This window comes from Syngnathus typhle, linkage group LG17 (genome assembly GCF_033458585.1).
Source record: "Syngnathus typhle isolate RoL2023-S1 ecotype Sweden linkage group LG17, RoL_Styp_1.0, whole genome shotgun sequence".
NCBI classification, from domain to species: domain Eukaryota; kingdom Metazoa; phylum Chordata; class Actinopteri; order Syngnathiformes; family Syngnathidae; genus Syngnathus; species Syngnathus typhle.
The window spans coordinates 985,474-1,117,728 of record NC_083754.1 but is presented as its reverse complement, the minus strand read 5'-3'; the positions used below and the strand labels follow the sequence as shown (position 1 = coordinate 1,117,728).

The following is a 132,255-nucleotide window of genomic DNA, read 5'->3' as shown; positions in this document are numbered from 1 at the left end:
TTATCTTCCACGCCGGTTCTCATAAAACTGGACAGGGACCAAAGTGGAAAGGCAGATGATCCGAAAACAACTAAAGGATGGAGGAGTTGGAAAAGTGTCGAGTCATGAGTGCCCTCTAGGAATTGTGTACACATAATCGATACAACCGAGCGAGAAGGCTTCAGGCAGCAAATTGCAACCGGGTCTAGTCAGAGTCTGCTGAACCAGGATTCGAAATAACCACCGCGTACAGTTCATTCTGGTTGATGTCGAGGATCCAAACTATTTACAATCTCATTGTCATTATTCTTACAGCCAAGCTATCATTTGTTCAATGCCCAAAAGCCGATTCCAAAAACACAGGAAAGGTTGCATAAAGTGCAACCTAAGGTGAATAGAAATGGAATGACAATATTGTTTGCTCGGTGTGCTGGGAAATCAGCTTTGTCTATCTTCGAGACACTGGTTCTGTTTGTGAGATGTTGCTTTCCATGGTTCCAATTTGACACAAAGGTAGTGTGAAATCATGGCTCGCATGAAAATGGGTGTCGTCAATTGGACACATCTGAGGAGCATCTATACATAACGTAGGCTATTTTGTTTCTTTCTTTTTTGAAGTATCTATACTTTGAGGATTTCGTTTCCAACGACTGTACTTTTACAATATGGATTAGACTGACCAAAACTAGGACTCGGCTCGGCGGCCGTTTTGTTTCTGAAGTACATCTTTTTACCGAGAGTATATTTTCCAACAACTGTACTTTGACAATCCGGGTTAAAAGAATCCGATTCGGGACTTGGTAGGTGTTTGCTGACGGAAATCATTCGAGTTTGCGGCGTGCTCAAAGTGTTGCAAGTGTGATGTGTCACCACGTGTTGCACTTTTCACTCACTCACTTCCTCCAGTCATGTTGCAACTTTTCTCGTCTCTGACCTCTAATGTCCGAGTGGATGCGGCCTGGCTCGAGGGCAACGTGAAGTGCCGGCTTGAGTGTTTACCAAGCAAATAAGCAGCCCGTGTGCACGCTGCTCCTCAGGGCTTCAAAGGCGTACTCGGAGAGCACCAGAGTCCCAAAGCTAATAGGCTAAAGAGTAGCAAGCGAGACCGATTAAGTAGGGACAATGAGTCATCTGTTGAATTAGTACAGGCAAAAATAAGGACACGTCTGTGTCGGTCGGGGTTGAGCCGCCCTGCGCCTCGCATCCTGTCGAATCAAATATTCCACGTGTGTCAAAAGGTTGTGTTTGGATTAGGTGTCAATCAAACCGGCCTCTGCAGCTACGCTGCTATTGGAGTTGCATTTGATAGCTTGCTCAAATTTCGATAAGGAGCCCAGTGTTGGCAACGCGAGGGTGGGTCCCTCTGAGGAGGTAAAGCAAATGTTTGGCAAGGAATCACTTTGGAGACCCTTTGGACTTTAGAATGAATTCTGAAGTCTGCCGAAAACGTAAAGCCCTGAGGGGTTCATTTGCATTTGCCTGTCTTGGTTTTCCCGCCGCGCTGTCTTTGCGGAATTAAAATGGCTCCAACAGCTTTTTCTTGGCATGTTTGACGAACTGATTAAAGATCGGCGTTGCCATTCGGAGGCATCCATTTGCGGTGGATTCATGTCCAACTTCCATCTATCCGTTTAGTATCATGGGTGAGCTCGAGGCTATTCCAGCAGGATTTGGGTTAGTTGTCGTAACGAAATAAAATGATGAAGTGTCAGTATTTTGCAGCGTGGCCATTATTTCCTTCCTGTTGATGCACAAGTCCTACTACCGTGATTATTTGAAGTTTTTATAGCTGACGCAAACCAACAGAAGCACCCAAATAAACCATGTGCGGATTGAAATGTTCCCTCCCTGCGTGTGCGTGTGTGTGCGTGCGTGCGTGCTCAGCAGTTGCTGTTACTGCCTGAACTATTAACGTCCACGCTTACTTAATGAATGATTTACAGTGTGAGCAAAGCACCCAAAGCAGATGTTCTGGGAAATGACGGCCGGTGATCAACATCCCAGCAATATTTTCAAGGACAAAATGGTCACTCTGCATGACAAGGCCTTTTAATGAGAGAATCTATTCAGAGGGCAACTATGGTATGAGAAAGCCTCCAGCGGAGTCTGCCAAAAAGGCCAGCGTGCCGTTGTAACTCTGGAAAAGAGGACGTGAGCCGCCGGTGTGAGGGTGGACAGAGTGACGCTTGTTTCTTGCTTTCACATCTTCATTTGTGTGCCTTTGCCTGCAGTTAAATACACACAGTGACAGAAAGAACGCCCCTGAGTAAGAAAGCTTGCGTGGTATTCATGTTTTGCTCGCCGTGCTGGTCGCTCTGCCGAATTCCGACAAAAGGAATACGTTCTCTGGCCTCAATGCATACACAAATACATTCTTCTTTTTTTTTTTTGACCCTTTTTTTGTGTGACAAGGATTGCTCAATCCATGCACAGGACATTGGGTGATCATTGAAGATTCAAGAGTTTTTGATTCGCCATGTTTGAGGAATTTGACTTGGGTAAATCACAGCCTCTGTTCAACCTTTAGGTGACTAACAACACTCAGGACGTGATGTGAAAAATGGCAAATATTCTCAAACATGCCCTTTATTATAATACACTAGCAGATTCCAACAGAGCAGACGGTTTTGTATCCTGTTCTGTTTGTACCTGCAATAAGTGACTAAAGTCTTTGGACCAGGATGTACCCAGTTAGTCTGCCTGTGTACACTTTGCAGTAACTGTTTGGGGAGGAAGCAGCGGAAATCTGTCGCCGGGTAGACGTACGTACGTCTCCACCCCACGCCGCGATTGGCCGATGCCTCTCGGCGGCTCCGCCGTCTGTTCCAAACAGGCTTGGAAAGCAGGCCAGCAAAAAGGCCAAGTGACCAGGTGGATGTGATTTGTCGGTGGCTCTGCTCGAACAACAGAACGGGAGCCGTGGTGCAAGTTCCGTGCAAGTTTTCAAAGTCATCTCAGTTTTTCCTCTCTACGCTCACACCAGCTCTATAAAAGTTGGCGGTCGCGTTCAAGATTTTCCCCAGAGGACAGACACCTTCTCAACGGTGAGGATGGCTAGACGGATTACGTGAGCCAATAAAAAGCACCTGGAAATTGCAATTCCCTCAGAAATCGAATATGCTGAGACTTGCTGGAGCCAACAGGACAACTAATGCAGGGGAGGAGGCGGCGTTACCGAGGGGTGCTAGAGCTACCCCAGGAATACCCCAAACAAATTTGTCATCGGATATTTTTATTTGGAAATCCAATCATTAGCCAAACTTGTACATCAATCTGTGGTTGAGAGTAGTCGGCCATATCAAATGATAGCATCGGTTCCCAAGGGGTCTCTTGGTAAAAACAAACTAAAGACTTGGACCAATCTGGAATAGCAAACATGCTGGATCAGGGACTCCATTACTCCTCAACTCAGATGTCTGTTGACTCACCTCACCAGAGGAGCGGATGTCCCTGCCAAAGTAAGTCATTCAATGTCTGGAATCTTTTGGACCTTTGCTAACTCGCCATCAAATCCGAACGTTCTCAGCAGATGTCGTGAGCCGCTTTAGCACGTTGAGCATATTCAAGCGTTTGCTTGTGCTGCGCCAGCTGGAATGGAAACATGAAAGCAGGTGTGGCTTACACGGCGCGCCGCTTGACACGTCCAAATGTTCTGCGACAGGTGTGGGCAGCCATTCAGGGGCGTGGAGCAAGCCGACCCACTCGGCAAAAACCGGAGCGCACCCGGTCGTGGGATTGCATAAGGGAACTTTCCCTCAAAGCGCGAGGGGTCCTTTTGGGACGGGTCGGCTGCATTGGACACCATCTGCCACAAAGGAACTCGCTTTCATCCTAATCCCTCGCCATCTCAGTCTGTAATGAGTTGGCAGGGATGCGTGTGTTGTATCACAGGCAAACTGGAGGGAGGCTGTTTGTTGATGCCATCCCAAATTCGGATCCCTCAGAATCAGGACATTTTGATTCCAAGAGCTGATAATCCTCTTACATCATGCCATAAACAGCCCGCCTTTCTTTTTCAAAGATGCGCTTTGACTACGTTTCTTTCCCAAAGCAACAAGCAAAGCAATTTCCTCTCTTGTATCATAGCAGAGGTAAGAATTGGCACCAGAATCAAAGCCAATCCGGACTAGGCCTTTGGTACTCAGCCATACAGCCAGAGTGAGCAAAATGTACATTTTAATTATCTGTGTCAGAACGCAGTGCCAAAAAGGGTTTTTGTAGAGTTTCTTTGTCAAGGGAAAAAGAGCAAATGTTGAGACGGAACAGGAAGAGTCCACAGTTTCCGAGAACAAGCTGCCCGACTCAAAATCCCATTTTTTTGTGTCCGCTCTGTTCAATGAAGCCATCGACATCGAGTGACTTTCTGGATTCAAATCAAGGCAAAGTATCCAAATCAAGAGTCGTCGAATGGACACAGGTACGAAAAAAACGAGAGGTACCTTTCCGAAAGCACAAAAGTACTTCATGAATCAAACCATTTTTTCCCCCCCAAAACTAATGAATAAAATGTAATCCTCGGCAAACAGTCAATACTTGTTCGCAATACACCTTTTAAATGATAAACTGACTCATATTATCAGATTGCAAAAATGACTTGTTGATTTTGCGAGAAACGCCCATACGTTCACTTTGCGCCCTTGCCATCTTTGTCACGATCGGAGCGCAAACGTCATTTTGCCACATTTACGTTGTTAGCTCGCTCTCACATGGATAAACATGCTAATCCTCATTTTGCTGTCAGGGAAATCTCAGCAAGCGGCCAAACAAGACTGTGTAAATGCAAGTTGTTCCCTGCTGATGCTTCTTCTGCCTCTCTCGCTCTCCAAATGGATGACGGCCAAAGTGCTCAGCATCCCCAACACACACACACACACACACACACCCAGGATGCAATATAAATAACGTCACCTGGAGGGCGACCTTCTGCTCGGCATCCAGGCAACAGAGCCAGAATGTAAAAGTGTCTGAAGCATCACGGTGGAGATGCAATCACTCTGGGTGAAGACAGAGGCAGGAAGCTTGCACAGCTCAAACTAAACACATCACCTTTATCAGCCTAATACCGAGTGAAGCACGCCACGAGGACGCGCCGATAACACATAAAAGAAATTGCCCCGAGATGCGGCATGAAGGTTTGGATTTCGATATGAAACAAAGAGAAACAAATCTGGCTTTCTCTGTGTACCGTGTGGAAAACAGTGGAGAAAAACATCAGTTCTCTGCCGTCCACCACGAGCAGGGTCAAAGCTTTACAAGGGTGTCCGCTGTGTTATCAGAGGTCAGACAGAGCAGGCCGTCCGGGTTCCGTGACCACAGCGGTAGGTACACTTTGGCCCCGCCCTGGCAGCGAGCAGCACAATCGCCGCCCTTTGCCCTCCATCTGCCGCCATTCTCACACAGAGAAGGCACGGAGATGGAAAAATATGTCGAGCGGGGAAAAACAAACAGAGCCGCTGCTTTAGAGGAACAGAAAGAAACAGGACGAATGATAAAAAGATTCCCAAGAAAAAGGTTGGCTGTTGGGGCAACATGAGCCGCCCTCTTCATGTCCAAACACAAGTGACCTGAATCAACATGACTGCATCCTCATGTCAGAAAAATACACATGAAGGCCACAGGTCACGGGCTCCATCGCTTTTGCCATTTTTTTTTCTCTTGATTGACAGTCAGCTTTGCCATCTGATGGCAATCTGTCCTCAATCTGAGGAAGTAGCTCTTTCCCTTTTGTTTGGTTATTGCTCTGCATCAAACTTCTTCATTCACACAGTAAGAAAAGGTCTTTCGTATCATGCTTAAGAGGATTACAAAGGAACCGAGAGGGACACCGCTCTTCCGATTGCAATCATTCTAATTTAACACAGAAGTGACGTTAGCCACCCAATGAAAATCCCACTGCTGGAGAGTCCACTAATTTAATCCCGCTGTGAATTGGTTCGGGTGGGCATGGGAGTGATGGAGTTGCTGGATGCGAAGCACCAGAGTGGACATAGATCACATCCCCATGCAGTCTGCACTCCAACTCTGATTCATATTCCAGTCATAAAGCAGCCAGGGGCATTTTCAGACAGCAGCGCCTGGTATAAATCCCACTGCCACTACTGCCACCGCTCATGGAAATAAAAAGTGCTGCATACTCAAACACAATTCATCAAAGGCGTCTGTACAATCTCTTTCCATTTGGGGCCGAAGCGCTCACCTAACGTTTCGGGGGTCATGTTTTCGCGTCGCCATCCGGTCAGGCCGACATGCTGACCTTGGCGTTATTAGGGCGTGTCCGTGCAATCTTTTAGCCTCGCGTCGGAAAGCATACGCTGCTCTGACACGGCTGGGTGCAAGAGTTATGAGGCGCTGTAAAAAGACATTTAAAAAAAAAAAAAGATGATGAAAACGCGGGCTAGGGTGCACTGACTAACCGCACGCTGGCATCACCTTCCAACTATCGCATACACAAAGCCATTATTCACCGACAGTCGGAACTTCAAGAACTCCAACACGCTGATCTCCAATTTATAAACGTTTGGATGAGCGAGAATCTACAGACCAAGGTGCAACAAAAAAGTCGAGCGGAAAGCAAAACACACATGCAGGGTGGGATGAACGTGAAATCAATCAGACAATACTACTCTTACATCATCCCTGCAAGCGTTTGCAGCCGTTTGTGTTCTAACCTACTTGCGGCGAGTCTTACACAACAGTGCATCAATTCCCAAAGAGCTAAAACTCCAGAATCATCAATCAGCCAGGCTATTCCTATTTTTATTCCTGGATGGGAAAATGCTCATGACGGAGAGTTTCAGCTTATTTGAGCTTTCTTAATGAAGCACAAGCAGGAAGGTCTAATCACAGGTAATGAAGAGGGCAACCTGGCCGTGACCCCGCGTGGCCAATCGGAGAACCGCCGCCGCCGCCGCCGCTCTTTTCGGGGGTTGAATGGGCATAAAGCTGGACTGAAAAGAATACGGCTTTACGTTCAAACGACAGCTGGGCTTTGCTGTGCGCTTTACAGCCTTACGGAGGGAGGCAAGGAAATAGAGAGAGAGGGGAGAGGATACTGTTCACAAAGAGTGCAAGTGAAGGAAGAAAGGAAGAGCCAAATCCACTTCTTACTCGGCGGTTGATCACGGCTAATCTGAGGATGGAGCTTAGTTAGCCGCTAATAGCACTTCATTTTGACACCTCCCCAAACGCTCGCAGGCCCGCCCATCTCTTAGCCGACAAGTCCGGGTTTTAATGGCGCCGGATGAACCAAAGAGCTCTGGCGATGACGTCACTGACAGAAGAAGCGTTTTTCAGCAAACGTGTACAAAAAACAAATCCTGATTACGTATTTTCAATCGACAAATTTTCCATCCTACTGACGCTGGCACTCGAACGCTTGAGCAAATATGAAAAGCAAAATTTGAAGAAATACTGACAGCAGAGTCAACATGAGAAGCTGAGGGTGCGATAGAATGCCCGTGTTTCACATGAGGACTGACAGGATTCAATGAGGGCAATTTCAGGGGTGAACATTGAAGGTCACCAAGGTGCCGTTGGGATTCATTGAGGGAACCGCGCACCAGATTTGAGTTTTCTACCAATCTCCACTGGCCTATCAAGGAATGGGCCAATGAATACTGCCACCTTTTTGCGTCCACAGCCATGGAATCAAAATACACTCAACTCAATGTGAACTACCTCCATCTGTCCAAATATGGTCAAGGACATTTTTTTTTCCCTCCCATAAATCTGCACTATTCATCTGTCCTCACATCATGTTTTTTACTTTTGCGCTATGCTTGCTGGCTCCGTTATTTATTGTGTTATCTGTTTATTTATTATTTATTCATCACTCTTACTATTGATTGGTAGAATTTTTGCCTTCTTGTTTTTGTACTGTGTCGCGTACATGTATGTCTATCGTGTTATGTGTCTCGTCACCGTGGGGTAGAGAAAAACGTAATTTCGGTCTCTTTGTGTGTTGTGACATGTGGAGAGATTGACAATAAAGCTGACTTTGACTTTGACTTTGAAAAAAAAAAAAAAAAAATCATCTGACATTTTTACGCGTGAACCTGTTCAAAGCATTCTTTTAATTGTGGAAAGATTTCCATTAGCCAGTGTTTCTGTCAAAGCCTCCTGCAAGCCTCAATCTCTTCTCTCTTGCTCCCTTTCCCTCCTTTCTTTGTCCAACAACAAAAATAACTCCTTATTCCTCTTGTATAAGATGGAAGTAACTTTGGTAGCACCTAACTGACCTCAATCCTCTCCCCCTCTGGGTCACTGTCCCACCCGACCGAGGAGTTCTTCTGAATCTTTGCGCCAATCCGACATATTCTTAGCCCCGGTGGCGAGTTGGGCTCGACGTAGTGATAATCCTCACTATTCATACCCGAGCCAACTCTTACAAGATCCACTAAAGCTGCTGGCAAGGATGTGACGGGACAAATTAGCTGGACAAGGAACGCACCTTAGTGAAGGAGCTGCCTTAGCCACACATAGTTCACATACTCATCATGATTGCTAGTCGAAAGTTATTTTTGACATTGTGATTTGTGTAGATGAGTGCCAGAATTTAAGATTTCTGGATTAAAGGTGAAGCCTCTTCAAAAATCAAGAAGCCCAATTAGCGTCTAATCATCTTTAGTGGATAACCACACTAGAATGCTGTTTTTGTTTATTTTTATTTGACCGAAGATGCCTTACATATCTGGCCGCTGACGTCCACAGACTTTATTGGGCTCTTGCTTTTGTACAGTACTGCAAAGTACCCTCCCCGAAAATTAAGATTTGAAGTTTGACCTCAGCTATTCCGAGACGTTTACAAGAATAACGTCTGAATCGATTCAGATTCCAGATGATTAGCTTCCTTGATCAATCGTCTGTCAACGCTTCAAGGCGAATCATTGATAAGTGTGTCGGGAATCGACGTCACACTCGTCTGTCCATCAACCTTCCCATGGATGAGGACGGACCGACGAAAGCGATTTGCTCGTGGATTCCGGCAAATTTAAAGAGAGCGCAGATGTTTGCTTGTCACTTCCATCCAAGGTCAAGCATCCTTCGGGATGACGCTGCGCTAACTCGGGATGAAACGCAATCCAATTATTCTTCCATATTCGGCGCAGCTCGTGATCTGTCATTGTGCTCTATTGATTTCCAGTCCATCATCCATCTTATCTTTGCCATCCCATTACGATGCCCTCGTAAAGACCAAGGCGATACGTCACATAAAACAGGGAGGCCCGAGCGAGCGAGCGTACCCTTCTGAAATCTGCTAGTTCCTCCTAGAGAATCATGTTCTCGCCAAAAACTTCCAGAGGTCAGAGAGCTCCGCCACTGAAAGTCAACCTTGGCAAAAGTTGAGTAAATGTAATTCCTTTGTGTCCTCCCTTCCCTGTGCGCCTTTGTTAGCGAGAGAGAACAAAGACAGAAAAGGCGGAGTTCATTTTGCTTTATCATTCATCAGATAGTAAAGCAGGCGCCTAGAAATCCAGTCTAAGTCGACTTTCCCTTGTAGGCAGCACGTTGCGGGATTAGGACTGCTCTCTTAAAAAAAAAAAGAAAAAGCTTGCCATCTTTTGATACGTTGACAAACAAACAATTGATAAGTAAGGGTCCCCAACTAAAGATAAAAAGACTCACATTTGCCATTTTGATGGTCTCGTTTTTGTGAGGAGAAGCGCTTGCATAATCGCAAGAAGGAGCCAGCCGCTTATCTGACTATAGGCCCTGCAAGGACGCACATCACGCCAGGAAGGCTGAACACAAGATGATGGACTGCGCTCTCCTTCACGCTGACATCACCGTGAACCTCTTTGATTGAGCAAACACACCGCTCCACCGCGCCGTCAACACGGACATCGGGTCACAATTCTGATCGTTGCCCAAAGTACTCGGCTATTGAATTGTATCTCCAAAAACGGCAGCGCGTGTGTACCTAATATTGTGGCCGGCGATGGCCACAAAAGGCCAGCGTGGTGAACAGAATTGAAGCTGGAGGCCGCGTTCAAGGACAGACGCTAAATGAGTTGCTCTTAGAAAGGAACACATTTGCATTTTAATGAGCCATCTCGTGGCGGTGACTGAGGGAGGAGCTCTTTTCACAGTCCATTTCTCATGTGGCCATGCAGCAGAAACATAGACGAAATTGCACTTGAAGTATTTATGTGACAACTTTACGGCTGTTGCTATATTGAAAAGCAAATCGGATGACAGCGCTAGCAGCTACTGTAATGGCATCCTGCCCATCAAAAGTCACAACATTCTTGACGCTTCCAAACTGGACACACTCAAATGAGAAATTCAGAATCTTGCTTTCAAAGGATGTCAAAGCTCGCATGGCACTGACAAATACAAACCTATCAAGTCATTGCTGCTATTTACCAAAGGAGATGATATAAAAGTGAGCCGAAAGCCAAAAGTGGCCCTTCGGAGAGGAAAACGGCTGCCGGCGCCACCAATCGGAAAAGTGAAAGGCTGGCCATCCGAAGACAGGAAGCGACGGATGGAGGGAGGGAGGGAGGGAGGGAGGGCCGACGTCATCAGCCAAGGGGACGGGGAGGATAAATAAAGGAGTGCAGCAGGCGAGGTGCGTGGCTAACGTTACAGCGCGTCTCTGGGCTGCTCCTGGCCTGGCCTGGCCTGGCCTGGCCTGGCCGCCTGTCATGCGATGGATGCCGGTGATGTCACCCAGACTGCAGAGAAGCTCCCTCGCGCATCCCATAATAGCTCACACAAACAAGAGCCGCAAAGGGCACACACGCGCATGCCTCGTACGCCCAATCGATTCAATGTATTCATAGGCTTTGGCCATTAGTATTTCAAAGGCCACTTTGGTGGGAATGACGACAATATGAGAGCTGAAGCGCAAATGAGTAACTCATTGGAAGCGTGAGCTCACAAAAGTACATTTGTGTTTGTTTGTGTACAAGGTGTGCATTGCGTTTTCATTATACGGTCAAAAAAAAAAATCTTGAATAGTCACCGAGATGGATGACAGATACCACAAGTACTTTTGATACACACAAGAAACAATGACAGATCATTTGCATGAAATAAATGACAATTTTCTATTCTTCTCATTTCTAAACAAGTCCAAAGATCATTTTTGACACTTACCTTAGGGACTGTTTTTTTACCCAGAAAAATAGGCCTAATGCTAACAAACAGGTGTTGGTGCATTGTATCCAAATGAATTCATTTCTCTTTTGCAAGTAGTAGTGTCCTTATGCTTCCCTTTGGTAGAAATGGAGTAGACACTGAAATTGGTCTTACCTTGCCTCCTGGACTTCTGTTCTTTGGCTACTTTTGTAGCTACACATGGAGGAGAAAACATGACAAACAGGATCTTGCCGGTGGTCTTCAACAGCGCAGTCATCTACACCGTCACAAACAAGAATAATATTGTTGTTTAATTAGAATGAAACGGAACGATCTTAATTAGAATCAGCAAATAAAATGGAACCAATTTCTTTGGAAATGAACGTTACAATGATGACTTGTTATGCATGTCATTAGCAAACGTTTGGACAGAAGAAGAGAAAAAGACTTTAAAAATAGGAAAGGAACAAAGACGATCATTCATATTGACGTGATAGCTTGCGCACGGTGTCACATTTATTTGTCCCTGCTTTCAACCCCGCCCGGTTCAGCCTCCTCAGCACTTTAGTCAGGGCCTAAAAATAGACACATGGACGGACGCACACAGGCCTCCGCCTCCGCCGCCATATTGTCTCTCTCCCAACCTCTGTTTACTGAGAAGTAACAAACATTTTATTTAGTTTGTTGCTTGGCCTGCAGAGTTTTTTTTTCTTTTTCAATTTGCTCACGGCGTGCTGCAAATACCCCAACATGATTTGTTGTACTGTCTCGGAAAGTGCTTAGGCCAGCCCGTTTGTCACTGTGAAATAGTGCACACCTCTGTGGGTGAGCAAGGCCACTCTCACTGGCGGCTTTTAAATCCCATGTGATCATGCATTGTGTACATCCATTCCACCTACAGCCACAGCCACAGCCACAGCCACAGCCACAGCCACAGCCACAGCCACAGCCACAGCCAGACGAAGGAAGCACAACGCAAAGACACGCATGCATGCACTCAATTTCGATCCCATGCTCTTCTTCCAAGAGTTATGTCATTAATTCAAAGCCTTGAAAACACATTCTCTCCTCTATCTCCCTTTTGCCAGATGTCTCTGGAGGATGAAAACATTCCTGTGTGTTGGTGACACAATAGCAGCTGTCTGCTTGCCTCCAAACACTCAACGGGCGAGATGGTGGAATAAAGTATGCGTAGCGAAGCAGATAAACACACAGCTACTTCAAGTTTGGGTTATAGCCATCAGGACTCACCTGCTTTCTAACTTTAGTCCCGTGACATTTGCAAAATGAGCCCTTCGGCACTGCGATGTCATTTTGGGTCGGCAACGAGAGGCAGGAGGAGACAAAATGGCCGCCCCTGAAATAGACACAGACAAAAATCTAAGTCAACCTCCGACATGGAAGCAGGGCCATTTAGTCAAGAGCTAAACATTGATTGATTTGACTCTTTCTTGCCTTGGTCATTTGCTGAGGCTGAAAGACCTTTACCAAGCTACTTTGAGAGATTGTCATTTTTCAAGAGATTCAGCATCTGTTTCCAAATGTAGAGAGTAACGTTGCCAGAAACAACTTGCGAGGAGAGCACAAAGCAGACGTCTCCTTATCTTTGCCATATTTTTCTCTTTTTCGTCTTTTTTACACTTGATGGGCTTCTCAGCATTCACCGCCAGCCAAGCAAATAATCCCATTGAATGGGCAGCTTTGAGTGAGGTGTTTTGAAATGGAAGCCATCTTGAAAAGGCAATGTTGTTCTTCTTGTTCGGTTTATGATGAAACAGCCCTGCCGCTGGCTGGCTGGCTGGCTGGCTGGCTGGCTGGCTGGCTGGCTTCTCTCCTATGAAGGGCACCTTTTTGCTGATAACAGAGACAGGTGACACCTTCCTCATAGCACAGGACAAACAAATCATCCTGAATAAAGTGACATATCGTTATGAATGCAGAACTACAATGGGTTATGAAGGACAGCCGCAGAGGAGGCCATCTCGGTCGGAACCTGCACATACTGTCTGGCTCGTCATATGAACAAAAGCCATCAGTTTCATTGTCAAGTATCTCTTTTTTTTTTTTGCTACCAATCACAGCTTTGGCACAGGAAGTGGTTTTTTTTGCAGCATTACAATCCTGGCATGTTGTGTTCTCAGAATCCCCTGTATGGGCGACATCACACTGTGTGACGTCAAAAGCCTCAGCGTGTGTGCGTGCTTGCGTGGGTTGTTAGCATCAGCCCCCGCATGCTTTAAGCAGAGGAGGGCGGGTGACGAGAGCTGGAGGAAAAGTGAGGAGGCGGAAGATGGGCTTTATGCTGTGATGTAATTTCATGGATTTTTTTTTTTTTCCATTTGGTGATCTTGCATCTAACCTAAGGCTGAGCCACACCGCCCTCTAACGTTTAAAGAAAGTATAACAGCAGCAACAATAATGAATACCCAGGAAGTTGCTACCAGCTTCCCCACCAAGCAAGCCTGATAGTAGCATAAGACCAAGGTTGTCAAATGTGATTTATAAAGAAAATTGTATTGTATAAAATACCTTAGGGGAAGTAGAAAAAAAAATAGATCATATGTGGATTTTAAGCAGTTTGACATATGTATTGGACACTTTTTCAAATGTATGCATTAAATGACAGCAGACAACATGCAAGCAGTAAAAATTGTGAGCTTGCTGACAGGATTGGATGTTTGCCTTTTAGGAGCATTTTATGAGCTTATTTTAGGACCATCGCTTAGCAACATGATTCGGTTAGCAAGCTGACTGTATACTGCTGTTATATTTCAAATTCCTGAAAGGTGCAAAATGATGCTGGAAATGGATCAGACACTTTCAACCATTCGGTCTATCGAAAAAAGGGATGAATAAAAGAGGGGACAACGGCAAGATCTTGGTGAAATTCAATTTAATAGATTGTTAAAAATAAGGCTATGATGTTCACTTAGCAAACACTGACCAAGAGGAGAACTGTCATGGCATTTTGAGATCCCCCCCCCCCCCCCCGATGTAAAATACACATTAACACTACAGGACGCAACACACACACACACACACACTCACTCACACACACACACACACACACACACGGACGGCCAAATGCAGTTTGCATCCAAACTCACAAGCACACTTCCTCACACACTCACATCCACCCTACACAAAATGGTGGCACTAAAGAGCCAATAACATTGCAGTGTTGTCTTAAAAAACATGCATAGCTTAGTAAATTGATGTCAAAACATTTTGTTACTGTTGGCAAAATGTGATCTTGTGACTCGCTAAATATTCAACTAAAGAAAAAAATGTTTTTTACTGCTTTAAAATGAACAATCACGTAAACTCATTGCACTGCATTATTCACAATAGTCCGGTTGGATAAAAAGTTACATTCGGAACCAAGGTAGGCTCTGTTAAAAAGGTAAATAAATATTGGAATGGTAAAAGCGCAAGATAATGTCATTATTTTGAATGGCGGCAGGCAAAGGACGGAAGAGCAGACTCGCGGCCTGACCTTTTCAGACATTAAAACTACTCCTGCAAGCATCGAGACAAAATTCAAATTTTCAGAGATGCCTCAAGCAAACACCAAAAGAATGCCCTGACGGAGGGAACCGTGTTGCACACTAGTCTCTTTCGTGATGTGCCACATTCAAATATTACACTTAGTCAAAATGTCCTATTCAAGTTGATTTGACACAATTAAGCACACAGACCTTTTTAAATATTCAAGACTATTAAATTCCTTTCCACCTTTGTCCTTCAGTCATCATTTGGTTATTGGGATGACACCTTATTGGCACGCAGAGCAGTTGTGTTTGTTTGTTTGTTTGTTTGTCCAAGCAAATATGGAATCTAGTCCATCGCCATAAAGTGCCCGTGAATGAAAGAGGAATGGAAAGCACCAAGATTGTGGCACTTTTACCCTGGCCCAAACCAAAAGATACAGTCAATTGACTGTGACGGAGAATTGTGAACAAAGCTAAACTGACAGACACACACACACACCCCTGAGCTCTCACACAGAGATGTGGTAAAATGCCAAGAGGCTTAACATGTATAATATAAAATAATAGGTCAGATAAAATCCACAAGTTCTCTTCTCCCTTTCTTCCCGAAACGCGAAGCGTGTCGTCCATGGTGAAATGATGCCCGCAGGTGATCCGATGAAAACGTCCACAGCTGTGTGCAACAGCGTTTCCAAGCTCGGGAGCACGTGGACGCATTGTTTAACTTAGCAAACATCCCTACTGACCTTAGGAATAAACTGTACAAAAAAATACTGATACAAAATAATTGTTTTTTTTTTTTTTTGTTTTTTTTTTACAAAGTAGTGAATGACTCAAGAATCCTATCCAACTAAAAAAGGAAGTTGCGCATGCGGGCGGGCTGAGGACGCTGTGATGGGCGCTTAATCGAGAGAGGTGGCCACCTGCCATACGATGAGGTGACTTCGCTCGGCTTTGGCGGGCGCCGACTGTTGGCCCGACGTAGGCTCGGACGTGCCGTCCAGCTCTCCGTTCTCGTCACCTGAAGTGTCAAAATTGGGGATCGGCGCGCATGGAACAGCAGGATGGAGGGGAGGGGATGACGCGTTAAAGCAGAGCTTTGCCATTTTCCAAGGTCGCGACGCACGTTAAGAAATAGCATGACTCCTTCTTGTGACTGACGCTCGCTCAGAAGCTCCAGAATCACAAGGCTAGAAGACACGACGATATGTGGCGAGCATTTTTGTTTCCGCAGGAGCGGAAAAGAGCCGTTGGCCTCGTCGACTCTCATTTCGCAAGCGTCTCCTTGCCGCATTAACGCTCGCGGTCATGCACAGTTAGCAGCTCCCCTTTCGGACGCACCGTTTAAAGACGCAAAAGCAGCCGCCGCATATTGTTGAACTCATCAATGAGCAAATAGTCCGCCTTTTCGCAGACGCAACCATCAGATTTCGTGTCGCTCTGCGTGAGCAATCGAGTCTGTGCTTGCTTCAGCACGTGCAAGCAAACCTTTAGTAAATCAAGCCCTAAGTGTCTTATCTTGGTCGGTGCCAAGGTGTCTGATTAAGTTTGGTTTCTGGTGGAGGAATGCTTTGCTAAGCATTTGCTGCACTGAGAGTAACATAATGCCCAGAGTGCTCTTTACCGTTCCTTGAGCTTAAGGTCAACTTTTTTTTTTTTTTAATCAATCAAACCCTACTGAGCTAAACATATGTCATTTGAATGTTTTTTGAAGTACCTTTGAACCTCACAATGGATTGTGCTATGCACTTTCCGTTGCAAAACCACCTGCGCACGTGCGGTCATCACTGCACTCACCCATTCTGAAGTCAATGTAGCCTTCTCCTCCACTCATCACAAGGTACGTTTTGGGCTCCGATGCGGCCGTGTCCGAAGATTCAGACGGAGGGTCGTCAGAGCCCGAATCCGCACTTCCGGGAGGTGGCATTGCCTGACCTGCCGAGAAGAAAAGGTTAGAAGAAATGCTCTCGGCAGATTTTAGTAGGAGTCCATTTCAAATACTGTCAAATACTGCAAATGAGTTTGGCCGGCCGTCTCAGCGCTTGACGCTCACCTGGCACGGTGACAAAGAATTTGACAGCGTCTCGATGTCCATGGAAACAGAGCTGGGCGTGCGCCATGGAGCAGTACGGCACGAAGCTCGCTGGCAACGCGCCCTCTGCGCCATCGTCGCTGTAGACCCGTACGGCGCTGCCGGGCCAATTTGGCACCGTCGCTAATGTCTTGTTGGCTGAAAGGGAAGAGAGAACTACTTAGTATTGCACGTCGCATAGGAAGACTAAGTAAGGAGGGCCAAAGCAAACCAGTGCTTGACGCACGTGTTGCCGTTTCCATCCCTCTCTCGCTATGAGACAAACGCCCAGCGGATTCCAAATTGGACGCACAGTGCGGCTGCAAAGCCGGTAGCCATGGTAACCCAGTCATCTCGTATTCAAGAAGCCCCGGGAGCAACGATTGTTGCATTTAGAGCAGCCCGACCGACACAGGATGTATGCTCACTTTGATTCAGCAATAAATGAGACGGCGCAAATGAGAGTCAGCGTGTGCGGGCGGGGGCGCGGACGGGCACAACGTTACGCAATATGCATTCAAGTGTATTGTGCAAGAGTAGAATGAAGATGTGAAGCCGTCGTCCCTGTTAGGGAGTCCAACGCAATTTGTTACCTTCAGACAGCGGGATGGAAATGATGACGCCGTTTCCGGTCCCCACCCAGAGTCGGCTGCAGGACACCACTAAAGCTGTGATTCTCACAAAGGAGAAACCCAGTTTACCCGTACCTGCAAAGCACAAGTAGTTTCCATTTGCTCCGTAACCAGGGAAGGTGACGGACGGACGGACGGACAGGAAGGTCTACCGAGCATTTTGCTGACATAGGGCTCAATGTCCACGTCCTGGAGGTGCTGGAAGGTGTGGGCGTGAAACAATCGCAGTGTGGAATCCAGTCGGATGGACACCCAGATGCCATCGCCGACCCAAGCCAGCTGTCGAACCTGACTCTCCTTGCGTGGGTGCGCGTCAAACGACTTCTACTCGGTCGAGACAAATGCAAATGTGACATTTGGCGATGACTTTTAGGTGTCGCGCGGGAGGCTTTGATTTTGCCGCTAAATATGCTCGACCTCTATCCTCATGGCTTTGGGCTGGATGACGTAGATCTTGTTCCTGTAGCCGCACCACACCTTATCGTGGACTACGCTCATGCAGCGGATTGAGTGGTGGGGTCGTCCCAGATCCAACAGGTGGTAGTTGGTAAGGTCCCACTGAGCGCCTGAATAGGACGTACGAAAGGAAGACTAAAAATCCACTCTTCGGGAATCACTGCGTTAATAGGCATAAAAACAGACTCACCCATGCCTCTGTGGAAAATTGCTAAGGTTCCATCCGCCAGCGCGACCAAGACTCTCCCTTTCACGTGCCTGTATCAAGAAGGCACCTTTGGTTCTTCATGTTTGCGTGTGCCCTCACACAAGCAGCTGTCTACTCACACTATGCCGAGGATGGAATCTTTGAGCTTGATGGCGTGAAGACACTTCCTCCAACGTGCCACAGATGAGTGAACGTAGAGACTTGAGGAAGACAAAGATCAAACTCTACAACTCAGGATTCTGTCAACAGTTAGTACATAGCGCCCTCTACTGGATATGATGTTACCAACTCACCATCCATTCTGAGCTCCTAACCACATGGTGGGGAGGGCGCTGCTCATCCTCTTGACTTCCAGGGATGAGGGGTCAGAGTCATCGGGCATGCTGGTCGCAGAGCCGCTGGATCACAAAGAGCAGATAAGTCAAACGTGGAAGGATTGTTCTGTTTCCATTCTGGCACCACAGTTGCATAATGTTGCGTATGGGTCACCTTTGCACGGCAGAAATGGACTCGTCGGGCCCCACCCCGAGCGGGTCGGTGAAAACGTGCTCCGTGTAGATTCCGGCCTGGTTTTGCTCCGGTCCCTGGTCCTCCTCTCCTTCTTCGTTGCCGCCGCCGCCGCCGGCGTTTGCCTCCGTTGCTTCTGTGGCCTCTTCGGCGGTGGGAACCTCGGCCGGGCTCGTCTGCCTGGACAGTTGGGCTGAGGCGGACATTGCGCAAATGTTTTTCCATCTCGTCGCACCAATGCATTTAGGAGACTGTTGCCAAGTACCCGAGGCAGGGATGGCACTGCGCTCCGCCGGCTGCTCCAGACCACCCGTGCTGGCTGTCTGGGGGATGGCGGTGGTGCCCTCAGCTGCCAGGGCACCGTCGCTGCCCGTCGAACCCACACTGGCCACGCTGCCGGCCAAGGATACCACATCGCTCTGATTTGCATCCACGACTTCCTCACCTGCTGGATAATCGGACTCTGACACCCCTGGAAAAGAATAGCGGAGAAAACCTGTCATCTCCCATACTCAACCACTTTGTCTCCAAATCAGTGTGTGGGTAGCATTCTGGCCGCAATAAAAAGATGAGTAGTCAAAACCAAGACTTACCTGGCACACTGGCGATGCAAACAATGTGGGTGTTGCAGGCGTAGAAGGTATCGACGAGGTCAGACGGCTGCGCGGCATCCACCACTAAGACTTTGGTGGAGGAGTGGGTGCTGGTGCACACCCACACCCGACTAGACAATTCATCCTGAAGGATCAGCTCCTCAACTTTCTCTTGATCCTGACAAGGTAGGCAAAAACTTGTTATAGGGATTTACTGGACCTAGCAGGAGGGGAAACACAAACACGGTTGGGAGCAGCTAATCTTTAAATCCCGACCGACTCTGACCTTGTTTTCTTGCTCCAAATGGTCCAGGCTACTCTGAGATCCCTTCATCTGCTTCGCAGGGTCCATCGGCTGTGACGCTTTCCCTCCGGAGAGGTTGACGCCGGCCGCGCACCACAACTGGGAAACCCGAGGAGATCAATCGGCCCGATGTTGTGCGTTCGGGGCGACTTGTTTGGATACATTACCTTCGTAGAAGCGTCTTTCTGTTCCAATGGTCTCAAATAGACGGGCACGGGGAGATTAATTTTGTTCTCCGTTTGTCCGCCGTTTGCTCCCTGTCACGGCGTCACAAAAGAGTTGAAGGACAGCCACGCTCATGCTTTCATCTCCTTCGACATCTTACCTTGAACTTGCTCGGCAGGCTCCAGCCGTGCGCTGTAACCCGACCGTCCTCCTTCTGCATGTGAGCTTTGACCTGCCTGTACTGGGCTCGCTTTTGCTCTTTGCGCGACGGGGAACTGCACTGGTCTTTTCTATATTATTTGCAAAGGGAGAAAATGCCTCTCACTATACAAGGAAGTTGAAGATCTTTAAGCTGTACAGATCAGTCAGTCTTAGTCAAAATGAAGTGAAAGAACGGTCTCAAGTGCTTTACTCACTCTTCATTGAGGAAGTCAAACGTTTTGGACTTCTCTGTGGGGAACTGGGAGAACGTGCTGCTCCGTTTCACCATGCTGCACGGAGCGTTGTACCTCACGTTGGACTGGGGCTCCATTTTCTTGATGGCCGGGGTGCTGGAGGAGGAACTGAAAAGCCTGCTGAAGCTGACGACGGGGAAGCCACACAGCCGAGAGGGAAACGGAGCCACCCAGCGTGAAGAATGCAGGGGGGGGACAAAGCAACAGGTTGTCACCCAACAACCAGCAAAGCTCACTTTCCTGTCACTGTACTACGGACGGCCAAGCATGCTGGGAGGATGAGACAACCTTACACCAACAATACCAACTTGGACTACAGAGAATAATTGAATGAGCCTATTTGATTATAAATAGTCCAGAACATGCATTTTTAACGCCCATAATTTCCCCAACAGACGCATTTTTTAGCACTTTAGCGTATCTAATTTGTCACGTATCATTTATTTCAAACTAATTTATGGAAAAAAAAAAAAAAAGAAAGTGTGGACCCAACAAAATTTTCTTGGGCATCTTAAATAAAATTTAAAAAAACATATATAATATATATATATGAACGCATTTTCTCCTGTGTAATTCATGAAAAATAATGCCAGGTTAACTCAATTTGTGGCAGTTAATATGTGATATTGTCTCAAAGTATAGCTCAAATGACCCATGCGTTGCCTGTTTCAAGTTCTCTCCTGTGAGCAAACAGCAGGAAAACACCAAAAACGGAAAATAGCAAGCAGGAGACGGGAGAAAACAAAGTAGGTGTACGAAAGGTAACGTGAGCAGTTTGTCATGGAAAAACGGCTGCAATTGTGGAGGAGGATGCTGATGATGATATATATACGTTCAAGTTTGTAACAGGGTTAGGCAGGGGGTTTGACTTCAGGTTTGACTGGGAGATTATTTACAGAACCACTTTTACCTAATGCTGTCAATTCAAAAGCAAATCCCGAAGAAGATAAGAGAAAAATGTAGTCCAGTAATTGCAAAGAAAACGGACCAAGAAATGGAACATTGGAAAAGGACTCACAACTGCCAGATGCTGGATTTCTTCTTCTCTGCGAGAGACGGATTTTCCCTGGAGGCCCTGAACACAACATCGCCTTTGAGCATCGGAAAGAACCACCTCCAATTGCACTCCTTTGTTGTGTCATCTCCTTACCGGATCATCTCCGTCCACCGCACGGCTTCCTGGAGCTCCATCAATCTCTCCTTGTACTGATTCCTTTCCATCAACACTCGGGCCATTTCCACCCTGGTGAAGCGTTTCCTCTGGGCTGTCGGGACGTCGCTCTGTGGCAGCCATTGCAAAGCACAAACAAGCATTTAGAGATGTAGTCCAAGTTTAGCTCTGCAAATGTCTCCGTGCAGACTCACGTCTTCTTCTTCTTTTGTTTTCTGCAGCACCTCCTCGATCTCAAGTCGCACTCTGCAAAGCAGCATGACAGTGAGAAGGATCGGCGATCTCAAAAACAAATTGAACTGCTTCGATTGTTACTTTACAATCGTGCGCTCCGCTCGGCTTACTTTTTGAGTTCCTCCTCCAACTCTCGGTTTTTCTCCTCCATTTTTGCCTTGGCCTGCCGCACGGCCTCCAGCTCGCCCCGGAGCATCTCCTTCTCGCACGTCAACTCGTCCACTTTCAAGATCAAGTCTTTATTCACCACGTTCAGGGCATTCCTGCGGCGGAGCGTTTCAGTCAACAAACATCCTTTCCAATTGGACACAACAAGACAAGTGAGCTCAGCAGACAACATTTTCAACAACAATGCTTTTTGAACTTACTTTCTCTCAAGCAGCTGCGAGTTCTCCTGAATGAGATTTTCCACTTCCCGGCCCATACCTTGAGAGGAAAAAACCCCAAACATATTGGAATTGTATTTCTTATACACAATTTGCCACCAAGCCAAAGTACTACTTTAGCACTACGTATTTAAAGGCAACGCATTCAAACAAAACTAATTGCCATTTGTCATGCTAAGCTTTTTCAAAACTAGAAGCAGCAAACGCACAAGCTGGTGCACATGACACATCACATGACTGGCAGGCTAAGGATGGATTGAGCGGGTGCGGTCTTACCAATCAAACTAAGGTCTGAGAAAACCATGCAATCCCAGCCAGGTGGAAAGAATAAGCAGGAGAGAAGGGGAGGGAAAAAAGAAATGCAGATATAGTTTGAGACACTGGAATGATTGAAATGATGATGTTTCGTTGCTGATTCCACAAGCAAATATCAATAAAGGTTGTCTTTATGTGGCTAGTTTACATTTGGACGAGAATAGCAATCAAGGGAAAGATCACAAATTTGATTTTCAAGCTGTAAAAAGAAAAGTTAGAGCATCTTTATACGATTCCTCACCAAACGCCTCCATGCATCCAACTAAACGTCAGATTGGCTTAAAGAAGTCAATCGATCTTGGCTGGCTAAGAAAAGCTAAAGCTAAGTATGAAATAAGGATGAGTATGACACTGTGAGCTGCCGCTGCGGCGTTTGCAGGAGGGACATGACATAAAAGAACGGGAGGTCATACACACCAGAGTACTCCACTAGGAATATGGACAAAGGGGGGGATGAGACATGGAGGAGAAAGAGAGGTGACGTTAACACAGGCAGATGCTTCAATGAGCTGGACCCAAGCCAGCTGTGAAACATTGCGGCAAGTGTTGCTGCCAATTTCAAAATCCAAAGTTGGACACCTACAACATTAGCGGTGCTTGTTATACGTCGATTCAGTACCAGCCATTTTACACCCTTTCTCTTGTAAAAAAAAAAAAAAAGAAAAGTACTAAGTACCTGGGATTGAATGTGTGGAGTCTGAAAAGACAAAAATATGTCTTTGGGAGGGCATAACTTGTATAGTTAAGAAATATATAAGTGTGTTTGGAAAGGTACAGTACAACTAAGAATATATTATAGCTATTTTTTCGTAGGCTAGAACGGCAAGATTTAAGATGGCTACTAAAACTACAATAACATTTCATTCATGAATACTTGCCTTCATTTTTTGGTACGTTTGGTGCGAGCACACAGCAGCAATAGAGTATTGACACATTCAGTTCAAAAGTCTCGTCCCATAAAAGAAAATGTGCAACTTCAGCACGGCGCCGTCACTCACCCAGCAGGTCGGCGCCTTCATCCACATCCCCGATTAGCCCTGTGCCTGCAGACGACAGCTCTTCAAACAGCGAGTCCGTGTTGCGGTCAAACGCCATATTTTCAATGCCTTTGGTCGGAGTGCTGAGGGGAAATGAAGCAAAGCAGGAGGGGGAGATATAGATATAGATTTTTCTTTTCCTCTGTCTGTTGAATAAATCTCAATTAGATGTTGGCTGTGCTACCTGCAGCCCTTATGGCCCGTCAGATCCATGTCCAGCTCGGGTGTGGACTCAATTATGTCCTGCACGTCTGAGCTGTCTTCATTATCGGGTAAACCTAAATGAGACGCGATTCACCGACGTCAATAATGAACAAACGGTGCATAAAAAAAAAAAAATTCGGTGACAAATAAAAGGGTCTTTTACCAACTGATACGGATCTGGTCCCGGGTGCCGCTTGTACCTCTGCGCTCTTACTGTTCCCATCGTCCCTCCCAATATCCGAGGCCGTGGTGGACATGGGAGTGGCAGATTTAGAGCCAGTGAAGTCTGACATCTCATCCTGTAAAGAATGGAATTTTATTTCAGCCAAATTCATTCTCAAAAAGGTTTTTTAAGGTAAAAGGCTCAGCCGGATGAGAGACGTAATAGATGGTTGACAGGATCACAAGTACTTAGATTACAACGAACGCTTATGTCGTAAACTTTGTTGGCATTAGATCAAGAAAACACCTTTGGCGTTTGGAGAACTGGAACTCAGGGAGAAATGTCAAAGAAGATATGGACCATGAAGGGGTGAGGGTTGTTCGCAAACAGCTTCAAAAATGACATTCAGCTTTATGTCACCGTACAAAGATGACGTCACATGACTACAACGAAAGCGACACTCGCATGAACGCACATCACAAATGAGGCACACGAGATCCAAGGCAACAACGAGTAATAGTCAAATGCTACGAGCACACAACATTCAATGAATAAAGGCTGGCATATTTTCAAATGAGTGATGTTATAGCCGAGTCAGGTGCAACAACACAGAAAGGTCAAAATAAAGACAATGAATGAACATGCGCTTTGAATCCAAACGATGACAACCCAGATGCAATCGCGTTGTTCGTGACTTGAACCGATGAATCAATCCATTTGGCCAACTCTAAATTCCTCACAACGCGTTTGCATGGAGCGCCATCGACGGCAGGCGCTCTGTGAAGCCACGCTGCCTGAACGCACACCAAACCACTACAACAACCGACACACCAACAAACAAACAAAGCGCTGCCTGGGGCAGACGCGTGGCGGGCGGGCAGGCGGGCGGGCGGGCGGCTGTGTCCACGCTAGCCACCGCCCGCCATTCATTCAACTACCTTGCAGTCGTCAGCCAGTGAACTCCCCCAAGTAGAGTCTTGCACACTCTTACCCCCCCTTTCCCTTGGGGAGGTGGCAAAGTCCTGCTGCTTGGGGCGGGGGGAGAGTAAGATTGAAGCTCATGTGTGACTTCAGCAGAAACGCAAACGCCCCAAAGCAAGTGGGCATGAAGTCTTTCATCTTTGTGCAAGTACAAGGCAGAATAGGAATAACGTGTCTTGACCGAACTGTTTGATTTGTGCCATGACTACACTCAAACCCAAATGACTCACATGTCAAATCAGTGAATGATTGGAAATGCCTTTTATCTGTTCCAAAGAGAAAAGAAATGGTGCTACAAGTGCTGACCAATCTTTCTACTTGATCGTTTTCCTCAATATTGTGATGATTTATTATTCAATTTAGAATTTCAATGAATCGAGGGGTTGGTGTTCATTCGATCTCACCCCTTTCATAAAGCTCAATACATGCTTTCAAAGGTCAGCGAGGTCGAAAAGGCCAAGATGCAACATGGAGCGGACGGCAGCGCCGATTACATAAGGGAGAATTATACTCTGGCCCAGCGCGCCTCTCCATCAGCGGTTGGCTGCCGCTCGCACGGCAAGCGGAACTCCCATCGTGCACGGCACTGTCCCACTTGTCGTGAAATGACAGAAGACCTCGCCGCTATCCCCGAACAGTTTGCTTAGGTCAGCTGGCAAACTGAAAAACGGCATTAGCACATCACTGTGATTTGTTGGCTCATGAGACTGCCTTGCATATTCATGGCGGCTTTAAAAGCGGATGTCTGAAAATAGAGAAGTCTTTGACGGCAGCTCACGTGATGGTGACGTGGATGGCACGCCTAATCAAAGGCTCTCCATTTTTTAGGTGAGCGAAAAAGCCATACGCAAATGTGTGCGTGTCCCCCACCTGGAGGCTGGCGGTGGAGCGAGTGTGTGTCGTGTCGCTGAACCTCCAGCCCTCTGCGCTCGGCGTCACCGCGCGGGCGCGTTGGTCCGCAATGAGCGGAGAGCTCCCAGCCGATGTTGGGAAGATGCCCAAAGAAAGGGGGCGCTCTCTCCTGCCAAGTGGGGGAAATGTTTTGTAGAAACACAACTCAACTGTAAAAAAAAATAAAGTAAAAATAAACTTACCGCAGTCGCCCCGCACTGCTGGGTTCAGACGCCTCGCTACTTTGCTGCATTTTGATTCGCTCGACGTGCTCCATGTAATTATGGATCATCTGCAAAAGTCAGCAGGAGCCGAGTTAGGACTGACCTCATCCAGTCTTGCCTTTACTCCTTCCCCATGCACGTACTTCTGTGTGCCTCTGATGGAGGGAGTTGTATTCCTTCTTGAGGTCCACCTCTCGCTCTTCTAACCTGCCGACTAAACAAAAAGGCACAAAACATTGTTAGAGCGCAAAGAATGTACTAAAAGGAGATTTGGTTGACAGCTATGACTCAACCGATGAAAATGGATAAATAGCTGGTGCGGAAGCAAAGGAGCCAATTTCATGTTATGTTTTTCCAAGAGCGAGTTTAACGGCCAGTTACTGTTTATTGGTTTGGCAGAACTCACTTCGCCCAAATTTGTCAGTAAAGGAGGCTTTCGCTTTACGAGTTGACTGAATCAACACTTTTCCACACTATAAAATATTCCTTAATCCGCCAACAAGACGAGGTGGTGATGCAGTGCCGCATTAGGATGGGAATAACATAAATCCCGTAATCCAATTACAGTGCTTCCCTGAAATCTGCGCAAAAGTGTGTGTGTGTGTGTGTGCACGTGGAGAAATGAGGCAGAGATTTTTCTAACAATATACATTATTGGCCCCTTTTAATGACGTACGTCGGGAGTTTTTAAAGGGTCATTCTTAGTGCTTACTCTGGTCAGCGTGGTTCTTAATCTTGAGTTCGAGTTGCCTCGAGTGGGACTCCATTCTGTCCACATGGTTCTGCAGATCCTTCTTCTCCTGTTCATGTGTGTCCTCAAACTCGATGAACTTCTACTCTCATACCCACACACACACACGTAGGCGGGATTAGACTCCATCAGATGACTCATTTCGGACACAGAAAAAAATCAGCAACCAATAAAATTGCAGGAATTCAGTGAGATTTACTAATATATCTGCATGACTATTTTTTTCCCCCGCTTCGATAAATAGTAAGAAAACAAGACAAATGTTGACGCTCTCTTCCATCAAATGATGGACCCAAATTGCCGAATGAAATCTCGACTGAGTTGGACAGCAGGAAGTGGAAGATTTAAAGAAAGCAAGCACACTTTTTCTCAGTCCATCACGGCACATCACTTAAAATGACATAAAAAAGGAAACAAGTTGTGCTGCTCCCTTTCTGTTGAATACTGTCAAAGGATCACATGACCTGGAAGTAATGCACACACACACACACACACACACACACACTCACAGTGCATATTATGACAATAACTTACAAAAAGAAACATGTTTGGCTGTGGCTAATTTTGGATTAACACTTGGGCCGACTACTTTATTTGAATCTCGGTTCGGTATATTTGAGGTGGTTCTTGGTGAAAAGGTTGAGCTTCTTGAAGGGGAGGAGATGGATCGTAATTAGAAATGCCGCTGAAAATTCAAAGATGCTTTGTCAGCAGCGTCTTTTCCTTGAGTCCAGCTCTTCAGTGATGGCCTAACTGCTGAGTCACACCAGTCCAGGAGCTTCTCACAGAGTTCTGACGTGGTGCCTTCACTGACTTGCCGTGAGACTAACAGGTGCATCGGGATGCCAATCAGACGTGCAACGAAAGGCGCGCACTTTATAGCTAGCGTGTTAGCATCGCTACATTAGCATGATATCCGCAAGAAAGCGGGAGTGGTGCCGGTGTCAAGTGCCTTTGAATTCCCAGCTAAGCTAACAAAGGTTAGCGTCATCAAAGAAGCACAACATGTCTTCACCTCCTCCGCGTGTTTCCTGAGCGCTTTCTCGCGCTCGTACTGGGTGATGAGCTGCTCGTTGTCCTCCTTGAGCAGCTCCAGCTCCACTTCGTGCTCCTGGTTCTCGGCGAACACCGAGTCGAGGTTTTCCAGGACGGCCACCACCAGCGGCATGAGCTCCTTGACCACGTCCTCGTCATATTTTCCTATGAGCCTCTCGAACTCGCGGTAAATCGAGTTAGCCAGGCCCGATACCCGCTCAGACATCACCGCTGATGTTCCCGGGTCGTCCTGGTACACAACTCCGTCTTCCAGCTCCATTCTGATTTTGTAGTCCTCTCCGTATGATCCAGACTGGAGTGTTTTTAGAGACGTATTCCGGTTTCCCAGCCACTATGACGACATTTACGTTCTAATGGGAGGAAGTGGACGCACCGAGAACATTACTCGACCGGCCCGGACCGGACCCGTTACGATGCAGGCAGGAGACGACGTGGATGTCTTCCTCTCCCCCCCTCCTCTTGTCCCATGATGCCTTCAGGAGCTCCCCCACAAGCTTCGCTCTTCCAGAAACCAAAAGAGCCCAAAGGTTGAACGCCCTCTCCCTCCCTACTCGGGATGAATCACATTTGCCCACAAAATTCCACATGAATGCACAATTCGTTAGAGTGTTGTGTATTAGAAATATGTATGGTTCCTATTTTTCGAACATTTGACGTGTCCGACGATTTTTCCGCTCCATCTGTGAACAAAGAGGGATTCTTGTACTTAAAATCAACGAATTGCTATTTTCCCCAATCATCAGTTGAAGTTCCCGTCGTTCATACCGATTCCAGATGTAAGTGAACGCACCATTACAACAGCTGACTTGTTGACCAGATCACGCCATGACGTCACGATAACGTCAGTAATCTTTTCCACTTTCGCGTCTTACGTTATTTTTACTCTATTTTATTGAAGCACCCCTTTTATTGTGTACTTTTTTCAGTTGAATAAAAATGGACGCATTTGCTGTTTATTTCTGCACACGTTTATTCTTGGACAGAATCGTAGCACTTCCAATTGTATTCTAAATACACGTTTCATAGCCCGAATACCGACCTTATTATTTGCAACGTCTACTTTACCAAATACACCCAGTGCTGGGAATGAATGGTGATCGGCATCAAGTTCCCAGTTTGGAGCACTTTACCATCGCTTATGAACGCGGATTTGCGTGTGGCAGCTTGGACAATGATGCACCACATCTTTGCAGGAGTCCACGACGAATGGTATCCAGCAGCAGAGAAAACACCTGATGCAGGAAACCAAAAAGTCATGTTCAGTGGGGAAAGTCACATCAGAAGTGGATCAATGTTGTTGGGCGTAATTTGCTTTTGTGCGATTCCTCTCTTTACCCAAAGAAGGCGAGGATTCCGAAGATGGCCCACGTCTTCAGGCCTGGCTTATACTCTACGTGGGTGACCACTGTCTGCCGACAGTGGGGGCATATGGTTCGTCCAGGGTTTTCTTGCAAGGGAGCTAATACCACCACGTGAGGCACTGTCAAAGAATACAGCACAATTATATACTATAGAATAAATCATCATCGTGGCTTTTTATCTTTGATCCGAAATTTTCTCTTGAAATATGCATATGCAATTTCATTTCAAACACAAATTCTTGGGGGAAAAAACGTACAAGCGCAAGTGGTGGTTCTTGAATTCATCTTTCACCGCAAGGGCACAAATTGGCCAGCAGAGGGCACTAAATGTAGAAACGATCACGTGTATCATGTCACGCACGTCATTGGCATTAACATATCAGTTAATCATATTTACGAGCCATTTTGAACATGATTATCTCACTATTCTGTAGGTCAGTTTAGAAGCACACTGACTTCCTCATGCAGGCAACATGCATTCATTTGCATTGTGCACACGTGTACTGACAAATTCTGAATTGGACTGATTTGTTTAGAGTTTGGATTGGGTATGATATTGAAATGTGAAAAATGGGGCTTGGGGGTGCACCATGTATGTACACCTCTGTATTAAGTGTATTAGCTCACCTGAGGCTATGGTAGATGGACCTGGAGCCGCAGTGAGAGCAGCACATGACGTATGGAAACAGCAGAAAACGAGACAGAGTTAGGCTATACATGTCATAAGTCCGGAGTTCGGAACCTTCAGATCAAGATTCTCAGACTGAGCATCATATTAAGCTGTCCACAGACCTCCAGGTGGAGGTCCTGCATACATGGGCGGGTAAAATCCAGGAGGGGGCGCTGCACCCCCATACGCCATGGGCGGGCCAGGGTCCATGTTAGGCTTGGCTACTTGTCCTAGGTTTCCTGCTTCCATCTTGACAAGTCTTTCATAGATAAGAAAGAAACATTTTCCAAGTGCAGAGAAAGCAGTCAGACAAATGACAGAGCATTTTGAACTGCTTTGGAAATGTCGATAAAGAAAGTACCGTATTTTCCGCCCTATAAGGCGCACCTAAAAACCTAAAATTTTCTCAAAAACCAACAGTGCGCCTTATAGTCCGGTGCGCCTTATATATGGACCAAATTCCTAAATTCAAGCTGTCCCGAAGTATTGTGTCATGAAATCAATCATAAGTGGCCCGCTGAAGACTATGAATCATTATTTTATGATTATAAAGTAATTTGTTTAGTCTGAAGTTGAAATAAAAAAGATAAAATGGAGAATGATTTGATTTGGATTAAAAATCTGACATGATGCATTAATGGTGCGCCTTATAGTCCGGTGCGCCTTATATAAGGATAAAGTTTTAAAATGGGCCATTCATTGAAGGTGCGCCTTATAGTCCGGTGCGCCTTATAGGCCGGAAAATACGGTACTCATGTTTTATTCGTCACCTCCCGGCAAACTAAAGCATTGGCGGCAGGAATTCTATATAAATATTAGCGGGACTGATTTAGCTAACAGATGTATCGTCAATATTTGCAGTTCTTTCATGCACTTATATCATATTAATAATAGAGAGAAAACAATTGTGGGTGTGATGGTTGCGTTGATTTCAAAATCTGTCTGGGATGCATAATAAGAATGATAATACAGGATAATATATATGATATCAAAATCATACACGAATTAAGATGGATTCCAAGTTGGCCTTTTGATACAGTATGTCCAAGCAGCTCGTAAAGTAAGTCCAATAGTCATTTTTCTTTTCTTCTAGGATAGGACTCACAACGGTATTCCTTCCCAACACGGCAAACCATTTCCTTGTAAATGATACACCAAGGCTTATGTCGAAACGGAGAGGCATGGCTTGTTGCCTGCCAATAACCCCAAATTGGATCGTGGTCCAACCAGTGCTCTTTCCCGCTCAGTCAGTTTCGAGAAGCACAAGCCACTCAAGCATTCAAGCTCACCACAGACTAACTTGCACCAGTGCCTCATCCTGTTTTACTTGTCTGTTACTCGTGTACTGTGTCTCGTCACCGTGGGATGGAGGAAAGGTAATTTCGATTTATTTGTGTGTCTTGGCATGAAGGAATTGACAATAAAGCTGACTCGGACTCGGACTCTGTTTTCGACAACATGCCATTGAGATGACTCCATCCATATAGTATGTTTGGACCGACTTTACAAAGAAGGATGCAATTTAAGTTAAAGATGAAAGTCCCAATGATCATTGTCACACACACATCTGGGTGCGGTGAAATTTATCCTCTGCATTGAAGCCATCCCCGTGTGATTTGGAGCCATCCCCTGGGGGAAAGGGGAGCAGTGAGCAGCAGCGGTGCCGCCGCGCTCGGGAATCATTTGGTGATCCAACCCCCCAGTTCCAAGCCTTAATGCTGAGTGCCGAGCAGGGAGGCAATGGCTCCCATTTTTATAGTCTTTGGTATGACCCGGCCGGCCGGCCGCCCGCCCAGGGTTTGAAGCCACAACCTTCCAGTCTCAGGGCGGACACTCTACCACTAGGCCACTGAGCTGGTTTTGGACTGCAAAGTCATCAAAACACACTCTTTTCTAGTTCCCGTGAAAGTGAAAGAAGCAGCAAAAATGGAATGGTTTCACACAGATGGGACATATTGGCGCTTTACATTTTTGGGAATATGCCATAAAACAGGATTGATTGACTTACCTGTGACCTTTGACACCAGTAAAGAGAGAGAGAGAAGGAATCTTCCTCAACGTCTGCTTGACTTGAAGAGGAGAAAGCACAAACTCGAGATCACACTCAAAATGCAATCAGCGCTTCACTCTATAGAAAAGACCAGGAGAGGATGTTTTGTTTCATGTGTTTCAAATTAAACTCCGCCCCTCCCGCCAATTTATTAATACGTCAGTGACCGAACAAGCAAGTCAAACAAGTTACACTGTTTCTTTTCGTTTCGTTTCTTTCAAGCGTGGGGAAAAAAAATAAGATTACTGTACACAATGAAAAGACGTGACAAAATACATACAGACATACATACCGTAATTTTCGGACTATAAATCGCTCCGGAGTATAAGACTTAGACAAACTTTATTGTCATTTTGTCTGCACAGGGTGCATACAAAAGTCGCATCAGCCATAAAATGCCCAAAAATGTGAAAAAAAAAACCTGGTTCCTATTTTTCGTCATGTCGAATTTTGAGAACGGAACATTTGACGTGTCCGACGATTTTTCCGCTCCATCTGAGAACAAAGAGGGATTCTTGTACTTAAAATCAACGAATTGCTATTTTCCCCAATCATCAGCTGAAGTTCCCGTCGTTCATACCGATTCCAGATGCAAGTGAATGCACCATTACAACAGCTGACTTGTTGACCAGATCACGCCATGACGTCACGATAACGTCAGTAATCTTTTCCACTTTAGCGTCTTACGTTATTTTTATTCTATTTTATTGAAGCACCCCTTTTATTGTGTACTTTTTTCAGTTGAATAAAAATGGACGCATTTGCTGTTTATATCTCCACACGTTTATTCTTGGACAGAATCGTAGCACTTCCAATTGTATTCTAAATACACGTTTCATAGCCTGAATATTCATCACTTACATGCTTTCCCACTAACGGATTAATCATTGATTCGTCATCTGCAATGCCGCATCCAAACATCACAAATACACAGACCTTATTATTTGCAACGTCTACTTTACCAAATACACCCAGTGCTGGGAATGAATGGTGATCGGCATCAAGTTCCCAGTTTGCAGCACTTTATAATCGCTTATGAATGTAGATTTGCTTGTGGCAGTTTGGACAATGATGCACCACATCTTTGCAGTCGTCCACGCAGAATGGTATACAGCAGCAGAGAAAACACCTGATGCAGGAAACCAAAAAGTCATGTTCAGTGGGGAAAGTCACATCAGAAGCGGATCAATATCGTTGGGCGTATTTCGCTTTTGTGCGATTCCTCTCTTTACCCAAAGAAGGCGAGGCATCCGCAGATGGCCCACGCCATCAGGCCTGCCTGACGCTCTACGTGGGTGACCACTGTCTGCTGGCACTGGGGGCATATGGTTTCTCCAGGGCTATCTTGCAAGGCAGGTGTTACCACCAAGTGAGTCACTGTCATTGAAAAAGAATACGACACGATTATATCATATAGGATAAAACGCCGTGACTTTATCATCATCGTGGCTTTTCATCTTTGAGAAATAATACCCATCCGAAAATTTCTCTTGAAATATGCATATGCAATTTCATTTCAAACACAAATTCTTGGGGGGAAAAACGTACAAGCAAGCACAAGTGGTGGTTCTCGAGTTCATCTTTCACCGCAACGGCACAAATTGGCCACCAGAGGGCACTAAATGTAGACACGATCACGTGTATCATGTCACGCACGTCATTGGCATTGTCATATCAGGTAATCATATTTACGAGCCATTTTGAACATGATTATCTCACTTCACACATGGGAGTGAAGGACACTTTGGCGTGTGGTGTAGCCAACAATATGCTGTGAATTCCTCAATTCCTCAAGGTGCATGCCAAATTGCGATTGCGCACTATGAAGACGACAAAGGTTCATCGGGATGCACACGGACGGACGGGCGGACGGACGGGCACTATTCTGTAGGTCAGTTTAGAAGCACACTGACTTCCTCATGCAGGCAACATGCATTCATTTGCATTGTGCACACATGTGCTGACAAATTCTGAATTGGACTGATTTGTTTAGAGTTTGGATTGCGTATGATATTGAAATGTGAAAAATGGGGTTTGGTTGCACCATGTATGTACACTTCTGGATTACATGTACTAGCTCACCTGAGGCTGTGGTAGATGGACCTGGAGCCGCAGTGAGAGCAGCACATGACGTATGGAAACAGGAGAAAACGAGACAGTGTTAGGCTATACACGTCATAGGTCCGGAGTTCGGAACCTTCAGATCAAGATTCTCAGACTGAGCATCATATTAAGCTGTCCACAGACCTCCAGGGTATCCAACAGGTGGCGGTCCTGCATTCATGGGCGGGTAAAATCCAGGAGGGGGCGCTGCACCCCCATAGGCCATGGGCGGGCCAGGGTAGGGTGGGGCTGATTCTTGTCCTAGGTGTCCTTTTTCCATCTTGACAAGTCTTTCATAGATAAAAAAGAAACATTTTCCAAGTGCAGAGAAAGCAGTCAGATAAATGACAGAGCATTTTGAACTGCTTTGGAAATGTCGATACAGAAAGTACTCATGTTTCATTCGTCACCTCCCGGCAAACAAAAGCATTGGAGGCATGAGTTCTATATAAATATTAGCGGGAGTGGTTTAGCTAACAGATGTATCGTCAATATTTGCAGTTCTTTCATGCACTTATATCATATTAATAATAGAGAGAAAACAATTGTGGGTGTGATGGCTGCGTTGATTTCAAAATCTGTCTGGGATGCATAATAAGAATGATAATATAGGACAGTAAATATGATATCAAAATCATACATGAATTAAGATGGATTCCAAGTTGCCCTCTTGATACAGTATGTCCAAGGAGTTCGTAAAGTAAGTCCAATAGTCATTTTTCTTTTCTTCTAGGATAGGACTCACAACGGTATTCCTTCCCAACACGGCAAACCATTTCCTTGTAAATGATACATCAAGGCTTATGTCGAAACGGACGTTGCGGTAGGTAGCGCTGAGAAATGAAGCCTTCTTTCAATTGTGTGCACAGAAGTGAAACTCACAGGGCAAGCGCTGACATTTGTCACTTCTGCATTGTGTTTTTCTGAGCCTTTGATTCGAATGCACCATTACCGTTTCTTGTTTTACGACAAGCCGTGTCAAGATGATTATTTCATGGTGACTTGATAAACGCAATAGTCCCAGTCCATGCTCAAAGGATCACGGAGCCAGAGCACTTGAGCAATCATTGGATTGGATTGGAGGGAGAGGCATGGCTCATGCTTGAAAGCTGCAATCATGTTGCCTGGCAAAACTCCAAATTGGATGGCGGTCCAACCGGTCGGTGCTCTTTCCCGCTCAGTCCCTGCTGACCATTACCATCAATCCATCCAAAAGCATTTAGAGAAGCACGAGCCACTCAAGCATTCAAGCTCACCACACACTAAGTTGCACCAGTGCCTCACCCTGTTTTCTACAACACGCCATTGAGATGACTCCCTCCGACTTTACATAGTGCACAAAGAAAGAAGGATGCGATTTGGACTGCAAAGGCAAAAATGGAGTCATGAAAACACAACTCTTTTCTAGTTCCCGTTAAGTGAGAGAAGCAGCAAAAATGGAATGGTTTCACACAGATGGGACATATTGGCGCTTTACATTTTTGGGAATATGCCATAAAACAGGATTGAGTGACTTACCTGTGACCTTTGACACCAGTAAAGAGAGAAGGAAGCTTCCTCAACGTCTGCTTGACTTGAAGAGGAGAGAGCACAAACTCGAGATCACACTCAAAATGGAATCAGCGCTTCACTCTATAGAAAAGACCAGGAGAGGATGTATTATTTCATGTGTTTCAAATTAAACTCCGCCCCCCCCTCCCATGTGACTGGATACGTCAGTGACCATTCAAACAAGTTATACTGTGAATACACTTTCTTTATGAGCTGGGGATGTTTTCTCCGTGGTACAAGTTGAGTTTGCTCATATTCTTTTGTTTTTAGTCCAAACTCTCCCCCCCCCCCCCTCGGCAGCGTAGCGCTCTATTCTGCTGTATGCACCCATGCTCCATTTTTGCTCCTCTTATTTATTATGTTATTTGTTTATTTATTCATCACTCTTACTTATTCCTTGTTTTTGCCTTCTCGTGTTTTTGGTTTTGTGTTGTTTACTTGTATGTATATTGTGTACTATGTCTTGTCACCGTGGGACGGATAGTGGGATGGTCATTTCGATTTCTTTGTGAAGAAATTGACAATAAAGCAGACTTTGACTTTGAAAATGATCAACTCCTGGATATCTCCGACAGCTCGGTAATTTCTGAGAGTAGCCCCGCTGTGCCACAATGATAGATTTGTGCAATATTGTAAACTATAAGGAAAATCACATTCATTGTGAAAGTGTTTGTATCGCAGTTGCAAAATGGCTTGCACTTCTCCTGACACGTATTGGAGAACACGTGACAGAAAATCTCATGACAGTCAGTTCGGGACCAGCAAGAGGTCACGCAAGTGAATACCGTGAGAATGACATTAACTGATTAGCACACATTAGGGACAAAAAAAAAAAAATCCAAACTTCCAAAATGCACAAATTGCCCTCACGGGTATGCGGGACCTTGATATCAAAGTTAACATTTTTTTTTCACTCGCTTTGGTATATTTCTAATAGAATCGATTTATTATCGTCAGAAGTCATTCTTTTAGGGCGTTCACGCGTATGACCGCTAGAGGTCAGTATAATACAATGGAAAATGCGTTCAACCAAATCATTTTGTTTACGTGGCTAATCAGTATCAACGACAATAGTAACTGCATTTCCACATTGACCGATACAATCATGTCTACTGTTGATTGTTGACACGTCAAAAACGCTTACATTTGTAAGCAATGTGATGAGGGTGGTAGGATTGACACCAAAGTATTTCAAACACTAGTGATCATGATTATTGGTTACTGTCGAGGAATAGAAAGTGTCCAATCGCAGGGCACTAATAGACAAGTTGGATGTGGGGGGGGGGGGGGTGCTTTCATTACATGGAAGAAGAAGGGGAAGAAAAGTGTACATCAAAACATCAAGTGGGATCGAAGGATAACTATCGTCCTGCTTTTCTCTACAGAGGACATGCATCTCACTGCACGCATTCTCTTCAGTTCCCTGAAGAGCCAGCACCAGGGACAGCGAGGCCATCATCAAGCCTTGTTAGATGAAAACAGGACGCCTGCTGCATTTCTATTGCATTGTACTGAGCCAGCGGTTGCAGCTGCAGCAAGATAACATTGAAAAAGAAAGACGGAAGGATGCGGTTGGGCTGTAGACGTGGGCTAGACCGAGGATGGCATAAGTGAAACTAAAGAGGGGAGAGGCAGCAGCAGCAGCAGCAACTAAAAAGAGGAACCGCCACAAAGCGAAAACAAATCACTTCCCTACAGTGCGATTTTAAAGTGATTTATCAAATGGACTGTATCTTTCTCGATGTGACGCAGGTCAATGCGGTTAAGCTGTAGATACAAAGTACATGGACATCTTATCTCCACACCCTCCCTTCTTCGACAATGCAAAAGTTCACATTCCATTGTACCTGTTAAACATTTGCATCAATGATAATGCTACTGATAATGCCAACACAGCACCCAAAACCATCTGGCGGGCTCGAGAGAAGCTGCGTCACACTGGGTGGGAAAGACTTTTTCCTTCCACAAGCGCCACTATATTGATAAGCAAACGGAAGCCATCGCCTCCTAGGCAAATATCGGATGCCATTTGTAGCACGCACGCATGCGCGCACGTTGATGCTTGGACCTCCAATGGGTGCAAGCAACGGAGAGGGAGTGGCAGGAAGCTTTGTGCTTGCTGCAGACGTCAGTCGCGCGCGGGACCACACCTTGCCTCTGAGCCTGTTAGTGAGTGGACGGACGCAAGATCTATTGGAGAAGTGGCTATGGTGACACTCGACCTCAGGGCGCTGACGGCGCCCGTGGGCATCGTGAGGATACTGGAGGTGATCTGCACCTGCATCTCCTTCGGCCTGGTGCTGTCGCTCGGACACACTACCAACTCCTTCTGGACGTGGCGCTTGTTCACTTGGGGCTTCTGCCTCGCCGTCACCCTCCAAGTCCTCTTGCTGGAGTTCCTCAGCATCAACGCAAAGCTACCTATTTCCTGGGATGACTTCACCACTGCCTTCGCCATGTTGGCCACGCTCATGGTGTTTGTCCCTTTTTCTTTCTTTCTTTTTTTAAATCTCTCATTGCCATCTTTTAGTCCCATGTATGGAAGTTCAACAACAGGGGTGGGCAAAGTACGGTCCAGGGGCCACGTGTGGGGCCCGTGGCAAAATGAATTGCCCACCTTGTTCACTGTGAAGAAATCGCTGATTCCCAACTGGGTGCTTCTGATCCCAAATGATCCCATTTGACTTGTTTGGCCCCAAATGATCTATTATTGACAGAAGGTACTGATCCATTTTCTTCTTTCCCAGGTGCTGAGCGCATCCATCATCTTCGCCAACTTCTTCACCTGCTCTTCGTGTTCCCAACCGATCGCCGCTTGCGTCTTCTCCTTCCTGGCCTTCATCCTCTACGCCACCGAGGTGGGCTTGACCCGGGCCAAACCCGGGGAGATCAGCGGCTTTCTTTCAACAGTGCCGGGTCTCCTGAAGGTGCTGGAAGTCTACGTGGCCTGCATCATCTTTGTGTGCTTGCCCTACATCCCGTACGATCAATCCCCGGGGCTCCAGTGGTGCGTGGCCGTCTACTCCATCTGCTTCATTTTCGCGCTCCTCGTCATCATCTTCACCATATGCCGACTCCTCGCCGTCTTTCCCGTGCCGTTCGATAAACTCCTTATCGTTTGTAACGTGCTGGCCGTTCTCATGTACATCACCGCCGTGGCCCTACTACAGCTTGAAGGACAACCCCCGACCGAGCATCTGCGACAACTTCCCAAATTCATGCGGGTGGAATTTTTTGGTGGTTGTCACTTTCATGACCTGCGTCAACCTCATTGCTTACGTCGTGGATACGTTTTACTCCTTCCGGCTGGTCTTCTTTACGAGTCCAAACTAAAGTCTGGTTTTCGTATCGAGCTGACTTCTATTGAATGATATCGAGTCGGAATTTCTTGGCATCTTTTGATGTATTTGTTGTTGGCGCATTGTTCGCGCTTTCACTCTTAATTCAGCCGCTCATGTTGACGTGTGCAGCAAATGAATAAAAATGCTCTTTTTTTCGGTGCCACTGGACAGTGAGTGATGGAAGCCGTGAGTGAGTTATTCATTAACGTGCCGCGCCCTTCGCATTTCAAAGTCCGCTTGCTTGCTTGCTTGCTTGGGTGTGTCGGGGTGGGTGTGCATACTTTCAAGCGCACGTAGCGGGAGTTTTGGACAACGCTTCCTTCCACACAATCTGTCTATTCAGGCTTGCAATCTGGAGAAAGTAGGTGGCTCATTATCAATAGACAGACTTCATGATATTAAACTATGGCCAAAATCATATCGGTTTTATTTGAGATTGATTCCAAGGCTATAATTGTGATGATTGGCTGATTCATTAAAAAGTCATACCAAATCAAGACCAATTACAACAATAAATCAAATCAATCCATTGAGTCAAATCTTCCAGCTAAGCCATGGAATCACTCCTCCATTAGCAATGATCTCACTTCAAAAAGTTGGAGCTTTATTATTTGGTTTTGCCCACTTACCGTTTGCTCTTTAAATGCGTGTCAATATTGACAAATCAATTAGACTCCATTGCCAGTGTTGGTTTCATTTTGCCTTAATGATGAGACATCAATACATCTTCATTCATAATTCATATTTGTATTTTGTATAGTTCATCGTAAGAACTGCACCGACAGCATTGCAAAGTTGGCAGAAGTTGCAGGCAGAAGCTGAAAATATTGCAGATTTTTCTTTTTCCACCTGGGTTGTAATAGTTTGGGATTTTTTATTCTACTTGAATTTTTGCATGTAGTCCTTAGTTTTAATTCGTTTTTAATCGCAGGTTGTTATTATTATTATTTTTAAATTACTTTGCTGTAGCATTCCTTTTTGGTTTTTATATATCTATACATGGAGTATTTGTGATGATGACTATTTGAATTGTGAAAATGCTTTTTCCCATCTTTGGCAAACTACAATAGGCTAACTCAGCCCAGGTGTCATGATCCCTCTTGGGCTTGAGAAGTCCTTTTTTCCACTCTGTAGAAGATAAGCCTCCCAATGAGGCAAAGTCCAGCTGGCAGGAGTGTGTCTCGATGAGGCCTTGATAAGAAGCAGGGCACGTCCAATCAGCAATGACAGCTCGGGGCCATAAAGCGCACAGTCAAATCAAGGATGCTCCGCACGTCAACTTCCGCTTTTTCCAGAAGAGACGTCGAGAGAGAGCTTCTCGCCAACACGGATCTCAAAAAGATGGAGTGAGTGGAGAAGAGGGGGGGGCTCTTTTGTGAGGTGACCGCCGTTTGCCGGAGCAGCCATGATCCACGTGGACCTTCGCGCTGTGACCCAGCCGCTGGGCATCCTGCGCTTGATGGCCAGCGTCCTCACGTGTATGGCTTTCAGTCTGGTGGCATCGGTGGGCCACGTCGCCTCTCCTTACTGGGCCTGGTGCATGTTCACCTGGTGCTTCTGCTTCTTCTTCACCTTCCTCATCGTTATCCTGGAGTTGACCAGCTTCAGCGGCAAGTTGCCTTTCGCCTGGGATGACTTCACCACCGCCTTCGCCGTGCTGGCCGGCATCATGTGCTTGGCCGCCTCCGTCATCTACCCGACCTTTTTCACCTGCCACGTATGCTACAGACAGATGGGCGCTTCCGTGGTGTCCTGGGTGTGTTTCGGGGTCTACGTGGCCGAGGTGACTCTCAACCGCCTTCGGCCCGGCGGCCAGATCCGTGGCTTCCTCTCCACGGCGCCGGGCATGATGAAGATGCTGGAGACTTTCCTGGCCTGTCTCATCTTCACGTCTCTGGAGGAACGTCAGTACAGCGGCAGTCCTGCGCTGCAGTGGTGCGTGGCGGCGTACTCCTTGAGCTTCATCTTGGCCGTGCTCATCATCCTTCTGAGTGCGGCGCAGCTGACCTCCTTATTTGCCTTTTTCGACAAGCTAGTGATCGCCTACGACATTTTAGCGTGCGCCATGTACGCGACGGCCGCGGTGCTCTGGCCGCTTTTTAGTTTCCGCGACAACGGGAGACCGCCCGACTGCGGCTACCTGTGCTCGTGGGATAAACTGGTGATGGTCAGCGTCATGACAATTCTCAACTTGTGTGTTTACATCCTGGATTCCGTCTACTCGGTACGGCTCGTGCTGTGCGGCAGCACGGAGTGAAGCGAACATTTGTGTCCCGTGCTTGATGGAACTTGGAGATCACTTTGTATACAAAATGTTGGTTCACTTTTTTTCATTCTCGTTTCATGATGAAATAAGTAATCAAAGAACATTTGGAGCTCGTCGGTTTTTGTGTAGTTAATGATTCAAATGTGATCACTCCCATAAAAAGAGGAATAAATAGCACGTGGAACTTTGGATCCAGGGACAACGAAAAGGCTCAACGGAGCAATGACGTCACTTTATTACCATCATAAATGCTCCATAACTCTGATTATGGGTGTGACATGATGTGGCCAAGGAATCTTTTAACACTAACGTGCAACTTAATAAAAAAAAAGCAAAAATTGTGGAGCGATCGGAATACTTTTTTTCTTATAACGGCACACTTATGCTAACGTTTTGAATAAAAACAATTGGTCTTACTTTCCAAAGGGAGTACACGCAATTAGAAAGCCATCACAGTTAAAGAGGGTTCAATATGAAATATGATAATTGAGACAACAAAGGATACAACAGCCCAGTGGTGATGAAATACCCTTATCAGCATCTCTCTGTTCATAGCGAAACGTTAGCTTCCGCAATAAAACTAACGTGTGGGAGGAAGAGGATCTACGTAGTTTGTTCTTTATTTTTAGTTTTATATGCTTTCATAAGCTCCGGTCGTTCGAAATTGCCAAAGGATCGCAAAGTGTGAAGAGGGACAATCATTAAATGTACTCACATGACTTCCAGTTGACGCACATAGAAAAGAGCTGTAAAACAAGTGTGGGAAAAAAAGAAAAAGTTAGGATGGAAATGCAAAGATGGCCTTTTACAAAAAGACACTCACGTGAGAAAATTCCCCCAAAAGGTGTTAAGCAAGATTTGAACTATATCTTAGTTGACAATTTCTGGAGATCTGCTGTGATTTGCACAGGGGACACAGAAATGTCACTCGCCGCAAGCTCCGCCGCCGCCGCCGGCCGGCCTTGGCAGAAAGCAATGAAATGAAAACAACATCAAAGATGGACACTATTCCATTTTGGTCCAAAGCCTGAAATCACTGCACCTTTCTTTCAGCTACTAGCTGCTAATGACCATGCACCTCCAGGGCTCTTTGTGCCAACTTGTATCAGTCTCATTGAAATGCGGATTATGTCCTGTGCTAATGATGCTCTTTTAAAAGCTCAGCGCATCGTCATGCATGTGCCCAAAAGGTTCCGTTCGCTTTCTGGGAGCGAGTGAGTGAGTGACGCCACCGTACTTTGCCAATGGGGTGTGCCGTTGAGATGCCCTTATTTGTACTTTTCAAGTCATTGGACTTGTCCTCTTTAGAAGCCTGAGATTCGACAGAGTGTCAAATTTCCGCGGAGGCTTCGGATCATGTGGCGAAAGTGCAAAGTGGGGCGGAGGGGATCAATAAAAGCTCGCAAGCGACATTGCGGTTAGCCTTTCTTTCTTCTTTGAGTGTCGACGTGCAAAACAAGTCGATTTGATGAGCCACTTCACTCGTGGAATCGATGAAGAGATGACGCTCAGACGCTGGCGTCCTCTGCAAAGCCACATACGTTCCTTTCCATTCAATCCATTGAATTCAGGGGACCTTATTCTCCTGCTTTTGAAATCCTGTGACTTGACTTCTTGAATTCTTGATGATGGAACAAGAATGGTCCTTCAACGAACATGGCTTTTTCAGACGTGGCCATTGTGCGCCATCCGTTGCAAATGAGCCGTCTCGTCAGCCACTATGTGCTGCTGTTTGCCTTGCCCTGCGGGACACATTTCTATACACAGCTGTGTGTTGACTTGCAACCACACAGCTAGCCACGTGTGTGTTGACTTACAACCTGGTCCGAGTGCCGAGCAGCCAAACAGGTCTTTTCGAAAGACGTCAGCAAGTGACCATTGTCAACAAAACATACGCTCAGCATGGAAAACACAGAAAGCGGGTCCTCATTTGACGCTAATGTCCCTCGTCTTCACACTCTCCATCCCGAGGGCTCTCATCGTGACTCTCCACCACGACACGCACATGCACACTTCTTCATATTTGTTTCTAGACATCGTACAAGCTTGGCCTGAATAAGCCATTTAGAAATTGGGAGCAAATGTGTGCTTTGCCGCTGTTGAGCTGCGACCGGAGATACACCCACCTATGGGTGGGTGGGACTTTGGCAACCAAAGGAGGGGCGGCATCACATAAATACTCACCGTGCATCCATCCTTGACGGGCTTCCAACACGGTGTCGTCTCCGGAGCCAAGCTTCCTTCCAAAGCCAAAGTCCATCACCCTCATGTTTAGGCCACTGAAGATGGCGGAAGGAGCGTGCTGACGGTCGGTCTTAAAGATGACTCTTCAAAGGGACGAGGAAAGCGAGCTGGGAGGTTCTCGTCTTTGACCTTGAAAGAAATTCCAAGACTGTTCTGATGCCGAGAGAGCGCGGCGCCATTACTCCAGAGAGCGGCGTGGAGATGATGAGGAGCGCGGTCACAGGTAGGATACGGCCCGTCCTCACCGTCTACATTAGGACACAAAAAGGAAATAGGGATGCATCAAGAGGCAAGTTCTGCAACTTCAAAACACAAACCATGGGGCTCATGTGAGATGAAGATGAAATATGAACAGTCCTCAATTCAAAAGTAAGATGAGCATTGTAATCCAACAAGTTCATTTCTCAAAACACGGGTGCTATGTTTGGACTTTGGACATTGAACTTACATTTTGAATGGCTTTTTGCATTCTTGTACAGACTGTTGCTGTACTTTTCATAACCAAACGGAAAAGATTGTGTCAAGTGTTGAAAACCACAATGGTTTTGTGTTGCCTGCACTTCTTTTGAATTTGTCAAGACAAAAAAGGGCCTCGGGCTAAATGGAGATGTAGCTGGAGAGACAATAATGCTGTAAGAATGAGAAAGAACTGCTGGCCCAAGATGTGAGTCGGGCGGCAAGGATGTAGCCTGAAGCAAACATTCTGTTTGTTTTCTCAACAAGGCACTGCGGGCTGCACGTCAGCCCTGGTTTTGGAGCGCGCTTCACTGAATCTTGACATCAAACCAGTTCTTGTATTTGTCAAACAGCTCTCGACAGCCCCAGCTTGCAAAAACCGACACCTACCATTTATCAAATGAGTCGAGGTCACTCATGGCGGGGGACTACATAGCAATTTAAGACAGAGGTCGCTAACTAGCAGCCGGCGCCACGGGACCGACTGGACATCGGAACGGCATATTGTTTTCTCTTTTTTTTCTGCGGTGGCGGCAAAGCTTTGACGCCACGATCCAGAATAGACATCAGCCCCCTAGCCGGCGGCTAACACTTGTCGTCATTTCGTCCTGTTCCTTGTTCTCCACCATTGTTGCTTTTTGTTCGACTTATGTGTTGACTTGACTGTAGCAGGATTGTAGCAAAACGCGGTGTCGTGTTTACACATCACACAGATAAGCACTTGAAATGTGTATTCACCTTGTTCTCCTACAAGCTCCATTTGGATAAGCCTGCCCAAAGATGGCCGACTACAATATGACAGCGTCTGAGGAGGCGGCGGACATGGCTTTCTCTCAGCACAACGGCAGCACGTCCAACGAGACGGAGCCGCTGGCGTTCCGTGTCGTCACGGGGCTGGTCTACAGCGTGGTCTTCATGGTGGGCCTCTTGGGCAACTCCTTGGCCATCTTCGTGGTGATCCGCTACACCAAGATGAAGACGGTGACCAACCTGTACATCCTGAATTTAGCCGTGGCGGACGAACTCTACATCTTGGGAATCCCCTTTTTGGCCACCAACAGCGTGCTTTACTACTGGCCCTACGGGGACTTTTTCTGCAAGGTGTGCATGACCGCCGACGCCATGAGCCAGTTCATGTCCACCTTTTGCCTGACGGTGATGAGCATCGATCGCTATCTGGCGGTGGTTCATCCCGTCCGCAGCCTCGGGTGGAGGAGGCCGCGGGTGGCCAGGATCTTCAGCGCCATGCTGTGGCTGGTGTCCTTCCTGGTGGTGCTGCCGGTCACCATCTACTCGCATGTACAGGAGGGCTTCGACACCTGCAACATCACGTGGCCCGAGATGCAGAACTGGTGGTCCGTGGTCTTCATTCTCTACACATCCATCCTGGGCTTCTTTGCACCGCTCTTGATCATCAGCATCTGCTACTTGCTCATCGTTATCAAGGTACGTACGTCGAGGTCTCCCGGACTTTTCCCAGGGGGTCTCCGCTCAGCCGAATCGTCGTTTTCTCCAGGTGAGGTCAGCCGGCGCTCGCGCGGGCGTGACCAAGCGCCGTAAGTCCGAGCGCAAGGCCACCCGCATGGTGGTGATCATCGTCCTGGTCTTTGTCCTTTGTTGGATGCCCTTCTTCACCACCAACATCGTCAACCTGGTGCACATCATCCCCGAGAACAACGCCACAGCAGCCGTCTACTTCTTCTTAGTCATCCTGACTTACGTGAACTCCTGCGCCAACCCCATCCTGTACGGCTTCCTCTCGGTCAAATTCCGGGAGAGCTTCCAGAAGGTGCTCTGTTTCCACAAAGGCCAGAACGTCGCATCTGCCGCCCGCACCGACAACCACCTGCCTCTTTTCCCGGCCAGGAATCCTAACCGCAATGGAAACGTTCACAACAGCCAGGTAAGATGACAAGCCTCAAGGCTTTTGCCACGTAATGTGGATCCAAGCTTCCCTGTGTGTGTGTGTGTGTGTGTGTGTGTGTGTGTGTGTGTGTGTGTTGACAGCCTGTCCAGATGGAGGCCGCTGCTGCTGCCGCTGCTGCAAAACCAGACAATGACTCCTCAAATGGCTTGAATGGTCAATCAAAGCTGTGAGATGACGCAACACAAACCAAAGTGCCGCCCGCCCTTTAGCATTCGACTGCTCTTTAACTTTCATTCATTGGATTCATCTTCAGAGTTTGGTTTTTATTCGTTCAATTTAAGAGGAGTCAATAAATGGAAATCTTCCATGACCGAGAGCAGTATTTTGGACGATGTTCATTGTTCATAGTTTGTCATTTTTTTTTCCTAGGAAATAAATAATACTGCAGTCGGTGCGTGATGCCCTCCTCCCGAAAAATAAGAGTCATAGTAATTGGCTAGCAGTCCAAAACCATGTCAAAATGAAACTCCTCAACTTTCAAAACCTTGGCACCGAGATGCTACACCAAAGCACTCCGTTTGTCTCAATGAAGAGAACGGCCTGAATGAACAAACAAAGGGTTTTGGCGACTGCATAATGAGCACATCATCAGAAGTCAGTCACAATGTTTCCTTGAAGAAATTTCTCCCTGGAAGGAACCATTGGCAGTTTTTAGTTTTCCTCTTTTACTCGGAGACATGACTAAATGTCCTGAAGCAAAATGAGAACCTTGTCCACTGCTAATTGTCATTAAAGAGGCATTGTTTGGCCTGAAAGCATGGCGCTCTTTTGTTTTCTATCACCAATGAACAAGTGTGCTCAAGGCCAAGCAACAGCTTGTTGCTCTTGCGCTTCGATGAGAAAAGCACTTTACTCATAGCGTGCATGATGGTGTGCTTTGATGTTTACTGTACGATGAAACCAAATGAACTGACAATAAGCTGTCAATTTCGCTCCTCTGGTGGTCATGATGAGAAAATCATATTTGCTCTGCAAGGTTATCAGGGTAACAAATGAGACTGAACTTTCCACCTTCCCTGGAGGCAGCTGGGGAAATGTTGCATTTCAATTAAAACGGTGGCCGTAGATCAAATTCAGGATTACACTTAGTTCAATGATCACATCTCATTTTATATTGAAAGACTCAATTTTGCGTTCCCTGGCTTTAGATTCCCCCCCCCCCCCCTAAATCTGTTGTGGTCCTTGTACTTGTTGAATAGTGTTGTGTTATATTTGTTGGTCCAATCGATGCATTTTTTGGTCTTGACACTAATTGTGAGTAAATTGAGACCAAGGCATTACTGTTTCAGTATAATCTTTGTCCTTGGCTCAAATAAAGGTTGTAGAACACTGGTCTGTTGTTTGTTTGTTTGTTTGTTTTTGCTTGTCCCCTGGCACACACAGGTCTGTTTAGTTGTGAGCTACAACATTTCAAGCACGAGTGGTACGCTGGTTCTCTCTAGTGGCAACCGAGAGGAATCTCTGGCGACGTTCCATCAGTTTCAAATCATGATTTGATTTTTATCTTCAAACTATGCGTAATGCTGCACTGACTTACAATCATATCAACTGCACTTTAGACTGAAAACATTTTGTTTTGAAAGATCGGTTTGCTCAGACAAACTCTCTTTTCATGTCATGAATGTGGTACAGGGAAAAGTGACGTTTTTTTTAGGCAATATTTGGCACAGAACCGCTGTAGGTCAAAAAACCAACTAGGTTTTACTTGAGCGTGGTATGTTTTGTGCCACACGGGGGCAGTGTTGCACTGTTTTGTGCTTTGCGCTGGATGGAGGGAGATAGGGAGGGAGGGGGTGGCGCTGAGGGCCCCACATGGGCTGTTGTCACGGTTAGACGCCGAGGGAAAAAGTTGGAGCTCACTTGTGCGTGAACATCCATCATGTTGCGTTGGAAGCTCCGAGGATCCCATTTTGGAATTGAACACTCCGCCTTCTCCGCTGCCTTATGAATGCATGTTATCCTCTCTGTGGATTGGATCACTTGGGGAAGTGTTGCAAGCGTGCCTAAGTTGGCAGGTATGCGTTCGGACTACTCTTGAAGTGGCCATCTTTCCAATACTCTGCCAAAGGATTACCAGCGGACATGGCGAGCGAGAGGAAACCGAGGCTTTGCGTCATGACAAAGGGGGAGCAAGGCTACGGCTTTCACTTGCACGGTGAGAAAGGCAAGACCGGCCAGTTCATCCGCAAAGTGGAGCCCGACTCGTCCGCAGAGGCGGCGGGCTTGCGCGCGGGGGACCGTGTGGTGGCGGTCAACGGGGTCAACGTGGAGAGAGAGGCGCACCATCAGGTACAAATATTTTTGGAACCTCACCTTTTGGTTCAGATTCTCTGCTAAAATGTCAAGAACTAATCCAAGCAAGAAACAAAGCACACGTGCTTCATTTAGCCAACATGCATAAAATGATAGGACGGGTGGGCCAGCGTGTGGCCCCCGTCCGAGCCCTGAGTTTGCCATCGGTGATTGCTTCCGTCCGTCTCTAAGAATGCATTTTGGGCTCTCACACGGCGCATGTGACATAAGAGCCCATGAAAGTTAGCGTTCACAAACCTGTTGATCAGGACTGTTGTGTAAAAATGCCTCGACAGTCATTCCGGAAAGAGGCGTCACTCGCTTATGACGATGGACGCCTCAGGACATCCGTATAGAATTCCTGCACAAAAGGTGGCCATCATTGCACTTTGTCCGTCTCCCATTCCTCAAGGTGGTACAGCGAATTAAGGCTGTGGAAAATGAGACCAGATTACTGGTGGTGGACCAGGAGACGCACGATTATCTGCGGAACCTGCGCCTCACCGCCACCGAGGAAATGGCCATCCCGGGAGAGGAGCCGCCTCCCCCGTTCTCCCCCCCGGACCCGACCTCCCCCAGCAAGGACAAGCTTGAGGACGGGAGGAACGGCTCTGCCATGTTGGAGTCCATGTTGCAGAGGAGTACGAGTTGCCAGGTGCCCAAACGCACCAGGAGGCTGCCATCGTCGGCTTCCAAGAAGGTAAACGCAAATTACAGTCGCGCAGACCTGCAATTGTGCACCACAGGGTGGGTGACTCCAAAGGTTCTTGTTTGCCCACAAAGTGAACATCAGGACACCCATTGATTGAATATTTATTGATCCCCAGGGGTGGGTGGGTGGTTGGGGAAATTCAGGCCCCAGCAGTATCCATACCACCGAGTGGATATACAAAAGACACACAGATGGCAGGAGCGCAACTCAATAACTCTCATAAGGCTGCCTGCCAGCCACACAACGGCGCCACAAAGAAAGTCACAAAGTGCACAAGATAAAAGCCATCAAAGCAAATCAACACTATAAGACAAAGGGAAAAAAAGGAACAGCGGCCAATTAGCACCCCCAATACTGAAATAATAATAATATGAAAATAACAATGAAAGAAAAAAAAAAAGTTTTTCCTAATACCGTTTTACTACTCTTATTCCCCATAAAAACACTTTTAAAGTCATTCAAAGAAAATTTGGACTCCATATTTGACAGAAAATGACAGAAGGTCGTCACTGTCCAATACTTTTGGAATGGATTATTCCATCAATTCATCGGATACGATTTGATTTGCGTTTTATTTAATTATTGTTTCGTAACCAATTCCGTTTCTTAACCAAATGTTTATTTGGTTTCAAAAAGTCAACAACTTCTTGAGGAAATGATTGAACAAGTTTACTGAGTTGATGCGAGCACTTCAAATTGTTTCAAATGTTTCAAATGGTGCTGCGTGTATCTTACTTTTGTTTATCCGCATCCAGCTGACGCGCCGCGCCGCTTTACGACCCACGAGCTTGTCACGCACGCACAAATCCTCGGAGTGGCCAGAAGGCTTTTTTGAATGTCTTCCAGATGTTTTGTTGGAAGAGGTCAGCAAACTAGGAAGTTCAGACAATGTGACCTTAAAAAAAAAAAAAGGGGGGGAGCATTTGATGTTAATTCTGCAAATTTGTCACACAAAACTAAAAATGGCGCTAGATAGCTTTTCCACAACACGTGTTCTCACTTAGATGTTCATACGTGACAAAGAGACATCCCCTAAATTCCTCTCAGATGATCAGTTCTATCCGGAATGCGCTTTCCTTTTGCGACCTGTGGAGAGGAATCCCGACCAGCCACCGAAGGGGAATTGTCAACAAAATATAGCTCAGCATGTATTCGGCTAGAAATGTTCCTGGCGCTTGGATCGAAGGTGCTCCTGCAAACATCTTGTGAAATTTGATCTCCTTTGCCAGATTGGTTGAAAGTTAAACAGGAGGTCATATTGCTGCGAATGGCAATTCAACACGCTGGGAAGAAGGTGGACATTTGTTAAAAGCCACCCGTTAAGTCGAAAAGCGTGCTCCGAGATTTTGCATCATTCATCTGGACAATCTGTCAGTGGTCATCATCACTTCATCAATAACCAGCAGGAAGTCCATTTCTTTCCAAGACATACGCTCCCATGTCATAACACCACTTAAGGAGGTTCCTTTAGCTAAAAGTAGTCCTTTGCCGTGGGATCAAATGTCAAGTTGAGTAGTTTCATTTGGACAACAATAGCGCTTTGGCGCCATCCCAATGTGCAATTCCAAAAGGTTGTTGTGTTGCACGTGCCTCATGATGATTTTAAAATAGTACGTCCGTTTGTGTAGTGTGCACAACAAAAAGAGAAATGCTGGGATCTAGCCTGGCTGCTCGAACATTATGATAGACCGCTAAAGTAGGAAATGTCAGGTTGCTATGGCAACATCAGAGATGCTGATGTCCTAATTCCAAGCCAGTGTGCCATCCATACTATTTGAAGCCGATTTTATAAATAAATACAAATGGTTAGTTAAAATATGGATTATTATACGAGCTGCCCACACCATGTGACATTGTTGAAGGATTCAGCGGTCTATACTGAAAATCATCTCACCTCATCTGGTGTGGAAATACACGTTGCACAGCGAGAAAACAAACTTGCTGACCGGCAAAGCGACGCTGTGGAACGTCTGCCAACTACTGATAACAAGGGTGTGGACATGTGCATGACATCAAAAAGATAGAATCGACGAGGGGTGGGGTGGGCGGGGTTTTACTGCATACAAAAAAAAAAACATTTTGCAAGAGGGATGGCCACTGAAAATATTTGTAGTTACATTGGCTTGATCCCCTTCAAATAACAACAGATTTGAAAAGCGCCGACCATGTAAACAACATGGAGGGTCAGTCAGGTCAGGTCAGTGTGCTCTATAAAGAGATTTATTTCATCAAGAGCTCAGGAGGCGGCCGGCGTAAGGCCGAGCTGTTCCACAAACAAGGCTTCTCATGTTCTCTGGCTCTCCCAAGCACCTTCTTTCCAATCCCCCTTTTTGTTCATGCTTTTCTGCTCTTCTCCATCCATCCATCCATCCATCCATCCATCCATCCATCCGTCATTTCCTCACGGACCCCTGTGCAATTGACCCTGCGCGAGCCAGTTCCATTTTCTTTTCGAGTTAAGCAACACTTGATTAAAAAAAAAAGCTTTTCCATTTAAGAGCCGGCCGGCCGCGTCATAGCGGTACGATCTGACCCGTCGGCGCTCAGTTCCCCGACTGTTGCTACGGCAACCCACGGTGACATTTTGCCCAGTGCGCCGGCACCGCTACTGTTGCTTTCTCTCGCGCGTTAAGATGAGCAATGCAATCCTTGCGGTACTTTTAATGCCAGTGAACTTTCCAGTAAGTCGCAGCCAGCACCTTCGCTAATAATGATTCATGGAAAGGTCGACATGAGGAAATGTGCTTTTTTTTTTGGGCCTTTTTTTTCATTTGCGTAACAACTTATTTAGAATAATTTAACAATAAGTCTATAATTGTATTCATATTACTGTCGTTCAAGTGTTGATTCGATACAGGGGCAACTGGACTCATGAGCGGATTGACTTTTTCGAGATACAAGCCGTCGCTGGGACTTTGTTACAGCTGCAGGCATAGAAATAAAGTTATATTGCTGTTGGAAGGGGGGGGGAGGGAGCGGGCACACATCCGATGGATGGATGGATGGATGCATGGATAGATGGATGCATGGATGGATGGATGGATGGAAGCATGGATGCATGGATGCATGGATGCTTTCATCTACTTGTGCATCGGAGACAATTGACAACATGTCTGCTGGGATACATTGTGGTTTTTAATCTAAACGGCATGTACAGCAGACACGGAGAGAGACGGACAAAGAAAAAAACCTCATGTCTGACATGTTTAGCCAGAAAGAAACAAGAAGGCTCATTGTGACATGATATCAAAGACACATCCCGTGTACGCTTGAATTGCACGTGTGCGTGCGCTTGTTTTGAGTCATGCTGCATTGGAAATCATTGGAACTGTTTTCCAATCAGCTCAAAGTCTTCCTAAGCCTAACCAGATAACCAGCTGTGTTTTCCCAAACTTTTGCTGACAACATGGGAACGCAACATGTGAAAAAACACTGGAAGGCCACCAACTTTTGCTCTTTGCAACCAATCACAGCACGGCAACAGCCGGCGCGACTGACTCCCAATTCACACGACATTATCTGTGACTTTAAATGTGTGTGGCATTCTATTTTCTTTTTGTCAGAGACCTTTTTTATTTTCGCTCGACCAATCGTTCCAGCTGAAGCTCGGGATGTGTTTAGTCTGTCTGGCCCCTGACCTATCTCATAAATCCTGACGTCAACCAAACACGGTTACGGCATCGCATTTCAATCTCCCCGTTGGGGGTCTGTTGCCCGGGCGCAAATGGCACGCCGTTCTCTTTTCAGTCCCGGATCTGACCTGTGACTGATGAAAGATGGCGAGCGAGACCTCAGGGGGCGAGCGGTGGGGTGCGGCGAGTCGTGCATGCGGGGCAGACTGAGGTTACATCGGCTCAACCCCACCCCCCCCCCCCCCCCCGGCCGGGCCCCCCCAACCTAATAACTCCCAGCTGTGCAGTGTTTATCCAAGTGGAGTTCCATTGCTTTTCCCCCTCTGGAAAGTTCTGTCAGGTTGCCCAATCTCTCAATTGTGCCGTCTTCAATTGCTCTTCTCAATCCTCCTGCGATGATGTTCACCTCCCACGCGCTCACTCCCTCCCTCCTGGCCGTTTTCCTTCCTGCGCTCCACGTTTCTGCAATTTGTTCTCCGATTCCCACTTTTCCAAACACAAAAGACTTGATATTGCTTTTCTCCTGTGGAAGCTCTGGCAAGGAAGCTCCACTTCTGGCAAGGCAGCGCGCTTGCTTCCAGTCAGGAGGGACAATCTGAGGGGCTCAAATGGAACCATATGTCACCCGATTTGCTGCTGCTGCATTTGTGATAAGCCCGCCCGCAGGAAGTTTTCGCTTTTGGGGATAAGACGGCAACTTTCCAAGCGAATCACTTGAGGAACATTTCCACCGAGCAGAAAATCCAGTCATATCGCTCAGATCGTTGGTGATGGGGAGGGGAGGGGGGGAGTGATATCATCCTGCACTTATTTGTGTAGGCGGTAGATCAGTGTGATGATGTGGTCACAATTATACAACTACTGTCCTCCATGCTTGCCAGTGATATGCTGCAAACGGACACTCGCTCTGAAAAAGCATGTGGTTCTACTGTTTCAGGAGGTTTCCGTCCGCGCCGCGGCCCCCGCCCAGGCTCAGTCCCGATCGCGGCTCCACGGCGACCCCACCGAGCTGGCGCCGCGTCTGTGCCACTTGGTGCGCGCCGACACGGGCTACGGCTTCAACCTCCACAGTCACCGGTCCAGGCCGGGCCAGTACATCCGCTCGTTGGACACGGGCTCGCCCGCCGACCAGGCTGGCCTTCGACCTCAGGATAGAATCGTTGAGGTATGAAGAGCAAATATTGAAAGATTGTGCGGTCAATCATTTTGAGTTTGGGCCTGGGTCCCGTTCCCGGGAGCTAACTTTAGCCCCGCCCCCAAATAGAGAGCTCATTAAACAAAGGAAACGGGACACGTGACCGACCGACCACTTGATCATCGAAGAGAGTCTCCACAAGGGTTAGCGCAAATCCCCCCAAGAACCTCATTCCTTGTTACAAATACGACCGAGAGGAAGGAAGAAGAAAAAAAAATGCTACCATTTCTAAAAGCGCCCGCTTGGTTATGAAAGTCATTATGAGATGTCTATCATCGCCATTATCATCGTCAAACCAAAGTGCAGGGAACCAACAATAAAAGGAAAAGAGCTCCCTCCCTTCCTCCCTCCCTCCGATTGCTGTGCAGTTTACAAGAGCCCGACCCGAGCGAGCACACGGCTTATTGAAAGCAGATGTTAGCCCGGCCGGGCGGGCGCACAGTTTTTAAAGCAATTACAAGTTCTGGGCTCACGCCTGCGTCTGCCAACAAGACCTGAGATCTGGATTTGCTCTGCACTGTATCAATGTGGAGATCGAGGGGGGGTCAGGTGGTATGTGACATTTTTCGGGGGTCATAAATCAGCCTCTTGAAGGAAGTTGACAGGAGAAGTAATGCAAAGGAGCGACTTGAAGTGGCCTTAAAGATAAATATCGCTCATTATTTTTGCAGGGATGCAACATCACTCTAGCGACGACTTTCATGTTGTGTGTATTAAGCAGTCACATCAACGTTGATCGATTGTCAGAAACTGCTTGGACTCTCCCAGCATTCTCATGACCTCTCGGGGTTCAAAAACTACACGACATTATACTGGGATGGCTCGGAATTTTGTCGTAGGATTTAAGGGCTTCGTTGAAATTGCAATCATCTCATTTGCAGGCAGAGTATAAATAGTTTGATTAAAAACAAATTGATTTACAAATACAAAGCGGCAGGCAAAATGCAGAGGAGTGAGTGGGGGGGGGGGGACATTGAGCAGATGGATGGTGACTCTCTCCCTTTCTCACAAACACACACACACACACACACGAAAGGGCCGCTCAGGTGTTTCCCTGGAGAAGTTGCAACGGCACATATTAATTCTCCCCGAGAACAGAGTGCATTGTCGTCACGTGTGGGATGCAGCGTTAATGAAGGCCTGCAAAACACGACACCTGTTATTCAACTCGTGACCAAGATGCTCCTTTATTCTATTCACGCTGCAAATTAATAAATGAACAACTTGCCCCCCCCCCCTTTATTTCCCTTATTTATCCTGAAAGACCAGTCAATCTATTTTATGCAGGTCGTGATGATAAGCACAAATGTAGGTGCTCCTCAGGACAAAGACATCTGAAACCAGGCCCGAAACTAAGGCGGCCCATTCATCATTTATGTACATGGCTAACTGCCCATGTTGTCAAACTACCTGACGCAGAGAGGTTCAGGTCTAGACGCAGCCACAGGCGGAGCGAACCCGCATTCGGAGGTCGATGGCACCCATGCGCCGCATACTGCAATCAATCAATACAATATTGATACAGCACCTATTCTATTAGAAAGTGTGAAAGGCAGCAGGTAAGAAGAGAAAACAAGCGCCTCCCTCCCTCCCTCCCACACGCCACACCATACACTCCATCTCGTCCTGTGTCGTTTGACAGCAAGTTGAACTACTACGCCCTCTACTGGGCTAGTAAGAAAGTGCGGGGGAAAACACATTGATTGATCATTTTGCTTGTCAGGTCAACGGCGTGAACATCGAGGGCATGCGCCACTCCGAGGTGGTGGCCTTCATTAAAAAAGGAGGCGACGAGACCTGGCTGCTGGTGGTGGATCCCGACGCCGACGAATACTTTAAGATGAAGGGCATGGTCCCCGCCGTCAGCCACGTGAAAGGTAAAAGGTCACCGTTTGATTCCGAGCCACGTGCTCTGAAAGTACGACACGAATCTGCTCTCGCAGATTACGACGGTCCCTCCGTCTCCAACGGATCTCACAGCCCTCTCGTGAACGGCGGCTCCACCTCACATTCCATCAGGTCAACCACCTCGGACCGGAGTCACTACGGCAAGGGCCCACAGGTGGGCGCGGCCGTCGGCTCTCCCCCAATATCTGCTTTGTAACTGTGCACGGTTCTTTAGCAGGCCGGCGACGAGCGAGGTCGATTTGCGGACCCGTTCGCCGAGATCGGCCTGAGCGCCACGGCGGCTGAGGAAAAGCGGAAGCTCCACGCCAAAGAGAAGAGGCGGGCGCCGCAGATGGACTGGATGAAGAAATACGAGCTCTTCAGTAATTTCTGAGGAGATGCTTCCAAGCCGAGAGGAGGACAGACAAATGGAGCCACTCCAGACATCATTGTAGGATCATTCCTCTATTTCAGCGGACATCTTTTGATATTGAAATAAGCATCGCCATGGCAACATGGAGTTCACAGTGACAAAGTGCGGCGCCGCCCTCCACCAGCAGAGGGCAGACTTGCACCGCAAATACAACATCCTCTGCCATGGCAACATGGGAGTTCACTGTGACAGAGTGCGGCGCCGCCCTCCACCAGCAGAGGGCAGACTTGCACCGCAAATACAACATCCTCTGCCAGAGCAATTGTTTGTTTGTTTCCATTCATAATTTGCCCTATTTTAAGGCGGGCGGGGATTAAAAAGCAAGTAAGGCTGTTGCTAAAGGTGCCCTGCTATTGAAGACAGTATTACTTTCAAGCATATCTTTTTGAAGGAATTGTCCCATTTAAAGGAAACAAAGGCCTTTAAACGTTATCACTGATGACATCAAAACGACTTGGATATTATTTCGTATGAAGCCCGGGATGATTTAGAGTTTCTTAATGAATCCTAAGAATGAGAAAATCTGAACATATGAAAGAAAATGGCACCTACGAAAGGCTGAAAGAAGAGTTTGGCTTTGTGACCTCACCACCGTATTGTTTATTAGTTACTGTCCATAAACGTTGTCCATTCAAGTTCACAGTCGCAGAAGACACGTACGCAATAAAGGCCACTTTCACAATCCAGTTAGTTCCCTTGTGATAAATATGTTTTGAAGTACGTGTGTGGCTTAGCCTGATTTTTGTCGAACCGAATCTGCCGATGAAGCCAACAAAGGGAAGCCTGTCAATGAATGTCGTCTGAAGTCAGATGACGTCAGCTCGCTCGTCTCAGCTCAGCCAAACTTCTAGGAGGGATTATTTCACGCAGCTGTCATGCACATGCCAATGTGTGACATTTCATGTGTTGACAGACACCGCTGCGTCTGAAGCGGAGCCGGCCGGCCGGCCGCTCGCACGCCGGAAAAATATTCCCACTGCTTTCTTATATTACATTGAATTTTTTTTTCCTCTCCGATTGAATGTTTTGCTCGTCTGTCTGTCTGTCCTTGCGCGTTTTGTCACTTGGGATGAGGATTAGGCCCCATCTTGTTCCCAGCATTCTCCAGCCAGCAGACAGCTGCTAAAGGTCAAAGATGTGTGCCATTGTCTGCTTTGCACAACACCACTTTTGTCGCACAGCCCGACTTGGAGCTTTGTGGACAGACAACAAGGCAAATGCGCAGTAAATAGCACCTGGGAAGGGAATGGATTCGGGGTCTGGATGAAACATCAGCACAACCAATTCAAATCTGATTTGATGCAATGTGACAGATGAGTGAAAATTCCCAAATGGGACTTTCCAGCCAAAGGCACAATCTGGATGTGATCTAGATGAAACTTGCTTTGGCTTCACACTTTCAGAGCCGGCGTACACAATCATTTCTTATTTGAATTTGATTTTTTTTTTTTTTTCTTGGGTCACACAGAAATAGCTCTTTTTTGTTTTTGTTTACGTGCCCTGCAGTTACCTGGAGACCGAGCGCTTTGGGGGATATCCCAGCAAAAATCAAAAGTTTGACTGGGGGGGAACAATACTCCGATGAAACACGATCACTCCACTAGGTGGTGCATCTTCCTCATTTAGTTTCCAGGAAGTAGGCCAAACTGCCTTTCGGGTTGTATGAGGCTTTGATGAGTGACCTTTCTTACAAGATTGAATCGGGCTGCAATTTTTGCCCAGCGCCAAGACAGAGAGAGAGAGGGCACAAAAAGAAGGCCGGCCGGCTTCTTGTGCTGAAAAGCTCTTTTCATGCGTCTTTCTACCTTCTTCCTCAGTAGAGGTGGCAAACGTACTCGGTCGTCTTGTATTGGCTGAAAAAAAAACATCTTGCCTCTTTAAATAACACACAAATGTGCAGCGTTTTCACTTTTGCACACCTGCCCCTTCAAAGATCTCCTCTCGGCCCTCGGTTGCTTCCCACCGCAGCTTCTCGCTCGGTATGTTCGAACCGCATAGTCCCACCCAAGATAGGGGCGCCACCCATTGAGCAATGCCAGGGCTGCCCAGGATGCAGCGCTGCCCGCAAAAAAGGAGGCCGAGGGGGGGGGGGGGGGGGGGGGAGCGAGCGTCCCCATGACAACTGTATGTTTTTGTTAGCACGCGTGAGTCAGACAAGCAGTGAGTCAGAGTCAGGAGGAAACACACACACACACATTCATACTCCGACTTAGCCAAAGGGAAGCCAAATAAGGACAGTTGCAACAATGTGCACGCAAAGAGCAAATGTGAGGGCACAAGGAACCGGTTGAGGTCATTTGTCCAAAGACAACACAGCAAACAAATGCGTGCATTTTGGAAATTAAGGACAAAGACCAAGGGCACGTGAGTGGGGCCCGTGTGCCTGTCCCACCCACACACACACACACCCACACACACAGTTACGCCCGCTGTGAGCACACCTTGGCTCAAGTAGCCATTTATTGTGCGACGCCCACACATTCTACAAGCACCTGGTTTTGCTCAGCAAACAATGTGCCTACTTGATTTTGGAAAAGAACAACAAAGGCAAAGGGATAGAAAGAAAAAAAACGTTAAGCTGAGTGAAGAGCAGGTCATGCTTTAAGATTGCAAAAGCAATGAGTAGCTTGGCAATTCTTTTATTTTTTTCTAGGGGCGCCGAGTGGCCTTTGGGCTTCTGCAAGTAACGCAACAAGATAAAGACTTCATTGGTGACATTAGCACGTCTGCACTTTCAAGACTCTCTCCAAGCTGATTTGAGGAAAGAAGACTCCAGCTTTGCCATACACGTACATAGTTGATGTCAAAATTAAAGTAGGGATTTTTTTTTTTTTTTTTTTCAAATCATGTTACAGTAGTTAACTTTTTTTACACTGTGTCATGGGAATCTGTTAAAAACTCAGCAGTTAGGTTTGCCAGTACACTTTGTTAATGTCGGATATTTTTTTAAACAATTGCCCTTATTATCCTAAGTGGAAAATTGTTTAAAAAATGTGAACAAATTAGAGGACGGCCGATATCCCAGAATATCTTGTGTTCCCTTTTTTTTGCAGTTTTGCGGTTGTAATTGCAGTGGTATAAAGTAAGCATCAGAAATGTGCAGTTTGTATTCCGTTTTTAATAGCCTTCTCTGAACTAAGGGCTAGTTAAGATTTTTCTTTTTTTTGAACATCTGCTTGACTTTTACTGAAGTGGGTCAAGGCCCGCAGAGCACAGGAAAATGCGGTTGCCGTCTTACAAATTGTTTCCTTTTTAATCAACTCAATTGAGCCAAGTATTGATGATCCATTGTGTGTTATCTAAGCAGCTCAAATAGCACCTGCCTGCCTGCCTGCCTGCCTGCCTGCCTGCCTGCCCTCCAACGGCTGTTTTTACTGTGACTCTTCCAAGTCAAAGCCACACCTTGTTTCAGAACAAACTCTGCCTTTGTCCTCCCTTGCGCAGCAGGTGAGGAGCAGGCACGGCTGGCCGCTGGCTGAATTTCACGGCTATAACTTTAAGGAGGTGCGAATGACGAGGGTCAGGGGTCGCCATTAAAGCGGCTGGGAAACGGCGTCGACGGCTCACGCCGGAGCCGGCCGGGAAGCTGACGCCATGCCGCGGTGCGGTGCGGAGCCGTAAAGTGCGTCGGGGAGCGTGATTAACGCCGCCGAGGCCGGCTGGGCGGCCGCGTGTCACGCCGAGTGATGTCACCGGCCTGAGCGGAGGAACAGAAACGCCACGTGGCCGCAGATAAGACTTCCTCTCTTTCTGACCAACAAAACCGCATTGCACGTGACAATGGAGCCCAAGCTGAGCAGCCACAATCAATTATCAGTCGATATTATTCAACTGGATGTGCTTCGTCACATGGAAAACAAATGTCGTTTTCATAATCCAAGCCCGCTGCGTGCGGCAAGTACCAGCGTTGTCGTCCTTGAAAACATGCGCCCACTGCCGCCGCCGCCAGACCAAAGTCTCTGTGAACTTTGTCTGTTGCTAATTCTTTGCCCTCGCTCGGCTTGATTCATCTCTCGCCCTGATTTGTTCAGCAGAGCAAAAGCGCTGCTTGACTTGCCTTTTGAGTGTCACTTTACAGCTCATGGAGAGTAGCACACGTTTGGGAAGAAGTGGCCGACGACAAAAGGGCAGCGGCACACAAAAGCGTGTGGACCAGCGCCAAAAGTCAACAAGCCAGAAAAGGCCCCGAGGCCAGCCAACGACGAGCGAGAAGTTGCCGCGGGTGGACTTCAGGGTGGACTTTGCCAAGGTGCTTCTACTATTTTTAGCACGCCCGGTGGGAGAGAGAGGGCGATATCAATTCGAGGGGTTTTTCCAGACGACTATATTTCGAGTTGGGATGTGTACAAAAGAGAGGGCCGGCCGGGCGCCAAAGCCGTTCTGATGCTTGAAGACTCGGCACGCGTCGGGTGGCTCGCTCACCTGTTGACTCCCTTTATGCAAGCAACATCAGTGGTTCTCTTGAACAGCCTCGCCGCTGTATTCCCAATCTCATTATGACTCGGTCGCTTGCGCAAAGCACTTAAAAACGGCACCGACCGCTTTCCGGCAAATCAGCCAAAGGAGGAGACACGGCCGCAAATCAGACACGCGATTTTTCCAAAGCGCGGCAAACATGGCGGCCGACCAGAGGAGAGTGAGGCGGGCAGCTGAAAAAGCAAGGAGCGACAGAGCCGTGCGGTCTCCCTCGCTGCATGCGCGCTGGCTCGGCCAGACAAACGGGAGAGAGCCAGGCCGGGCCGGGACAGGACGGGCGAGCGAGTGCAGAGCCGCAGTGACGCCATTGTGGTTCCACAGTACTTCCTGTCTACCGCCACAGTGTTTATATGTCTTGTCTCCACGGTAACTGCTAACACATAAATACCAGAGAGAGCAGAGCAGAGCGCGGGCGCGCACCCACGAGAGAGAGAGAACGAATAAGGACAGCAATCAAAGTCAAGTGAGTCAAGTCAGTCAGCGCCTTGGAGACGGCTGGCTGGCGTGGCTGGCGTGGCTGGCGCGGCGGCAACGTCCAATGCGTGCAAGATCTTTTTTGTGCACTTTATGACCCTGCCTGCCGCTCGCTTTGTGGTGAACTGGCCGTATAAAAAGCAGTGAATGGGGATGTTCAGGGTGGAGTAGCCCAGTTGGAGGAGGGAAGGCCACCTACTAGCTGACAGCCAGTAATGAGAGGCTAAAGAGATGCTAACGAGCTCAACCCTGATTAAAAAAAAAAAAAATGGACACAAGACAAAAAATTGGAAAGTGTTGAGGTTTGTGGGACGGGTTCCGAATAAACACGTCATTTCAAAAAACGAGCCGAGTGAATTTTTCCTCCTATATGAGCAGATCATTCCGCTCAAACGAAGCAACGCATTCCTCCGTTACGATATTTCAAAGCGTTTCATCAGCCTGAAATAAGTGCCAAGATGGCTGCCGTATCGATGACTGGGAGGGGCGCGCACCTCGCCTCATCAGCTCCCACCGTAAGCTTCACTTTAGCATCTGCTGGATGACATAGTGCTGGACTTACACAGTATGATTCAAATGACAAAAAAAAAGGTTTGCTCTCAAGTGGCGTATTTGGGATAGGAGTCATTCCAAAGTAAAGAGGGGGGGGATGGAATTAAACATCAGAATATGGCCTCTTCCAAATGTGGAGACTACGTATTGGACATTTCATTTCAGCGTATACACAGACTGACTCAAGTCTCAGCTTCTAACCTTCAAGTTTCCAGCTACGGGCTGGAACATTCAAAACTCGCAAGCTTGAATTTATTTTGGTGCAAATTGCACCGCGTGCGGGTTGTTGAATGTACACAGATCCATATGGGCTATGTGTGTCACTTGAAATGTAGACGGAAATAGGCGCTCAAGGCCAAACGTGCGCGAGTCCAGCACTAAAAGGTCCACAAATAGTTGACCTAGTAACAACCGCTGTCCAAAAAAAGGCTACATCTCCCATCACCAGCTTGGCACCAGTCAGTCAGACACGCTTTTTTTTCTCATGTCCCATCAAGAACGACCAGAAGTATTTCGTGATGCCAACGGATTCATTCAATGTTCATTAGGTGAAAAGTTCAAATGTAATATAGCTCGTAGCTTTTATTAGCTGCATCCCTCTCGGGGATTGCCCTTCAAATAAAACATTGGATGCATAATTTGAGCTGACAGCACATAGCAACTGAGAGGAAGTGTTATTATTTTGATTTTTTTTTTTTGTGCCCCAGACATTGCGGCCAAGAATAGTGCGGTACAATGACTCACTCACTCACTCACTCCCCACCGATATGGTCAGCTAGCTTATTAGCTCACCTGATTGGCCCAAGCATACCAAGTGAAAAATGAAGCCATTTGAACACTTTCTTTTGGTCGTCAAATTTAGACAAGAATAAAACAACGACAATCTTTTGAAGGTTAATATCCATAAATGTGTCTTCTTGGAAGACAATCCCGATTCCACTCGAGCGGGCGGGAGTGTCTACGTTTGGAGGGCATTGCTCAGTCCGAACTGTCGTCTGGCTAATCAAAGCGCCCGCCGACTGTCCGCGAGGCCAAATTAGAAGGGAGCGAGCCGCCGTCCGTCGACAAACTCATCAAAACCGCTTACTGTGCAAGTCTAGCGACTGCTCGCTACGTCTCGTCAATCCAATCAATCAAAATAAAGTTGGATTTGTGTCAAAATAAAGGGCTGTGCGGTGGTCCCGTGTCAGATCTGACTTGGCCTCAATGCGTGTGTTGCTAAGAGACAAGTTAGCGCGTGTGCATGTGTGTGGAAGTGGAATGCGTGACGTCTACAGGGGCGTAGTAGTCTGTGTGTGTAGCACTTTGTTCTTCTCACACGCACATTTGAGCACAAAGGCTCCAAGGGGAAGTTGTAAAGTGGCTTATGGCGCCCCTCACAAGATTGTGATGCCGCTGGCCCTCGCCCTGAGTGTTTCAACGCATGTGCATGTGTGTGTTTAGCGTCGCAATCATAGCAGGTGTAGATTAACCAATACGTCACAAAGTGCTGATTGCAAATATTTCATCATTTGTCCGGGGCAAGGATCAGCAACGAGGTGCCCGCAGGTAGAAGGTAAGACCACGTGAGTCGCCCGTGGCTCTGCCCTAAAACTAGCTCACAAGTCAAATCGGTACATAAAGCACTGTCCAAAAATGAGACCTTTAGAGTGAAACGGAAGTTTTCACAAGTCTTATATTTCAAGTCGATATGGATCTCCGAGCATCTCCTCGTGTTTGTCTGTTGAACTTGTGCACATTTCCTGCCGGCGAGCGACTGCCTTTGCTCATTTATTAGCGGCTGTGTAGCCAATTAGCTCCCTGCCCCCTTTCCTGTGGGGGAGGAAAGCAGGGGGGGGGGGGGTACTGCGAGACACACGGAAGGGGAGGTCCCTTCTCGTCTGACATCGTCATAAAGGAATCCCCTGGACTGGGCCCAGGCCCGCCCACTCGCTTACTCTCACCCCGTCTGGCTCCCAGACGCACTCGCGTTCACACACACTGCTGTCTGCACTGCTCAAGGAAAAAGAGAGAGGGACTGGACGCTGGGGGGGAGCAAGAGAGAGAGAGAAGCTGACATCGCCACACCACCGGAGAGCAAAGACAGGAGTAACAATGTTCTCTCAGGTAGGTGCAGCATTGCTCCGAGGAGCCGGCAAGTCGGCCGCAGCCTTTTTACAAGCCTGCAAGTCTGTACACTTGACTTCCTGTTGCGCGCTGAACTGTGTGTGCGCACTTCTCGCTGAGCGAGGGAGGGAGGGAGGTAGGGAGGCTGGCGTCGTTTTTGCAAAGGCTGCAACCTGTTGATAGGGCCATTTCAGTCCTCATTCAAGTGCGCCGCTTTGCTCTCCGACGCTGCGAGTTTGAAGCGTCTACATGACAAAGGTCAGACATCAATCGTTTCTTTGAACGGGAGGCTTCCGCGTCTGTCTGCCAGTTTGAGCTCCACCCTCGCCAATGACTTCATTGGCTCTCCTCAACCTGTTTGTCCGCCTTCCTGCGCAACCGTCCGATGCGTGTCATCGTCTCGGCTAAAAGGCGCTGTCGGGATGCGGCCGGCCGGAGTGGCTCAAACATTCCTCTCGTTGTTCCGAGGCCTCGTAGGATCTCAAAAGTCCAAGAAAGGAAAGGAAAGGACTTTTTGGGACGCTTTCTGGAGGTACCGGTCCACACCAAATTGGAGCTCATGAGAGCAACAATGTATCCCGTCAGGGAAACATTTCGATGAATGCTAGGAAGGAGGGAATGCAGCAGGAGAGGGAAAGGGATGGCGTAGTGGAATAAAAACGTGCGTGCAAGCGCGTGCGCGCACGTGTGGTTGCTTGATGGCTGTGGACTAAGTACAAGCCCGGTGGCGGTAACTGGCAAAGGATCGGGCCCAGGATAAAGTTACACCACGCAGCAGAACCACGAGTTTGGGGCAGGGCAGGGCAGGGCTCGCTGGTGGTGCCCGGGAGATTTGGCAAAATCTTCATGTGGAATCGCCATAGCTGAATGTCACCCCGAGCGGCCCATCCCGCTGATTGGCTGCCAAGTGCGGCGTGGAATACAGAGTCAGCCTTTGAATGTCACCGTCTCGGTAATAATTACACCCTCGCACGCAACATGAAATGAATACGCGCGCATACCCAGACACACAGTGTGTGCTGCTAAGCCGGCTCCAGGGTGTGGCGCGGCACCAAGGTGTGGGTGTGGGTGTGTGTGTGTGGTGTGTGTGTGTGGCCTGAAAAATCCACTGGTGCTGCGCTGCATTTTCCCCTTAGTGAAGAAAAGATCCAATGAGCCTTTCTACTGCAAAGTTCAACTTTGCAATCTTGTTCCATTCGCATTGTCAATATTAGCATGTGAGCGTTAGCTGCGTGAAGGTGTTGCCAGCCTGGAGGCGCGAATGATGTCACATCAGCGTGTGCGTATTGCTGCTATTCTCGGCTTTACGAGGCCAAGTCGGGAGCCAGCGGGCTAACGCACATGCCATGTTTGCCCAGGAGCGCCGCTGACATAAACGTGTTTGTTTATCCATAGTATGGCGCGCATACGCCGCGGGGGGGCGGGGGCAGCTCGCTCTTGGATGCGCGTGCGAGCGAGCGAACGAGCGCCAGGGCATCGGGAAAAGATATGTGTTGAAACAACAAGGGCTTGGGAGCCAGCTGTCTCAACAGAGGCTTTTCCACTTAACCGTGTGCCCTTGCGTAAACGGCAAAGTCAACCCCGAAGAGGGGAGCGAGTCGCTGACAACGGCCGTGTGTGCCAATATCGTACCAAAGACGCTACGACGCTCTGATTGACTCTTTTTATGCCGCCACGAGGTATGAACTAGGGAATGTTCCAATATTCCACTTTCAGCAGTATTACCGGTTAGTTTTGTTCAAAACAAAAGAGGGCCTAATGGTGAATCCTGAGGCACTCCGCTCATTTGACTACAATAGGCAGAGAAAGGAAAGCCGGTAGTCGAATTGAAAAAAAAGTTTTTTCGCACTGCCCTAGTTGCCCTTTGTGTCGATTTTCCACTGAGGTACAGTTCCTGGCTAACTTCCCTCGGTGAGACTCATTTATACGCCTCGGGATGCACAACGTTGAACCTTATGATTACATCGGAACATAATAAACGTCCCGGTAGAGAGAAAGAAAGAAAGAAAGAAGCGGGACGGGCTCGAGTGAGACGAGCGTTTTGAGGTGAGGTCTTGGACAATGTGCGTCATCACACGGGAAGGGAAGGAAAGGAAGGAAAGGGAAGGAATGAGCCCATAGGCAAGAACAGCTGCGGGTTCGAAGCTGGGAAAAGCCACGGAAAAAATGACAAGGCAAAGAAAATAGCACCAGATGAGAGGATGGAGTGAGTGTTTGGGAGGGGTCGGCCGGATGATGCCTTTGATGGGTGTCGGACCTCAAATGACCCCGAGTTTATTTTCATGAGGACGCTTTATGTAATCAAAGATTCCACTGCAAACGTTTTCCATAAAGTGTTGCATGTGAGTTCCTAACTGGATCCGTCCAGCATGTTGTTACTGCGCTTTTTGTAGGCATTGTCAACGCAGCGTAATTAGCGGCTGCTTCTTACATAACCTTTTTCTGAATCCACACTAAAGTTGATGACATGGTTGATCTTTTTTCAAATGAAATTATTCTGGGGCCATGTTCCGCCTCCGCTTTTCCGCAGATTGGCGATAAGAGCGTCCCGAGTGGCGCGCTCGGCGTCCCGGCGGAGAGCCTTTCATTTATTTGGACTTTCCCCAAAGTGTCCTGCTGACTCATCGCTTGCACACGCACGCCGCTCTTATCCAAGGCAGGGCGGCGGGGGGCAGCACAATGTAGACTTCAGGGATGACCTTGTTTTTTTTGGTTTGCTGAGAATAACCGAAAAAATAAATAGCACGACCGGCGCCTTTCAGATGATTTCTAAAAGCGCAAGCTCCGCCCTTGGTTGAAATAGCAAAGGCCACGTCTATTAGAGGGAGTGCCACTTGACTGGCCACTTCCTTCCAAGCCAATTCTCCATTCTGTCATTGAAAAGCTATTTTTATAAGAGGAAGTCTGGGAGTGGACGACAAACACGCACGCACAGGCGAGCCATGAAAGGTAACGGTGACTCTTGTGTTGTGTTGTAGATGCCACCGCCACGACAATGACCACGCTACTTCCCGTCTACGCAAGCCGTCTCTGTTGACCAGGGGAATTCCCGGCAGAGTGATTTTGGAGACTAAAGACTGAATCACATTGCCAGGGATTTCCAATGGCTGGCATGAGGAACGCCACGGGCGCACACACACACACTTTTGTCCTGGCCGTGCGGCGACAGGACTTAGCGCACATGTGAACAGAATCTACCATGTTCACAGTGGTTAAGTTCTGTCGCCGCAGGGCTGCGGACTACAAGGGGTCGGAGGTCACGGGTTACTATTGCATATGACTATTATTGACAAAAATGAACTCCAATGCTACGATTTGGTTTTTGTATCAATAATTCTCCCCCCCCCCAGCAGTTAAAGGCACATATCTGACATGGACAGTACATTTTTCTGAGCTTTCACGACACTATTAGAAGAATATTTTCTTTATATGGTTTCTCTACAATGTGTAACTATTTTCAATCATCGCAAAACACAGTATTGATGTTGAAAAATATATATCCCTCAGATTTATCAAGTAATTGTTTCGACATGATTTGCACAACTGGTTGCATGCTGCTGTAAGAGGCCGCCCTAGCTTTTGAAACAATTTCCTTTTGCTCGCTCGAAAAATCTCGTGGCCATTCACTGCATTTGTTTGACAGTTGCGTGCGTGTGTACGGCGGCTGACTCACCGTTGTGTTATGACAACGTGGGGATGATGCGCTGCACCTAGCTTTATGGGAGCTGGTATAATGCCGTCTGCTAATAAGCGCTAATCTGTTGAAAAAGCAAAAGGTCACCACTCTTGAAAGCACATTTTTTCATTTTGCATGAATCAATTAGTTCCATGTGAAAATAAATATTGTTGGTCTACTGGACCAGTCTCCTGTGCCTGCTGTGCTGATAATCAGTGTGTGACGTCGGCTGGCTCAGTTCAGCAGGAACAGGGGCCTGCACTCTCATTTCTCCCTTCCAACTCGGATATACCAATATGTTCTTTTGAAGTGACAGTTGAAACTATGACTTTTGTATTATTCATGTCTCCTTGATTACAGTGAATGAGGTCATTTGCACACTGGAATAAATCTTTTAGGGACAATACGTGATTTGCAATGACTTCAGTTTCTCGCTGCACCAACCCCATTGGACTGGAATGAGACGTCAACCACTAATAAAATTTCTTGTGTATTCGGCTTGAACACGCACGCACACATAGTCACGGCACTGTAGTCTATGGCATAGCATATTTTAAAAATAGCTTAAATGTTTGGCTCACTCTCAATAGAGCAATATTTACAACAAAAATCATACATTTCAATTTGCAGTATTTACATGATTGGTCTTACACTCCCTCTACAGGTGTGACGTGTAATATCGTTTCACAAATACAGTGACAAAGCATCTGCTAAGGTGGGGGTTGCCACGACAACGCCGGAAACACAGCTCTAGGATTGCGCAATAAATCATGGCATGACAACAGGGCACATCCAAACATTGTCTCCATTCAAATCAGGAAATGATTAGTGCAGTGTTACATTGAAAAATGCATAGCCAGAGTTGTACATTTTACAGTACTTTATTTGACTATTTGGTGGCTGTGTGAAATAAAATGAAAATGTATTATATCATGTTTTAATAAACTATTATTCCGATGTCAGTGATTGAGCTGTTTGTCCTTGCTGCCTTGCGAAAGCAACAGTGTCACATGGGCCATTATGAGAGTAAAAAAAGAAACTTCCTGTTTCTCAGCATGTGCCAGACGTTTTGTCTTGGATTCCCTTTTCATATTTGAAAGTTTGTGCCAGCCCCTCCCTTGATACACACCCTTGCTCTTACTCACCTGGCCAATGAGTTGACAAAGTACTCGTTGCCGCGGTAATAACTAATAAACACAGCGAAGATAAGAAGTCAAGATACATTCATTCATCCTAATCTACAAATGACAGAGTTGCTCCTCTTTCTCCCCCGACGGCCATTTTAGATGGGAAAAGACCAAATTCTGACCGCAGCGTCACATGCACAGCGCTGATTGTTCCCAACTGTCTGCTCCGAGCAGACGCCACACAACATTATCATAGCGTGACTCCAGCTCAGCGCTCGCACTGAAATCCAGTCTTAGCGCCACTGAGGGCCCCCTTAACCTGAACGGTATCCGATCCCAACGTCAAAACCACTAAATACTACCGAGGGGGCTGGGGGGAATGTTCTGACCATGCACACAAGGGCCCGTAGCTGACCTCCCTCCCTCCCTCTCAGCCTTCTCTGTAGTCCTTCCATGACACATTAGAGTGGAACCCAAGTCGAGTCACAACAAGCTGTTCTGTCGCGCTGCTTGACTTCCAATTTCTAAAGTAGGAAATCATGTTATATGATTCAATTTGTTCCAGGCTCATAAAACCTTTAATATTGGTACGCTAAAGGTAACCACAGAGTAATAGGCTCTTTCGTTTTGGGTTTGATGGTTACCATCGCTATGTGATGGCATCATTAAAAGGAAAAAAAATCAAAGCCACTTAGTGAAGCGACGACTTGGCCGACTTGAACGTTTGAGGATTGCCCTGCCCTGCGCTGCGTTTGGCGGAAAAAAGGCTCACTTGATACATAAATGACCTGAATGGAAAAGATGTTGGAGTGGGAAAGGAACACCCAATTTTTGGTGCATGCGCATGTGGAGCGCTTTGGGCTTTTTGGGGAAACTTGACTGTGCCCCACTTCCTATTCCGTTGCTCATTTCCAAAAGCAAAAGATGGCCAGCAACAATTAGGTTTTAGTTAACCTACTATAAAAGCCTTTTTTTTTTAGGTATAACATAGAGAAACTATAGGTGGGTTAGAAAAACTATTTGAGGATATGGGAAGCGTAATTAGGCACAGGAAATATTATTGCCACAACATCAGACTGATTTATCACATTGGGAAATGGCTGGACTTGACTATGGGGCCGTTTTTTGGGAGCGATGCTACGTATTGTGTCTGAACAAGTACAAATTCCAACATCAACAACGGCGTGGCGCTTCTGTCAGTTGGGAAATCTCGCCAAACAAGTCAGTAGACGGCCCTCACTTCCTTTTATTTCAAAGAGAAAGCTCCAAATGATGTCATGCGCGCTTACAGATTCTTTTAAGCGGCAAAAGAAATACAAATAAAACAGCTTTTCAACAAATGTGCATATCCATCTATCTATCTATCTATATGCACACACACACACGTGTGTATATATATGCATATATACACATGCACACAATATTATTGTATACCTTCCTCCCAATGTTAAAATAAAGTAATACTTTTCCTTACAATGATATAAAAGCAATTCCTTAATCATTTGTGTGCTTTGCAATTTCGCATTATCTGTGATAGTTTACGTCATCTGGAAAAGCATCCACGCAGTTCATTCCTCAGTTGAATAATGAAATTGTAACGTGAAATAAATAAAAGTCCGATGGGCGCATTGGTATTCATTCCCTAGCGTCTGCTGACACCCAACTGACGGTTTCTTTGGTTCATGCCGCAACGTGCGACTGTTATTCCAGCCGTCGAAATAAGAGTAATAGAACTTGTCCTAACAAGTAAATATTGTTCGTGAAACCTAAGAAAGACCGTGCGGTCTCGTTTCCACATGGCAGCACTGATTGTACAGGAATGCTGCGGTGCTTGAAAAAGTTACCCAGCATGAACGCAAAGTCCCCCACCGCCGCCACCCCCCCTCGGAAAAAGTGTTTAACCGTAATGAGACAAAGCGCTTCTCAGCCTTCATTCAGTTTTCTTGCCTGCAGTCAGCTTGTCGGCATGGAGAGCGAAGGTCTCGGCCACAATCAGAGGGAAGACTAAAGTGGCGTCGGCATACACCTAGAAACAAATGAAGCAAAAATTTAAAAAAAGAAAACTCTTACTGGAACTGACAATGAGCCAACACTGCCACCTTGAGGACCAAATAATACTCATCCCAACTGAGTGGCATTTATGAGTTAGCTTGATTGGCAGTGAAGGGAATCGCCTTGACAGCTGTGCTGCACGGGTCGATGGTTATTTCAAACAAACACTAACTAGCATGCTATTGTAGGAATAAACACCTTGACAGGTTTGGCATCAGTTCTGATCTTGCCCCAGGACACGGCCTCATCTGGTCTGGCACCAGAGTCGGAACCGTCAAACTCCTGACCCGTGTTGACGTACACACAGTAATCTGCACCGTTTCTCTGTTGATGTGAAAGAATTAGAACGCTTATAATCATGTGTGGCAACGGTTTGCTGAGTTACCAACCATGAGGTTGGCATTGGCTATGTGATGCTTGACCAGCCCGCCTCCCAGAATGATCATCCCCGTCTTTTTGGCATACACGGCCTGGCTGTTCAACTTGCGTATATCTAGAAAGGGCAAATTGTCAAATAACGGCATAAGCAAGGCTCATGCTTTGCTTTGCTTTGCTCTTTTACCCTCCACGATATCCAGTATAAGGCCAGGGTTCTTATACGAGTGGAAGTAAAGCATGTCGCCAAGAGAGCCGTCTGTCAATGCTGGACTGAACACTGGAATGTTGTTCTATAAAAGAAAAAAAATGCAATATATCATAACATAATGGAATTCTCTTTGACTTTTTTTAATCATCGTATAAAATCCTACAAGTCAAGTATCTGGTGGCTCCATCGTTATTATTCTCGCTATCCTGTAAGTGTATTTGTTTTGAAGTCAGCGGACTCACCTTATACGCCCAGTAGTAGACAGAGTCAGTATTATTGATCTCCTTGCCAAGCCGGTGGATCATTTTGGAAGGAGTCCAGCGGGTACCCTAAGTTTGAAATTGAAACGAGTAAGTCGTACAGCGCTAGTTAGTTAGGTGGCCCAATTCGACTTGCCTCCGTATTCTGCTCCAGCAACATCTGGTCCAGGATGGGTATGAGCCAGTCTTCAAACTTGCAGTAGTTATCATTGGGCACGAGAAGGTTCCCGATCCTTGAAGCACAGACGGTAGAGTGGTTGTCTATACCGGCAATGGTAGAGTGTCTGTCTATACTGGCAGACGCAATTCACACATTCCCCGAACCAACCTGTTGATTCCCCTCAGACGGAGCTCCTTGCCAGGTAAGCTGAAGTCTCCGAGGTATGTGTTAGCCAGACACTTGATGAAGTCCTCTTCTATGCCTCCTGCTGTGGTCACAACCACATCAACCTACACAAAAGTCAACAAAACACGAGTCACTTTTAATGCAAGTCAACAGAAGCAGTGTGTGACAGCAAACGCACCATTTTGTGTTCTACCAAGTATCGGATGCTCTCCCTGACTCCGGAGCTGATGAGGTTTGAAGTGTATCCCAGGAAAATGGTGCAGCCCGGGCGGGATGCCGTATCACCTGACTCATTATCGGCTTCAACGCTCTCCACGCGTTTTTCAATCTAGGGGCAAATACAGAAATAGCTCAGAGAGCTTCTCCAACTATTACAAACATCTCTTCGAGGTAAATGAGTAAATATCCTCGTACATCTGCAAGCTCTCACCATCTGGTTGATTTCTTGGATGGCCAAGCCCAGGCTACTGGCCTGAAAGCCTGTGGTGAGGTAGGACCTGAGCACTGCCTGGAGATCCACCCCCTGGTTAAAATCGTAGCCTTTGATCTTCGGTAAATCCTCGGGGAGGTCGCTGCTGGCTTTAAGCACAGCCTCGAGAGCAACAGAAGGGGCCTTTTCTGCCATGTCTAATCGTGAAAAGTGGGAGGGAGGGAAACAGTTAGCAGCATGACAACTACAACTGGATGTTAAGCTAACACAAGCTAACCATCACGCTATGCCCCAAACTAGGGCCATAAGAAGGATATGAATTTAAAAAGGCGCAAACAATTTACAAACCTTGTAAGGGCGCTTGAAAATACCCTTCCTGTAAAGCAAAGGGCTTTCACAAATGTGTAACTAGTCCGCTTTTGTTGAAAATTTAACATTCAAATAACACCGCACGTACGTATAATGGGCAATGACGCCACTACGGTATGCGGAGAAGGACAATATAGTCGGCTTCTTCGTTGAAAATTGTGTTTGTCAAACAGTCATCTAGCTCTTTAGCGCCCTCAAGCGTGTTGGTACTCAACTCCCAGAACCGATTCTTATTGAATGCCTCTGCACACAAAATAAAATTCTATTAGTAATTGTAAGATGGACAGCGATTGACATTCACATTGATGGAGTATACCTTGAAAACTGTATTTTATGAAAGGCACATCAATGTTTAATCTTAAAAAAAAAAGATGATCTTTGTGACCTTTGCAGGCTGCCCTTTCAAGTAACCTTCAAAGCCCCCACCCAACAGGGAATCACATTGTAGTGCAGGTCAAAAAGATCCGCTTTTCAGGGTCCAGTCCTCTCAAGCAGTACACTTGGCTGTGTTTGCATCTCTTCTTCTTCTGCAGGACATCACTGAGGAAAATGAGTTGCAGTAACAGTCTCGCTCAGGTGCAAAAAGTGGTGGAGCAGCTTCGGCTGGAGGCAAGCATGGAGAGGATTAAGGTACGTCTGCTGGAAGATTTGGAAGTTGCCATTTAAGCACCAGTGTCTGTCTACCTCCGTCCTAGATCTCCCTCACAGCAGGAGAGCTGGTCCAGTATTGCCAGGAGCACAAGCGCAGCGATCCTCTCCTCTCCGGCATCGCTGCCTCTTCCAACCCGTTCAAAGATAAGAAGTCCTGCGTGCTGCTTTGAGATGATGAGATTTGGCCGTCATTTGACCGAGGGAACTTCAAAATGTGTACCGTGCTTGTGTAGCCTGATCCGCATCATTTCATTTGAATGCTCTGTAAGTGAAACCCTTTTCTGAAAATAGTATTGTCTTGTAATAGTGTCACACTGAGGGGAAAAAAAAAAAAAAAACATACATTTTGAATATTGTCTCAAATGATTTATTGTTCATTTCATAAGTTGAAACTCATCATGTACGTAGCTTCACTACACACACGGTGACATACTTTATGATTCATATATATTATCATTTTGTATTTTAGCTTGTAGCTATCAAAGACGTTTTTTTGAAATGCTGAGCACATCTTATGTCCCCAATGTATTGGTCAAAAGTCATTCTTTTTGGGCCTCCAGATGTCCACACACATATCCCTTGAGGCGACAGCCAGGACACCAGCCTCCACGCTCAGCTGGCGGAAGGGGGAAAAAAGGGCAAAATACGATACGGTCGCGTTCACCAAACGGCAGCAGTGTTGAACGTCGGCGCCATCCAAATAGCCAAGTCGTGCATTTCACTCACCCCACAGACTCCTTCTTGGTGGCGCAAGGTGCATATTGTCTTTGGGGGCCCGCAGGGGATGTGCACCTGCGGGCAGGTGGCAAAAGTTCCATGAATCATCCATCCAGCCATCCATCCGAGGTTTGCGACACATTACCTTGACAGTAAAATCAGAGGAGCAAGTGTAGAGGCTTCCAGGGGACTTGTGAATGCCAGTGACCTTAGCCGTGTGGCCCACATCAAAGTCTGCCAGGTGCTTCCAGACCCCCTGCTGCATGGAGAAACAGTGGAGCATGCCCCCGATGTCGCCTCCCCAAATCTCCCCGTCACTGTAGCTCATGGAATACAGGTAAGAGCGCAGCTGAAAATACAAAAAGGCAGACAACTGGAGTCGCTCTCTGTCACAGGAGCACCATGTCCACGGCGCGCTTACGCTTACCCGAACTTTATACACGCTTTTGTCCGCCCTGCGATCGTGTACGACCAAAGAGCGATCCCGACTGGCCGAAATGATGTACTTGTCGTCGGCCGCCAGACAAAAGACGGCGTAGCTGTGGTGTCGCAGGGTCCTCACCAAGGGAACGCCGGCTAGGAGTCAAAGAAAAGAGACGGCCGTCTTGTTGAATTTGGACCGACGGAATGGAGCCAAGGCGACTGTCTCACCTCTAGGGTCATACATCTGTATCTTCTCATTCAATGTTCCGGCCAGCAAGACATCTGGCAGATAGGACAGGCAGGTGACGGCAGCTTCGGTCCTGATCACTCCCCTCTCCGCCCCGCCGGCCCGGAGGTCCCACAACTTGACGGTGCTGTCGAAGCCCCCCGAAGCCAGAAGGGGTCCCTGAGATGCCAAAGTCCACACCCAGCCCTGATGGGTGTTGAAGTGGTCCTGGCCTCTCAACGTGTGCATCAACATATGACTGGAGTCCGCCTGCAGATTCCAAAGTTTAACATCCCGATCTCGGGAGCCCGTGGCGCAAACGGCCCCCTGGCCCCCCATTAAGAGGACCGTGTCCACTTGGGCGATGTGGCCCGAAAGGAGGGTGACGCATTCCAAGGCTGGCGCCGGCGGCGGCGGGGGACTCACACTTCTGGGAGGTTGTCCCGCATTGCCCTGAAAGCCAGGGTGAAGCAAATCTTGTCTGTGATCAGGATGGTCAAATAAAAAGCCATCCCCATCTTCCTCCATCATCGCTTGTGGATTATCGTCCAATCTTCCCTCCGGCACTTCCCTCAATCGGGCCTCACGAACAAGAGGCGGCAGTTGAGCACCCATCGGTTCAAGAAACACCCCTTCGTCGTCGTCATCATAAGCCACCATCTGCTCGGGCTCCCTAAGAGCCGCTCCGTCCGGTTGGCCGTTTTGCAGGTCCCTTCGGTCTCGCGAGTCGGCTTCAGCTCGAGGCTCCTTGGTCACGACCCGCGCTACTTTGGTCCAGCAGGTAATCAGTGTCTCCATTTCCAAGCAAGCTAAAGGCCACTCGAACTCTTCCCTTGGCCTCACTGGAAAGCGGGCATCTGTCCCAATGAGTCTACGTGCCCGCAGCTGCCAGCTGGTTTTGTCCTTCCCGACATTGCTCAAAGCGTTACATACCTGCAAAGATGAGATGTCTGCTCAGATGCGCCATCAAATCTTTCGCTTGCTTGTGTCAAAAAGGAGATGAAGATGACTCACTCACCTTTGGCAGCACAGAGATGACACAGTGAGCAGGAAGGTGTGAGGCAATGTGGGTGACCATTTCCCATGGCAAAGACAGCAACCCGTTGACCTCAGGGCATGCAGCAGCATTAGCAGCAGCATTCGGAGGACTGGAGGGAATGGATTCCAAAAATCATTTGTTATTGACTACAAATCTTCTATCTTGATTCATAGATCTGTGGCCGTGTGAGAACAATCACATAGGCCTGGCTGAACTAAATGGAAGAATGCAACTTGACTTACATCTTTGTTGCCAGCTAACCTAAAAAAGTCCACAGTAGCTATATTCCCAAGTAAGATGAGGTCAACTCGTTTCACTTTACGCAAACATGATTTTATTGTGCCATCTTGCTTTTAGTGCTTGTGAGTGTGTCATGGGTTCAATAGAGTTGTTTTTGATGGATTTGTTTATTTCGGCATGTACATAATCAACATTTCACATGACTTGAAAAGGGAAGCGGTTGAAGCGATTTGCTCGGGAAACACTCTGCATTGGCTCATTTTGACATCATTCCAATCCTTACCTTTGCAGCTGTGCACTTGAGGCTTCGCTATGAACAAAGTCGTGACATTGTCCACTTTGTTCTCCATCGTTACCGGTTGCAGCCCCTTTGTTTATCCGAGCGTCATCCATAGCCGGAGCCGAGGCAGCATTATACATGCCCAACAAAGCTACACTCATCACTTCTTTTGCTGATTGCATAGTTCCCCGAGTAGCAACACCAATCACCGAAGCATCAGGCCAAAAAAGGCAATTGTTAGTTCAAATATTGAAAACACCTCTCGTTAGATCTCATTTTATGGCAACGTCAACTAGATGGAATGGACATTCTAAACGATGTCATCGCCCCTTTAACACACGACACAAAAGCGAAAATCATCCATGTACAAAGAAAAGAACGCACAAAAGCGAAAATCATCTGATTGACATGTACAAAGAATAAAAAAACGTAGTAGTGTAGCAATCAGCTGTTTAGTAGATGCGGGCGAACTACAACTTCCGGGTGCAGCACTACGTCATCAGCGTGCGCCATAAAAACAAGGCTTACGCGCACTTGGATTTTGGCCATTGTACTACAACATACGGTTCCTACCTTCTTTTTCCATCAAGCTCCACTGGCCAGGTTTTAGTGTCTCTTTAGTGTTACAAAGGATTTAACTATAGACAGTAGAGGAGTCACTTTCTCCATTTCATTTCAATTCGATGCACAAAATAATTGAGACGGCGTAATAGAAAACTTTTATTTTCCCCCTTTGACAAAATTAAAAAGGAGTACATCAGCAGACATCCCACCTGCACCACAGTTAAACAAAAAGGGAGGTGAAAGTCGCCAGCCTTGATAAACAAAGTTAGGAATCAGATGTTTTCCCTAAGGTATGCGCCCAGCCAGCCCAGACTCTGTCGACCACAACATCAAATTTGATGCAATTAAATGCTCCACTATAAAATATTTCTTTAAATGAAAAGAATAAAAAGGAAAAAAAACTTTTGAAGTCCAAAAAAACATTTGTGCACAGACCGCACAAAAAACATAAAATAAATTAAAATTCCACAAGCACAAAAATAAAAAAAAAATCTTCACAATATGCAAGAAACTCCTGCCTTAATTCTTGCCTAGAAAATGAACAAGCATATTGTATTTCAGCAGCTTTAAATGAGCCAATGCGATTGTGCTGCAAAAGGTCATGCCGAAAACATTGAAGTCATAAACTAAATTAATGAAGCTAGCTAATACTCAGGAACACAAGGTGAACGTTACATATTCCTTAACTGGCAGGCAAATGTTTAATGGCAGTGGCCACACCATTCCCCCCCCCCACATAACCTTAGGGTAGGGCTGGTGCAAAATAACATGTCAGCAAAACACCCATACGCATTCTGCCAAAACAATGGTCCACTATGGACGACGGCTAGAAGACAAAGCTGGAGAAAGATGGCCCGAGACGGCTATCCAGTGTCGGGCTGAACGATTGAGATCAGTGTATTCCCAGCCACAACGTACGTACACAGTGTCAACAGGCGGAATAACAGGTCAGCTCAAGCAAAAGCTGGAACATTAGCCCACGAGTTCAGCATCATATTGCCATCAGCAAAGCTCTTACGCAAGAATCCCCCCTAAAAGGGCTCCATTAGAAATAATAATAATAATAATTGGAACGCATGCAAGGTTCATGGCATCTTTGTAATGACCGCCATTTGCATTCAAAAAATGGATTGAAGGGGGATTTTTTATTTAAACACAAAGCTGCACTGGGATGAAAAATACTGAAGTAGTCCCGCCTCTTCAATATTAGAAGCTAAATTATTATGACTATGTTGAGAGGCCTCAAGTCTAACTTTTTAGTTCTTTAATCATTGCTTAAAACGGACTAACAATCCCAACAGGTTTATAATCCCCCTCAAGGAATTCTAGAATCCTTACAAAAGGACAAAAAAAAAAAGTGCATTTATATCAGTAAGAACCTACATCTTGTCGACGGCTTATCTCTTTTCATTGCGTCCGTTTTGAAAGTTGACGTTTTGACAGAAGCAGCAGCAGCAGAATCCTTAACCTGCCTACAGTATTTCAGCTCTTTGAATAAGTCACAGAACCCCATTTGAACATTAAGATGACAAATGTGGGAGCAAAACAAGCATCTTCATTGCTATACATCAGGGGCCTCCTTAAGTCATTCATTCAACATGCAATGGGATCGATCATACATGTACGGATGACGAGAGGAAACGGCCCTGCACACCAAAGGGTTTCTTACTGCATTGCTTCCTGTAAAAAGCATTTCCTGCATTATTACATGAGGAAAGCGCCTTTTCTTGAGCCTCTGGCTAAGCCCCTCACTTTGAACGCACCGAGCATTCATTGGGAGATGTGGGACTACGGCACCCGATGCCGATTCGAATGTACCGAGAAGACGAGCCCCGCCCCTCAACACTATTGAGACTGAATCAAATGGAGGCCAGGGGGTCCTCCCCTTTTACCACCAACAAACTTGAATCCCTCCCTGTGGTGCTATTGGTGAATGTCACTTTTGAGCGTGTTGGATTTATTAGCGAGGCGTGAAATCCAAGAGGTATACGTACATCCCTAAATTTACCCTCCCTCCCTCCCTTTACCGCCCACCCTCCCTCCCTCCCTCCCTTACAGAGACACAGGGCACAGGGAAAGGTGGGGAGGGGACCCTCTGCCACGTGAAGGCCCGTCACGTCCCTCCACATCGTCCCTCCCTGCTACGCTGGGCAGTGCAATGAGTCCCCTGGTAACCCCTCCCCATGTTCACCTAAAGGAGACAGCAAAAAAGAAAAAAGTCAACCATGGAGACTGGATGCTTTTTCAATGAGCAAACGTACCGAACTGGTCAGCATCCAGCGTGGACTTGTTAGACGCCGTAGCATGCCGACAGACGCTCCTTCAACAGTGGAGGGAACTGCTCCGAAAACTGCTGCCAGTTATCTTGACCCACCTGGTCTTTGAAGCCGTGCAGGATCTAGCAAAGGGAGGAGGTCTACGCTCAATAAAGTTTGACCCACACAAATCGGAACTTCCTGTCCATGAATAGCTCAAATGTTGAGAATTCCTAGGGGAAAAAGAAACATTTCTGGGGCGGCTCTTCCGCACTTCTCAGATTAAAAAGGTCATCCGCAGAGTGTGTCAGATTTCGAATGTCTTAGAAGTGATCATCACAGTGTGACGAGACCGCCCACCCACCCGAGCTAGACGCGTCCAACCGTTTCAATTCAAACAATTGATGTCACTAACCTTACAAAACATGTCCCTCAGGTCATCCTTTGGGTTGACCCAGGAGGCCACAGCATCACAAAAGAAAATGAAGTCCTGAAAACAAAGAGCTGGCTTTTATGATCAAGGGGTCACAAGATGAATCTGCTCGGTCAGCACGTCAGCTCACCTGCACAACACCGGCCGGGTTGACTCCAATCATCACGCAGATCCCACGGAAGGCTGAATCTTTCTCTTCGTTATCCCTGATATTCCTCAGCGATGTGCACCTGGCAAGACAAAAATCAAAATTCACCGGCCGGGTCTTCAAAGTTATGCTCAACCAACATTGCGGTGCAGAATGATAAGTTATCGTACGGGGGAGTTTAAATGATTTTGAAGAAGAAAAACAATAAATAAAAACAAAGACCATGACTCACCATGGCCTAATGAAATGTTGAAGCTGTGGCGCCACTTCCTGAGGACAGACATAACCCAGTCTGCCTATTGTAATGGCTGCACATGAAGGACAGACAAAAGTATTCAGAATATCATTGCTTCAAGAGAAATACTTCACAATTCACATGCATACCCGTGTTTTCCAGCAGGGTCTTTGGCGTGTTGGGTCGATTGATGATCTCCACCAGGTGGGGCAAAACCACTCCAACGTAAAGCTGCATTTCTGCACCTAGAGAGAAGAAAAGGACAAAAACACATGAGCAACCTCATCTCTCATATGGCGGCTGCCATCGACCGCTCCACTCACCCATTTGCATGGCAATTTCCCCAATGGCCCAGGTGGCGTTGTTACACACCGAAATAAACTCTGGGTTCAGATTGAGGCCGAGGATGGGCATAAACTCAGCTGGAAACAAGACGCACCCAAAAAATTGTTTACAAAAAATAAGTGTGGCGGAGGTGTCATGAGTTTTGAAAAACACTCACCGATGCAAGGTTTCACATGCAGGAAGCAGACCTTTGTCAAATCTCCCAAGAGAGCAAAGGAGCTTTGCCTCACTTCTGGCATCGTATCCTGCAACACAAATATCTCGTTAGCGCCCGTCTAACAGCAGCAGGCTTAGTGTTTGTCCAATCTGAGCATCAACATCCAAGATAACAAAAAAAAAAAAAAAACTCGCTCGCCCATCTGTACCTGCATGCACTGGAAAAGCAGGGTCATGATATTCGACCGGGCTACCAGTTGCTCCACATGACTTCCCAGACCTTCAGCCAGGCCACTGAGCAGATCCAGGGCCACGATCATGAAATCCTTATCAGGGGCCTCGTACTGGTCAGGGTGCTGGTTGTACATCTGCAAAGGTTGCGCCCCGGTATAAATGTCAGAGAGAGACAGAGAGAGCGAGGAAGAAAATGGCCTCCTCACCATAGCCTGAGCTAAAGTCTTCTGGACAAGTGTGACGCAACGCTGGTAAACAGGTTCGCAGTAGGGCAGGAAGCCACTCTGGAGCGCCGTGGCGACTGAAGACAAACACTGGCAGAAAAAGGACATTTTCAAATCAAAACCTTGCACTGGATTTGGGAATATTTACCTCCAAAAGAGGGAAAAGATCCTTGTCCTCATCCTTGAGCTCATTCCACTTTGCGATGAGAGGGGGCATGAGCTTTTGAATATACTCCTGAAAGAAAAAGAAAAGATGACGACGCGCCTGAACGAATGAACGTGCGGAAAATATATGTCAGTACTTACGGGCTGATTAAGGTGGTGGCCCACCGAGTCGGCAAGTGTTCCAATGGCATCGTAGAGGATGAGGAGATTCTTGTGCTGGTACTTTCCAAATGCAAAGACCAGCGTGTCCAAGATGAAGCTTAAATATGGGACAAGCTCTGTGCATGCCTCCTCTTCTAAGGTGGCAAAGGCGCTATGGTGAAAACAAAGATGGAGGACAACAACAACAACATGACTAATCTAATCTATGGCACAGAAATGACTCTACCAGTCAACGAATGATTTGATAAAAAATGATGTGGATCAGAACAAAATATGGGAACAAAATGTATCACTGTTATTCAATGAGCTGGGTGGGTCATCATTTCCACGTGAGGAAGCCACGCAGGAGATGCTCACCTGCAGGCGGCTTCTTGGACCCTCTTGTTGGAGTCCAGGATGCACTTGAGAAGCTCCGTCATGAGGGGCTTGAGGTAGGAGTCGGGGGGCTGGGAGACCACCCAATGCGCGTAACGACTGAGGGTCCAGCAGGCGATGGAGCGCACCAGGGCCTTCTTGTCACTCAGACACAGGATAAGGTGCGGGATGAGCTCGGGCAGGTAAGGTACCATGCCTTGCATGCAGCCTGGGGAAGCACAAAGACAATTATTCCCCCGCCATTTTGCTTTCACCGACGGACGGATCTTACCTTCGGCGATGGCGCCCAATACGAGGATGCCGGATTCCTTGACGACCCAGTCGGGATGGAAGAGCAAACCCTTCAGGAGCGGCAGCAGGTGGGGCAGTAGCTCATCTCGAAACACGTTGGCCAGCACGTCCAACGCTGCCGCCGAACACTTTCCTGCGCATCCAAATCAATTCCTGTCATCATTCTACGCAGAAGATTTGGAAGCAGCCTTCAAAGAACATTTCATTTGACAGGACGCGTCTCGATTGGCCGAGAGGGTGGGTACAAAATGTGCCATAGCCATTGTAACATCCCAATGGATGCGGGTCTGGAAAATCTGGATCAGAAAATTTAGGAACAAAATGTATCATCTTTTTATCAATGAGCTGGGTTTTTCATCACTTCCAGATATGGAGACCTCATTTTCAAAGTCTCAAACTCCTGGTCGATCCGCTTTGTTTTTTTTGGTCGCATTTCTACTCACGCAGATTCCAGTCAGACAGCGTGTCGTCGTCATCATCGTCGTCGTCGTCGTCAATGTCCTCGCTGTCGCCTCCCTCTAAACCTTCGTGCTGCAAGGTGACCGTCCGCGACCTGTGGAAACGCGGCTTGATGTCCTGATCGCTGTCTGGTACGGCCTCGTCTTCCTCCACGTCTCCCTGGTGAAAAGATAGAGCCGCTTGAGACCAATTCAATTCTATCAGCTGCTTCAACGAGATTAGATTTAGTTTACAAAACACTGCCCGGTACTTTGAACGGAGCAGGAAAACAACTCACCTTCAACAGTATGATATCGATCTCGGAGTACTTCATCCCGTTCACCAAGATCGGCGTTAGTCTACATGAAGATGCGGGGGAGGAAAAAGTCAAAGTAAAAATCTCACAAACTGATCAATCTAGTGAGCGTTTTATTTTTTTGACAACTGCAATCAATGTTTGTTACTCACTGCACCAGGTGTCCTGACAGCATCTCCTTGCAGATGGGCTGCTCCGCAAGAGTCAACCAAAACTCGCAGGCTTCCAGAGCGACGTTCTCATCCGGGTCTTGTGTGCGCTGCAGCATGTACTGCACGAGAAGAGAGAAAAGATGTTGGCAACGAGCGCAGCACAGCTCAAACAAGGTTCTGGCATTGAGCTGCAGCAAATCTGGATCAGAAGTTTAGGAACTTAAGGTATCATTGTGAATCAATGAGCTGGGTGTGTCATCATGTCCAGATGAGCTACAAATGAGGTTGAAAAGAGCTCAGAGTTGAAGGAGCTGCGGTCGGTTCCCTTACCTGGATGATGCTGTGCATTTGGGGGATGAGCCGATCGATGCGGACCTCCAGAAGCATGACCAGAGCTCGGCAAACGTTCTTTCTGACTTCCGAGTCCTCGTCTGCCGCCAGCGCAAAGAGGCTCTAAAGAGGTGACGTGCAGGTGGGAAAACAAACGTCTGTCAGTCAAAAAAAGAAGAGGAAGAATCTAGCTCTGATTGATTTGGGCATCTGAACACCAACCTCGATGAAGGTGTCAATGTTGTTCATGAGGGCCTGTGCTCTGCCAATGATGAACTGATTGACACAAGCTATGGCGTGGGACCTGTGCAGGCACACCACAACATTCATTCACATTCATTTATACCGGAAGATAAATAAAGCAGGCAGGCTTCCGCCTTGTACCGAATTTTGGAGTTGGAGTGCTTGAAGAACTGAAGGAATTTGGGTATCATGACGTTGAGCGGTCGGTTCAAAGCGTCGCTGTCCAGCAGCTCCGACGAGTCCTCGCAGATCTTCTGCAGTGCTCCGAACGAGCCCTGAGACACGGACGCAAGGAAATTGAGCCCGCTGGTCGAATCTTTTCTTCTGAGAATGTGATGTACCTCGCATGTATTGTAGTCCTCAGAGTTGAGCAGATTGCAGAGCTGGGGCAGGAGCTCAGGCCACGACTGCAGCTCTCCCTTGGAGGAAATTGTTGTAATCAAGATGCCTAAAAGACAAAGCGCGGGCAGGATTTTAGTCCCGGGTGGAAGCACCAGAGTGTTTGCGAAGGGCTGCCGGCATCTCTGGATCAGACAGTATGAGTAGAAAACCTTCACGGGTAGTCAGGTTGACGATATGCATCACCTCCAAAGGCGGCAAAGGGCGTGACGAGATGAGAGCGACACTCACCGATGGTGGCGCGGATGAGGGGCGAGGGGTCGCCAATGTTGTTGACGCATTCCCGCTTGATGAAGTCGGCAACAGTTGGCGGGAAGTTCTGGTAATGGGCCTTAACATTATTCTTCAGAATCAGACCGCTGAGAGAGCGAGTCGGCTCGTCTGTTAAGAAGCAAGGGTTCCACATACGGGACACACTTTGAAGGTATATGTATAAAAGAAATGGTGCAAGATGAATTGGAGATTTTATTACAAAAATAAAAAATGATCGCTTTTCAGTGGCTTACCTTCACTTTTGAGTCTTGTAAGGACAAAGATTAGATAGTTGTTAAAATCAGGGAATTGGTTCAGTTGTTCAAGTTTCTAGATTAGCGGTTAAGGATCAAATATTTGATTATTTTAACTTCCATATTGGTCTAAGAATTATTTGAGAATGATCGTTTAAAGATCCATATTGCGCAACAGCAATTCTTCACGGAACTCCCATTTTCCATCCATTTTCCAACAACCCGAGACAAATTGGAACCAATGTTTTTTTTCACGTGACAAAGTCAGGATACTTCTTGGACGGCTCTTTGCGTTGCTGTGTCGGGTGATTGCGAGTCCTTAAGCAGCTGGAGGACCTGCTGGAGTCCCTGCTCGTCTGGCTGCCACTCCATCCTGTGCACATACATTGGCTCTTACCAACTTCTTGTGATAACACACAGCCAAGAGGGTGGGGGTCGTCAACAAGTAGTCTTGAGATCAGACAGTAGGAGTACAAAGACCATCAGTGAGAGTCAGTTGTATGTCACGCATCATTTCCCAAATAAACGGATATAATGTGTGTTGAAAACAGTGATGGGAAATCTGGACTTTATTTTTATTCACATAGACGAGTTGAATCGGGACTTCTATCTTAATATCTTAATTTTTAACACAATTTCTGTACTTGTACTCAAGTGCCATTCCTGGCTAAATCACCGGCTCTAAATCAACTTTAGGAAGAGGCTAGCGGCCCAAAACGAGTATATTAAACAAATCGAGCGGTTCAAATCTACAACCAGGCTTAATCCTTCAAGTTAATCCAATCCCAACCCCCACGGCACCCGCTCAATCATTAAAATGCATTGAATCTACGAATGCGTGTACGTATAAACACATTCCGATCCAAACACTTGGAGTGTAATACGAGATGATGTGGGACCTGAAAGCCTTGCTTGATGGTCCCGCGTTCTACGCTTTGGCTAAGAAAACGTGAGGCTAAAAGTCAGCTAATTTAGCTACGTAGCAGGGCCGTCGTGTCTAATTTGGATTTTGAGTGAAAATAAACCGTCACACATGTGGAACGGCTACAGCAAATCAACTCACAGGAAAACAACAATAAACTATTTTGTCGATGGTGTGTTCTGCTTCACATTAGATCAACAGAATAGAGTCCGCTAACGAAATTGCCCTTCCAGCTCGGGCCTGGTCGAACGGAAAGTTTCAAGGCATCGTGCTCACATGTGACGGCCACGATTAAAATATGATCGCAACCCTAATCCGAACAAAGACGCCCAACACAATTACTGTTACCATGTAACCAACTCGAATCGGTTTATTAACCGCAGTTAAGGCGTTGATGTCAGCTAATATTAGCTGCAAACTTGTTGAACACGTTGCGCAAGGTGGTGCTAATGCTAAAGCTAGCACACGAGCTAATGCGTTACAAAAATCATTGAAAAAAACTTCAGCCAACATAAATGCGCTCCTTACTACCGAGATAAGAAACCTATCGCAACACTTTATGTGTTTCAATCCAAATCTTACGGTACCATACGTACAATATCGACTTTTCGTTGATTTATTAATGCAGGGCCGCTCCTCGACCGTCCCTCGTAGCGGTTCTTGTTCAAATGAGCACGTTGACTGAAACTGACTCCTGACGGCTTCCGTTAGGGCATTTTCAAGCGCAGTAATAATTCGAACAGCAACAAATAACGGATACAATAGGGACCCTGTTATTAATTAAATTATTTGTACCCATAATTTGTTCAAAAATATCCACTTATTGTAAAAAAAAAGCCTCACAGAGTTGACTTAATTAATTAATTAATCTCAAAATTCTGTTCAGTTAACAAAACGCCTAAACGTGTCAACTAACTCTAATTGTTTCAATGATTCCTCCCAAGGTTTCCCAAATTAAAGTGACGCTATCTTATTTCAACATTTCCCCTCGGCGTTAAGATGATACAATTTGTCACAGTCGGACTTATTTCAAGACGTACATGGTTAGCGCATGCGCATTTCAAGAAAGAACATGTTTACAATTTGCATTCGGGCGACATCATCTCGCTTGTTTTGGTTCCTTTCAAAGAACTAAAGGAAAACCAGGGCATCGCAAAACAAACGATTGGCTCCCGCCTGCTCGCTTTGTCAGCGCAACGTCAGGATCATGTTTACATCCCAGACGTCGTCCTTCCAAGATTCCATTGACGTGGAGGAGAAAGATGACTTTGAAAGCGAAGAAATCGCATCTTACGGCCAGAAGACACACTTGAACTGCTATTATGCCATTTATCTCTATGAAGGCACGAGGTAACGAGCATGGTTGCATTTCTGAGCATCATTAATTGTTTGTTCTTTGGGTTTAATAGTTATCCATCTATCTAGCGACCTACCCATCTATCTCTGGTCTCATGGTTGTTTCCAGTTGCATTACAGTTGAACATTGTATTCCTTCCTCACCTGCAAGCAGCATATGTGCAAATGTGATGATAAAAGTGCATCGTGTCATATAGATCGGAGGCTCCCGAGGAAAATGTGGCTTGGAACCAGAGACGCACAGACTCCACAACCAGTCAGGAGGACTTTAGGTAACCCAGGAGCAATGTGCCTCGCCTGTGCCGGCCGCCGCCATTCGGCTCTCTTCTCTCACTTTTTGTGCACATCCGCATTCTGCCTCGGGGAGCAACATGACATTTATTATCATCTCATTGTCACTTCCTCAGCAATCATTGGCTTCGTCATCATAATAAGGTTCCCCACTCTTGATGCAGGTCATCGATTCAATTCCACTGTGCTTTCTCCATCTGCTTCCTGTTCAGTGGCTTCCCGGTTTTTCACGGCCCATTCCTTCCACGCATGTACGGTACTGACCACTGCGCCTTCCGCCTTGCAGCTTGACTCTGATTGACAGCAGCCTTCCCGCCGAGGCGGAACCCGAGCTTCGCACGTACATCGCGAGGAGGCTGAACAAAGGAGCCCTGCTGGGAGGGATGGGCAATATCGCCACGGTGGAACTCAGTCTCCCGGAGCAGGCGGTGGGCTGCTACTGCTGTCTTCTGGAGCAGGAGCGATCCCCGGAGCAACCCGACGCCGACGGCAACGGACACGTCATCTGCTTCTTGGGAGGTTCCGAAAAAGGCCTCAACTTATATCCTTTTTTGGTCTTTATCGGCATGTCACTCCCATCTTCACTCATCCTTGACTGGCTGCACGTATAGGCTGGAGCTGGATAAGTACGTTCAAGGCTTGCGCAGCAGTCTGCAAACGCCCGAGGTACAGAAAAAGGATCCATTTGAATGATTCTTTTGTCGTCATACAAGTGTACAGTATAATAAGAATGAATCATTCATTCGCTCGTATGCGACAGCTCCAAAATCTGGAGACGGAGCTACGTCCCTATTTGAGTCGCTGGTACGAAGAGTCTGTCATGCACATTTACCGTGTGGTGCAGTTGGTCCAGAGCAACATCAGCTTCCTGCTGCACGCCGTAAGTGTCACGGGCATGAGATGGAGTAGGTTGGATTGAAAGCAATACTAAAGCAGATTCCATCACCTTCATCCAGGCTCTGAGTCACAATCACGCCGAGGTCACCAACGCGGACGACAGGACGAAGACGGACGTGTCCCGGTGAGAGGCGGCGTTTTCCTCGGCGCTCTGCGCACGTTGTAACGTCACGTTCGCTCAGGTTCATCAAAGCAGCCAGCTTGCAAGGCCTGTCGCAGCAAGACACCACGGCCGCCTCCCTCTGCAAGGCCATGTCAGAGGACGCGCGTTCCCACCTGACCCTGGACTGCGCCGTCACGCCGCCCACCTTCACCAACACGGGTAAGTCCACCTGGCGCCGAGGCGTCAAAATATCCTGAGCATTTTCTATTCCAGTCAAGAACCGCTTCTGCGAGGACTGGAGTCAGGCCTTTGTGAACGCCGCCGAAAGGGCCAACCCCTTCCTCCTCAGACAGATCCTGGAGAACTTCAAACTGAAGGTGGGAGAACACACCGCTCGGTTAGCGGAGGAAGCAACTCATGCGCGTGGTCTCGGCAGGCCATCCAGGACATGAACAGCCTGAAGCGCTTTGTGCGTCAGGCCGAGATGAGCCACTACGCTCTGTTTCGCTGCTGCCAGTTCCTGCAGGGCTGCGGCAACGGCGACGTGCTCCTGCAGAACGCCCGGGCCGAGCACAGCGACCTGCCCGAAGCCTGCCGCATCATCGCCGTCCTCGAGGAGTTCATCAGAGAGCAGTCGCTGAGCTGAAGGCTGCTCTCATACTTCCCTTCTTGTTGTTCTTTCCTGACATTTGAAGTACAATGTATTGACCTTCTACATCTATAGATAGTAATCCACTTGTGAAGCTCCAATCATGGTTGTAAAAGTAGGATGCGTAGAAGTGACTTATAGTGCATATGCTTTATGACAAAACACTTGTAACTGACACACATAAGGAAATCATGGATTGATTCCTTGTTTCAATAGGATTGTCATAGATGATTTAACACACTACTAATATTGTATACACGCGGTGTCCCAGAAATGTGATTTTATTTCAAGTTTTGCGCAAATGATTGCTAACGTGATGTCTGAGCAGATTTAAAGCTATTACGAAGAATTTAAAACAGTTGCCACTTTCCAGGAGTCTTACCGTTTGTGAAATGATTCTGTAAACAACTTGTGTTCAAGTTGGGAACGCTTTTAAGGGTAACACGAGTCCAATTGTGAAAAGTGATTACGTGTACTGCAGTGCTTCTCAAATAGGGGGGCGCGGTGCTATTCCTGGGGGGGCGCGTGTGACCCTAGGGAACAGGCTTTTTTTTTGGCAGTACTAGAATAAAGTGTAATTGCGCGTTTACTACAGCAGGGGGCAGTGGCGCTCTCATTGTTACTTCTGTCACGTTTGCGACAGTGCAACATTTTACGACTTACAAGACAAGTTAGGATAGTCACGGTGGGGAGGGGGGGGGGCGCGAATAGTTTTCTTCTTGCTAGGGGGGGGCGTAACAGAAAATAATTGAGAAGCACTGGGTTAAATAAAGGTTAACCTAAAAAAAAAAAAAAAAGTCAACCCTGAACTTTGAACCCGTGGTGACCCCGCGGTGACCCCGTGGTGACGCGGTGACCCCGTGGTGACCCCGCGGTGACCCCGTGGTGACCCCTGGGTGACCTTTGAACCCTGAACTTTCCACTCTAGTTAAAAATCGAAAATGTGCACATGACCCCGTGAACTTTGAACCGACCTTTGACCCCTGGGTGAACTTTGAACCGACCTTTGACCCCTGGGTGAACTTTGAACCGTAAACTTTGACCTTTGACCCCTAGCTAATTACGTTTTTTTTTCTTTTTTTAAACCGGCATAGCAGAACGATCCATGGTCTTCAGATGCCGCGCTGTCGCCATCTCCTGGTCAGTTAGTGAAATGCTTTTGCTGATGTTTTTTTTTCTCTCAATTAAAACAAATCAATTAGCCAGTTGGTTTTCTTTATTTAATATCTATTATCAGACAAAACCAAATTGTGAATCAGTCACCTAGGCTATAGCAGAACAAACAATCCATGGTCTTCAGATGCCACGCTGTCGCCATCTCCTGGTCAGCTAGTGAAATGCTTTTGCTGTTTTTTTTCCCTCTCAATTAAAACAAATCAATCAGCCAGTTGGCTTTCTTTATTTAATATCTGATATCAGACAAAACCAAATTGTGAATCAGTCACCTAGGCTATAGCAGAACAAACAATCCATGGTCTTCAGATGCCACGCTGTCGCCACCTCCTGGTCAGCTAGTGAAATGCTTTTGCTGTTTTTTTTCCCTCTCAATTAAAACAAATCAATCAGCCAGTTGGCTTTCTTTATTTAATATCTGATATCAGACAAAACCAAATTGTGAATCAGTCACCTAGGCTATAGCAGAACAAACAATCCATGGTCTTCAGATGCCACGCTGTCGCCATCTCCTGGTCAGCTAGTGAAATGCTTTTGCTGTTTTTTTTTCCTCTCAATTAAAACAAATCAATCAGCCAGTTGGTTTTCTTTATTTAATCTCTGATATCAGACAAAACCAAATTGTGAATCAGTCACCTAGGCCAGTGCTTCTCAAATAGTGAGGCGCGCCCCCTGGGGAACAGGCTTTTTTTTTGCAGTACTAGAATAAAGTGTAATTGCGCGTTTACTACAGCAGGGGGCAGTGGCGCTCTCATTGTTACTTCTGTCACGTTTGCGACAGTGCAACATTTTACGACTTACAAGACAAGTTAGGATAGTCACGGTGGGGAGGGGGGGCGCGAATAGTTTTCTTCTTGCTAGGGGGGGGCGTAACAGAAAATAATTGAGAAGCACTGGTGTACTGTGACTGGAAAATGTGCATTGTACTGTACGTGCGTGTACGTATTGTGCATGTCTTGTATTGTTCTTTCCAAGACGACACACACGTCAATGGGTGTGAATGCAATTTATTCGTATATTTAAAATCATTTCTTTGACTTGTGAAATTAGCCGCCATCCGACCCAATTATACACAAAGTTGTGAAAGATTGCCATGTGTGTGGCTATTTGTTATTCTAACAAACGAGAAGTACATACAGAGCTAGTTGCAAACCAAGACAAGTTAAAAACAGCGAGGAAATAGCCGCGAGAGCGCTAAATACAAAAATACAAGAAAAATATATTTGGAGCATGTGAACACGTTTATAAATTAAATGCAAATAAACGGCTGCGTAACATCCATGAGTGTTAAAATAAAGTTCGTTTGGACGCCACTAGATGGTGCAAGAGGCCACCAGGTCGTTGCTAAAACCTTTTTTCAGGACTACATCCAGAATATACTGCATATGCACATCGATTAACACACTCAAGTCCCTTTGTGGTTGCCTCAACTTGACCTGAGAAAAAGAAACAAAACTAAAAACAAATATGGACACAATGTCTGAGAATTGACTGGTAGGCATTCGCAAGTTGCGTTTGACTTCAACCCCCACAAACCAAAACAGGATTGACACTTGATGATTAAATGCATATAAAATGGTTTCTTACGATGAAAGGATGAATGCGGCGGGATCAAGCAGGCGGTAAGACGTCCGGTCGCACGGGTGACGACCGGACGGGACGGGACGAGAACGGCGGCGGGAAAGAGGACGCAGACGTCTGCCGCTGCCGTCCCATCACCGTTGTTTGAGAAGCGCTCTGTACATGGCGAAGCCCAGCACGGCAAACACGGTGGCGCCTACGCTGGCCCGCAACCAGAAAGTGGAGTTCTTCAGGTCCGCTTGCGCCATGTGCCTGGTGAGACGGCAACACGCACCAAGTGAGATGGGAAAGTGGATGACAACTTTGTTTTCTTTTTAGAAATAATACACATTCACTTCTGCATCTCCAAAATACACATCTGGAACAAACAGTGGGGAAAGAACAACAAACACGAGATTTTGCATGGTATGATTTCTCATGCAGCTAATGCACCCTAGCATTTAGCATTTCAAGTACATCGTTCAACTATGACAGACACAAGGGGGCACGCAGACTATGGGGCGGGGCGGGGGGCGGGCGTCTAGGAAGCTGCCATCACGTCACCTCTGCGGCCGCTCCGCAACTAGACGGAAGGAGTGCGAGCGACTATGGCCAAACACAAGATATGGCTCAACATGATCAACCTGTTGTGAACGGCCCTGCGCAGTTGGGCCTTAATGGTGCGCAGCAACTCCATCTTGAGGAGCTTCTGACACAGGCAATAGGTGCACTTGTTGCAGGCGCACATGCAGCGGAGACGGGCGTGGCTGCACACACACACGAGAATGCGTGCACGCACGCGCATGCAAAACAGACAACAGGCGTAAAACACATGCAAGCGGGATGGAGGAGAACTTAGAGCAGAGGAGGGCTGTTTTTTTTTTTTTTTTTCTCCTTTAAAAAGAACATCTGTGTTGGCTGCCTTCTTAAATAACACAGAGTCAATCAGAAGCCAAATTGATCGTAGGTAAGTAAGCCATTTTGTTCACTCCACCGCGTTCAGACGACACAATTTCCGGGAAGCTCAAATGCGATTCCGAGGGCTTGAACGGCTTAGTCCCGGTTAATCTGCTCGGAAAGCCGATCTCATGGGAGCCTTTTGAAGGACTTAAGACACCCTCAAAAATCTACAATGTCCATTGAAGGCTCCGGCCGGTCGGGTACTCACGGGTACATGGCCATGGTGGTGATCCTGGTGTAGAGGTCTTTGCCGGGGGCCTCGGTGGTGTTGCACGTAAACGGCTGGGGCGGGTGGAGCTTGTGTTTGCGGCAAAACTCCTGCGGCGAAAGGCTATACTGCTGGCGCGCTTCGTGCAGGTCCGATTTGGCGCCTATCACCACGCACGGGGTCTTGCTGTCGATCAAGTATTGCTGTCACACGCACACAACACAACAGTTGCACTTTATCACTCTTGGTCGAAAAGCGCAAAAGAAAGTGCGTCAGTCACACCTTGTAGATTTTGGCGCAGTATTCAAAAGAACGCGGATTGCCCACGTCGTAGACCAGGCAGACCACATCGCAAGCGAGGTCCGCTTCTGACATGAAATCGAAATCGGGCATCATCTCATGGAGCTGGAAGGAGATTTGGCGACAAGCAAACATGATCAACTTCTCTCTAGAGCTCTTTAAAGTTTGAACATTTGCACCGACCGAGCAGATGGTTTGTAAGCAATTGCAAAGTCACCTACCAGCAGGTACTTCTCTTGACCATACACATAGGTTGTGCTGATGGCGTACAAGGACTTGTGATCTTCTCTAATCCGCCTCTGTCGCTATGGTGACAAAAACAAAACCCATGAGAATCAAATGACTGCTAACACGTTAGCTCGCCGGTGGCCTTTCCGAGGGCTCGATTCATTTGTCGATCGCAACGGGATCGTCCTGCGTTCGTGGACCGACCTGAAGGTTCTTTCCCAGGAAGGCCTGCAAGAAGCCGCTCTTCCCGCTGGCTCGGGCGCCGAGGACGTTGCAGCGGAACACACTGCGCTGGGTCTGTTTCTTCTGGAGATCGATGCGTTTGTTTCGCGTGACTGAAAATCAAAAGCCGACCTATATTAATGCTTCTCCTTCCGATTTGTCTTGCGTCGTCGTCTACCTGTGATCGCAGCGGCTTGGGACTCCTGCTCGTAGATGATGGAATAGCCCAGGTAACCCAAATACTCCAAACTCCGCTGGACATCCAAATATGTCGTTAACCTGCGAGGCGGTTGGACGTGAGTTTTTGTAAACACATAAAGTGAAAAAAATAAATAAAAGACTCACGTCCACTGGGAGAGGTATCCTTGGTATGTGATCCATCCCTCCTCATTAGTGCACACTGTGTGGTTGACGTCCGGACCCCACGGCATGTAGGGAAATACTTTGAACAGGTCCTTCACCTCCTCTGGCGATAGCGCGCAATCCCGATCCTGAAGACACACACCTCGCCAGTCTTAATCTGAGAACAACGTGTCGAGACATTGTCGCACTCACTTTGTCGTGCTTGTCAAAGACGCTCTGAAGGAAGAGGTAAGCGTTGTGGTTTAGCTCCGTGGTGCAGTCAGGAGGAATCTTGACTCTGAAAGAGGGAGGAAATTGTCACCAAAAGTCACTGCCTCAAAGGAACTTGAACTTTTTCAGGGACTTACACAGGGAAGAGATATTCCTGCGTGAGCTCCAGGTCGTCGTCGTAACCAAACCTCCTGAGCACAGTCCAGGTGGTCTCGTGTCGGCCGCGCTGTATGAAAAGAGTGTGCAGGAACAAGAAGCCTGAAATGAAAGAGAAGAGGAGCTGAGCAAACCATTGCTCTCATATTAGCGTTGAGCAACGACGTCCGACCTTTAAGCGTGAGCCCGTTATCCTTCACTCCATCGGCCATGTTTCTCCTGACTACATTTTTAACATCCTCTAAGGCCTGGGACGCCAGTGGCGTGTTGAAGCACGTTCTCTACATAAAAAAAGATCATAATCACAACTATGTCGCCATACGATGTCAGCATGAAGCCGGAAAGTGGCGCAGATGCGATACGATGACTGATTACCTGAAAGAAATTGAGCTCGTTGTCGTTCAGGATGCCGTCGTTGTCCAGGTCGGACACTTTAAAGATTCTAGTTAAAGCCTTGATGCAGGAAGACTTCAGCTGTAAGACAGATAAACACGCACATGTCTACATCGGAAATCCCGAGAGCAAAAATATCGCCATCGGCAAAATTGCAACGCTCACCTCCTTTTCTTCTGGACAGTACAGAGGTCCTGTCGGGTGGAGAACTGCCTTCTGGGCATAGTAGAACAACTCGGAGATGTTCTTCAGATTTTTGGCCGAGCACTACGAGGGGGGGGGGGGAAAAGGAGCATCCGCTTAACTATTATTGGCGGTGAGAAATGGCAGGCACGGCATACCTGGTTAGATCAATTGCCACATGATGGAGTGTCCAAACAATTTCCACTTCTAAGTGGCCACACTTTTGTCCTGTCCTGTCCTGTCCTCCCTTCTTTCTACTTTGCAGCTCATCTAACACCCTGGCCTGTCGCTCGTCTCGTAAATAAGGCTCACGTCGCCGAACAAAAACCAGACTCCTTCACATTCCCGGGCCTGATTGGTCGCTCAATGATATCAATCCATTTAATGTCGGGTTCGCAAAGGAGGTCAGAAGCCTGTGAGCAACTGATTGGGCTTGACTGGCATATTTGTAGCTGTCTCAAGTACAGGTTCTTCTTGTCATACACGACCTGGCATGCTTGTCACGCATGCTCAATTATATATTTGGAGCCGAGTAGTGTTTTACCATTCAAATACGCATCGTAATTATGACGATTGCACAGTCGGCGCGTTCCGACCTCCAAATGAGCGAGTGGGTCTTCATCCGGTCATGTTATCTTACCTCGACACACGTCTCAATGTCCTGGTATTGATTCATAATAGGCAGGATGGTCTCCATGCTGCTGTGCTCCACCAGGTCAGACTTGTTGCCCACAAGGATCAATGGTACCCTGGGGAGAAAAAAAATATATATACATCTATATATACACACGTCACAAGCACCAAAGTCCTACCATGTTAAACCTATGTGATTTAGCTATAACTGACATTCATATACAATCATGTATACAATGTATGCAACAATACAATCCTATTTTTTAGAATTTGGATAAGAAGCACCTTAAACGGAGCGCAACTAAAAATAAAACACCCACCTGCTGTCTTTGTCTATTCTGTCATTGATAAGGGGAATCCAGTGGCTTGTCACCTGGGAGAAAAATAACATGTATAATGGAAAAAAAAAATTAAAAAAAATCGCCATTTACATCGTTAACAATGCTCGATTTTGGAATGTCAGACTGTAGTGGCTCTAATTAGGTTCGCTTCAGGGTTACTAATACTACGATGCATTTCCATTGTTGGAAACACACCCAGACCAAATCAACAACAGCCACAGCGGCAGGATCTTGGCTCACCTTTTCAATTGACTTCTTGTTGTTGACCGAGTACACGATGCAGATAACATTTGCCTGTGGAAAATAGTCCAAATCAGCCTGGCATTTATGGAGGGAAAACACTGCAAACGGGTGAAATAAGTTCTTGAACAAAAATGAAACCCACTTTGGATATTTCTTGATTGAGCTGCTCATCTGATTGCTCTGCTTCTGCAAGATGTCAACAAAGAAGAAAGGTGGTTTTCCATGTCGGAGCAGACCAGACAGCGAACAAACACGGTACCTGAGTAATCCACAATGTGTGTGGGGACCCTCTCTGGGGTGACGTCTGCGGGGATGGTGATTTCCTCAGCTCGCAGAGGAACCTGACATGTTGGGCAAAATAAATAAATAGCATCAACAACGAATCCATTTATTCAACCAAGATTTGCATGTATAAATGATCACCTCATCAGGAAACTCCTCACTGACCAGAGACATGATCAGTGACGTCTTCCCCACCTTGGCTGTACAGATGTAGAAAATAGAATCAAATAAAAGCAACCTTCCATCAAAATGGATGTATTGAATGTCCTTTACAATCATCACTTGATCTTTTGTTTCAGGTGGCAAACCATAGATCCTAAACATACTCTGACAGCGGATGAAGAGCAAACTATATTTGTTGAGCTTCTTTTTGTTTGTTGCCATGCATCACAGCGGGATAGTCAAGTGCTAGCTATTAGCCTGCTCGCTAGCCCACAGCATAAGCGGATAAAGCGCTTTGCAGCCGAGCCACAACACGCTCGCTACTTACGTTCCCCGACGAGCAGTATCCTCACGTCCTTCCTCATGTTGAAACAAGTTTTCAATCCAGAAGAAGGGACAGTCTATTGCTTCATGAAGTCCCCTCGTTGGCTGTCACTTCTTCGGTAGTTGCTCTTACGTCAGGCCCAGCCAGCCACGACTGTCAAACCGGGCGCCTGCCTGACTGACTGCCTGCCTGCCTTTGTAGGACAAAACGGACGGTGGCTTTTTGGTGTTGCTCTTCAAATTCTTCACACGTTACGGAACAGAGGACACTTTGTGAGCTCAGTGCTATTGCTTTTGAAAAATAGCCGACTGCTATGCGCTACGATTTCGGAATGGAATTCACGTTTTCGGAGGTCCCATAGTATCTCGCAGTTGGGGAGCACGCCTGACCTCCACTACCCGGCGGCGAAGACGGCGAGTCCTAATAGGACAAACTTCATTGGGTGTTATAAAACGTGGAATGCTGCCCTCAGGTGTCACAAAGGTGAACTGCAAATGCTTCGCAAAGGCTACAGTGCAGCCATGACTATACAAAATGACTCTGAGCTACAAAATAAGGAAATAGTATATGTATATAGTCCAAAATAAATGGAAGTCCTCAATAAAAACGATTCCAATTGTCATTTCAACAGGAACAAAGTCATTTCACGGCACACTGCAGATGAGCATTCAGATGTTGTTGCTGTGTCATTCAAATCCTGAGCTACAAAATAAGGAAATAGTTGAAAAAATGGACCGTCAGAAGTATACGTAATGTATATAGTCCAAAATAAATTGAAGTCCTCAATAAAAACGATTCCAATTGTCATTTCATGGCACACTGCAGATGTTGTTGCCGTGTCATTGAAATCCTGCTTTCCAATTTTCAGCGCTTATTCCTAATGTTGGTTTCAGCTGCAAAGACAAAGAAACAAAAATAATAACCATTTGCCGACGACACTTGCGCTCACAATTGCCAAAGTGCCATCCTTACTAGCATAATCCTGTGGTGTCATAGGCCTGGACATGACCTGTCTGAGTGAGTCCAGCCACTCTTTTTGCTCACTCTCACGCTCGCACATGAAGACAAATTGCCGTTCGGGTGTTTCCACCACCAGGCCGAACTTCCACTTGTTTCCACGGGTGTGCTTTGGGACACAATCCCTAACAGAGTAGCTGTGGCGTTCTGTGCCAAGGAAGATGACCCCCAACTCCTCAGCATCCTTCACGACATTCGCAAGGACTTTCAGACGAGGGACTTGACCACAAGATAAGACAAGCGTTTGTTTTTGTGTTCTCACCAAACAGCCTTTGAAGTAGAGCAACTTCCTGTTTTGGGAATCCAAAATGAACCACCTCTTTTTGAATGGTTCCTTTTGCTGGTAAAAATAGCAGGAACATATACAATACAATACATGCAAATGGCTGATGGAGTCGGAGTGGAGCAACTTACCGACGGCCCCGTTTTTTCCATGTATCCCTCTTTGAGGTAGTTTGGTGTTATATTCGGTATCAGCTGACAATGACAGTTCGAGATTCTCACTTATACTTCTTACCTTTGATCAGAGTTCATAACTGAAAATGTTTTGGGTGCTTACGTCGCCGTCCGTCCCGGTCGGGTACGCCGTCTTTAGGTACGCATAGCGAGCGGCGCGAAGGGCGTTGTACCATGTGACTATTTCCTTGAACGCAAAAGAAACCCATCAGCGGCAAAGTCAATGAGAAGAGGGAAGGGAAACCATTCAGCTGATCACGCAGTCCCACCTCAGGACTTTCATGATACACAAAAAGGCTCCTGGTGTGGTCGTTGTCCAGGTAAGTCATCTGCATCCCATGGGGATGACCAATCTTCTCTGGTTGAAATGTTACATTCAAGTGCTTGATCGAAATGAGCGCTTTCGGACCTTTGGACTCCTAAAGAAAAGAAAGAGCCTTTTGGCGGTCCAAATACTTGAGCGCTATTTGCAAGCGAACTCACATTGTCCTTGTTGTAGTAAGCCAGCGTGAATTCCCTCTCAGACAAGACAAACTTTCTTTTGAGAAACTGTGTGTTCTCCTTGCCTTTCTTCCATAGCATGCCTTCATAGAAGCCTGGAATCAAATGGAAAAAAGAGAAACTTCAACCCGACGACGACGAAAGTTCACGGCTCATTCATGGCAGAGAGGAGCAAACAACACCTGTGCTATAAGACGGAGGTGGATACTTGGTCTCGCCTGTGAATTCCAGTCTTTGGTATTTGGCTCGTATCCACTGCTCTCTTAACACTCTAGGGGGTTCAACAAACACACAGAAGCTCAAAGGTTTCTTCGAGCTAATCCCAAACGTGACCAATAAAGAGATGAGGTGGGCTCAATCCCAATATTTTCATTTTTGAGATTGAACATAAAAACCTACTTACGCACAGTCAGTCTGCTGTGGCCGGTAGTAGTAAGGAGGAAGTGCTTTTTCATACAAAGCTCTGGCTCGAGCATTGCCACGGGATTTCATCAACTTCCAAGGCACAGCAAAATAAATACGGTTAGAGAACGGTTCGGTACTCCAACTGGTTATTTTTTTTTTTCATCAAAACATTTGTAAAGTATCACGTGTGTTTCTACCTCTACAAGCTCATCTTCCCAGTAGTCGAGCTTGATGGACTTTACCCGACTGGACAGGTTACGGTGGATACCGGAACAGTTCAGACAGATAAACAAGCCCAACTCGTAAGACGCCCAGTCGGGATCTGCCGGAGATGAAAAGGTTAGTAGTCGGTGTTCTCGACAGGAGAACAACCGAGTCGAGCCTCACCGGGCACGCCGCAATCTGCACAAAGTCTGTTCTCGGGCAGCTTCAGCAGCTCCAGTAAGATCCTCTTGTTTCGCTCCCAGTTTGCCATGGCGCTCCACAGTCCAAAAGAACCATGGTGCCTACATAGTTTCACAAGCGGCCAAACCCAATAAACACAAGGTCTAAAACGAAAAGTGGAACTGGCGAGGTGTGGTTAGTGTCACAACACAAGGCGAGCCCTTCCTCTTCACTGCACTGATAAGTGTCAAGAGCTTTTTTTTTCTCTCACACTCATATACACGAACAGGAGGACACCTTATAAAAAACAGACATTTATTCACTCCAAACATAATCCCAATGTGAAAGTGTCCAAATAGAATGTAGAAAAAATGTAAAAATGTGATTAAGTGCCTTCAAAGGGAAGGCCACATGATGGGGCCCTCCACACATCAATTTCATACTATTTTTTCACACCAAAAATGACACATTCATACTTGCTCTGAAAAGCCAATAGGAAACAATTTTCCAAAAGCAAAGTCAAGAAGCTATCATTGCTGCCGAGTCTAACGACGCTTTACACAAACACGCTGATGAAGTGACGAGTGAGGTCGCACCACTTTAATCAAGCGGGTTACCAATGTAGTTGGTGGCCAGGAGACAACACACTGCACCCTTGTGCCGCCTGAAACTGTGTGGATGGAGCGTTTTCTCCCAGGATTAGGGGAAGTCTCGGGAAAGGTATTGGAGAGTATTCTTGCGGAGACCCAGATGGATGGAGTCCAGGTAGTGCAGGAACCTGACGGAACAATAGATCACACTTTTATTCATAGCCCTGAGTGAGTGAAGAGCCCCCCAAAAAAACACGCTTACCCACATCCTTCCACGCTTACCCACGTCCTGTCATGCTTACCGTCGTTTCACCTTGCCTCGCTCCTTAATCTTCTCAGACCTGCAGATGGCGCGCAGGGCAGGCATGTAGTCCACAGCAGTTGCAGATCTGTTGGCCAGCGCGCCAAATGTGCTGCACGCCACACTCTCCATAACATCTCTTCTTCTCTGCATTATTCTGGAAGTAAACAACAAGCTCCTTTTCTGATTGGTTCACACAAAGAAAGGTTTTGCGGCTAGACGATGGACTGACTCACAGCGGCTGACAGAGGTTGCTCTGAGCGAAGCTGTACTGTTGACAATGAGCAGCCACAGGGAGGGCGAGTTCCGCCGCGGCATCTCGGCCCAGCTGCGCCTCCAGCCGCCGGGCTCGCTCCCAGGCCTCGGCCGCGGAGCGCCGACACTTGTGGAAGCTCAGGGCCTCCACGGCGGTCTGGATCTCCAGCGCACGCTCGCCTACCGCCCAGCTCCACGTGTCGGGCTCAACTCTGGACTCGTCGCTCATTCCGTCCTTCAGAGCCGCCGTGACCCGGAAAGGTCCCCCGTGAGGACCGTCCCCGTAATGAACGAGCGCAGAGTCCATAGCGGACATAGTGTCGAAAAAGTCACTTATGGATTGTAGACATTGGGAGACAGGAAGACTCTTGAGATGTTCCGCAGGAGTCAGCGCTTTCCTTTTGACCGTTTGTGGAACTAGTCTTTCAGCGGGTTCCTCTTTGGCCCGAGCCGCCTCTTGCTGCTTGCAGAGCGAGAGGAAGCTCTCCTCGGAGTCAGAGTCCGAGTGCAGTCCATCCAGGTCGGGTAGGACGCGTTTCTTCTTGTTCCTCTTCTTTCCGCGGGGGACTTTGAAGGGACCGTCGTCATCTGAGCAATCGGCTGATTCAGACGTCGGCGGCGGCGGCCTCGCGTGGGAAGGTGTGATTTCACAGGGGGGCTCCGCTTTGTAGGCGGGGATCAGCGTCGTGTGTGGCAAAGGTAAGAGGGTCTCCATGTTGGAGTAGAGCAAGTGAACTCCTTGGCGAGTGCTCTCCATTAGCAGCTCCCACAAAGCCGTCTCATGCGTCTCAATCTGGTGATGGCAAATATACCGTCATGACTGCCGCTAGAACACACGTGATTTATTCTTAGTATGATGTTCATAGTGCAGTTTACCCGAAGCAAGTCCCAAACATCTCTCTGGGGTTCAATATTCAGCAGGCCCAGCCGGCTCTCCGTGCAGCCGCTTTCACGTGGAGGTGGAGGACACGCGTCGGCCGCTTCCCCGCCGCTCTCACCCTTGGGTTCCTTTCCTGATTTCAACAATCCACAATGGCAGTCGTTTGATAGGAGCCGTGAATATGATTGACACGACTGGCCGCACTTACCGCACGCGTCGGCCGAGGGTGATGTGAGGGGGCGCCCGCCGGCGCTGCGGGTCCAGCATTGCAGCTGCAGCAGGCTCTGGCGGATGTCGCAGCCGTTGAGTCGGAGCAGCGCGTCGACGTCACGCTGATCGGTTCTCGTGTCCTCGGCCAGACACAACAGACGCAGGTAGCTGCTCGCGTCCGGCTGAGACAGGAGAGACGGTGAGGCGCAATTGAAGCATGCGGTGAACCCCCCCCCCCGTGAGGTGGCCGCTCACCAAAGAGGGACTTTTGAAATGGATCTCTTCAAAGTTGCCATCAAACATGGTGCGGAATGCGGGATCTGTAAACCATTCAACATCTCGTCAAAATGGGCAGGTACACTTGCCGTGGTGGCCTCCGTCTTTCCACTGACCACTGGTGGTGAGGATGACCGGTCTCTTTGTGGTGCTCATGAAGGTCTTGATGGCGGCGAGAAAGCCGGCGTCTTCGTCAAAGATAACGTCCACTTCTTCAAACAGGATGAGCGAGGTGGCCGTCCTCTTGCTCTGCTCCTCGGAAGCCGAGGCTGATTTGACTGCGCTGTCCTCCTGTGGCTTGACTTTCTTTTGCTCATCCCGCGTAGCGCTCTGCGCTTCCTTGCCGCCGCCGCCGGCTCGGCTCATTTTGAAGAAGTTCGCTAAAGTGGTCGGAGCCGGACCTCCTCGTTTGGCACCTCTCGGGGAGTTGGGCGCTTTCCTGGGAGATGAGACGACCTTGCGAGGAGAGTTTGGCTTCCCTGGAGGATAAAGAAATGAAGTGACTTGAGATGACTCAAGACTCTTTCTCTGGATAATCGTACATACTTGGAGAGGATCCATGCTTGCCGGCGCCGCAGCTGTTAAAGTATGCCGGCTTGTTGGCGTTGACTCCTTGACTGTCCACCTGGTGCGACTGAGTGGCCTCCTTCAGCTGGGACAGAATCAGACGGCCGCTCCGCTGAGAAGAAGCGTTCACCTCAAACACCTTGGAGGAGCAGAGCCAAATGTCACGGCAAGCTCCACGGGCACAGATGAAGTGGTTTGTCATTTTCGGACCTTAAAAGCCAACTCCTGAGCACAGGCGTAGACTGAGGCGGTCTTTCCTATTCCCTTGGGTCCTGTAATTAAGACGGTATTGCACAAGGAGTCTTCGGCAAACAAGGGGTCCTCGTCACCGCAGTCCCAGTCGGAATCTGCAACAAAGGAAATAAGCGCACACTCATCTCACCCAAGTAGATTGTTGGCAAATGAAGCCATCTTTTTTTTTTCAATAACACACCGATGCTGCCTTCCTCTTGTGTCTTTTCCTTCAGCTTATTTCTCTCTTCCCTGTCTGCACGGAGCTTCCATTCCTTCAGCCAACTGCGCAAAAAGAAAAACCGGCACCGAACAAGTCAGCGGGGGGTTTTCCACGTAAAAAAGCCATTTTGGTTGTTGACCTGTGCAGCTTCAGCACTGAGGCTTTGTTACCGACGATGTCGCCGGAGCACTGCGGCTGATATTTTTCCGTCCACAACAAATCCTCCTTGGCCTCGACTGGGGGAAACGCCAAAGTTGTCATTTGATTTCATTCGGGGTCACAAAAGCCAAGAGGCCCGACATGATGTAATCACTCACCAGTTTCCACACACAAGTCATCGAGCGCAATTCTAGGACGGTCATCTCCCGACGAAGGCTTGTCTTTTGCCTTATTTGTCAGTCGGAGTCTCTGGGCTCGTTTGGCGCGGCCTCCCTTCTTTGGCTCCAGAGTGTTTTCTTCATCATGGGCAGCCCGCTGTTTCTTAGCTACTTTGGCCACCTTGTCGTCCATCCTCTTCCTCTTCCCTCCCACTGGCTCAGGTGAGGACCGAGTGCTTGCAGCCTCTGTGTCAAGTCAGTAAAATACCACGGTTGTTTTTTTTAATGTCTTCAAAAATCGTTCCCAAGCAAAAAACTCATCGTTTTAGATTTTTAAATAACATTCCCTCTCTTTTTGTGTAACTGTCCACACGCCAGACTTACCCAAGTGGCGTTGATGATCAGCACGTCGGGCCAAGAAGCGAGGCAGGAACGTCTTACCAGGGAAGAGAGGGTTCGTGGCCATGACCTCGTCCGTCAGAAGCTGACGAACTTTGTCGGACATCTCAAGCCTCCAGCCCGAACCCTGGAGCAGGAGGCAAAAGCACAATTCACACAATAGTAGATGAACAGCCACAGTGGGCGGGGCTCATTTTCCATAAAAAGGCTTGGAAAAGCTCAACCTACTCGTTGACAAAAGACTCCACGTTCTGCTTTTGCCTTCATCCCCAAGGGGCCGTTTCGAGGAAGATAGGGCTCAGGAACTTGGATGGAAAGCTCTTTGAGATGGCACAGTTGGGGAGACTCGGGCCAGGGTAGACGCCATAGAGGACAATCTGTTGTTGGAAGAAGAGAAAAAAAAACTTTGTCGATTTGAGAGAACACATCCATCAAAGTAAAAATAAAAGAAAGATTTGGAAGCATACCGGTGGCTATTTGCGTGACGTGGAGCACCGGTTGGAAAGAGGCACAGGAAAGTGTGTACGTCTCTTGGGTGGCAGCAGCCTTAGCCATCTGCTTCTTGAAGGACTCGGGCAGGCCGCTCTTGAGAAACTCTCGGCGAGCCCTGAACTGCTCATCGTCTTGAGAGTTTTCGGAGCCCTCCTGGCTGCTTTCGTCAAAGATGGAAATGACAGAAGACGACTTGCGAGCGGTCTTCTCCAGGCCTGCCGAGGAAGCTTTACCAAGGACAATACAGAAGCATTCAGGGACTGATTGAACGGATAAACGTGAAATGTGTCAAACGATACCTGAGGGAGCTTTGGGGGCTTTTCCCAGCACCTCATTTAGATTTCGTAGCGACTTAGTCTGACTTTTTTGTGGTTCCATCTGAGGTGAGGCAGGCAGAGAACAAAATTCAAAATCAAGATTTCTAGGTGCCATCGTCAATTCCTCCATGTTGTCCTCACGAAAGTCGCAGATGACTCCAATTGGAAAATCCTACCTCATCTTCAGAGGAACTCGTCAAGATGGAAGCCTTGGTCCTTGCCGAACGCCTCAAGGCGCTCTTACTCTTCTCCACAGCGTCTTTCTTAATCTGTTGAACGGCTTTGGCTTTCGCCACCAGTTTCTTGGCCTTCTTGTGTTTTGTGGAGTTATCCGATGCCTTGAAAGAAACAAAACAGTATGAGCGGATGCCGATCGATATCTTTTGTCTATTAACGTAGCTGAATTATAATCAATCACGTCTTACTCACATGACACGCCAAAGGAGGATTCTTGTCACCTTCAGATACATTTCGCTGAAGTCTTCTCAATTTTATCCTGATGGAACATATTGGCTCATGATGTGGTCATTGATTGTCAAATGTGTATCAATACAAAATGCTAATATGATTCACGTGTTACCTGATTGGAGACTCTTTGCCGTCAGGCGGAGAGATAATCTCTACTTCGTAGACTCCATGTTTGGACTTGCGTTGTGTTTTGGAGGGGGATAAATGATGGGAATCCTTCAAACTATCCACTTTGCTAACAGAAGTTGTTTTGGAGGTGGTTTTGAAGGCTGGCCGGACGACGGACTTTCTTGGAGACCTCGTCAAAGTTGCGATAGAAGGATTTGAAGGAGCGTCGGGCTCCTCTTGGCCGCCGTCAATTGAGATTGTGACTTTGATTGCGGCTTTCCTCCATTTTCCTTTTGATCTTATAACCATTGTGTTTTCCTGAAAATCATTTTCCTCTTCATCTTTCTCTATGGGTTGTTTTTGCTTGGCCTCCTTCTTGGCCAGCTTCGCTTTGGACCCATCCAGGCCGGGTTGCTTGAAGGCCGCCATGAACTGTTTTCTCTCAACGTCAGGACACAAGGGTACGGATTCACTCCCAAGCACAGCCAGGTCAAGATCCTCCTCTTCAAGCACCACGTTGGATTTGCGTTTGGCTGGTAGGGGCGCCGTGCGAGGAGGTGACGCTTCCTTTGTAAGACGGTTGGCAGCCTTTCTCCTGTTCCTTTGCAATGCTCCGCTTCTCTCGGGCTTTGAGATGGTGTGCATTTGAGCCTGAACGAAGATGGTTGGAGGTGAGACTTGGAGAGAGTCGTCTTCTTTAGGTTTAGAGGTGTCCGACTGGCGCGTGTCCATTTCATCAGCCTCTTGAGGTATAGTTCTGTCCTCACATTGCACACCGGTCCTTTTTTCTTCACCCTTGACCTCGCTCTGACTGCGTAAAAAATCCTCAAAGGAGATCATGACTGTGTTGCCCTTCGACTCGGTGTCTTCATTAACCTCCGCGTGGACGGCGCAAGACTCTTCGGCACTTTTCAGCTCGGATTCAAAGCGATTTTCCTCCTTATGTTTATTCTTTCTTGAGTTGTGTACAGCTTTTGTTTTCACCTTATTTCTTGCATGGACAACCGGAGATGAGGCGCTATCGATGGATTCATCTGATTCAGCTTGGGCATCTTTCCCACATTTAGAGGCACTTTTGCGAGGTTCATCTTTCGGAGCCTGCTTAACAAGCTGACAAGTGTTGCTCTCCATCGACCGATTCGAGCTATAGGCATCGGCGCTAATCTGGGCTAGCAAAGCAGCTGTATCACTCCCAAGGACAGCGCAGACATTTTGGCAATCTGTCGCCAAGTCGGATTCTTTCACGATAAAGGAGCTCGCCTCATCTTTTGATACAACACTTTCCAGATGGACAAGTTTACGTGCGGCTTTAGTTGTTTTTCTCCTCCGTTTGCGAGACAGCTGATTCACACCTACATCCGGGCTGGTGTGTTTTTCCGAAGACTTCTGACCATTCCCTTTAGGATCTTCTGAGGCGCTGGACAGAGGCGCACGGCTAAAATAGTCCATGATGTTATTGGAGCGAGGAGGTGAGAAGGCTTTCTCCACAACCTTGGCCACGGGGGAGAAATAGCTGGTGATTGTCTTGACAACAGCACTGCCGCCATCTTTGCTCGATTTCTTGCAAGGCTGTAAACATTTGCCAATGGGAAAGTGATTGAAATATGCGACACGTACGGCGTAATAGCTACTATATACGGATATGTTGCTTGAATGTGAAAATACCTGCGTGTCGAAATCTTCTATGACAGATGCCATTGCCACAACACCAGCCATTCTTAATAAGGACCTGAGGAGGCAAGAAGGCAATACTTCAGCTAAATGGCATTTGTGAGGAAGCAATTAGCTTGCTGATTCATTTGACATCACCCACATAGAAAAGCACCAATGACACTGCGAAGCTCTACAGCTAAGTAATAATCTAGTAACAACACATTATTATTGCCAATACAGAGTCCAACACTTGCAGCGTGTTGCATACTGCCACACTGGTCATAATCTTGCCCGAAATACTTACCGAATACAGGAACACTTCGGAAACTACCCCAAGTTTGCGTGTCCGTGTCGACAGCAAAAGAATCAGAGCCCTCACGTCGATTTGTTGCTAGCATAAATGTCATCTACGGGAGAAAACAAGCTAGCAGAGTCAAACGGAGAGAAACTTTGCCAGTCAACACTTCCCCAAACTGCTGCGCACATCCTGCGAGCGTCGCCTTTGGTTGTAAGAACGTGAGGTAGAAGTGTTGGGTTTGTGTTTTTCAAAAGGTCCAGAGTTTTAAGTAGAAAAATACATTCTTCCAAATGACTATTTCAAAAACGCGCCAGTTGTTGAGACGCAAGGGCGCCAACAAGACGTGACCTTTTGCGTCGAGGAATTCGACCAATCAGAGGAGAGAGCACAATTTCGCCATCTTTTGCCGTCGCTTGACCAAATCAAAAATGGCGCCGCTCGGTGACCTATGTGTGTCCGTAAAATGACAGCGACTTCTAGCGTCTGTGGAGGCGCAAGTACATTATTGTCATATGTTGACACTGCAGTGTTTCTCCCAAACTAATTATGATAATAATAGTAACATTGTTATTATGACCTAGCTCTCAAAAAGTTGTGCTTAATCTAAACATTGAGAGAGAGAGAAAAAAACATTTAAACATGAATTTACATGAAATGGATTGCACCAGAATGTTAAATGAATAGTGTGCCTCAAAAATGAAAAATACATCATCCTTAAAGATTAAGTGCGTACATTTCTTAAATGATGACACTTATCAACTTTAAAGTTGCAATGACAGAACTTTGACTTTTGTGTTCATTTGTGGTTTCTGATGCAGTGCATTGGTCTATGCTGCAGAAAAAATACCCCCCAGGAAGTCTCAGCTGCAAGTCTGGCACGCAGATTTGAATAAATACTGCTGAAATGTATTTGAACTTACTTCAAATTCAGAATGCATTCGCAAAAGGTGAATTTTGGAGAAAACAAGAGAAGAAATGCAATTTTAAAAAGTCTTTAATATATTTCAAATGAAACATCTGAATTGCATTCTACCACCTCCAAAGGCACAGTCATACTTAAAGTAGACCAAATCCATAAAACACTGAGACTGAACAGCTTTAGTTGACTGACTTTGTATTATTATAAGAAACAATGCACTTTAAAAAAGACTTCACATTTGACTCAACAATGACTTTTTTTCATCCAAAGAATGGCGTGATACGTAATCAGCCGGCATATGGATTTGGACCCCCTAAAAAGAATAGACGTGCTGGTTTGAGGCTTCCAACAGCCCTTCAGAACAAGTCGGCCTCCATTGCGGTGACTAAAAAGTCAGAGCGACTCCAACCAACAGTGGCATATCATAATGAACCGATCGTTACTGACAGATGGGTTTGTGAAGCAAAACAAAACCATTGGCGGGAATGCATCAATGCGGTGGAGGGAGGACACAGCAGATTGGCCGTCACAACGCCCTCGGAAACCGCAGGCAGGGGTGTCAAAATGTGACATCTGCACCTCACAGTTTAAAAGACTATGGAAAAACATCGAATTGCGTTCCACCACGTATGGTCAGACAATATGTGCAAAGAGGCTCGGGCTTAGATAAGTCTTCCGGTATGACTCGCGACAGACAGATTGTAGAAAAAAGAATCCACGCGAGGGTTGTCTACAATGTGTGACATCACAGCACCTTACACTGCACAACAGGTTCACTTAGTGACGATAAAACTCCAAAAATGGAAAATGAATAGCGGGATGGATACGTCACTGTTCTTACTCAGGCACAGGAAAATCATTTCAAACCAGGATGGAACAAAAAGCCATTGGCACAGACAGAAATAAAAACATGGTGAAATGAGAGGAGAACATTTCCCAGCGGCACGTCATCTTTTCAAATAAAACAGGAATGAAGCACTTGAAAGAAACATATGACACACACTGGAGATTTTCGCAGCAACACCGGACTCCTTCCCCCCAAAGCTGTGCCTTGGTCTGTACAGCAGCTGTGACAGGCACAAATGTCTCAGGAAGTGAACAAATGGCCTGCAGGTGAAAACCGTGTCGTGATTCAAAAAACACAATCGGACACTCATTGTTCACTCAAACACACTGAGAGCACACTGGACTGTCTCTGTCGCACACATAAGAGAAACACCCTCATAATCCCCACAAATGAGACTTTCCTGTAAAAAAATAAAAAATAAAAATAGAAAGAAATGGCAGACATTAAGAGCTCAAGGTCCACTTGTACACACTGCTTGACCTCAAGTTACCTTTGCAGATACACACAGCACAGTGGGTTGAACGACTCTTCCATGAGCAGTGACATTTGGAGCTAAAAGTGCCGCAGCAACAGGAGACAACCAATGTTCCGTCGATGCAGTGACTGGGGAAAAATGTCCTCGTAAAAATCGACGCAAGCGAAGGTCAAATGCGCACTGCATCTTTTTTGTATCGCGGGATTTGTTTCTTCCAATCCATTATGTGTTCATTGAATCCATCAAACAAGTGTATGTGTGTGCGTGGGTGCGTGCATTAACCAGCGAGAGACAAAGTAAGCAGGACAGACGGTAGCAAAACTCTTCACAACATTTACAATAGCTGCTGTATCTACACGTGTCTTCTTTTTGCTCTTCCTTGAGGCTGATTAGTTGTCAGGCGGCCCTGTGGTGAAGAGGACCCTCTGGTCCGTTCTGGCCAGCTTGGCGGGGGGCTCCAGAGATTCCTCACCCAACACCACGGCGTCTGAGGGCAAGGACAGCTCCTGACTTTCCTCATCGCTTTCCTCCTCCTCGTCCTCTTCTTCTTCTGACGCACGAGAGAAAAAAAAGTTTCTTAGGACTTGTTTGACATGTTCGCTGCCGTATATGAGCGCCATTACCTTTCTCGCCATCCAGCATGTGTAGACCTCGTCCTAAACTGGCAAACTAAGCAGAAGATGAAAGTTAGGCTGGACTAAATCTGATGATGATTTGTGCGCGGCGGATGCTTACCTCTCCCATGACGGCGATGGGGGTCTCGCCTTTAGCCTGGGCTACTCGATGCTCTATCAGGTAGTACATGTACTCGTCATACAAAAGGCGAATCAGGTGAAAGGAGCCAAAACTGGCAGCGCTCCGCAGGGTGAGGTCCCGAATCACCATGGAACTGGAGAACAGGCGAGATGGATGAATTCAGCCCCCGTGCCGTGCAAATACTCGCGTGTCGATTGTGCCGACTGGTGGGCGGGCGCACCTGTAAAAGGACCACTTGAGCAGGAAGAGCTTGGCCGCCTTAGGGAAGGCAGCGCTGTGTTGGTGAGGTTTTAACACCTGGGAAACCACGCCATCCAGCCAGGCAGCCCACTGCTCCAAGGAATTCTGCTGCTGGAGGGTCAACTTAAAGTCCTGCTCCAGTCGTTGCACGACGCGGTCTTCGCAGCGGCACACCCACGAAGCCTGCTCCTGCACGGGATGGAGAAGGCGAGCGGCCGTCGGTACGGGTTTTGACCTGGTTAAAGAAAGCACGCCGACCTGAACGTTGGCAAAGTCGACACGGTTGAGGTCGGAGAGCATTTGGTTGATCTGAGCTGTGTTTTGGAGGACGGCGCGAGCCGCTTGGGCCAGGTGATTCAGACTGGTGTAGCGACGCAGGGTCTGGGCAAAGGCGTTGGCTGACGTTACCTGGCACCACAAGGAAAGTGACGTTAGCGATGCTGTCATAAGAAGCCGCTTTTCAATTCCCCGTACCTTGATGCGGACCATCTCCTCGGGAATGTTCATCATGGCGTTGGTCAGCCAGCTTTCCAGGCTTTTGGCAAAGTTCCGGATGGCTTGAGTTAAGGCACCTGAGGGCAGAGGGCAAATGTGAAACGTAAAGACGACAACCAGACGTTCTTAAAAGTGCGAGTTTCCTTCTTTTGACATTTCTTACTGGGAATTGGCCTGAGGACATCCGGGATGAGGATCTCCACCAGGCCCTGATAGAGGCTGTTGTCACAGTCACGGCTCCAGCGCAGCACCGGGTCATACTTGCACAGCAGCACCAGGCAGGACTTGGGCAGACGTTTTTCCGATTCATCGTGACTGGGAACACACGGACGGAACGGAGCTTTCCTTCATACATTTCTATTGCTCCATTTGTTGGAGAGAAAGCATTTCAAAACGTCCGTCAGGTTCCGACGGCCCAGTGAAAAGTAAACGGGCATCATTTTCGGACAAATGTGAACCACTCACACAGCCAGTGTGCCATCTCCAGCTTGACTCTGACTGAACCTCCAGAAGCTTTTCCAAAGGGTCTCCACTAGGGTAAATTGAAGATTGACCATCACGTCCAGTATGGCCTGAAGAGAAAGAGAGTTAAAAAACAACAACAACAATGCGAGCGCATCTTGGCTAAGATTTGATCATGTCTTGACCCCAAAGTTATGAAATCATTTCATGTGTTGGGACCAGCTAAGCCGATTGGTCTCGCTTCATTACCTCACAGTGTTCTCTGTAGAGCAGCTGAAAGCTCTTTATGTGATCCAGTTCAATACCCTCGGGCAGGGACTTCCCCAGGAGGTCGATATCTGGGAACTCGGGAAGTGTTCTGCTTGCGTCTGACCAAAGGAAAACTCAATGAGAGAAAAAGACGGAGGGACGGAGAGAGGCTGATTTGCCAGAGAAGATAACCAACCAAGGAACTGCTGGTACTGCTGAACCTGAGTGCTGATGTCCACCTGTCCAGAAGCCTGCTGCTGAAGTTGCTGCTGTCCAGCTCCTGAAGCTGTCCCATTGGTCATTCCCTCCACTTTATGCACAGGCTTCAACCTGATTGGACCAGAACAAAGCGAGACAATACAGGCACAATCGTAATGGCCCAAACAAAACAAACAATGTGCGTACCTCTGCTTTTGAGAGAAAGGCTGCTGCCTCATAGCCAGATGCTGCTGATCTTCCATGAGGCGGAGCAGAGAAGAGCCTGCCTTGATTCTTAGACCATAGTAGTGGTATTTAGAATTGCCCCTGTCCAGAAAAAGAAAAAGTCACACATGCAATCTGTACTGGAAAGTAGAAAGCTCTTTACGCAGTCTCACCGCGTGCCGAGGCGTCGTGTCCGTAGTCCCATGAAAACAGATCGGATGAGTTTCCCGAAAGAGGCGGCGTTAACCGGCTCGAGCTTCTGCTCCTGGCAATGCAGCAGATAGTGGCAGTAGAGGGTCGAGCGTGGCAGACTGACTCCTTCGGCAGTTTCGTAGTTGTCCAGCAACCACTGTACCTGACCGGCAGGCGGGCGGACGGGCGGGCGTTGGGGGGGGGGAAACAAATGCAGGAGGCTGATGCGATGAGCAAAGCCGTCAGAACATCAACAAACACTAGTCACAAAAAAGTTGGGTGGATTTTGATCCAAAAGATCATTCTGAAGTGGCCCAACATCCCTTGCTTTAAGTGAGTAGCGCACACACACGCTTTTTTGCGTGGATATTGACACCACCTATTTGCCATTTGATATACAGACAGAAAACACTTTTAAGTTTGGAAATGAAAACACAAATGCGTTTGTGCGCGTGCGTGCCGTGGCTTACAACATTGGTATGCAATGAATTGATGACCTGAAATAGTGATGCAATGTCTGCCAGACAAAAGTTGCTCACCGTTATTAAATGGATTGGGAATGGCAAATATAGTTGAGGGGCAAATGAAAGGCGCCCGCCCCTCCCTCCCTCCCTCCCGCTAGCACATGCACTGCAACGGCGTGAAAGCAATGAGGTCATGATTTGGCTTTCTTCAAAATGCCAATGAGGTCATGATTTGGCTTTCTTCAAAATGGAAATCACAGTCAAAAATACGGTTCCGCTTCAAGAGCCTCAAAGGGGTTGAACAACAGAAGATTGTTTGGCACCGGGTGCTATTCCAATTCTCTTGCGCTCGTGCGGCGGCGGGGCATTTTTAATTGTGCTTTCCACTTGCCCGCGTCGGTCGGTCGGGTGGTGCGGATGAAAAGAGAATGAAAAGAAATTCCTTGGCTCGGAGCCTCCGCATACCTTCTTGTCTGCCGACGGCACGCTACTCTCCTCGCCCTCCGTTATACTCACAGTGGCCGGGGAGGCGCGGGCGGTGTGGGAGTAGCTCTGACTGTTGCCGGCCGAGCCGCCGCTGCTGCTGCTGCTGCCGCCGCTGCTGCCGCTGCTGCCCAACATGTAACCGCCCTGGATCACATAACTTCCAGCGGCGCCGCCGCCATTAGCGCCTGTCCCGTCCCCTGACCCGTTTGCGGTGCCGCCGCCGGCGGTTACCACCGCGGTCCCGCCCCCTGTCGCACCGCCGGGCTGAGCCACAAACATGGACACGGCTCCTGTCGTGCCGGTGGTCACCGAGACGGTGAGAGGCGTACCGGGGGTGGAGGCCTGAGAGCCCGGGGTGGGCTGACCTTCGTAATACTGGCCGGCGGCGCTCGGAGCGTACAGGGCCGTGTCGGTGTAAGGGAAGGTGCCGGAACGACTGGATGGGAGAGTCCAAGAAAGGTTAGCCCCGCGACGAGAGAAACTGGCAAAGGTTTGGAAGCGATTCTAACATGGTGCTGGTGGTGTAGTTGGCGTCTCCTCCTTCCACATACTGCACCTGGTTGGTGTAGACATGTTGCACCTGTACTGGCGCAAGCTGCTGTTGAACCTACACAAACACAAATGAACAAACAGTCCAAGATGAATAAAAGTCCCGAGCAACTACTGATCGGCAAATATCCGCCGGATGGTTTTTTGTTGTTGTTTTGTTTTGTTTTGATGCCTTTCTTCTGTCGAATCTGCTCTCTGACTAATGTTGTCACTCCACCGCTAGAAAGGAGCTACATGCCGCCGCCGCCGCCGCGTGGATGATGTCTTGATAAGTCCCAATAGAAACTAGCCCCTCGCTGTCACAGCCGATTTGCAATTGGTATGACCTTACCTCAGGGCTGATATGCACTGGTTGCAGACTGGCGACATTGAGCTGTGTGCCGGCCTCAGTCTTGGCTATCTGCGAGGTGGCCTGGACCACCGACCTCTGTGCAAACAAAGACATGAGGAGCTTGCAAGAGACAACACGCAAAAAGTCCTTAGTTTACCTGCTGGGCTGTTTGGACCTGCTGAACGACCTGCGTGGGAACTCCGGTCTGCACCGCAGCTGGAGGGGAGCCGGAGTCGGAGACGCTGTCGCTCGAGTGAAGGGAGCCCTCTGCTAGGCGAAGGACAATTTTTGCATAGTTTTTTTCCGGGCGCTCGCTGATTCCCAATACTCTAAGAATCTCGGCTGAACACAGACCGACAGACAGAGCGAAAGGTTGTGACGGATTACCTGTCACTGTAACAACAATGTACTGAGGAGCGCTTTGGCCATTTCCAGACTGCGTGGGGGAGCCTTGGATTTCCGCTGTTACGTAATGCGTCTGCGCCGGCTGGGTCGGAGCCGGGGCCTGGGTTTGACTGCCGCCACTGGGCTTCGGAGTCCCGCTGGAAGCGGCTTGATCGCCGGCTGCGCTCTGGGCTGTCGGGGTGACAACGGTGGGGGTGACCACAGTGGTCTGAATCTCAGCCAGGAACTGGGGGGCGGTTGCCGAGGCGGAGTTGGCATCGGGAGGTCCAGGTGTGGCGACGGTCCCTTGTGGCGGGGCTGTTGGCTGGATCTCGCCGACATAGCCCGTGGTGGCCATTATACTGGCTGGGTGATCACCCTGGAAGCAGGAAAAGGACAATTCCATGATCTTAGGGATATTTACGGGCCGCTGGGGATTCAGTTCTGCACAAACAAGTATGCTCAACACAGACAACATAAGGCCTCTTTTCCTTTTAGTAGCATCAATTTAAGAAAAATAAATCAATCATTAAGTCAGTTAGTCTAGAATGCAATTTGTCAAATACGAAAGGGAACACAGGCAATGGGAGGGAGCTATTATGATATTACCTTTCCACATCAAGTCCCTCAAAATCAGGCATTTGCCATAAAAGTGGCAGGCAGTTGGAGGAGTTTTCCGAACTGTTCCCTGGATGAAATGATGATGGTGAAATACTGCTTGCCAGTTAACGATACGGCTAATGTGGAAGCCACAAGTGAGATGGAGCATTAGTGTCTGATTCCCTGTAATGTGATCACACAGCCTCTTGACTGTGGTACAAAGTAGCAAAGTAAATATGATACGTTGCTCTGGTATCGGAAACAAATTCAAACATTTTGAGACAGGATAGGAGCTTTGCTTAAGAAAACGGATGCCGAGATCATCGTTACTTCACTGGGAATGTACTTTTTGTGACATTATTGTTTGGAGGTGTGCCATGATCTGTTCGTATGTTCCTCCTTGGCTCAATTAAGAGTTACACAACACGGACACGAGTGACTCGGGCCAAAAGTGGTTTGAAAGTCCAAAACTGGCCACTGTTTGATCATCGATTTGTATTGAGAACGACAAGGAAAACGACAGCATTCCTTCCATCAAATGTTTGACTGAAAAGAAAAACGAGCCCATGTATTTTGTATTGTAACGAAGAATACGTGACACCCACGGACGGAGACGCTCCCCTCTTGCCACGCCTCTTCCATCGTCAATGTCCGCCACATGCCCTAGCTGGCTACCGCTCTCGATTATTACGAGTATCTAAGCCAAAGACAGCACGATGCTTTCCCTACTTCAACACGATCGTATTTATTGTTCGCACGTTCTTCGAATCCTAAATCGGCATTTCTTTGTGTATCTGACGCTTTTGCGTTGCGACGCTGTTGAATCCGCGTTGTGGGAAAAGGGCGAATAGAACTAGCAAGTCGATCTGGAACGCCGTGGGGGCATAAAACATGTGGAGCCAGGTGCGGCGCGACTCTACTGACGCCTCGAATTCCCCCAACAGTGCACCCGAGCGCCTCAACAACCGCCATTTTGTAACTGTTACCTTTCGCTTTTGACATCGCCATAACAACGGCCCGCAGCATCCGCGGCTGCGGCGTCACTGCAGGCAGACTGACAAGTCAAAGACGAGTGGGCGCAAATGGCCACACTCCGGGAAGCCACGCGATACGTAATCGCCATTACGGTTAGTTTGCAGAGTAATATTAGAATCCAGCTGCCTGACAGAAACAAGGGTTAAAAAAAAAAAAAAGCTCGCTACATAATGGACGCAAAATATTCCATGTGTGCCACGGGCTTCACCTGTGATTCCACGTGTGTATTTCCCGGCGTTAAAAGCTCTTCTTTTAAATTTAGAGCCGATTCAGTCGTTGTTGTTGTTGATTCTCGTTGCCGGGTTCTTGTCGCCAGGGCTACCGTGGCTATGGCGCTTCGTCCTCACCAGGGCAACTGTTGCTACCCACCCCGCTCCCGTTCCTCCCCCCCCCCCCCTGCGTGCCCTCTGATTGGCCGGCTACGAGCAAATGTTCTTAAAGTGACAGTAAGAAGACCTTTTTCCGACAAAGCCCAACACGCCCAGTTTTCTGACCGTCCCCAGCAGAAAACAAGCAAGTGATGAAAATGCTTGTCAAATATATTTGGCTTCATTGCATATTATTCATCTTTTTTTCAAAAAATAAATAAACCAAAAAGAAGACCCTTTGACTGGCACGACTGGATAAATACCGTTTTTTTCCGTGTATAATGCGCCCCCATGTATAACACGCACCCTAAAAATGGCATGTTGATGCTGGAAAAAAGCCTGTACCCATGTATAATACGCACCCAAATTTTGACTCCTACTTAAGTCCGTAAACTTAAAATTATTTCAGAAAAAAGATCATCTTTGGGAACAACCGGATGTTATTCTGCCGGTCAGTATTACTGCGCATGCGCTAGCAAACTCGCTACCGAAGAAATGTTTCGGATTTGTGTAGGGTACATTGTGACAGCAAACGAGCAGGTGATCGAGCAAATGTCTGATACGAGAGCATTGTGTTCGTATGGAGTGTGTTTGACGTGAACAGCAGAGAAGAAAGCGCATCTGTAATGGCGGCCTCCGTATCATATCCGGATTCAAATAAAAAAAAATAAACTTTTTTTTTTGTACCAATGTATAATGCGCACCCCAGATTTTAGGACAATAAATTAGTTAAAATTTGCGCATTATACATGGAAAAAAACGGTAGTCTTGGAATGACATCAAGAAAAACAATATGTTTAGCATATTTGATCATTTACACGAACCTATCGCTTAAAATGTGAAACTTATCACATTAAAACTCTTGAACATGAACCTTATTACGTTAAAAGATGAAATTTAGACAAATGATATTGGGCAACTTCAGTTGTTACACTCAACATGACTTGTCCATAGGTGTGAGCGGTTATTTGTGTCATGCAATTGATTGGCAGCCAGTCCAGAATGGGCCCTGCCTCATCTGGGTTCGACCTCAGCTAACCTGCCACCCCAGCGATGACAAGCAGTATAGAAAATGGATGGGTGCAAGAACACCTGCATATTTAGTTGATTATAATAATGCGCAGATATGAAGGCATTAACTGCAGGTGACATTTATGACTTTTTTCAAATGAATGTCATTATTAAAATGCCATTTGCGTGCCATTGTCCTACTAATTACAAATTCATCACACTTTTGTAATTTTCCAAATGAATGACCTTTGACTAGTGGCTCCACAGATAAAATGTGTTTCATTTTTGTGCGACTCATAACTAGAGTTGCATGTTATCGGACTTTGAAAATGTCACCAGTAATGGCTCTGTTCTCTCTGCTCACCTTTGTGTTAAACCAATGGCAGGATTATCAAAAAGACAGGGTGGTAATGTGGAGGTCGTACAAATTGGTATTGGTGCATGGTTTAACGTGGCAGGATTATAAATACCATGCAAAGGCAATCGTGATTTTGGTTTAATGTACTTTATTATTATAGTGACGTTGGTGAACGTACACGTATTTGTGGTTACGTAGGTATTGTATTTACATCTGAAGAATTTTGAATCTGAATTTTAATAGCTAAACCCCAAAAGGATCTAGATTCAAGTATTAAGTGAGAGGGGCATATACACTCACCTACCACAATATGAGGTCACAGTATCATGAAATTCAACATAAGAGCACTTTATGAATGTGAAATTATATGAATTCAAAACATTAATATTTGAGTTATTAGGCTGTTAAAATCCTTTGACTTTTATACGTGACCATTGTGATTCTTTCAATATAGCGACAATTCAGGATGATAGCTTGCTTTACGCTATTAACTCGGGGGACAATCAAAGTTCCACAAATGACAACAAAAGTGACAAAAGCACTCTGACCTTTGATCCGCTTTTTATTCTTCATAAAGGTCTCGCTCGGACTGTATCTCCATTTCAAATCTGTCAGGGGATCCTGCATGCTCAATATGCATGCCCCCCTTACTTCAGAGAGCTTTATAAAGCCCGCTTGGGTCAGTGGCATAGTCAAAGCCGTTGCAGACAGGGACACAGGAACCTAATTGCGGCACAACAGAAGTAATTGGCTCTCTCTGCTTTGATTTCCTTAGGGTCCTTACTATGTGGAAAGTTGTGCTTCTGGCGCTATGTCTGCTTGCAAATGAAGTTCAGCCTATGGACCATCCAATTTACGGCGTCAAGCTCTGCGGTCGGGAGTTCATCCGATCAGTCATCTTCACTTGTGGCGGTTCACGATGGAGACGCTCGCTCAGAACTTCAGGTGAGACAGTTTCCTTGTCTATTATGGAAAGGAATTTTGTCATTTCCAATTGTAGTGACATGAATGGCACTTGTAGCATTCCTTCCAAACTCATCTTTTGCTCTTTACTGCAGCGGAAGACCTATTGGACTCCCATCAAGAGTCTTCGGAGGAATTGAGTCACAATCCTGTGATGGAGACTATACTCCACAGAAACAGAGATCTTGATTTCACATCAAATGAAAACCATGACGGAATCTTCAGCCGGCCAACTCGTTCTTTTATCACCGAAGAGATTCTTGAAGCCCTGAGGAAGGCGGATCGCAAGGGCCGGGAAGTGGTTTTGGGTCTTTCCAATGCGTGCTGCAAGTGGGGCTGCAGCAAGAGTGAAATCAGTTCCCTTTGCTGATTTGCAGAATTTTGTTGTATATTATTGAAATTAAACACACACCTATGTATGCACTCATTTTTTTTCCCCCATGAACGTTTGATTATATTGCATCAGTGTGAAAGCATCAAAACTGAGCTGTTTTCATTTGTCAGATGAATGGACCAATTGTGACAGAATTATGTCATGAGAGCACAAAATATTTGCGTTGGAAAACATTTATCCTTGAAGGGTCGTCGACTATAAACGCTTCGGAACGTGAAGGCACTGACTTCCCTATCACGTGGTGGGTACGTCATCAATATGCTGACGGGCGAGGGCGGTCCATTGATTCCGCTCAACACGGAAGACATCGCGACAACATACGCTACGCTGGCTTGACGGAGCGCTCGCTCGCTCACATCTGGGCTTTCATCGGTGATGAGGTACGACGCTACTCTATACATCATTGTTATTCATCACGCGTATTCTGATTTTAGACTGAAACTTCCAAAGTATAGTCACTGTCTCTACCCAGCAAGTTTGGCTTTCCGATTACGGTAAACGGAAATGTAAAGTGATGTCATCGGGGGGGTTGGATAACGACCATAACGCACTTCAAAATGTTCCCTTTTCGACACGTGCTGTGTATAAAGATCAATGGAATCTTATGACATTTCAGCGACACTAAATTGCTTTGTGCCCGTAAAATCCGCTTCATCTGAGGTCTGCCAGTCCAGTCGTCAATCTGGTCAAGACTTGCTTAAATGAAAAACGGGAAGTTCAGCAATCAAACTTTTGAAAAGGAAATGAGAAAGTGTTGTGCTTAGTATGCACATTTAGCGCTGTGTGAACTCTGTTTAGTATGAAGATCAAAAGGATTAACTTCGAGAAAATAACAGGTATAACCACCACGATGCTGTAATAGTCACAGTCAAAGTCATTCTACCTTGAGTTGTGTAACAGTGTGCTTAAAGTCAAAGTCAGCTTTATTGTCAATCCCTTCATATGTCAAGACACCCAAAGAAACCGAAATTCCGTTTCCTCCATCCCACGGTGACGAGACACAGTACACGATAAACATACAAGTAGACAACACAAAATAAAAACAAGAAGGCACAAACAATAAATGAAATGAGTGTTAAATAAATAATAAACACTTGCTATGGTGTAAACGAGTCTCTTTGCAACAAATACTAAATTAAAAAAGTTAAAAGAAGAATTTGATTACTATTTTGATTTTTGTCCAGCAACTAATTGTGCGGTGTGTCAATCGAGGCATAATCAATATCAACTGATTTGCAATATATTTCAACGCAATACACTTACCTGTGCCTTCTCAAGTTGTGACAGCACATACTGGATCTGCCCAAGGCCTGCCAAGTCAGTGGAACCTCTGGCTGACAGAATACCTCCTGTTGACGTACACAAAAAACACGGTTTCAGTAAGCAACATCTTTTGTTGACACAACTACTAAATATTTATTGGATGAGTAGAGTATCAATGTGTTTATTTTGACAGGCAGATGAGGCCTTGATCCAAATGGAATGGCTCCAAGATGGCTTTTCTCAATCTTAATAGTCAACATGGCAATTTCTTTTGCTGCTGCAGGTAGGCTCTTTTGCAACTACACACACACACACACACACACACACACATTTAAGCTTGTAGCTCGTATTGAGACAAATGTGCTGTGAAAAAATCATGTACCGTCTGCTCCTTTCCTGGTAGTGCCCGGCAGAGCTCTATTTTCTGCTGCATTGCAACTTTGAAATTCTTTCTTTTTTTAAACTGACTCTTTTGGGTTCATTAGGTCCTCCAGAGCCCCCTTCCAAACCCAAGTGCCACATTCCATGTCATGACAGCTGCGGGGTTGATATTTACTGTCATTGGAATCACAAAATTGATCCTCCGACAAATTCCAGTCTCCACTGGAAAAGAGAAAACGGCAGGTAAGAGCAACATGGCGCTGCTGACCAGTGAATGACAGAGGTGGAAAAAGTAACCCCAAATATCCTCTCCAGAGAGGAATTTGTGCATACTGGGGCCAGTTGGAGTGGGACGATCGGCCGGGAACACTTTTCCATGAACGGTGAACTTCAAGTTTGGGTGAAGGCTGAGAACAAAAACGGTTCTGCCAAATCTCAAGTGGCTGTTTTCAACACAGGAGACATTAGTGAGTCCTGGAAATATTCTGCCTAAGGAGTGACGGACGGTATTTCTTTGTAGTTGACATTTTTCTGTTTTCTCTCTGCCTTTAGTGAAGCCGTCGCCTCCTGTCATTTCATCGAGCCCCCAAGATCCTTTGGAAATATCCTGGAGTTCCATCTGCGATGAGCCGCACCTCTCTTTGGGAAAGTGCCATGTGCAATTTCGGACTCAAGCAGAAACACGCTGGCATGAGGTGGAACTGTCAATGGCTGCAAATCCTCATGGATTTTCAGGTGCAAATCGAAATATTTGCTCATGCGTTTTACTTTTGGCGTAGGAAGAAATTGGAGCGCAAGGCAGCTACGACTTTGACAGCCTGGTGGAGGCTGGTATCGTGTATGAAATTCAGGTTCGCTGTTCCTGTGCCACGGGCTTGAGCAGCGACTGGAGTGCAATTCACAGAATCTGCCTTGAAACAGGTAAGCCTACCTACAAGGGAGGTGGTTTCAAAAAATCACGAGTCTAATGGTTGGAGCACACCTGGGTTTGTTTGTTTTTTTAGCCCCCACTGGACCGATAAATGTATGGAAGGACTGCGGCGTGCCTGCCACAAATTTGGACTGTGCTATGACTTGGAAGGTAGACAACACACAATTTAGTCATTGTAATAATTATAAGTGTGTTCTTACGCAACAGAAAATAGAATTCAATATAGTCATATGTCTTGCCTCATGCGACATTATCCCGCCCCCTTCCCAGAAGCTTCCTCTATCGCAGGCTTGTGGCCACATTCTGGGCTACAAAGTCAAGCTGTTCTCCAAACACGGCACGAGCGTACTAATGAATATTTCCGCCGCTGAGCCGATGGACTGCTTGGTGTGCGACGGGCCGCATTGCCATCTCAACTCCTCTCTAAAGAACATATCGTCGGCCGCTATATCAGCCTACAACGCCCATGGTGCTACTCTGCCCGCTTACATCACAATTCCAACAACGCTAGGTATCACTTGACCAGATTGTCAATAAAGGTCTGCTGTAGGTATCTAATGCTCTTCTCTGATGAGGCTTTTTTTTTTTTAGGTAAAGTGACAAGCGAGCACCCTATCGATGTCAGGATGAATACGGCGAACCTCACCGTCTCGTGGAATCTTCCATCTCATCTCCCTGATGCCAAATCATTTAAGGAATATGTGGTGCAATACAAACAAGCAGGAAGTCCTCTGGGCAAAGGATTTGATTGGATCAGAGTCAATAAAAGCTGTACTACATTTACATTTACAGGTTGGTTTTCTTTGGCTACGCTAATGTCATTGCTACATAGTTGAAAAAGTCAACACTTGGATTTCATCATGGCCTTTGACTGCGTTTCCCCTTTACAGGTCATTTTGAAAAATACAGAGCCTACCAGGTGTCACTGTTCGCTGTTAGGAGCAATCAAGAAAGCCGTCTTATTTCATCGGCGATTGGATATTCTTGTCATGGAAGTAGGTCTCCATCCATCCATCCATCCATCCATCCATCCATCCATCCATCCATCCATCCAGTTTTGATTCCCTCCTAAAAATAGTCACAATCTCTTTTCAGTTCCCGCCAAAGTGCGTTCATTTAAAGTCATTTCCATTGCTGCGACGCATGCGACACTATTTTGGGAGCCTGCGGTGCTGACGGAACAGAACGGCCAGATCCTCTATTACCAAATCGGCGTTCATGGCCAAATGGGTAAAGTGCAAAGATGCAATCGTTGAAATCCTTGACCTGATTTCAAGCAACCTACTTTGCTTTACAGCCGTGCACAACGTGAGCGCTTCCCCTCAGAGAGAAAATAAGACGTTTGAGCTGGCCAATCTCAAGCCCAATCAGGAGTGTCAAGTGTGGATCAAGGCTGTGACTGAAGCTGGGCCAGGAGCCAACGTCACCACCAGTTTCATCACAAAGCAACCTGAGCATCTTGTGTTGCAATCAAAATGTAACTATTTTCTCCTCACAATCAGCCTTCTGACGAAAAGAAAAAAAATATATATTTCATCATCCATCCCCTTCTTTCTATTTGTCAGCACACATATTTGCCCCCCTGCTCGGTCTCTTGGTCATAATGTGCTGTCTTTTTGCTTTATACAGGTGAGATAAGAGATTATTTTGTCTGATGCTAATGCTTGTTCCCGTTTCAACGTCACTAACCTAGCACGCATGCTTGTATGACAGTTTGCATCAAGGATCGAGCAAGACGTGTCTGTGTATAAACGAGAACGTACCAGATCCGTACAATAGCACCATCTTCCAAATGCTCCAGTATCAGGTGAGTTGACTTCTATTTATCACTGTAAAGGCTAGAAGAGAAAAGATCTTAACTGTGTGACTGACTGCAGGCCAAGCAGGCCAATGAGGCCTTGTCTTGGATCAGCGTCCCCATCTCTGAAGCACATCCTACCATGTCTACGTTAGAGATCGTGCTCACCCAGCCACCTGTATGTGAACACAAGTGCCTCCCTGAAGAGCACACAAACCCAGCAGGATGTACAAGGCAAAGACAATATGGCAAAGAGCAGCAGTACAGCAAAATGGTTGACTCGGCGGAGGGAAAGGATTTAAGCCGAGTAGATGACGCTGGGAGTTCATCAGAAGAGGAGGAACAAGACGCATCGGGATATGAACAGCACTTCATGCCAACAGCGGCCCAAATACGCGATACTTGACACACAAATATTAGCCGTGATGACTTTTGACTATTTGTTGACATTTTCAATTTACAAATGATTGGTTGTTTTTATTACTGCTTTTATACTTACAAATGCACCGTATTGGGTGTTTTTAATGCTGAATGAGGTCTCCAAGATTTCATGAGTAATATCTGTTTATTCTTTTTAGTTCGACCGACTGTATACAAAGAAGAACATGCGGTATTAACTCAATACACATGACTGAATGCACATTTAAAGAGAATGGATTCTGCTGTACCGTTTATTAGGAGTATTTTGATGTACTATTTTTCACTCTATACAGCACTTTTATATTTTCTTACATGAATTGTCATTTCAAAGTGAACGTCAGTGGATGGAGTTAACATTTTTGAAGCAATAGCTGCCGTCTATAATGAAAAATGCAGTTATGATCGTAACTTGGTGCCAATAGAGGTAGGATATGACAGAGTCACCGAGTTGAATAAAGAAACTATTTTAAATATGCAATTCAACCTCTATTTATTCGAATAGGGCTCCTGTGAGGTATTAGTAACTTTGCTTGGGGATATCATATACAACGTAAACAAAAAGGTGCCTTGTCACTCACCTGCATCAATCAAGGAACTTGATCGCTTTCCACGCAATTTGGAAGAATGCAGGCAGGCTCCACGTCATCTACCTGCAGGGACTGACTGACTGCATGGGGCTTTTTCTTCCATGCATGTAGCAGAATGCGTCCAGTGAGTCAACAAGTTGCAGCCAGCAAGCTGCAATTGGAACCAGGAACCGTTTTAAAAGTGTGCTGCAAGTCAGAGTTGACCATTGGTCCCGCACGACACGTAACACGACCGCTCCTCTTCATTTCACAGACTGGCCAGAAGATGGCGATAGCGTGGCGCCTGAAAGACGAGGTGGTTCACCTACGGTGCAGATTCACTTTGGTCTCTATGCAATTTCCAGGGAAGCAAAAGCTGTCTTCCCCCAACACGCATGCTCTTGGCATAGTGAGGGACGACAAAACCAAACAGATCGTTGTGAAAAGAACTATTTTATTGACAACCTTGTTGCTTGCCTGCCTACTTTTTGGGCAGAATCACAAGTGGGCCGAGACTGATAACATCACACACCTTGGTACCTGCAAAAGAAGGAAATGGGGTCAATACATGTAGTCGCTACAGAGGCTTTGTTTGCATTTTACCATCAAGTTTGAGATGCTTGTGGGAATATTGTCTGCAGGTGTCATCACAGCAATGGCACACGTCAGGGCTCCCGTCAACATTTTCCCATCTGACGCTGAAAGGACTTTGAGCACGTTCACACAAACTCGCTCAGGGCGCTTACCTTGTATTCATATAAGTGCAAGCCTTGTTGGCAGGGGTGCTCCTCCGCATATCAGAGGTGACTTTCAGGCGGCATGTTAGAAAAAGCTGAAAAAAAGAGACAGGTTGGAAATGTCTCTGGTGACATTTCACTCGAAGCAACTCACCGTGTTTCTTTCATCTCGGTTAAAGAGGAACGCATCCAGCTGCAGCCGCAGAACATCCGCCCTGGTCCTGGACAGGAAGCGTGCTCTCGATCCTGGCTGTTTGGAGTCTGCGAGACACCTGAGAGAAAGGGAGAGAGACAACTTTGACCTCAGTGGACCTCCTTGAGACTTTGCATCTTACCCGTCGTTCTCAACGAGGAAGTATCGCGGCACGGACGACGCCTCTGGGCTCAGCGTTGCCACGCAGCTGGCGACAAAGAGCCGTCTGGGCTCCGGACCGGGATTGGTGTAGGACGCCTCCATGTTGAGCATGTCTCCCAAGTAGAAGACATTGGACAGCCTCAGTCTTGTCCAGTCGTCTACAGAGGACACAAAGCTGAACACGCAAAGTCAACACAAACGGTAGCTGCCGCTGCTCTCACCAGACATCAGCTTCAAGGAGAAGTCCGAGGTTGCTGACGGGGTCTTGCGAGATGTAGCGAGAATCTGAAGAGGCGCCTGAGGAGGACTGCTCACAATGTGTGTCCTGTACAAACACAATACACACTTACAATAGAAGACGGATTGGAATTGTCTTTGTGAGTCTTGGCATGTGAACAAACTGACAATTAAGCAGGCTTTGAATACATTTCTGGTACTTTGAGCAGAAATGCACATTTGGACAATAATCAGTCCTAGTCTTCATTGAAGCATATATGTAGGAGAGTCACCAGTGTTACCTTTTGTAGTGACAAGACACGGGCACTGCGCGTTGGGTCTTCCTTGTGACGTCATGATGATCGGGAGCAGGTGAAAAGGTCAGCTGGTTCGAGTAGATCAAGGAGTCTTCCGATATCTGCAGATGGAAAACGTTTTATGGGAACTCTTTTTTGGCCACATAGGCTCCGTTCCAATTAGGTAGAGGCAAAAGTGTCAGGTTAGTCAAAAAAACAGGAAGTTTTCACACCACAGGGGCCAGATAAACTGCAGTCATGTAAATAGAACGCCTCAAGCCACATTCAAGTGGTAGAAAAATAAAAAAATAGACATTACTTACTGTTAGCTGGGTGCCACATTGCTGGAGTCCAGCCTTGATAACCAGCTCAGAGTCACTAGCAGCAAAAGCCTGGCACTGTCCGAGGCCCAAAAACTCCTCGCCCAGGAAAAGCTCCTCTGGAGATATTGTCGCTCCATACAGGTCAGTCTTCACCTGGATGATCATTGACGACGGCGTGCACGTCACCAGCACGGGAGGCAACGGGTTGGATGGGCTTTCGCTGCTTTCCACCACAACCACGGGGGACTTGTACTCGCCCCCGTCTTCGTCAATCATGGGCCCTTCCTTCAAAGTCCGATTGGCCGCGCAAGACGACAGGAGCAGCGAGAGACAGAAGAAGGCCGCCGCCGCCATTGTGTTCGCTGCTAACGCGGGGTGCCGACCAACAGAGGCAAACATTCTTCGTTCACCTGTTAGCAGAACTGGCACGCCGGTCCAATTTATACTAAGGTCACCTGAGATCGGCATCTGTAAGCAATTATCAATTGATTTGTTGGCACTTGATTGGCTGGAGACCAGTTTGGGGCGGAGTTTCGCTGAATGCCATCTTGTTGCGTCTATGGGCAGAGGCGTAGCCAGGAATTTTTCCAGTAGGGGCGCACGCCCACAGGAAAAAAAAATCGAACATCACCCACGCCGTTCGCTGATCGCTAAAACATCCGGGTCCGGGAGGCAAACGGTGAATATGGATAACATCGCGCACATAGAATAGGGCAAGCACATTCGCGCAATACCGAAAGAAAAAAAAACGGCATGAAAATGAAGAATCGAGAAAGCTCGATTTTTTCCAACCCGGGCGCAAGGAGTCCTAGCCGGGGCGCCACCCTGCCTCGGCTACACCTCTCCCTATGGGCACCGCTAAAAAGGTCAAAAACAAAACGAGTCATTTGGCAGGGCTCATAGCTCAATCGCAACTCCCTAATTTCCTCACACTTAATCATTTAAAGGTCAATGGTTACCAACGGGGTTTCCCAACTTCAGTCATGTGACCCAAACTGAGCAGACACATGATCAAATGAAGGAAACTCAAAATGCTTCATTTCCCAATCAGGCGTGCCCCATTCTACTATTAAAGAACCAACGCTAATGCGTTAAGACATAAAAAGCAGAAGTGGGTAAGGCACTAACAATTTGGAAGCATTTAGTGATGGTGTTGCTCCTCAGAATTTATTAGGCTTCGTTTCAGAATCAGGAGTGCTCCATTCTACTATTAGAGAACCAATGCTAATGCGTTAAGACATAAAATGCAGAAGTGGATCAGGCACTAACAATTTGGAAGCATTTAGTGCTGCTCAGCAGAATTTATTAGGCTCAAGCACAACTGCCCCACACACCAAAGAAATCTTGACACCGTTCAAAAGAAACCAAGTTTGATTGCAACTTTTATTATCTCTGTGACTCCTTCATAGATTTGTCAGAGGTATCAGTCAAGTTGGAGACGGGGGTGAAATCCACCCGAGGATCCTCGGTGAAGTAGTCATGTCCACTTGGCAGGGTGGGTGTTGGCTCAGTGACTTGACTTTCTTCATCATCATCATCTGCACCAGAAAAGAGATGAAGAACCAGTTCTCCCATTTGAAAGCATCTCTCGTACCTTTCAGGTCTTTTTCACTTGTGCCGTCAACGAGGTTTTCGTCAGAGGTGAGGTCATCCTGGTGCAGGTCTTCAGTGAACAGGCCAGGGATGATCCCATTCTCTGGTTCTAAAGCCGGACGTGCAGCTTGAGCAGAGATAGGAGTTCCTTGTGGAGAGCGCCACTCACCTTTCAAACGCTTGAGGCCGCTCTGCCACTGGCTGCCGTACAGAGCAGGCCTCTTCATCTTTTGAAGCACTGGTGGCAGCTCCTCTTCAGGAATAGTCCAACTTTTCTGCTTGGGCAGAACCAACACGGGACCAACTTTGGCCTGATGCTCCCACCCTGGCGGGGAAAAAAAAGTCAATTATTGCAGTTGCTTGCAAAGGGGGACACTGAAACGTACCACTGGCGGGAAGTTTGCTCTTCAATTGACCTTGTGGTTTCGCCGGCTTGCCGAAACCACGAGGTCCAAACTTGGCAGGCTGACCGTGAGCATTGCCAACTTTACTTGGACTTTGGCAATAGCCGCACAGGTAGTCGTTGCCGTCAACCGAACGCCACCTGAAAAACAAAATGGAGGAGCAAGTGCTTCTTGAAAATATTGTCGCTTTACAGTGTACAAAATGGAAGCAGACACTTGCCTCCCGTTGACAAATGTACACGCTTTGTTGGGCGCTTCCGTATCGTGGACGGGCACCGCGGTCAGGAGGCACGTGATGTAAAGCTATAGAAGACAAGTGGCGGCCATTTTACAGCCTGCAGATGCGCATTACAAAACGAGGCAACGGCTCACCTCTCCCCTGTCTTCGTCGTGGAACCTGAAGGCGTCGATCGCCAATTGCAGCTTATCATCTTGTGTCCTCGGCAAGAAGCGAGCTTTGGAAGACTGAAGCTTGGAATCCAACAAGCACCTGTTCAATACAACGTGTCGTTTCCATAGCAGACTGAATAAAAGGCAACGGAATTGGGATTTGGCTTTCTCACCCGTCTTCAATGAAAACATATCTGGGCACAGAGTGGATGTTTGGCTGCAGCGTGGCCACGCAGCTGCTCAGGAACACTCGCAGGCCCACGTGATGGCCCCGGCGGACCGAGGCCTCCAGGAGAATCGGCTCGCCCAGGTAGTAGACATTGGCGCTCCTCTCGTACTGCCAATTGTCTGACAAAAAAAAGACATTTGAGGAGGCCAGCAAAAGGGAAGCCGTGACAGATGCGGCGTACTTGTCATGATTCTCAGCTTAAAGTCCAGAGTTTCCACTGCAGCTTGGGTGGCCATGAAGGGGATCCAGGTGGGCATGATGGAAGAACTGGACAGACTGTAGCGCCTACACACCAGCACGACATTTCAATCACTTCATAGCAACACACACACTTCCTTCCTTCCTTACCTGGCGTAGTGACACTCGATCGGAACGACCGCCCCGTCCATTCGGATCAGGCCATCGGGCGAGGCTGCCGGAGTGTAGATGAGCAGGTTGGTGTAGACCAGAGACACGTCAGTCATCTGTGGACACAACATTGCTCAGACAACGTTTCAGAAACACTGACCCAATAGCTTACCCAATATTTGGTGCCACAGTCCAGAAGGCCAACCACTATTTTGTACTCCTGATCGGAGAACGGCGCGGCGCCGCAACGGGTGTTTTCCCGCTCCGCAGTTCCGAGGCGCACCTCGGAACTGCGGACCGGCATCCCGGCGCCAAACAGGTCGGCTTGAATCAGGATCTCCAAGGAGTCCGGACGGCACGTCACCCGCACCGTGTTGAGGGGCCGCCGCTGGTCGGCCGCAACTCGTTCGGGCTCTTTATGGTGATAATCCAACAGATTCTTTTTGGAGAAGAGAAGGTCAAGGCTAGCCAGCGTGGAGGTCACACCTGCTAAGACCAGAACGAGGAGTAAAGGCGCCATTGCTGCGGGCCTCTGGACACAAACACTCTGCCTGCACCGAGAGCTGCCGACCTGAACAAACCTCACCTGGGAACCTTTTTATTAGGTCACGTGACCTTGGAACTGCACACCTGAGTCCTATCAGCCACTCATGGCGCACACACACACACGCACGCACACGCACACACATCTATGCCTGGAATAACTCTCAGATAATAATAATAATAATAATAATAAAATGATAAAAGTGTACAAAACATGGCTGTCATTTTACGTCAGGACTAGTAAAATAATTCACTTATTCGTTCATTCTGAAATAGATCATTTGAGTGGTGAAAAGCAATGAAGAACATTAGGAAAGTAACAACTGGTCAACTCATCTAATTATTAAGTGTGAAAGCCAATAGTGAAGGTACATAAGAATAATAAGAGTAGCTTGCTTCCGGCCGTGATGTTTCTTCCTGCTTTGTGGCAAAGAACAACATCAAGCGAGCGCAGGATGTGGTGGGAGGCTCATTGTGACTGAGCTTCAGTTGGAAGATGATGAAGACCGGCATCGTGTTTTATTTTCTGGCTCTTTGGCTCTTGGAGGGTGAGAATGAGCGGCATTTTAAATTCAGCGTCAGATTTTGGCTTATGTCATTTTGTCTGTGTGTGTGTGTGTGTGTGTGTGCAGTCAATGCAGATGTGATCTTCGTGGAGCTGGTAGAAAAGCAATCTGTGGAGCTCTCGTGCCCCCTTCAGCAGGAATGCGGCAAACTGACCACTCTCCACCTGTACCACCGCCGAGGCTCCGCTCAGCGCACCCTTCTGTCCCTGGGTCCAGGGGTCAAAGTGGACCCCGGCTACAAGAGCCGTCTGAACCTTTCGGGCGGGTGCAACTCGTCAGCGCTCAAGGTGAACCTGTCGCACTTAAAGCAAAGCGACTCGGGAATGTACGTGTGTGAAAACCCAGACGATGGCCTGTCTGCCACTCAGCTCTTCTTGCTGGTTAAGGCCTCAGGTAAGCATGATGTTCCCTTTCATAGTTCCAGAGGTCCAGTTGGGCATGAATTCACCCAGCGAGTTTGTTTGCGCAGAGAGTTGCTGCTCTTCCCTCTGCCCCCCTCTGCTCATGGCCATCTTTTCCGCGACGGTCCTCATTTTCATCTTGCTTTTGTGCTTTGCTCTGAGAGATTGTGTGAGTAGGCCCAAAGAATAATCACCAAAATGGGGACTCACTCTGGTTGCGTTCTAGCCACGTGAAATATTTTGGGTTTTAGGTGAAGGCCGATCGTCCTCCTCCCACCGGGCCGGCTGCTGTTCCTATTTATGAGGAAATGAGCAGGAAGGAGGAAAACTCTGGAGTCCCCCCGAACAACGCCCTGGAGGAGGAGCTCACCTCTCCATTGCACGCGAACACCCTTTTGAGACAGTCGGAGGAGAACTACTATGCCTGTCCCAGACACATCAAGCTCAAAGCCTGAATGGAAAAAGAACAAATGTTTTTGAAACAGCCGAGAAAAATCGCAATTTTATTCATATCTGAAAGAAGCTCCATAGTTCATGAAAACATTTGTTTTTCGGTGCATGTCGTTTGAACAATCACATTCTATGAGAAGAAGATATACACAGAGAAAAATCCAAATAAAACATTACAAGCCACTGACTTTGAAAATCAATAAATCTCAGTACAGACATTTCTTTTCTCTTAATACCCCCCCCCCCACGGAAAAAGCAGCCTAATTCCAAACACCCACTGATCCCCCCCCCCCTTGAAGAAAAAAAAAATCCTCATAAAAACCTTGAGGGTGACAGGCTGGAATCCCACAGTGCTAAAGAGTGAGACGCTCATTGGTTTATAGGAATACACAGCATGGCGATGTGACTGACGCTAGGTGGATCGGAACCAGGGGACAAACATATTCAAATGAACAATACGCATACTGGACCCCCCCCCCCCCAAAGACCCCTGCAATAAATCAACCACGCCAGTGTAGGCCATCCTCCGACCCTTGTGCATAGTTTCGTGTTCCTTTACAACCAGCTCCTCGTTTTCACAAACATCCTTTGCCGTGCGAACAAATGTTCTGCAAAAACTCATCGTTTCATGAGACACACAAAGAATAAAAAAAAAAAAAAAAAAGGTAAGAGAATAATGCACAACGCTCCTGATTCAGTCAGGATGGGACCTCAAGAAACAAAAAAAACACTAAACAGCATTTTGCATCTTATTCACTGTCTTTTTTTTCTGTTTTGAAATGTAAAGCAATTTTAATATACAGATTTTTATATAGATATATAAAGCACTCCATAGTCATTTAAAGTCCATTATTTGGTTATTACGTAACTGCTACGGATTTCGAAACGACTGGTATTTGCTCCTCCTTCTCCAAATCCAGAACTTTCAGTGCTTAGATGGTTCGTAATAATATTTGTCATCAAAATGTACATTAAAATGATGTGGTACTCTGGAACCCTGGCCTTCCTGAGACGAGATCCACTTTTTCAGCTGTGCAAGATAGTGAGCAATTGTCATTTTTTTTTTGTTGTCTTTTTTCCATTGTTGTTTTGTTTTGTATAAAGTCAAAAATATAGAGAATCAACCAAAAAAACAACATACAGGCTTTTCAGATAGTCCAACAGATACACAACACTGTTCGATCCCAGAGTTCTTAAAGTAACACGAGAAATCGCCATTCTCGGTTGCACTTTGAAAAATGGAAGCATTTGTCCTCTTTTTTTGTTGTTGTCATTTTTATCCTTTTTTTTAATTTTTTTTAATTTTTTTAAACACCGTTCCCTCCCCCTGACATTCCCATCGTTTAATTCTTTTGGAAGTCCAGAAGGAAACAAAAGTGTTTTGTAAACTGTCAGTGGCCCGGTGTTTACAATGAAATGAAATGTGAGAAAGAGAGAGAAAAAATCAAATCAAAATAATAACAGGTAGGCACCTCAGACAGCAGAAGTCCTTCTACCCCCCCACCAAACATCTATGGCCACAGATACCTTTTTTTGTCTCTTTTTCATTCTATACATAGGTCTGGATTTTTTTTTTCTTTTCTGTTTTTACGAGTTGCGTCAGGAATATCCCAGGAATGGTGCCACAAAAGATATTTTCGAATTCACAGCCTTCTCTGCCAGGAAGTGTCAGATGCTCAGACCTCTGCTCAGACACTCAAGTGCAAAATATAGTTTGTTACACAAGTCCTGGAACTTTTCAGACACCCCGGCGTCTGAAAATCGGTGCAATACTCAAGATTAAGATTAAGATTAAAGATTAAAGTCCCAATGATCGTCACACACACACCTGGGTGTGGTGAAATTTGTCCTCTGCATTTAACCCATCCCCGTGTGATTTTAATCCATCCCCTGGGGGAGAGGGGAGCAGTGAGCAGCAGCGGTGCCGCGCTCGGGAATCAGTTGGTGATCTAACCCCCCAATTCCAACCCTTAATGCTGAGTGCCAAGCAGGGAGGCAATGGGTCCCATTTTTATAGTCTTTGGTATGACCCGGCCAGGGTTTGAACCCACAACCTTCC

The 132,255-nt window shown here is 47.1% G+C and overlaps 20 protein-coding genes, 1 long non-coding RNA gene and 1 pseudogene across 38 annotated transcripts; 9 read left to right on the top strand and 13 right to left on the bottom strand.

Moving 5' to 3' along the window:
• Nucleotides 1–2,010: 2,010 nt before the first annotated feature.
• Nucleotides 2,011–3,398, bottom strand: LOC133170870 (uncharacterized). Its single transcript, XR_009718635.1, has 2 exons — nt 2,629–3,398; nt 2,011–2,204 (listed from the first exon to the last, which is right to left on the bottom strand). It is a non-coding gene; the product is annotated as an uncharacterized LOC133170870 (long non-coding RNA).
• A 10,539-nt stretch (nt 3,399–13,937) lies between these two features.
• spag9a (sperm associated antigen 9a) lies at nt 13,938–28,136 on the bottom strand. Of its 3 annotated transcripts, none has more exons than XM_061304048.1 (31): nt 27,316–28,136; nt 26,262–26,382; nt 25,693–25,763; nt 25,529–25,617; nt 25,305–25,455; nt 24,392–24,478; nt 23,454–23,589; nt 23,271–23,364; nt 23,048–23,169; nt 22,467–22,478; nt 21,717–21,774; nt 21,459–21,611; nt 21,309–21,360; nt 21,094–21,224; nt 20,962–21,018; nt 19,905–20,069; nt 19,649–19,778; nt 19,491–19,580; nt 19,306–19,422; nt 19,020–19,197; nt 18,692–18,898; nt 18,409–18,619; nt 18,213–18,317; nt 18,039–18,119; nt 17,902–17,969; nt 17,673–17,821; nt 17,408–17,579; nt 17,217–17,330; nt 16,606–16,782; nt 16,350–16,487; nt 13,938–15,573 (listed from the first exon to the last, which is right to left on the bottom strand). In XM_061304048.1, the coding sequence occupies exons 1-31, from the start codon at nt 27,613–27,615 to the stop codon at nt 15,455–15,457; spliced, it is 3,855 nt and encodes a 1,284-aa protein (XP_061160032.1). In that variant the 5' UTR covers nt 27,616–28,136; the 3' UTR covers nt 13,938–15,454. The 3 variants fall into 3 exon arrangements, with proteins under 3 accessions (XP_061160032.1, XP_061160031.1, XP_061160033.1); XM_061304047.1 differs by lacking the exon at nt 22,467–22,478 and adding an exon at nt 22,011–22,025; XM_061304049.1 differs by lacking the exon at nt 22,467–22,478.
• Nucleotides 28,137–28,301: 165 nt separating this feature from the next.
• LOC133170869 (LITAF domain-containing protein-like) lies at nt 28,302–31,562 on the bottom strand. The gene is made up of 5 exons (XM_061304057.1): nt 31,396–31,562; nt 29,510–29,646; nt 29,345–29,365; nt 28,692–28,836; nt 28,302–28,588 (listed from the first exon to the last, which is right to left on the bottom strand). Exons 2-5 carry the CDS (start codon nt 29,634–29,636, stop codon nt 28,483–28,485), a joined length of 399 nt encoding a protein of 132 aa, XP_061160041.1. The 5' UTR covers nt 29,637–29,646; nt 31,396–31,562; the 3' UTR covers nt 28,302–28,482.
• Nucleotides 31,563–32,197: 635 nt separating this feature from the next.
• Nucleotides 32,198–35,218, bottom strand: LOC133170868 (LITAF domain-containing protein-like). Its single transcript, XM_061304056.1, has 5 exons — nt 35,059–35,218; nt 33,685–33,830; nt 33,520–33,540; nt 32,670–32,814; nt 32,198–32,566 (listed from the first exon to the last, which is right to left on the bottom strand). The coding sequence occupies exons 2-5, from the start codon at nt 33,818–33,820 to the stop codon at nt 32,461–32,463; spliced, it is 408 nt and encodes a 135-aa protein (XP_061160040.1). The 5' UTR covers nt 33,821–33,830; nt 35,059–35,218; the 3' UTR covers nt 32,198–32,460.
• A 1,728-nt stretch (nt 35,219–36,946) lies between these two features.
• LOC133170877 (myeloid-associated differentiation marker-like) lies at nt 36,947–38,778 on the top strand. The gene is given in 3 exon segments (XM_061304064.1): nt 36,947–37,565; nt 37,839–38,245; nt 38,247–38,778. Coding segments are annotated over 3 exon segments (852 nt in total). The 5' UTR covers nt 36,947–37,298; the 3' UTR covers nt 38,425–38,778.
• A 571-nt stretch (nt 38,779–39,349) lies between these two features.
• On the top strand, nt 39,350–40,695 carry LOC133170882 (myeloid-associated differentiation marker-like). Its single transcript, XM_061304072.1, has one exon. It carries the CDS (start codon nt 39,838–39,840, stop codon nt 40,687–40,689), a length of 852 nt encoding a protein of 283 aa, XP_061160056.1. The 5' UTR covers nt 39,350–39,837; the 3' UTR covers nt 40,690–40,695.
• A 2,023-nt stretch (nt 40,696–42,718) lies between these two features.
• On the top strand, nt 42,719–46,657 carry LOC133170879 (somatostatin receptor type 5-like). Of its 2 annotated transcripts, XM_061304070.1 has the most exons (5): nt 42,719–43,165; nt 44,153–44,499; nt 44,704–44,844; nt 44,915–45,301; nt 45,406–46,657. In XM_061304070.1, the coding sequence occupies exons 2-5, from the start codon at nt 44,179–44,181 to the stop codon at nt 45,493–45,495; spliced, it is 939 nt and encodes a 312-aa protein (XP_061160054.1). In that variant the 5' UTR covers nt 42,719–43,165; nt 44,153–44,178; the 3' UTR covers nt 45,496–46,657. The 2 variants fall into 2 exon arrangements, with proteins under 2 accessions (XP_061160054.1, XP_061160053.1); XM_061304069.1 differs by having other exon boundaries at nt 42,721–43,165; nt 44,153–44,844.
• A 473-nt stretch (nt 46,658–47,130) lies between these two features.
• On the top strand, nt 47,131–56,162 carry LOC133170878 (Na(+)/H(+) exchange regulatory cofactor NHE-RF2). 3 transcript variants are annotated; one of them, XM_061304066.1, is made up of 6 exons: nt 47,131–47,614; nt 48,030–48,317; nt 52,899–53,126; nt 54,880–55,033; nt 55,100–55,218; nt 55,279–56,162. In XM_061304066.1, exons 1-6 carry the CDS (start codon nt 47,408–47,410, stop codon nt 55,435–55,437), a joined length of 1,155 nt encoding a protein of 384 aa, XP_061160050.1. In that variant the 5' UTR covers nt 47,131–47,407; the 3' UTR covers nt 55,438–56,162. The 3 variants fall into 3 exon arrangements, with proteins under 3 accessions (XP_061160050.1, XP_061160052.1, XP_061160051.1); XM_061304067.1 differs by having other exon boundaries at nt 47,132–47,614; nt 55,282–56,162; XM_061304068.1 differs by lacking the exon at nt 52,899–53,126.
• A 6,748-nt stretch (nt 56,163–62,910) lies between these two features.
• Nucleotides 62,911–72,894, top strand: gng14 (G protein subunit gamma 14). Of its 4 annotated transcripts, XM_061304074.1 has the most exons (3): nt 62,911–63,084; nt 72,464–72,560; nt 72,626–72,894. In XM_061304074.1, the coding sequence occupies exons 2-3, from the start codon at nt 72,480–72,482 to the stop codon at nt 72,749–72,751; spliced, it is 207 nt and encodes a 68-aa protein (XP_061160058.1). In that variant the 5' UTR covers nt 62,911–63,084; nt 72,464–72,479; the 3' UTR covers nt 72,752–72,894. The 4 variants fall into 4 exon arrangements, 1 of the variants encoding a protein (XP_061160058.1); XR_009718636.1 differs by lacking the exons at nt 72,464–72,560; nt 72,626–72,894 and adding an exon at nt 66,063–67,166; XR_009718638.1 differs by lacking the exons at nt 72,464–72,560; nt 72,626–72,894 and adding an exon at nt 65,615–67,166.
• dhps (deoxyhypusine synthase) lies at nt 69,116–72,070 on the bottom strand. Its single transcript, XM_061304071.1, has 10 exons — nt 71,910–72,070; nt 71,562–71,758; nt 71,310–71,459; nt 71,114–71,235; nt 70,922–71,018; nt 70,768–70,854; nt 70,502–70,607; nt 70,329–70,432; nt 70,138–70,263; nt 69,116–69,913 (listed from the first exon to the last, which is right to left on the bottom strand). The coding sequence occupies exons 2-10, from the start codon at nt 71,754–71,756 to the stop codon at nt 69,818–69,820; spliced, it is 1,083 nt and encodes a 360-aa protein (XP_061160055.1). The 5' UTR covers nt 71,757–71,758; nt 71,910–72,070; the 3' UTR covers nt 69,116–69,817.
• A 38-nt stretch (nt 72,895–72,932) lies between the features above and the next one.
• fbxw9 (F-box and WD repeat domain containing 9) lies at nt 72,933–76,018 on the bottom strand. 2 transcript variants are annotated; one of them, XM_061304063.1, is made up of 8 exons: nt 75,510–76,018; nt 74,966–75,095; nt 74,374–74,880; nt 73,950–74,217; nt 73,726–73,874; nt 73,444–73,647; nt 73,308–73,373; nt 72,933–73,197 (listed from the first exon to the last, which is right to left on the bottom strand). In XM_061304063.1, exons 1-8 carry the CDS (start codon nt 75,686–75,688, stop codon nt 73,114–73,116), a joined length of 1,587 nt encoding a protein of 528 aa, XP_061160047.1. In that variant the 5' UTR covers nt 75,689–76,018; the 3' UTR covers nt 72,933–73,113. The 2 variants fall into 2 exon arrangements, with proteins under 2 accessions (XP_061160047.1, XP_061160046.1); XM_061304062.1 differs by having other exon boundaries at nt 73,950–74,880.
• Nucleotides 76,019–78,117: 2,099 nt separating this feature from the next.
• Nucleotides 78,118–85,091, bottom strand: LOC133170875 (transportin-2-like). The gene is made up of 25 exons (XM_061304061.1): nt 84,996–85,091; nt 83,751–83,927; nt 83,478–83,553; nt 83,203–83,352; nt 82,914–83,020; nt 82,714–82,847; nt 82,552–82,633; nt 82,330–82,452; nt 82,000–82,118; nt 81,830–81,890; nt 81,537–81,711; nt 81,074–81,226; nt 80,785–81,010; nt 80,407–80,578; nt 80,249–80,335; nt 80,083–80,190; nt 79,852–80,010; nt 79,644–79,731; nt 79,465–79,563; nt 79,291–79,386; nt 79,139–79,214; nt 78,889–78,988; nt 78,741–78,815; nt 78,332–78,468; nt 78,118–78,261 (listed from the first exon to the last, which is right to left on the bottom strand). Exons 2-24 carry the CDS (start codon nt 83,862–83,864, stop codon nt 78,361–78,363), a joined length of 2,688 nt encoding a protein of 895 aa, XP_061160045.1. The 5' UTR covers nt 83,865–83,927; nt 84,996–85,091; the 3' UTR covers nt 78,118–78,261; nt 78,332–78,360.
• Nucleotides 85,092–85,447: 356 nt separating this feature from the next.
• lg17h17orf75 (linkage group 17 C17orf75 homolog) lies at nt 85,448–88,065 on the top strand. 2 transcript variants are annotated; one of them, XM_061302417.1, is made up of 9 exons: nt 85,448–85,749; nt 85,953–86,027; nt 86,333–86,587; nt 86,652–86,712; nt 86,807–86,926; nt 87,003–87,067; nt 87,126–87,265; nt 87,320–87,423; nt 87,492–88,065. In XM_061302417.1, the coding sequence occupies exons 1-9, from the start codon at nt 85,607–85,609 to the stop codon at nt 87,690–87,692; spliced, it is 1,164 nt and encodes a 387-aa protein (XP_061158401.1). In that variant the 5' UTR covers nt 85,448–85,606; the 3' UTR covers nt 87,693–88,065. The 2 variants fall into 2 exon arrangements, with proteins under 2 accessions (XP_061158401.1, XP_061158400.1); XM_061302416.1 differs by having other exon boundaries at nt 87,483–88,065.
• Nucleotides 88,066–89,859: 1,794 nt separating this feature from the next.
• rhot1a (ras homolog family member T1a) lies at nt 89,860–96,040 on the bottom strand. Of its 2 annotated transcripts, XR_009718477.1 has the most exons (20): nt 95,641–96,040; nt 95,292–95,350; nt 95,128–95,209; nt 95,011–95,054; nt 94,866–94,919; nt 94,605–94,657; nt 94,292–94,400; nt 93,634–93,735; nt 93,451–93,549; nt 93,248–93,356; nt 93,057–93,177; nt 92,902–92,986; nt 92,692–92,837; nt 92,525–92,625; nt 92,329–92,459; nt 92,118–92,201; nt 91,879–92,001; nt 91,597–91,799; nt 90,456–90,701; nt 89,860–90,304 (listed from the first exon to the last, which is right to left on the bottom strand). XR_009718477.1 is itself a non-coding variant. In XM_061302415.1 (19 exons), the coding sequence occupies exons 1-19, from the start codon at nt 95,675–95,677 to the stop codon at nt 90,584–90,586; spliced, it is 1,860 nt and encodes a 619-aa protein (XP_061158399.1). In that variant the 5' UTR covers nt 95,678–96,040; the 3' UTR covers nt 89,860–90,583. The 2 variants fall into 2 exon arrangements, 1 of the variants encoding a protein (XP_061158399.1); XM_061302415.1 differs by having other exon boundaries at nt 89,860–90,701.
• A 150-nt stretch (nt 96,041–96,190) lies between these two features.
• adap2 (ArfGAP with dual PH domains 2) lies at nt 96,191–98,622 on the bottom strand. Its single transcript, XM_061302418.1, has 11 exons — nt 98,404–98,622; nt 98,214–98,338; nt 98,015–98,106; nt 97,794–97,882; nt 97,594–97,706; nt 97,380–97,529; nt 97,214–97,297; nt 97,069–97,131; nt 96,917–96,994; nt 96,610–96,838; nt 96,191–96,530 (listed from the first exon to the last, which is right to left on the bottom strand). The coding sequence occupies exons 1-11, from the start codon at nt 98,489–98,491 to the stop codon at nt 96,502–96,504; spliced, it is 1,140 nt and encodes a 379-aa protein (XP_061158402.1). The 5' UTR covers nt 98,492–98,622; the 3' UTR covers nt 96,191–96,501.
• A 76-nt stretch (nt 98,623–98,698) lies between these two features.
• On the bottom strand, nt 98,699–106,342 carry atad5a (ATPase family AAA domain containing 5a). Its single transcript, XM_061302406.1, has 21 exons — nt 105,992–106,342; nt 105,700–105,763; nt 104,039–105,603; nt 103,888–103,954; nt 103,635–103,796; nt 103,441–103,519; nt 103,117–103,368; nt 102,878–103,026; nt 102,635–102,776; nt 102,251–102,496; nt 102,073–102,169; nt 101,913–101,995; nt 101,690–101,826; nt 101,459–101,618; nt 101,029–101,391; nt 100,892–100,956; nt 100,635–100,818; nt 100,423–100,559; nt 99,528–100,339; nt 99,293–99,448; nt 98,699–99,178 (listed from the first exon to the last, which is right to left on the bottom strand). The coding sequence occupies exons 2-21, from the start codon at nt 105,748–105,750 to the stop codon at nt 99,100–99,102; spliced, it is 4,986 nt and encodes a 1,661-aa protein (XP_061158390.1). The 5' UTR covers nt 105,751–105,763; nt 105,992–106,342; the 3' UTR covers nt 98,699–99,099.
• A 619-nt stretch (nt 106,343–106,961) lies between these two features.
• On the bottom strand, nt 106,962–115,272 carry rfx1a (regulatory factor X, 1a (influences HLA class II expression)). 7 transcript variants are annotated; one of them, XM_061302409.1, is made up of 19 exons: nt 115,101–115,270; nt 113,867–113,945; nt 113,261–113,636; nt 113,031–113,143; nt 112,874–112,969; nt 112,503–112,600; nt 111,973–112,429; nt 111,025–111,206; nt 110,834–110,953; nt 110,625–110,758; nt 110,429–110,547; nt 110,183–110,289; nt 109,881–110,032; nt 109,697–109,794; nt 109,481–109,630; nt 109,203–109,411; nt 108,962–109,115; nt 108,850–108,895; nt 106,962–108,776 (listed from the first exon to the last, which is right to left on the bottom strand). In XM_061302409.1, exons 3-19 carry the CDS (start codon nt 113,613–113,615, stop codon nt 108,616–108,618), a joined length of 2,751 nt encoding a protein of 916 aa, XP_061158393.1. In that variant the 5' UTR covers nt 113,616–113,636; nt 113,867–113,945; nt 115,101–115,270; the 3' UTR covers nt 106,962–108,615. The 7 variants fall into 7 exon arrangements, 6 of the variants coding, with proteins under 6 accessions (XP_061158393.1, XP_061158392.1, XP_061158395.1 ...); XM_061302408.1 differs by lacking the exon at nt 113,867–113,945; XM_061302411.1 differs by lacking the exon at nt 113,867–113,945 and having other exon boundaries at nt 112,024–112,429.
• Nucleotides 115,273–117,074: 1,802 nt separating this feature from the next.
• Nucleotides 117,075–118,010, top strand: rln3a (relaxin 3a). The gene is made up of 2 exons (XM_061302419.1): nt 117,075–117,574; nt 117,688–118,010. Exons 1-2 carry the CDS (start codon nt 117,415–117,417, stop codon nt 117,960–117,962), a joined length of 435 nt encoding a protein of 144 aa, XP_061158403.1. The 5' UTR covers nt 117,075–117,414; the 3' UTR covers nt 117,963–118,010.
• A 241-nt stretch (nt 118,011–118,251) lies between these two features.
• Nucleotides 118,252–123,257, top strand: il12rb2l (interleukin 12 receptor, beta 2a, like). Its single transcript, XM_061303913.1, has 16 exons — nt 118,252–118,366; nt 119,265–119,365; nt 119,443–119,532; nt 119,735–119,873; nt 119,946–120,097; nt 120,183–120,325; nt 120,410–120,551; nt 120,635–120,711; nt 120,832–121,072; nt 121,153–121,353; nt 121,452–121,556; nt 121,657–121,791; nt 121,859–122,038; nt 122,127–122,190; nt 122,275–122,368; nt 122,439–123,257. Exons 3-16 carry the CDS (start codon nt 119,469–119,471, stop codon nt 122,763–122,765), a joined length of 2,064 nt encoding a protein of 687 aa, XP_061159897.1. The 5' UTR covers nt 118,252–118,366; nt 119,265–119,365; nt 119,443–119,468; the 3' UTR covers nt 122,766–123,257.
• Nucleotides 123,258–123,799: 542 nt separating this feature from the next.
• LOC133170729 (zona pellucida sperm-binding protein 3-like) lies at nt 123,800–125,924 on the bottom strand (annotated as a pseudogene).
• A 734-nt stretch (nt 125,925–126,658) lies between these two features.
• On the bottom strand, nt 126,659–129,417 carry LOC133170728 (zona pellucida sperm-binding protein 3-like). The gene is made up of 10 exons (XM_061303858.1): nt 128,409–129,417; nt 128,237–128,352; nt 128,070–128,173; nt 127,833–128,007; nt 127,642–127,759; nt 127,490–127,572; nt 127,252–127,409; nt 127,035–127,190; nt 126,867–126,974; nt 126,659–126,810 (listed from the first exon to the last, which is right to left on the bottom strand). The coding sequence occupies exons 1-10, from the start codon at nt 128,754–128,756 to the stop codon at nt 126,659–126,661; spliced, it is 1,518 nt and encodes a 505-aa protein (XP_061159842.1). The 5' UTR covers nt 128,757–129,417.
• On the top strand, nt 129,204–131,645 carry LOC133170538 (uncharacterized). The gene is made up of 4 exons (XM_061303538.1): nt 129,204–129,327; nt 129,412–129,738; nt 129,815–129,915; nt 129,998–131,645. The coding sequence occupies exons 1-4, from the start codon at nt 129,276–129,278 to the stop codon at nt 130,199–130,201; spliced, it is 684 nt and encodes a 227-aa protein (XP_061159522.1). The 5' UTR covers nt 129,204–129,275; the 3' UTR covers nt 130,202–131,645.
• Nucleotides 131,646–132,255: the final 610 nt, after the last annotated feature.

Bases quoted from the DNA above. Each gene is read 5' to 3' on its own strand.
- spag9a (XM_061304047.1), bottom strand. From the start codon at position 27,615: ATGGAGCTGGAAGACGGAGTTGTGTACCAGGACGACCCGGGAACATCA. The intron at 25,618-25,692 runs GTACGTGCATGG...TGACTTTTGCAG, and splicing joins TCCATCAGAGGCACACAGAA to ATGATCCATAATTACATGGA. The intron at 21,225-21,308 runs GTGAGTCTGCAC...TGGCTGCCACAG, and splicing joins AAACAAAAGAAGAAGAAGAC to AGCGACGTCCCGACAGCCCA.
- LOC133170869 (XM_061304057.1), bottom strand. From the start codon at position 29,636: ATGGAAGCAGGAAACCTAGGACAAGTAGCCAAGCCTAACATGGACCCT. The intron at 29,366-29,509 runs GTCTGTGGACAG...CTGCGGCTCCAG, and splicing joins TGCAGGACCTCCACCTGGAG to GTCCATCTACCATAGCCTCA. The intron at 28,589-28,691 runs GTAAAGAGAGGA...TTCCTGCATCAG, and splicing joins GGAATCCTCGCCTTCTTTGG to GTGTTTTCTCTGCTGCTGGA.
- LOC133170868 (XM_061304056.1), bottom strand. From the start codon at position 33,820: ATGGAAAAAGGACACCTAGGACAAGAATCAGCCCCACCCTACCCTGGC. The intron at 33,541-33,684 runs GTCTGTGGACAG...CTGCGGCTCCAG, and splicing joins ACCTGTTGGATACCCTGGAG to GTCCATCTACCACAGCCTCA. The intron at 32,815-33,519 runs GTGAGCTAGTAC...TTTCAATGACAG, and splicing joins TCCATCTACCACAGCCTCAG to TGACTCACTTGGTGGTAACA.
- LOC133170882 (XM_061304072.1), top strand. From the start codon at position 39,838: ATGATCCACGTGGACCTTCGCGCTGTGACCCAGCCGCTGGGCATCCTG.
- LOC133170879 (XM_061304069.1), top strand. From the start codon at position 44,179: ATGGCCGACTACAATATGACAGCGTCTGAGGAGGCGGCGGACATGGCT. The intron at 44,845-44,914 runs GTACGTACGTCG...CGTTTTCTCCAG, and splicing joins ACTTGCTCATCGTTATCAAG to GTGAGGTCAGCCGGCGCTCG. The intron at 45,302-45,405 runs GTAAGATGACAA...GTGTGTTGACAG, and splicing joins GAAACGTTCACAACAGCCAG to CCTGTCCAGATGGAGGCCGC.
- LOC133170878 (XM_061304066.1), top strand. From the start codon at position 47,408: ATGGCGAGCGAGAGGAAACCGAGGCTTTGCGTCATGACAAAGGGGGAG. The intron at 53,127-54,879 runs GTATGAAGAGCA...TTTGCTTGTCAG, and splicing joins CTCAGGATAGAATCGTTGAG to GTCAACGGCGTGAACATCGA. The intron at 55,034-55,099 runs GTAAAAGGTCAC...CTGCTCTCGCAG, and splicing joins CGCCGTCAGCCACGTGAAAG to ATTACGACGGTCCCTCCGTC.
- dhps (XM_061304071.1), bottom strand. From the start codon at position 71,756: ATGGCAGAAAAGGCCCCTTCTGTTGCTCTCGAGGCTGTGCTTAAAGCC. The intron at 70,608-70,767 runs GTGAGTCCGCTG...TTTCTTTTATAG, and splicing joins TCTACTACTGGGCGTATAAG to AACAACATTCCAGTGTTCAG. The intron at 70,264-70,328 runs GTTGGTAACTCA...TCACATCAACAG, and splicing joins TAGCCAATGCCAACCTCATG to AGAAACGGTGCAGATTACTG.
- gng14 (XM_061304074.1), top strand. From the start codon at position 72,480: ATGAGTTGCAGTAACAGTCTCGCTCAGGTGCAAAAAGTGGTGGAGCAG. The intron at 72,561-72,625 runs GTACGTCTGCTG...CCTCCGTCCTAG, and splicing joins CAAGCATGGAGAGGATTAAG to ATCTCCCTCACAGCAGGAGA.
- fbxw9 (XM_061304062.1), bottom strand. From the start codon at position 75,688: ATGCAATCAGCAAAAGAAGTGATGAGTGTAGCTTTGTTGGGCATGTAT. The intron at 75,096-75,509 runs GTAAGGATTGGA...CATTCCCTCCAG, and splicing joins TCAAGTGCACAGCTGCAAAG to TCCTCCGAATGCTGCTGCTA. The intron at 73,374-73,443 runs GTAATGTGTCGC...ACCTGCCCGCAG, and splicing joins CCTCTGATTTTACTGTCAAG to GTGCACATCCCCTGCGGGCC.
- LOC133170875 (XM_061304061.1), bottom strand. From the start codon at position 83,864: ATGTATGTGCACAGGATGGAGTGGCAGCCAGACGAGCAGGGACTCCAG. The intron at 83,554-83,750 runs GTATCCTGACTT...CCGCTAATCTAG, and splicing joins CGCAAAGAGCCGTCCAAGAA to AAACTTGAACAACTGAACCA. The intron at 82,634-82,713 runs GTACAAGGCGGA...GTGCCTGCACAG, and splicing joins CACTCCAACTCCAAAATTCG to GTCCCACGCCATAGCTTGTG.
- lg17h17orf75 (XM_061302416.1), top strand. From the start codon at position 85,607: ATGTTTACATCCCAGACGTCGTCCTTCCAAGATTCCATTGACGTGGAG. The intron at 87,266-87,319 runs GTAAGTCCACCT...TTTCTATTCCAG, and splicing joins GCCCACCTTCACCAACACGG to TCAAGAACCGCTTCTGCGAG. The intron at 87,424-87,482 runs GTGGGAGAACAC...TGGTCTCGGCAG, and splicing joins TGGAGAACTTCAAACTGAAG to GCCATCCAGGACATGAACAG.
- rhot1a (XM_061302415.1), bottom strand. From the start codon at position 95,677: ATGAGGAAGGACGTGAGGATACTGCTCGTCGGGGAAC. The intron at 94,658-94,865 runs GTGAGCCAAGAT...TTTTTCTCCCAG, and splicing joins ACAAGAAGTCAATTGAAAAG to GTGACAAGCCACTGGATTCC. The intron at 92,002-92,117 runs GTAGGTGACTTT...ATCTCCTTCCAG, and splicing joins GTCAAGAGAAGTACCTGCTG to CTCCATGAGATGATGCCCGA.
- adap2 (XM_061302418.1), bottom strand. From the start codon at position 98,491: ATGGCAAACTGGGAGCGAAACAAGAGGATCTTACTGGAGCTGCTGAAG. The intron at 98,107-98,213 runs GTAGAAACACAC...GTGCCTTGGAAG, and splicing joins GGGAAGATGAGCTTGTAGAG to TTGATGAAATCCCGTGGCAA. The intron at 97,530-97,593 runs GTGAGTTCGCTT...TCTTTTCTTTAG, and splicing joins CTTACTACAACAAGGACAAT to GAGTCCAAAGGTCCGAAAGC.
- atad5a (XM_061302406.1), bottom strand. From the start codon at position 105,750: ATGGCTGGTGTTGTGGCAATGGCATCTGTCATAGAAGATTTCGACACG. The intron at 103,520-103,634 runs GTAGGATTTTCC...GCCTCACCTCAG, and splicing joins CGAGTTCCTCTGAAGATGAG to ATGGAACCACAAAAAAGTCA. The intron at 100,819-100,891 runs GTGAGCGGCCAC...CTCCTGTCTCAG, and splicing joins ATTTCAAAAGTCCCTCTTTG to CCGGACGCGAGCAGCTACCT.
- rfx1a (XM_061302409.1), bottom strand. From the start codon at position 113,615: ATGGCCACCACGGGCTATGTCGGCGAGATCCAGCCAACAGCCCCGCCA. The intron at 112,601-112,873 runs GTAAGGTCATAC...GTGTTTGTGTAG, and splicing joins CAGTGCATATCAGCCCTGAG to GTTCAACAGCAGCTTGCGCC. The intron at 109,795-109,880 runs GTAAGAAATGTC...CTCTGCCCTCAG, and splicing joins TGTCCTCAGGCCAATTCCCA to GTGCCTTAACTCAAGCCATC.
- rln3a (XM_061302419.1), top strand. From the start codon at position 117,415: ATGTGGAAAGTTGTGCTTCTGGCGCTATGTCTGCTTGCAAATGAAGTT. The intron at 117,575-117,687 runs GTGAGACAGTTT...TCTTTACTGCAG, and splicing joins ACGCTCGCTCAGAACTTCAG to CGGAAGACCTATTGGACTCC.
- il12rb2l (XM_061303913.1), top strand. From the start codon at position 119,469: ATGGCTCCAAGATGGCTTTTCTCAATCTTAATAGTCAACATGGCAATT. The intron at 119,533-119,734 runs GTAGGCTCTTTT...TGGGTTCATTAG, and splicing joins AATTTCTTTTGCTGCTGCAG to GTCCTCCAGAGCCCCCTTCC. The intron at 119,874-119,945 runs GTAAGAGCAACA...TATCCTCTCCAG, and splicing joins TGGAAAAGAGAAAACGGCAG to AGAGGAATTTGTGCATACTG.
- LOC133170728 (XM_061303858.1), bottom strand. From the start codon at position 128,756: ATGGCGCCTTTACTCCTCGTTCTGGTCTTAGCAGGTGTGACCTCCACG. The intron at 128,008-128,069 runs GTACGCCGCATC...TTTTTTTGTCAG, and splicing joins TAAGCTGAGAATCATGACAA to ACAATTGGCAGTACGAGAGG. The intron at 127,191-127,251 runs GTACGTTTCAGT...TTTCCCCGCCAG, and splicing joins GAGCAAACTTCCCGCCAGTG to GGTGGGAGCATCAGGCCAAA.
- LOC133170538 (XM_061303538.1), top strand. From the start codon at position 129,276: ATGATGAAGACCGGCATCGTGTTTTATTTTCTGGCTCTTTGGCTCTTG. The intron at 129,739-129,814 runs GTAAGCATGATG...TTGTTTGCGCAG, and splicing joins CTTGCTGGTTAAGGCCTCAG to AGAGTTGCTGCTCTTCCCTC. The intron at 129,916-129,997 runs GTGAGTAGGCCC...TTTGGGTTTTAG, and splicing joins GCTTTGCTCTGAGAGATTGT to GTGAAGGCCGATCGTCCTCC.